This window comes from Equus asinus, chromosome 20 (genome assembly GCF_041296235.1).
Source record: "Equus asinus isolate D_3611 breed Donkey chromosome 20, EquAss-T2T_v2, whole genome shotgun sequence".
In the NCBI taxonomy this organism is placed as follows: Eukaryota; Metazoa; Chordata; class Mammalia; order Perissodactyla; family Equidae; genus Equus; species Equus asinus.
In genome coordinates this window covers 66,724,359-66,849,265 of record NC_091809.1, presented here as the reverse complement: position 1 = coordinate 66,849,265, position 124,907 = coordinate 66,724,359, and the positions used below count along the sequence as shown (strand labels likewise).

Here is a 124,907-nt window from a genome sequence, read left to right as displayed (position 1 = left end):
CTCTAAGCCTCATTTTTCTCTCCTCTAAAGTGTGGAATTCGGTATTGATAAGACCTAAGGCAACTTTTTGCTCTAAATCTCTATTTAGAAGGCAAAATGGAGAGAACATTGTGATGGTCTTTTGATGTGTCAACTTGGCTAGTGTATAGTCTCTACTTTGCTCAATCAAACACAAATCTAGGTATTGCTGTGAAGGTATTTTGTAGAGGTGATTAATGGCCATAATCAGTTGATTATCCTAGATAATTTGGGTGGGCCTGGTTCAATCATTTGAAAGGCCTCAGGAGCAGACCTGAGGCTTCCCTGAAGAAAAAGGAATTCTGCCTGTGGACTCCAGCATCAGCTCATACCTGAGAATTCCAGCCTGCTTTTCCTGACAGCCTACCCTACAGATTTCTGACTTACCTAGGCAGTCCTCACAATTGTGTAAGCCAATTCTTTGCAATAAACCTCTTACTATGTATTTCCTACTGGTTCTGTTTCTCTGGTTGAACTTTGACTGACATAAGATTATACTCATTGAAACTCCAGTTAAAACCCCAACTCTACTACTTATTAGCTGTGTGATCTTAGGAAAGCTACTGAATGGCTCTGAGTCTCTGCTTTCAATGAGAATAATAACTAGTTCATAGTTAATAATAAAAACTATTCTTATTTTACTTATTCGCTTTGTGGCAGTACTATTTTTGGTATTTTCTATGTACCAGCTTCTGTGCTAAGCACTTCACGTGTATTATCTTATTAAATCCTCTATAAATTCTTATATTACTAAATGACGTAATGCATGTAAATAATGATAAACACAGCCATTCCTGGAAAAATGAAGATGCTTATTAAGAGTTAATTCTGACTTTTTCTTTCCTCTGTCTCTATAATATTTCTAAATAATAAGCTATCTTAAGGCAAAGCCATTCTTTGCATCCATTCTAATGAGCTTTGCAGTGATGGAGCAGGGTCTGAGGGTAGGGGTACAGATCTGAATGGGACAACTAGTAAAAAAGGTACTCTGCAATTTTAGTGGGATTTTTTCCCTTACCTCACTGGTCTGTACCATTAAAAAGTTCCAGAAACAGGGGGCTGGCCCCGTGGCCGAGTGGTTAAGTTCGCGCGCTCCGCTGCAGGCGGCCCAGTGTTTCGTTGGTTCGAGTCCTGGGCGCGGACATGGCACTGCTCATCAGACCACGCTGAGGCAGCGTCCCACATGCCACAACTAGAAGAACCCACAACGAAGAATACACAACTATGTACCAGGGGGCTTTGGGGAGAAAAAGGAAAAAATAAAATCTTTAAAAAAAAAAAAAAAAAAAAGTTCCAGAAACAGTGGTTTACATTGCGTATCTGATCTGAAGAAACTAGGCTATAGGATTAGAAGAAAATTAATTTAGTTCACCCACTCTTACCTCCAGATTAGTTTGCAGGTACACCCCTCTAGACATTAAATTGCCTTGAAATTTTAGTACTGAGAATTCTAGTGTCAAGAATTCTAATACCAAGAATTCTGGTACATTATAAAGATTTATGGAGATGGTCCATGTGAAACAGAGAGGAACAGTAGCTACCCCTCACTCTATGGAAAAAGTGAGGCAACTTGAAATGTCATGAAATCCAATTAGAAACTATCAGCCCTCTAAATTAACCAGAGATTCATTTCACACTTTGTAAGTGAGATTAAAAAGCTTGTAAAAGGAAACACTAAGTGAATACACAGGGTTGGACTAGGATTTGTGAGAGAAGTAGAAGTCCCTATTTGCCAGCAAGAAGTTTACTGAACTCTAGGAACTCAGTGCCATTTAGTACAACCAACCTATTTATGCTGACCCAATCATTGAGCAGATACAGGCATACCCACGACCTCATCTTTATACTCAAGCGTAGAGGGAGAGGAGAAATCAAAGTTAGTAGTAAATGGTGGGTGGGGAGTTTTGAGCGGGCGTAGAAGGTGATTACATGCGTGGTTTGAGAAGGTAGCGCCTGGGAGAAGAGGTGGATTGGGAAGCAGATGCATGAGAGGGAATGTGTGAGCACAAGAAAGGATTAGACAATCACTCCAGGATGCAAGTGTCCATGTTAAGTCCCAATTCCCACATTGGTCTCCTCTTTTCCCAGGTCTTGTAATTGGCCTTACTCATGTCTATCAATCAGTGTGAAGCCTCTGTTATGCCAATTTTCCAAGCCAGTCCCGACTGATGGGGGAATATATTTTTTAACTGCTTATTTCAGAAAATTTCAAACACACACAGAAGTAGAGAGAACAGTATGATGGATGCATGTACCCATTCCCCAGCTTCACCAACTTTCAACTCATGGCCCATCTTGTTTCATTTATACTCCCACATACTTCTCTCTCACCCCATGGATTATTTTGAAGTAAATTCCAGCAACATATAATTTCATTCATAAATATTTCTGTATGTATTTCTAAAAGATAAAGACTCTAAAAAATAGCTGTAATGTATTTATCACACAAATATTAATCATAATTTCTTAATAACGATAAATATTCTGTCAACAAATAGTCCTTTTGTTAATTTAGTGTGCTTGTTTGAATCAAGTTCCAACTAAGATCCATTCATTGTTATTTATTTTTATATCTCACAAGTCTGTTTTGACCCAGTAATATCCCCTCTGTCTCTTTTTACCCCCCTTGCAATTATTTATTGAAGAAAACAAGCTGTTTGTCTTGTAGCGTCTCCCACAGTCTTGATTTTGCTGATTGCATCCATATGGTGCCATTGAACGTGTTTCCCTGCCTTCTGTGTTTCCTGTAAGTTGGTGGTTATGGTTATGTATAGAGACTTATTCAGATTCATATCTGATTTTTTTGGCAAGATACGTTTGTAGGTGGTGGTAGGTACTTCCTTCAGGAGGCATACAAAGTTTGTCCATGATGTCAGCATTGTTGCTGGTCATTGCCTAGATCCAGTAATTAGTGGTTGCAACCAGTGATCCTCTAGTTTTTTCTTTCCTCCTTGATTTATAGAGAGAGAAACTTCCTCTCCTTGACTATTTGTTACCCAGAGGAAAGACAGAAAAAATGTTGTTTCTTTCGTCATTTTTTTTTTTAAAGCTTGGCACCTGGGCTAACATCTGTTGCCAATCTCTTTTTCTTCTTCTTCTTCTTCTTTTCCCCAAAGCACTCCTAGTACATAGTTTTATATTCTAGTTGTAGGTCCTCATAGTTCTGCTATGTTGGACACCGCTTCAGCATGGCCTGATGAGCAGTGCTAGGTCCGCACCCAGGATCCGAACTGGCAAATCCCAGGCCGCCTAAGCAGAACGTACAAACTTAACCACTAGCCCACCGGGCGGGCTCCTGTCAGTTTTTGAATGAGTTGGTTTTAGAACATTCTCCAAAGATGATCAATGAAGTTTGTCTTGGTTTCATTATACAATCAAATCATGGATTTAAGCTAATTTGATGTATTTCAATCCACTGTAGTTATTATCTTTATTACTGCTCAAATTGTCCCCTCTTTGGCCAGCCTCTTCAAGTTACTTTCTGAATTCTTTTCACACAGATTCCTTGTGTGAATCTATTCTTTTCAATAGATTCCTTGCATTCTAGCATGATGTGATGTTCTAAAGTCTGCTTGTACATTTTTCTTCCTCAGATCTGGAAACTGCCATTTTTACAAGAAGCCCTGGTTCCTATCAGTGAGAAATGGTATTTAGAGAATACAGTCTGGGTACTAAGGTACCCAGTTCCTATTGATGGACATTTGGTTCTTTCTAGTCTTTTAGTGCAGGACTGTTCCTCTGCCTTCATGCATAGAACAGCATTAGTTCCCCCTTCCAGCCATCAAAGCAATATGGTTTTCCTACATTTCCTTTTCTGCCACACATTCATTCTACAGAATATTGGTAAGTACTTGATTTTTAGGAAACAAAATAGCGTAGCTGTTAAGAATACATGTTCTCGAGCCAGTCTTCCTGGTTTTATATCCTAGCTTTGCTAGTTACTAGTTCTCTCGCCTCTCTGTGCCTCAATTTTCTTTTCCTTTTTTTTGGTGAGGAAGATTCAGCCTTAGCTAACATCCATTGCCAATCTTCCTCTACTTTGTGTATGGGATGCCTCCACAGCATGACTGATGAGTAGAGTAGGTCTGCACTTGAGATCCATACCTGGAAACCCAGGCCACTGAAGTGGAGCACACAGAACTTTAACTACTCAGCCATGGGGCCAGCCCGTGTACCTCAATTTTCTTTGCTTTTCTTTTTTTTAAAGATTGGCATCTGAGCTAACAACTGTTGCCAATCTTCTTCTTTTTTTTCTTTCTGTTTTTTCTCCCCAAATCCCCCCAGTCTATAGTTGTATATTTTAGTTGTGGGTCCTTCTAGTTGTAGTACGTGGGACGCCTCCTCAACGTGGCCTGATGAGTGGTGCCATGTGCCCGCCCAGGATCCGAACCAGAGAAACCCTGGGCCAATGTAGCGGAGTGCGCAAACTTAACCACTCGGCCATGGGGCCAGCCCCATACCTCAATTTTCTAATCACTAACAGAGGGATGATAACAGTTCTTACCTGATGGAGTTACTTTTGAATGAATTAACATACATAAAGCATTTCAACAATGCCCAGTACATAGCAAGCATATAAAAATACTTTCCATTACAATATTTTCAATGGGCATTGAGGGTATAAGTGTGTGTACTTAAGGATTCTTTTGGTAGTGAGCCACAGAGATTCAGCTCAAACTAGCTTAGCAAAAAAATAGACCTTATTGGATTACATAGTTTGTAGGGGTCCTGGGAAGGTGACAGAATCAAAGGAAGAAGTTCAAGAGCCAAGACCTTATCTAGAAACTGGATTAGGGGACTCGAGACTCCTCATTCTGTGCATCACTGCGTGTCTTTGAGCCTCCTTGTGTCTCGGCCTCATTCTTTGTCCTGCAGATAGGTTTCCTCAGTATCGGGAAAGAGGGCTGCTGCAGTCCAAAAGCTATGTTCTTTCAGCTCAGCATCAAAGAAAAAGAGTTACTCTACCCGCTCCAATTCAGAGAATTTTATGAAGGACTCTGATGTTATCACTTGAATTATGTCCCCCGAAAAGCTATGTTGAAGTCCTACCCCCCCATACCTGTGAATGTGACCTTATTTGGAAATAGAGTCTTTGCAGATATAACCAAGTTAAGATGAAGTCACTAGAGTGAGCTCTAATCCACCATGACTGGTGTCCTTATAAGAAGAGGGGAAGAGAGAGAGACAGACACGGAAGAAGGCTGTGTGAATAGGGAGGCAGAGATTGGGGTGATGCGCCTGCTAGCCAACTACTCTGATGGTTGGCCTTCAATCATGTGCTCGCCCTTGGACTAATCCATGCCTTTGGAGGAACACTGAATCAAGGTTGGATTCGCGTGCCCACTCCCTCTGGATTGGGGAAATCATCATAAGTGAAAGCCCACCAGGACCACACGGCATGAGGAAGAGGTCCCCAAAGGAAAGGGGACCCGCTTACCAGAAGAAGGGAAAAAGAAAAGCATACTGGAGAGATGGAAACAATAGCTTCCAGAGCTGACTACAAATAAAATAAAACATGGTTCTTGCTTTCAAGGAACTTGCATTCTAATAGAAGAATAGGTAAAGCAGATGAATTAATCACATAATTATTGAGCAGTTACGCCACGCCAGACACCACAATGGCGGTGGCACAGGAAGGAGGAAGAAACTCCCTCATTCTCAGCGGCTGGTCTGGCGGTAGGATTTTGCTTTCCCCGCAGTTGTTCTGAATGCTCTCCGCCAACTCTGATACTTGAAATGCAGCAGACAAACTAGGGGCAGGGATTTCATGCTAGACTTCAAAGAAATAAAATACAGGCATTCATTTCCAATTTGGAAAGGAGCTTGTCTGGGCAGTCTTGCAGTCTTTTTTTTTTTTTTTTTTTTATCTTTTAATTACTTCATGGGGACATTGGCTAGGGTGGCTAGAGGAGTAATTGGCATTGCTTTGTCTGAGGGGAGAGCACCCCCTTAATTCCAAAGGACTAAGAGGTTTCTTTGGTTACATCCTCTATTCTTTACTGATCACAAGAGAAGGCAGGGATACAAAGCATCTGTAAAACAGAAATGCCAGATCTTTATACCTGCTGGGCTTCGACTTTCACATTTTAACAATTCTTAACAGCCTTGTGTTGGTTTTGTAGGGCTGCCATAACAAATGACCACAAACCGGGTTTCTTAAAACACAAGTTCATCCTCTCACAGTTACAGAGACCAGTAGACCAAGGTCAAGGAGCAGGCAGGGCCGTGCTCTCTCTGCAGCCTCTAGGGAAGGGTCCTTTCTTTCCTCCTCCCAGCTAGGGCGGGTGCTGGCAATCCTCACTGTTCCTTGGCTAGTAGGCGCATCACCCCAATCTCTGCCTCCCTCTTCACACAGCCTTCTTCCGTGTCTGTCTCTCTCTCTTCCTCTCTTCTTATAAGGACACCAGTCATATTGGATTAGGGCTCACTCTAGTGACTTCATCTTAACTTGGTTATATCTGCAAAGACTCTATTTCCAAATAAGGTCACATTCACAGGTATGGGGGGGGTAGGACTTCAACATAGCTTTTCGGGGGACATAATTCAAGTGATAACAAGCTCCATTTCATTTTCAAAAGATTTGGAGCAACTTGCAAATTGAATGAAACTGGGATGACCTGAGCCTTTCGCCAGCTTGACAGTATGAAGGTCATATTCACATCAGCACTAATCTCTTGATTACAGCGGCAATCTCTCTCTACCTGTTTATGGGGAAACTCAGCACTCTTCCAAAGCAAAACCAAACAACAAACCTAAGACAGCTCTTTATGAGATATTCTCCCACCAGGGAGGAGGACACATTCACAATCTTGTGTCCCTGCTCTGCACTGAGCCACATCTTACCACTTCTGTGGCTGGTGACACCCTGAGAGTACTCACCACTGGTAAGCTGGCTGCATTGTCACTGCCAAAATGGCCCTGCGGTTTGTGGCCATGGAAATGATTTAGGCCCTTGCACTCCCTCTGGTTACACTTTGTCACCTTACTGCCTCATTTTACAAAGTTTGTCCTGAGGCAACCCCTGTAGCCTGGGGCCCTGAGCATTCTCACAGAAGCCCATATCTGGGCTGCGGCAAGACCATGCCACTCACTCCCTGGGCATCATTTCTTTTTCTTCTTCTTCTTTTTTTTCTTGGTGAGGAAGATTGGCCCTGAGCTAACATCTGCTTCCAATCTTCCTCTTTAACTTGAGGAATATTGTCTCTGAGCTAACATCTGTGCCAGTCCTCCTCAATTTTGTATGTGGGATGCCACCACACCATGGCTCAATGAGTGGTTTGTAGGTCCACGCCTGGGCTCTGAACTTGTGAACTCCAGGCCACTGAAGAAGAATGTGTGAACTTAACCACTTATGCCACTGAGCTAGCCCTCCAGGACATCATTTCTGACTGTCTCCTCAAGCACCAGGGCACACAGCTCCTCCCTCCTTCATTTCCCCTTTCCTCTTCCAAACACACAGAAACGTAAATGCCCTTCCCATGAATTCATGAAACTAGACCCCAGAAGGGCCCAGAACAAATCCATAAAATCCTTAGCAAACAGCTAGACATTGAATCTTGGTTTGGGCTCACCCTAAAAACAGGAGCCCAAAAGCATCTGCTTTATACACAAACCCATCTCCCCCAAATAAAGAAATCTGAGAAAGGAGGAAATAAATGTGGAACTGAAATATAAGGCCAGGAGAAAAAAATTATACATGAAACACATTTGTAAAGTTCTACAACTGAGCTTTGTAGAGGCTACAGTGAAGATAGAAAAAGAATCAGCAAGAAGATTCACAGTCTTCGAAAGAAAACAAAACCAGTAGTTCAACAGGAACGAGGCTTCGTCTGGCATTGTGGTCTGGCATCTTTATTTCAGTTAAATTTATGTTCTTGGTTTACTGCTCTGTTGTATCAAGTCCATTTCCCTTTCCTCCTGAGAACAGAGTTAGATGACATTTCCCAGCTTTCTTGCAGTCGGGTGTGGCCATGTGACTGGACTTTGGCCAAAGGAATGTGGCCTCAAATTATGTGTGTCACTTCCTGGCGGAAACAGTTAAGAAGCAGGTGTACCATTCCCATAGTATCTGTCCCAACCCGCCAGTTGAATGGGAAAAAGTCTGACCTCCATGAGGAGGGTGGAGCCACAAGCTGGAAAGAGCCTGGGTCCCTGCATGTTGATAGAGAAGACTGCTGGGCTGTACCACCCACAGCAGACTGTGTCACAGGGAGAGGTAACCTTGTATTGTGTTAACCCAGGGTGATTGCAGGGTTTAACTGTTACAGCAGCTAGCATCACCTTAACTAAAATAGATGGGATAGCAGTGGCCTGCTTTGTCTTGAACTTCTCTTCCACTCCTTTCCCTGAGGCACCAACAAACGTTCCAAAATTTCACCTGCAACGTCTCCCAGCGCAATAGAAAATATTCTCTCTGGGAGGGTTCGAAGTGACTTCACGGAATTCTGAGCTCTCTTACGGGCTTTATTTCTCCTGGATCTCTCTATCCTCTGACTAATGTGACCCTGCTCTTTCTAATCTGACAGCTATTCATTCCTCTTAACAGAAGAGACTGAACTGAGGTAGGATTTGGGAAGTTCTGCATTCTCTCTTCGCTGGCAACACTGCCACAGCTGAGAGTCGTTGTTTCCTTTGATGACAAAACACAAAGCACGCGTCCTTCCTCTTGCTGAGTGGAAGAACAAGCTGCCCACAAAGCACGCTGCCCGGAACAGCGGATCCTCACAGTCTTCTCAGAAGAGCCAGGCAGAATGAAGAGAGGAGAGAGGGCTGGCTGCAGCCAGTCTTGCCTTTCACCGAGTAAGTTAAGCATTGGCCTGGCATGAGGTCCACAGGCATGGCGATATGGCTGATGGAGTCCTTGTGTCATACTATTAGTAGTCTGAATGACTCAGGTACTATTGCTTTCTGGTAGGTCATGTTGATATAAAATTCTCACGATAACTGGCCTTGCAAAACTCACTGGTCAAATGTTCATTTCATGAACAGAGATCGAAATTAGTAGCCAACCAGTGAAGCCAATCATTCTACACTTCTACAACTTTAAGAGTTCTCAATCATTTGGTCACTTTAGTCACTTGCTAAGATCTAGAAGAAGCACTAGTCTGGAAGTCATAATGCCTAGATTTCAATTGATCCAACCATAGTTACCACTCATGGGGCACTTGCTGTGTTCCGGATTATTCTGGGCACTTGGTATGCATCATCTCAAACATCTCCTTTCACATTGAATATAATTTGCACGTCTATAAACTTTACAGTTATACCCATTTTACAGATAATTTTACAAATATTCCCATTTTATAGATAAAGACATTGAGGCTCTCTCTACTGTACGCTCAACTGTACTCTAGTCCCTCCTGGAAATAGATTACGATTCTGATTTTAAGGAGTTTAAAATTTCTTTAAGGAAGTGAGACTTGCCTTAAATAATTTGAGAATCATATACAATAGCATGCAAAGCTAAGTAAGTCTTTTTGTGGCACAAAAGCTAAGTGGAGACTGAGGGTCCTGACTAGAGTGAGTGTCCAGCCTGAGAGGTAAAGCCAGGATTTCAGGGTAAAATCAGCTCAGTTACCCCGTGTCTGGATGGACCAACACTAGTTGCTGAGTGGGAGCACAGCCAGCACTGAGCTGATGTGGGAGGAACAGCAGACACCAGCCTGGGAGAGGGGAGACTGGATGCTTGGGCGGAAGCTCTGGATGGCCTGCTTTTATTCTGTTGGACAGCCGGCCCAGGGCTACCCTCACAGCAGTGATTCTCAACATTGTCAGCACCTAAAAGATGCTCATGGAGACTTTTTTTTTTAAGGAAGATTAACCCTGAGTTAACTACTGCCAATCCTCCTCTTTTTGCTGAGGAAGACTGGCCCTGAGCTAACATCCATGACCATCTTCCTCTACTTTATACACGGGATGCCTACCACAGCATGACGTTTGCCAAGCGGCGCCATGTCTGCACCCAGGATCCAAACTGGCAAACCCCAGGCTGCCGAGAAGCAGAACGTGAGAACTTAACCACTGCGCCACCAGGCCAGCCCCTCACAGAGACTTTTAAAAAAATACTGATGTCTGGGCCTCATCCCCTGAGATTCTGATTTAGTGGGTCTGATCTAGTGGGGTTGGGTCTGGGTATTGGGACTTTTCAGAGCTGCCCAGATGATTCTAATATGAAGTCAAGATTGAGAACCTCTGCCCTAGGGGTGCCACTGCTCACCTGCCTGAATATCCGTGTCTGTGTCTAACGGACTTCCACATTCACTGGCTGTGAGTTGTATTCTAAATCTTATAGGTGCTTTCCTGAGAAGAAAAGTATCAAAGGACCTTGGAGTTAGGAAGGGCAGGCTTCCTGGAATCGGTGAGACTCCAGCTAAACCTTGAAGGCCTGGCGTTTCTCTCAGGACAGGAGGGGCTGGACAGCAGTGGAACCAAGGAGCTGGGATGCCCGGAGGCTCTTGGCTGGTTGAGATCCTGCTTCCATCTAATGGAAGAGAGATGAAACAGAGGAGAAACCGATAAAACATTTTGCACCTTGGCTGGGTTTTGCCTTGCAATCAAGGGCTCTTTCAGGGTCTTGTCTTCTGGTCAACCTCAGAATCTACATTTGCAGATTTAACAAACACTTATGGAGTACTTGATGTGTTCCAGGCACTGTGTTGGGCTCTTTGTTATATTATCTCATATAATGTATAGGTCTTCTTTTAAAATCTCTCATCTTTCCCTCTTAGGTCCTTGAAGACTTCACACAAACATCTTAATCAGCTGGATTATGGAAAAGGGGTTAGAATTACTATTTGGGGCTTCAAAGAATAGGCACTAATAATTATTATTATAATCATTTATTGAGTACTTAGTATACCCCAGGCATGGGGTAAGTAAGCACTTTAGATTTTTGCCACCCTAATTAATTCTCATACCAACCCTTGGGATTTATTATTTCCTTTTTAGGAAACAGGTTTAGAGACTTTAAATATCTTGCCCAAGGTCTTGCCAGGACTGGTGCCCAGATCTATGTGAGTCTGATCTGGCTTCTCTGATAGCTGAGGACTGTGGTTCTCAAACTTTGGGGGAATATCAGAACCTTTGTGGCATTATTTTTTTTCTGGAGTAATTTTACATTTTCAGAAAAGTTGCAAAAACAGTACAGAGTGTTCCCACACAGCCCTCACCCGGTTTCCCCCATTATTAACACCTTACATTTTCATGGTACACTTGTGAAGACTGAGAAACTGACATTCATGCATTACTATGAAGTAAACTCCAGACTTTACATGGACTTCACCAGTTTTTCCATTAATGTCCTCTTTCTGTTCCCGTATCCAACCAAGGTATGACATTCCATTTAGTTGTCACGTTTCACCGTTTCCCCTGGTCTGTGACAGTTCCCAGTCTGGCCTTGTTTTTCATCACCTTAACAGTCTTAAGGAGTAACAGTCACACATCCTGTAGAAAGTTCTTTTTTTCTGGGTTTGTCTGATGGTTTTCTCATGGTTTGGGCTAGGGCTATGGGTTTTGGAAGGAACACCACAGAGGTCAGGTGCTCTTCTCATTCCTTCATACCAGGGGGTGCATGACAGCCTTATGACATCACTGATGGTGTTAACCTTCATCACTTGGTTGAGGTAGTATTTGCCAGGTTTATATTTTTCCTATTCATTGGGAGCGAATCACTAAGCCTAGTGTGGTCCTTTTTAAAAATACATATTCTGGATCTTTCCCAAGACCTGTTCAATCAGAACTGATTTAATTTGGGTGGATTACTGGTTTGCGGTCTCTTTTAAAAGAGAATGCCACATATGTGATGGGACCTGATCTGTGTGTTTTTAAAAGCCCAGGTGACATTGCTGTGGACCCAAGGTTAAGACCTCCTAATATTTAATGCAATAGACCATGGAGGAGACATTCCAGGCAGAAAGAGCTCAGCTTCTCATGAGGTAGGTCCTCCTTACTTACCAAACTGTGCTAAGATTATGGAATGGGCATTCAAGGAGAAGTCTAGGCAAGCACATGGCAGAAATGTAACAGGTCCATGCATTGGCCAGCATGATCCATAGGGTTCCTTTCAGCCTGAAGGGACTAAGATGTTATCCTTCCATCCCTGTTAACTTATTTTCTCCTTTCACAAACCTGGGAGAAGAGAAGTAGTAGGGGACAGAACTAATATTTATTCTGTTTGCAACAAAATTGTATGCAATGCCCATGAAATATTAGGCACTGGAGTTACAAGGGCAGATTTGACAGATATTAATTAGACAAATAATGGGATACAAAGACACTGAACAACTAATTACAAAATGTATTATCTAAAAGTGCTATAAAGGATAAGCACAATGTGTTTTATGGGTTATATCAAAGACATCATATGAAAGAGACATGTAGGTGGCAAGTGAGATTATGTTGAGTGTTAAAACATAGACATGAAAAATCTGCTATAAAGAAATAAACAATTTAATCCAAGTTCAAAGGAGGGTTAAAGATGGCTTCACAGCCATTTGCACTAAGTTCTAAAGGATGAGGAGTGTTTCAGCAGCAAAGTAAGAGGTAGGAAGGATGTTAAGGCATCAGGAACCTCATCAACAAAGCACAGCTGCCTGAAAGTGTATTAGCATGTTTGGGCAAGGCTGAGCTCCAAGGTGGGTTTGAAGTGAGAATTCATGGTAGAAAGTGGTGGAAAGGTAGGTTGGGGTTAGGAAGAGAGTCCTAACATTTTTTTTCTTTTTGAGTACCATGATCAAAATGTCCGTTAGAATGAACACCTGAGGCTACACAGAGAATGGATTGGCAATTTGCTGGACTATGGTTCCTCAAACTCAAGTTCAATACTAAATTAATTCACCGTCCTTCTCCAGCATTTCTCATCTTGGTAATTAAGGCTTCCCATCAAACCCAATCAATTGTCAGGCCTGTTGATTTTACCCTGTTCTCTTCATCACACTGCCATTGCCATCATTTGGGCTCTCATCTTGGTCCTGAGGACTGTGCTAGCCTCCCACATTATTTCCTTGCCCTCAGTCTAGCTCTCTTTTAATCAACCCTCTCTACTGTTAATGAAGTAATGTTCCAGCATACAGAGCTTATTTATGAGTGCAAAATCCTTCAGTAGCTCTCTATTATCCATAAAATAAAAATTGAAATTCCTCAGCATTGCTTCTAGGACCTTTCACGACAGGACAGATCCCTACATTCCATTTCTTGCCACTCATAGCACTTCATACTTGAGCAACAGGGAGCCACTGTGGGTCCCTCAAACACCACATTTTCTCAGGCCCATGTGCCTTTGCATGTGCCATTGTTTCTGCTTTGGACACCATCTTTCTCTACCCCATGTAATCACCTGCAAAATCTTGCTCATGCTTCAAATCAGCCTAAAGGGCACCTCCTCTGTCAAGGCTTCCCAGATCCTTCCAGGCAGTCTCAGGCATGGCTGCCTCTTGGACTTCTGCTGCATTTTGTACATTCCTACATCATTAAGATAATCTTCTTGTTTGTTTCTTTTCCCACATGCTGGTCTTCTTCCCTTTTTATGTGTCTGCAGCTATCCTGGTGTCTGGCACACCTTAGATGGCTCAAGAAATAGTTACAAGGAAAAGGGAGGAAGGATGGAAAGAAAGGCAAGGGGAATGAAATAGGGAAGGGTGGAGGGAGGGAGAAAAAGAGGAAGGAAGGAAGGAAAAGAGGGAGAAGGGAGAAGATGGAGATAAGCCTGAAAGTGGTGAGAGTGGAGATTGCTGGTGTGACCTGCTGGCCTCCATTTTCTCAGTGCAGAAGAAAGTTTGAAAGGTCCTGCTGGGCTCCCTCCCACCCCAGAGGCTGACTTTCAGAAGTGGAAGTGATAATAGACACAGAATTTGAAGTGTAGTTGTGTAAAACGAACACACAAAGACAGAGCACATACACACAAAACAATCTATCGTTTTCTGTATTTCAAATCCCAACACAAACATCAGTGGCCATGGATCATCTATGTAAAAACAAAAAATAAAAGTCTTCCATGAAAAGAATTAGGTTTTTAAAGCTATCTATTGCCTGGGAAAGGAGTAACCTTTCTATGTTTTCAGTAGCAAGTTTATGAGCCAAGTTCTTTCTTGGAGGACCAATGTAAGAGACTGAAAATACAATTGAAGTCCCAAGCAGATTTTTGAAAAGAAAAAATCTCCAAAGTTAGGCCTGAGTGAAGTGCTAACAGACTGAGATGACAAAGATTTAGATTGAACCGCCTAGAAAGATGGAGAAGGTAGTGGTTCCTTCTGTGCCGCCCCAGGATAATACCACAGAAACAGAATGTCCTTCGCTACATTCTGTGACAGTTTTTCAAGTTTCTGTGGCATTGGTATTCATATAGCAGAATGGGGAGTAGAACCCGCGGTCCTTCCCCCACCACACCAAACCTGCTTGGAGTCTTGAAAAGGCACTTGTGATGATTCTTCTCTTGAATGGCCACCTCCACTTTGAGATCCCTTCCAGGCAGCCTGTTCTCCCCAGGTCTCCATTTCTTTGATTTCCCTGAAAACAAGTGGTCTGGGGCAGGGTTCCTGCCTCCGTTTTTCAAATATCCCCAAGAATTTATCCTCAATGGCCAGAATGCCTCTTCTGCCTGTGAGACGTGGGAAACCCAAGGTAGCACAAAGGCTACTAGTTGTGGTGGATTCTCAGGCCCAGTGGGAGCCTCCTCTTAATCTCTCCAGACCAAGGCCCAGCCCCAACCCAACCTACCCAGGTTGATCTCTGTAAAGAAGGAAGGCAGATTTCTAATTGGCCCTAAACATTCATCCTTTAGTTTCCAGGTGCCTCAAAATGGCGGGCACTCACCCTCCCTGGGAGGGCTTTTGAGTCTAGGCCTTGGAATTTTTTTCCTTCAGTTTTGCCCATGTCTGTCCTGTTTGGTTCCCTTAACGCGTGTTTGATAGTTGTTGGTTTTACCTATAAACGAAGCCTTCACTCCCTCCTGCTGTTCCTCCCATACCACTGATTGATGAGTATGACAGATCCACTCAGGACCTCTCTCCTCACTTCTTTGAAGGCAACTGAAAAACTGAATAGTCAAATGGACAATGGCCAGACCATATATTAAAGTAGAATTCTGACCCACAACATGCAGCAACCAGCCAGGGAAGCCAAACCACAATCTGCAGCTGTTACCCAACCAAAGTGGGTTCCCTCCTGACGAGTTAAATCAGCCTCTCCACCAGAAGCAGTTGTCTCACAAAGTAAAGTATATTTGTGGCAAATAGGAGACCATGTGGAATCATTTCCAGAGTCACGGCATCTGCAAACAATGGGAAGCAGGGACTTTTATTTCGGTTGGGGAATGAATATTCAATAGGGAGAGGTGAGTATTCTTTTGCACAGGCTCAGTTGGAAAACATGCTTCCACGTACACTGCAGTTATGGTAATGAGGACTAAGCTCCTCCTGGAGAGATCTTAGCATTAAAAATAAGGCAAAAGTCACAGGCATAGCTCTCATGGTGAGGCTTGGTCTGGTTCAGGGAAGTTGGTGATTGCATCTCCTTAACATAACAGAAGGAAAAAGAACAATTTGGAAAAACAATTAAAATCCAAACCCACCCTTGAGTTCCTCGGAGTAACTAGTTAGCGACACAGCAACCATTCCATGAAATCAAACCACAACCTCTATAGCAATAGGCCCCAAATGGTCAGGACTCCAACAAGAACTGGTAATTTCCCTAAGTTTTGTCCTTGCTTTCAACTTAGAATCAACCAGAGAAAGCCAAATATATTCCCCTAAAGAATTACAAAGGATGCTCTGCTTGTAGTTACCCAGCTTCCCAGGCCAACAGTCTCCAATCAGGGAACACCTGAAGCTTTCTCTTGCCGACGAAAATAATCCATAACCAATCTATAAATGAAAATTTGGGTGAGTTTATTCTGAGCTGAAATCTGAGGACCATGGCCCAGGGCCTTTCTTGCCAAAGGAAGAAAGGGCACTGAAGAAGTAGGGTGCACAGAGGGGTTATATACCCCCAAACAGGGTGTTTCACAAATGATTGAAATGTCCCTCCCACAATAGTCACAAGATTGCCCTGTCGGCACAGCACTTGATGGACACAGCAGGTAGTGGGTCTGCTATCTTGGTGGGCGTAGCAGGAGGCAAGTCTATTGTCTTGAGCTGAGCGGTCACAGGTGAGCGCAGCAATCAGTTTCTAGCCTAAGGAAAGATGCTTAACCCTTAAGGAGACGCCAAAGTTGGGAGGTGGAGAGAAGTTGCACCTTTATCTCAAGGGCCTTTGCTCTTGCCATAGGGAATGTCTAAAGCAGATATACAATGCATGCTCAACAGCCGTGGTCAGGCCCTTTTGGAAAGACAAGGTCAGGCCGAATTAGGTTTATACCAAATGGCTTCCTGATATTCTCCAATATATCCTATTGCTTGCCATTTTTATTTGTCACTCTTTTTCCCACTATAAAGGTTTCCCATCCCCCTGCTTGCTTTTGAGTTTCTGCCAAAATGCAAGTGACGTGGCTGACTCCTTTGTTAGAGCACTTTCTGAATAAATAGCCTTTAGTCATTCTCATGTGGGTGATCTTTGCCTATTTCCATGCAACCAAATGTGGTGGAAAGAACAAGAATTAAAAATCAGCCTGAATGATTCCGTTTATATGAAGTCCACAAACAAGCAAAAAGAATCTGTGGTGATAGAAATAAGAAAGTAGTTGGTGGTATGTATGGGTGTGTGGGCGTGGCAGAGGTTGGATGAATTGACTGGAAAGGACCAGCGATCATCAGGACACTTTCTAGAGAGAGGGACATGTTCTATATCTTATTTTGAATGATGGTTCCGTGGTGTATCCCGTTATCAAAACTCATTCACTTAAATTCTTCAGATCTGTGCATTTTACTGTAATAAAATTATAGCTTGTGGAAGGCAGTCTAACAGATGATCCTTGGTTCCTGGTATTCACAGCCTGTACATTACCCTCCCCCAGAGTGTGGGCTGGATCTAATGACTCACGGTTAACAAAGGGATATGGCAAAAGTGATGGGTTTTCACTTCTGAGATCAGGTTACAAAAAGACAGTGACCCTCAGGGTACTCTCTTGTTCTTTTGCTCTTGATCACTCACTCTGGAGAGACCAGCTGCCATGTTGTGAGTTTACCCTATGGAGAGGCTCACATGGCTGGTAATTGATGCTTCAGACCCCCAGCCGGTAAGTACCTGAGGCCTGGCAACAGCCAGTGAACTTGAAAGCTGATCCTCCCCCAATCAAGCCTTGAGATGAGACCACAGTCCCTGCTGATATGTTGATTGCAGCCTATAAAAGACCCTGAATCAGAACCGCCCAGCTAAGCTGTGCCTGGATTCCTGGCGCACAGGAACTGTGAGATCATAAATATTTATTCTGGGGTGTAGTTTGTTTTACAGCAATAGATAATGAATACACAGATGGGATCTGTTCTATACCAATTTTTACAAAAATGCTTGTTGAAAAGAAAGTGAAGCACAGTGCCTGGTAGTACGTGCTTCTGCTCTTTTCCTAGCTCAGAGGATCTGCCGTGCCCACTGTAATTCATTCAGTTGTCCACCCCAACTCTCCCTGGAAAGTCCTCTGCCAAAATTTCAGTTTTGCAATGTAAAATAAGTAGGACATACAGACACATTCATGGAAGACCTTCTCCGAGGCACAGGGGGAGAGAGTCTCCACATTCTGTTATGGGAGCACCCGCAGCTCTGAGGTGCACATGGAATTCAAACATCCTGACACTTGGAAAGACTCATGGAGGTAGGTGGTGGGAGGAGGGGCTATCTCTTTCCTCAGATGGATGACAGACCTCCCTCACGTCTTCCCCTCTCTTAGCTGGTGAGGATGGGGAGAGACGTGGCTTCCTTGGCCAGGATCACCTTTGCCGGAGGGACACTGCAGAGAGTGTGGACTTTGGAACCACGTGGACCCGGACCCAGGTGCACCTTTATGAGCTGGGTGAGCTTAAGTGCATTGAAGGAGTTCTGGACATGCCACCCCGAAATATGCCACTTTGGGATATGGATTATTTTGAGCTGAAGGCACTTGACAAACAGCAAATGAAGAGAGACGCTTTCTCTGAACTCTCCTCAGCTGTCTAAAAACAGATCCTCCAAAAGGAACTCAATTGTCATAAATCCCCTCCCTGGGTTTCATCAACCAATGAAGATTGACTGTCATCACGAGAGAGGAGGCTAGAAGCTGACACCACACCTGGACAAACTTTGGACAATTTGTCATTTCTCCCATCCATTCTTCCGAGGGCCCACACATCTTCCCCCAAAATCAATTACTCTCCCCTAAGTTGCCTACATTCCTCCTCTTTGTGTGTGATGCCCCTGTGTACATAAAATTGAAAATGAATAAATGTGTATACCTTTTCTCCTGTTAATCTGCATTTGTCAGTTTATTTCACAGACCCAGACGAGGAGGGTAGAGGTAATGTCTTTCTACAAATCAAACATATATACTACGTGGACCCTACTAACAAAGCAATGAATTTCCCCTCCCTTGCCCCAGGGAGATAAGGAGCTAGAATTGTGAGTTTTAATCAAACCAGAAAGTGAGAAACAAACAGATTATGGCAATGGTGCCTGTTGATCTCCCTGAAGTTTCCACGGGGGTGGGCCCAGCCGGAAACTTGGATTTTAATGGAAACCCCAAAAGAAAGTTCGGATAAAAAGGAAAGGAAACCAGAGCAGGGAAGGGATTGACTGCATTCTGAGCAAGACTAAATTTCAAGGCTGGTCAGCCGAAAGGCAGCTTCAAAGCTCAGGAGGGAGGAGGGCAGGAGGCGAGGGCTTGTGTTACGGAAAAGGCATCTTGCAGCCCGGGGAAGGGAAGCCTAGGTGTCCAACTTCTTTAGGGCTCAGGGCTGCTAAAGAAACCCAGGAAGCATGTGTGGGTGGGGCAGAGCGAAAGCACAGGCGGGAGAAAAGGAAAAGGAAGCAGTTCCTGACACCCCGTGATTGGGAGGGCACCCCTCCTCTGCAGTCGCAAAGGCGCCCTGCACTTGTCTCCACCGCAACCCGGATCATGCTATTGTAATAGGCTGCTCACCTGCTGGCTCCACCACTAGATTTCTCATGAAGAATAAGAATGTATGCAATTCATTACTGTATTAACAGGATGTAGCTCAGTGCCTGAATAACAGCGACCAAGGTGGACATTTCTAACCCTCACATAATAACAACAACTAACACATATTGCATTTAGGGTGTGTCAGATATGCTCTGAATTCTTTACTTCTATTAATTTTTAAAATTCACACTGTTAATATGATGCCCTCTTTATAGATGAGGAAACTCAGGCACACAGAGTTCAAGATGCTTGCCCAAGGCCACACTGCTAGGAAACGGCAGAGCTGGGCTGTCTGCTCCGGACTCTGTATTCTTGGTCCTATAATAATGTGCTCGGTAAAGGTCTGTTGAATGAATGGGCTCCCAAGCCCTGTCCTTGCCTTCCTCTCTCTGACTCTTTTTCTCCATGGTCTCACCCACCTCCTCAGTTTCAACTATTACGTCTCTGCATGTGGTTCCTACATTTGTATCTATAGCCCCAATCTCTCTCCTAAGTGCCAACTTCCAATGGATAGGAAGACATCCTTGCCTTCCACTATTTGTGGTTTATTCAAGAGACAGATACATAACCAAATAACAGTAAATCATTCATCTCACCACTACCCTACCACCCTACTTCCTCTGCCTCTCTCTTTCTTTACACACACACACAGTCAAATCCCAGAATTCCATTCCCTACTGCCTTCTCCTCTGCAGGATATAACTGACCAGAGCGGTAATGTCCTGCTTCCCTCCCTCCTTGTTTCTCCATCTCCCTAAAGGCCCCCTAAAATTCCTGCATTAAAAATGAAATCAGATCTGCAAAACAATTCCATGCGGGAGACGGATGAGCAAAGCCATGATTTTAATTTCCTCTGCCATGTTGGACCTTGTCTTAATTAATTTAAAACAACTCCAGTCCCTGTCACTGTCTGGTATTTTTTTAAAAGTTAATATGAAATTGGCCTCAGGACCCACTGGCTAAAGTGGAAGACATTTCCAAATAAGTTTCAAATTATTCATGCCTGATAGAAATGTTCCTGATGCCCGAACAGCCTCATATCACTTTTCTCCATAGTCTTTCTCAGCAGGAGAAAATGTCCTTTGGAGTAAGTACAGGGTGTTGGAGAATGCAGATAAGCAATAGAAACGTTCCGTGCATTCATTTCTAATAAACCAACTTCTTCCCTGGCATCTTTTAATGTGATTCCTGAAGCAGATTCATCCATAATTTATAATTCGTAAGCCCAGACTACAAAACGCAGATTAACTTGTTGGTGCCTGGCATCTCTGCTTTTCTGGAAGGAAAAAGAAGGCTCATATTCAATGCGGCAAACATTCATTGTAAGCCCATGACAAGCCCTGCACACTGCCAGTAGTTGGGATACAAGAAGTAAAGATGTTGTCTCACGTGTTTTCCACGTGTTATGGTTTAGTCAGAAAGACAGATACAGAGGGTAGGCTGCGTGGCCCAGTGGTTAAGTTCACAGGCTCCACTTTGGCAGCTCAGGGTTCGAGGGTTCAGATCCTGGGTGCAGACCTACACACCACTTATCAAGCCATGCTGTGGCAGCGTCCCACATAGAAGAACTAGAATGACATACAACTAGGATATACAGCTATGCACTGAGGCTTTGAGGAGAAAAAAAAAGAGGAAGATTGGCAACAGATGTTAGCTCAGGGCCAACCTTCCTCCCAAAAAGCATACTTTAAAAAAAAAAAAAGATGATACACCAACAAAAAATGGTAAATCAGAGAGAAAAGCTATAGATGTTAACAGTAAAGAACAAAGCAAAGAAACAATTCTGGCACGGAGCCAGAGGAGAATTGAGAAGTCTTTGTAGGGTTAGGGTCCCCTGGACTGAGACCTCAAGAATGAGGACCAGTCTCTTGCTATCAGAGCAGAGTCCCCTGCAGCCAGTCCCCTGTGATCATCAAATTGAAAATACCAGTTTGAGGGGTGGACATTATATCATAGGGTTGTCTTAATTTTTATTCCTCTGATTATTAACCAAGGAGGGTTAACATCTTTTCATGTGTTTATGTAGTCATTTGGGTTTCCTGTGTGAATTGTCCAATTTTTTTCTATTGATTTTTTTTTTGGTGAGGAAAATTTTCCCTGCACTAACATCTGTTGCTAATCTTCCTCTTTATTTTTTTTGCTTGAGGAAGATTAGCCCTGAGCTAACGTCTATGCCAATCCTTCCTCTACTTTGTATGTGGAACGCCTCCACAGCATGCCTGGTGAGTGGAGTAGGTCCACACCTAGGATCCAAACCCATGAACCCAGGGTACCAAGTGGAGCGCGTGGAACTTTAGCCACCAGGCCATGGGGCCAGCCCCCTTTTCTACTTTTTATTATTGATTTGAAAGAGTTTGTCAGTAAATATGTTGAAAAAAATTTCTAAGTCAGTCTAAATTCCTTTTTGTTTATAGCACTCTTTGCCAGAGAAAAGTTTCAACTGTGATGTAGTCAGATATAACAATCCTTTCCTTTAAGGCAGACACCTTCTTTGTCTGATCAAAAACTCCATCCATACTCTGATGTGATAACAATACTCATTTACATATTCTTTTAAAAGTTTGAAGTCTTGATTTTCACATTGAAGTCTTTCTTCTATTTAGTATTCATCTTGTTTATGGTATAAAAGAGGGATTAATGTTATTTTTAGTCTTATAGTGTTATTTATTAGATAGTCCATCCTTTTCTCAGTATTTGTTATACTGTCTCTGCCATTTGCTAAGTTCTTAGCAAAGTGTGGGTCTATCTCTGGGCTCTCTGTTCTCTCCCATGAATTTGCAGATTCCTGTACTATCGCTATTTTTTAAACACTGTTAAGTATTATAGCCATCAGACTGACAAAAATCTAAAAATCCCGAGTGTGGTAAGTGTATAGAGCATTGGAAACTCTCATACAGTGCTGGTAGGATACAAAGTGATACAATCACTTTGGAGAACAGTTTGACATTAGCATGTATGAGATTGTTCCTTTTTTATAGATGAGGTGTATTCCATGGTATAAATATACCGGTTTGTTCATGGATTTACCTTTGGATGTTTATCTGGAGTCCAGTTTTTTGCTATTATAAATAAAGCTGCTCTGAGAATTTGCATAGTACGTTCTTTTTGTGAGCATAACTTTTTGTTTCTGTGTGAATTAGAAGTAGAATCACTCAGTCCATGGTAAGTGTAAGACTTATAAGAAACTTCCAAACTGGTTGCACTATTTTAAATTCCAACTAGTAACTGTGAGACTTCCAGGTTCCCAACATCCCTGACAACACCTGGTATTGTGACTCTTTGATTTTAGCCAGTCTAGTGAGAAGTGATAACTCATTGTGGTTTTAACTTGTATTTCTTTGATGACTGGTATTCAGCATATTTTCATGAGCTTACTGGACATTCATGTATCTTTTTTTGGTATACTATCTATTCAAATATTTTGTCAATATCTTACTGGGTTGCCTGTCTTCTTATTATTGAGTTGTAAGAATTATCTGTATAATCAGGGTTCAAGTCCTTTGTCAAATTTATGTATTGTGGAAGTTTTTTTCTCAGTCTGTAGGCTTCCTTTTTTATTTTCTTAATGATATCTTTCAAAGAGCAGAAGTTTTCATTTTGACAAAGCCCAATTTATCAACTTTTTCTTTTATGATTTACCTATCCAGAAAGTTTTGCTTGCCACTAGGTTGTAAATATTTTCTTCTGGAAGTTTTATAACAGGTGCTTTTACTTTTAGGTCTATGATTTATTTCTAGGTAGTCTTGTGTATGTTGTGAGATAAAGTGCAGAATTAATTATTTTCCATAAGTATATCCAGTTGTTCCAGCACCATTTGTTGAAAAGGCTATCCTTTCTCCACTGGATTACCTTGGCAACTTTGTAAAAAATCAATTGACCATATATGTGAGGGTTCATTTTGGATTCTATTCTGTCCTGTTGATCGATATTTGTATCACAACTACACTGTCTTAATTACTGTAGCTTTAGAGCAAGACTTTAAGTTAGTATAAGTCCTCTATTCCAAGGTTTTTCTTCAATGATTTTTGCTATTCTAGGTCCTTTGCATTTCCAAATAAATTTTGATTCAGCTTATCAAATTCTATAAAGAGGCTTGGAGGATTTCTCTTGGGATTGCTTTGGTTCTATAAATCTATAGATCAATTTGAAGACAATCCATGAATATGGTATATCTCTCCATTTGTTTAAGTCTTCTTTAGTTCCTCTCAGTAATGTTATTTAGTTTTCATTGAACAAGCATTGCACATATTTTATTAAACTTACCTTGAAGTATTTCTTGGATTTTATTGTAAATTATATTTTTTTCAGTTTGTATTTTGTCATATCTAGTATATAGAAATATAATGGACTTTTATACATTGTCTTTGTATCAACCTTGGTATCTAATTTTCAGTTCTAGCAGTTCTTTTGTTTTTTGTTTCTTAGATTCCTTGGCATCCCTCTACGTAAACGATCACATCTTCTGTGAATAGATGGTTGTTATTAAGTCTACAATCTTGCCATTTGATTTATTCCATCTGTTTTTGTAGTTTTTCTCCTCTTTTCTACTTTCTCTTATACGGTATATTTTTTACAATTCCATTTAATCTAATTTATTGGCTTATTAGCTATATCTCAGTGTGTTTTTTCCATAATTGCTTTAGAGTTCATAGTATGCATCTTTGTTAGTTATACCTTTTATTCTGAGGTCACTGTCGATTCTATAGTATACATCTTTAACTCGTCACTGTCTGCCTTTAAGTCATGTTATTATGGTCAAGGAAACTTGGAGTAGAACACTTCCGTTTTCCTCCTCCTGGTCCTTGTGCTACTGCTGTCATACATTTTACTTCATTATATGTTATAGGCTTCTCAACTCATTATGTTTGTATTTTTTGCTTAGACAGTTAATTACCTAATGATATTTTTAAAAAGAGTTTGTAGGTTATGTGGCCAGAAGTTGAGAAAGTACCTCTTTGATGGCTTCTAACTTTCCAAAAGTAGGGGTAGAGGGGCATTGCTGAAGGTGGTGGGGCCAGTGGAGGCACTGATAGTTTAATTAGAATAGAAGGGTCTGGCCTAGCCATTGAAGTTACCCAAGATTGTCAGGCCACAATCAAGGGCCCCAGTTGATGTGAAAACCCATAATATCATTGTGATATCAGCCTGAATATACAATCTGCATCTCTATTTATAACCTCTATCCTTAACACAGCCCTATAGACAAGTACTGTCCAACATAAATATAATGCAAACCACACATGTGAATCCCATAAGTAATTTTAAAGTTTCTAGTAGGCACACAAAAAAAGTGAAAGACACAGATAAAATTTTAATATATTTTATTTAGTCTAATACACCCAAATTATATCAACATGTAATTAATACAAAAATTGAGATAATTAATACAAAAAAATGGAGATATTTTACAATCTTTTTTCATACTGAATCTTTGAAATCATGTGTGTATTTAAATTTACAGAAGATCTCGATTCAGATTAGGCACACTTTAAATTTTTAATAGTTGCAGATGAATAATGGTGACAGTTTTGGTTAGTGTATCTCTGAACAACGATTTTATTTTTTCCTATCCAACAGCAATATTGGTCAGAGGACATTTTCTTAGTTTAATGAGGAGAAGATCAGGTAAAGGTCAGAATTATAAATCAAGCTCTATCGTGTGTATTTCTTTTCATTGAAGCCACACACTGCAATACAATTAAATAAGAGTGATATGACGAGACGTAATATTTCAAGTTGCCAGGTGAACTGAAAGAATTGTAGGAACTGAAGAATAGATGTTAACCAACTTCAACAAAAGGTGAGTCACACATATAGAACAGAGGGTCACTGAAAGATCCTGTAAATGGAGGCACATTAGGCCCCTTCCTGCTTCTGAAACTCTTGTTTTGCTTTGCTTTCATTTCTTTCCTTATTTCAAATTTTCTTCATAATTTCCCTGGAACATAAAGGATATGAACATTAACAGAACTGGCACATATAATTCCATTTCCCAGACAATACAGATTTTAGACATAACACTTTAAAAGGGAACATCAGGATACTGAACAATGGTCTATAAACAGCAAACTATTTAAAAACATGCAACTGATCACAGTCATTAAGAGGATTCATCTTCCTGAGTCACTAAGTGTCTCCCACTCAAGTTGTTTCTATCAGAGTCTCAAAAGGAAAAAAATAATAGCTTCAAAAATACAGGTAAGTAAGTGTCTATGGAGATAAACAAGTTCACATACACATGAGTCAAGGGACACACTTGTTTGGGAATATCTATTGCTGCATAATGAACTACTCCAAAATTTAGTGGCTTAAAATACCATTGTTCTATTCATCTGCTCACTATTCTGAAATTTGGGCAGCGCTTGGTGACGTGAGTTTATCTCATGGCCTCAGCCGGTGTGGCTCAATAGTGGCTAGAGGACCCAATTCAAAGACAGCTTCACGCACATGGATGGCAGCTACTGCTGTCTATTGACTGGGAACTCAGCTGTGGCTGTTAGCCAGGGTCCTCTGTTCTTTTCCATGAGGGCTTCCCACATGGCTATGTTGGGTTTCTAACAGGGTGTTCAGTCTTCTTGAATAACAGCTGGCTTCCCTCAGACCCTAAGCCCCAAAGGAGAGCTGCTGATCCTTAAGAGGCTTAGTCCTAAACCTGGCACAGAATTGTTTCCACAACATTCTATTGCTTAGAGCACATCACAGAGCCAGAAGAAATGGAAAGGGAGAGAACTACACAGGAGTATGATTACTAGGAATTGTGGTTCACTGGGAGCCACCAAACAGCACTAGTTCATAAGAATGAACTAGTTGCCATGGCCCACTTCTCTTCGCAATAGATATTCTCATCCTTAAACACTTTTTGCACTTTCAGGGTCAATAATTCTCTGTAGTGATGACATCCAAATTGTAATTTTAACCTGTGGTTCTTTACCAATACCCAAATTCTTATATTTAAGAGCCTTTTGGCTATCTCTAACTGAATATCCCACTGATACCTCAAATTCAACATTTGCAAACAACTCCTTAGCTCAAAATATTTCTTTCTAAATATATCCATCTTAGTTAATAGCATCACTATTGACACAAGCCAATAACATAGGGGATCCCTCAAGCCCTATTTCTACCTCATCCTCTCTTTCAATCAGCCAAATTCCAAGCCAGGTACTATTAGGCCTACTATTATGGCTTGAGTTTTGTTCCCCAAAATGATATGTTGAAGTCCTAACCCCTGGTACCTGTGAATGTGACCTTATTTGGAAATAGAATTTTTGCAGATATAGGCAAGTAAAGATGAGGTCATTAAGGCAGGCCCTAACCTAGTGACTGGTATCTTTTAAAAAAGAGGGAAACACCAAGCAAAGACACAGACACAGAGAGAGAACGCCATGTGATGATGGAGGCAGAGACAGGAGAGATGCGGCTACAAGACAAGGAACACCAAGGATTGATGGCCACCACCCAAAGTTAGGAAGAGCCAAGGAAAGAGTCTCCCTTACGGGTTTCAGGTGCAGCATGGCCCTGCCAACACCTAGACTTTGGACTCCCAGCCTCTAGAACTGTGAGAGAATAAATTTCTCTTGTTTAAAGTCACCAAATTTGTGGTACTTTGTTACAGCAGCCCTAGGAAACTAATACCTTTACATTTTAAATATCTATTGAATTCTTTTCCCTCTTTATCCCCAATCATTGCCTCGTCATCTCTAATATGCCCTTTAAAGCAACTACACTAATCTTCCTTAAAAATAAATCTAAACACTGAACTCTCTGCTTAATATTACTCAACGGGTCCCCACTGCCTAAAGAATAGTCTAAATTCCTTGGCTTGGCCTTCAACCTCCTTCATAATTTAGACGTTGCCTCCCTCTCCCACCACGTGCCTGCTACTTCCCCATGTATACGTCACACATCAGCCTTTTCAAGTTCTTGCTTCATGACTTTTTTGCCCTAGGCCTTTGCATGTCACACTTCTGCATGTGATACCATCTACATGTTGTCCACCCAATGGGCTCTGGCTTTTCTGTCAATACTTAATTCAGATGTGACCTTTTCTAGAAGTCTTTCCTAACCCTTTGTCCTCAACCCAGCCAGAATTAGTTATTTCCTCCATTGTGTTTCAATAGTACCTATACATACATCTCTTTTAGAAATACATGATATCCTGCATTGCTTGTTTGTAGCTACCACCCTCACTAGATTATGAAGTCCTTGAAGACAGAGATGTGCCTCATTCATTTCTATCCTCAGGACCTATACACTTGGGTCATATTAGGTATTTAATAAATATTTGTTGAGTGAGTAAATAAATGAGATAATGAATAAATGATTTTCCAGGAGTAATCAAAGAAATCCACATTCAAGAAGAATTTCATGTGAGAAACATTTAACAGAGTTTATTTTCCACCTGGGGTCACAGAAACCTGGGTTTTTAAACTCTGTAAAAATCTAAATTTGCCTTTGATATAGGTCACTAGTGATGAGAAAAATCAAACCCAATTTCATCCACAATTCCTGACCTCTTAAATCATATAAATGAATGACGCCTACTCACCTATGATGTCCTAGAATGATACTCACCCTGGTATGTAATCTGTTTGGAAATTTCTGGAACAAAAGAGCAGAGACTAGGTATGCTTTTACTCATCCAACATTTGTTGTGTGTTTAATATGTACGCTTCATAGGTGAATCAGACGTGGTTCTGCCTTCAGAGAAGGGAGACTGTTTCACTTTGTGTAATACCTGGAAGAGTGCCCCAGTAACAGCTGGCGGTGGCACTCTTGCTCACTGTGTAGAACTCACTTGTTCCAGACCAACACAAAAGGGGCTATTTTTTCCTGGGTTCTTTTCTAGAAATTGGGTCGCTGGTATTTTTAGACACAATTAAGTAGTTATTCCTTAATCATTTTCAATAGTTTTCATAATTTTCTTATCCAACTATGGAGTCATCTGACATGAGAAAAAATACTTTCTTTTAAGTAACAATAAATTTCCCAAGAAAGAAAAAATAGCTCCTGGTGTTTGTACACGGCAGGCACTTTGGAGGGCTCAAGAAACTCTGACATCAAATGCTTTTTAGATGAGTTTTCCATTTATGAATTGATGACAACCTCATTTTAGCCCATTCCTTCCACTTCAGCCCTTAAACCTGGGCTGACCCACTCCAGGATGGTGAGGTAAATAACTCCTCTGACACTCTCCAGTCAACCTGCTAACGCAAAGAACACGCACCAGCATTCTAGACAACAGCCCTAGACTGTGCCGCTTGCCCTCCTCCTCACTGCGGTCCACAGCCAGTTTTGACTTCTCCAGTCAGATCCTGGCTCTGAGCCCTTCCTTCACTCCCACAGTTGGGCAGACCTGATTCTCCGTCACTTTCCCAGACAGTTCCTGGTTCAGCTTGTTTCTTTGTTTCTGGCCCCGAGAGGAAAATGTTCTGCTCTAAACCAACTTCTGTGGAACCCACTGGCAGGATGTGACCTTGGGCATACCGCTACTTTCCCCTCTCCCTGGACCTCACTTCTATTCCTTCTTGGAAGTATTTTTCTTTCACTGACATACAGTGATCCTGAGATCAAATAGCTCTATCACACAGTTTTATTTAGGTACAAATGGATTTCTGATAAAGGAGTCAGGTCACTTTGCCCATAAAGTTATATAAATGGTAAACAAAACAGTAAATAAATGTTACGTGATTTTATCCAAGCACCTGCTCCTGCTTCTGGCAGAGCTGAGACAGCAGATATGCCATTTGTCTGGAGCTCTTTAGCTTCACTGCACAATGTAGTCATTCAACAAATATTATTGTGTATCTACAGGGGGTGCTGTACTATGCTCTGAGAACTCAGTGATGGACAAGACATATGTGATCCTCATCCTCTGCAATCACAATATAATGGCAGAGAGTGACAATTGAATCATTTAGATACTAAGTAGGAGGTAAGGCATCAGGCATCTGCTCTGGTTTTCCAAGGTTCCTGGAAACTTCTAGAAGTTGTGAAGGAGCCAAAGTGTGGGGTGTCCTCTACCATTCCCTTTAAATGTCCTTCACAGACTGACCTGTTCAGATATTGAAATCTGTCTAGAGGAGAATGACCAGAATGAAGAGAAGAGGCAGAATCTGCCTGAATGAGGAGGTGTCGCAAGCACTAGGAATATTTATCCTGGAGGAGAGTGGATATAAACACACAATAGATGTGAGCTGAAGGGCTCCTGTCTGAAAGGATGAAGGCCCCTATTTCACATGATTGCAGAGGCAGAATCAGAACTTGATTGTATGTTATAAAGAGGTAGATTTCGTTCAATATAAATAGAGATATTTTGACAATTCAAGCTTAATAACAGCATTTCAATAGCTGCTACCTATTGGTGCCTGTGATATGTCAGACACCATGCTAGATGCTTTATGTATTTGATTAAATTTGGGCTTTCAGTTCAAAATAACAAACTGATCACACACTCGAACCCCACTGAAGTAACAGGAAAGAATTACAAAAAAGAATAAATTCACAACAGCTCTGAGAGCAAGAGAGTCTGGAAATGGATGAATGGAGTGGATATTTCAGTGAATTTCTAGGGGACACAAAGCAGGAAGGATCATAAGGATGATGCACAAGAACACAGGAAGCTGACAGCAGAACGCTCTCCAGAGAGGGCTGCAGTGGGCGAGGGAGCTACCCTCCTGAATGGAGACTCAGAGTAGGTCCAAGCTCTGAATTAGCAGATACTGAGAGTGGAAGAGAGATGTGGGGCCATAACTAGCACAGTTAAGCTCCTGAACAGGGGAGTCAGTTACTCAAATACCTCTCTCTGTTCCTACTATCAGTCCTTGAGCACACAGAGCAATTGGCAGTAGCAGTATTTGCCCCCAGCACAAACCCTGAGTCCTGCTCTTCAAGGAAGAGCCTGCTTGGAGAGGCCAGGCCTCTCAGTGGGAGTTGCTGCCTATCTTAGAATAAATCTGTCCTTCTTTTACCATAAGGATGGAGGTGGGGATGAGTCTGCCTGTCTGCTGCCCATAAACATACCCTATGTGTTAATCTTTCACTCAACATGCTCTGCACAAGTACGTAGAGCTCAAGGCCAGCCCTCATCATTTGGGAACACAGGTACTGGAGAAATGGTAGAGGAAACCTATGACAGTGTCTCTATTAATTGACCTAGTCTTTCTTTCATAAATACAAAGGAAATCCAGGATCACAAGCTTTTTGAGGAAAATCAACAAGTTAAAAAAGAAAGACCAAGATGAGAAAACAAAACAAGAAACTAGTTCAAAACAAACTCTAAAAAAAAGAAAATCTGACCTTGGAGGAAACAGAATATTCAGGAAAAGAAGGAAAACTTGAAATGGTTCTTAATATCTTCAGGTATTTGTGAAGATACTGCACTAATGGAGCATGATGGGCTGCTGAAAATGAGGCATTCAGAAAATAATTGATTGGAAATTAAAAATGTGATTTCTGCATTAAAAATTTAGTAGTAGGGCTGGATGATAAAATTAAAGAAACTGTCAAGAACATGGAACAAAAGAAAAAGGATACAAAACATGAGAGAAAAGACATGAAGCACCAAACCAGTGTATCAGACTGAAGAACTGAACCCAGTAAATGAAAAGAGTACATCATTGAGGAAGGAAAAAAACAAATTTCCCCAAGACAAAAAAATGAAGACCAGATCTTCAGAATGAAATGTGTCCCCCAAAAGCTAAGCAGAAGGAATGAAAAAAGATACGTATACAGATACATCGGTGTAAAATTTCACTGAGGATAAAGAAACACTCCTAAAAGCTGCCATAAAGAAAAATAAAGCCCACATAAATAGATCAACTACAAAGGAACAAATATCAGGTCAACTGTAGACATGGTATCATCAATATTGGAAGCTAGAATACAACCTAGCAAGGCCTCCAAGGTGCTGAGAAAATGGAATCTATGACACTACATCAAGTGACACGGCTGTCCCAAGAGATGGATGGAGAGAGGCAGCAGACACAAGCTAAGCACCTGGGTCCCTCCATGTAGATAAAAGGTACAACTCACAGTCACACAGCACACAGGCCAGCAGCACACCCAGTCAGAGTGCACACACTCTGGCCTGCACATCTTCCTGGAGGCACACAGCAGCTGCTCTGCCACCTGGTTCAGGTGAGTATTCCATTCAAAAGCTCTAGTTGGTGTTTTTTTGTACTGAACCCTATTCCCCACTCTGGCTTCTTTCCTGCCAGCCCCCCAGGAGTGAGTAACTTGTTATGACTTCAACACGTTCCAGAATGTTTATTGCAGACAGAGCAAACCCAAGGTCAGTCCCCCAAAGTCATTCTCCAGGCGTGCTTGCCCTATGGCAGATCCACATGTGAGGCCTCCTTGAAGGCAGTTCCTGCTCCAGTCAGTCACTAAGAGGACTAAATTCCTTCCAGAACAGCAGGGAGTCAAAGAGTTTATCACAGTCTCTCTGAAAAAATAAAAAGACTTGAGAATTTACTTGAAAATTGAAAAATGAAGCTAAAAAGGAAGAATTTAAGGAAAAAAATGTGGGGCTGGCTCTGTAGCTGAGTGGTTAAGTTCACGCACTCCGTTTTGGTGGCCTAGGGTTTCGCCGGCCTAGGGTTTCGCCGGTTCAGATCCTGGAGAGGGACATGGGATCACTCATCAGGCCATGCTGAGGTGGCATCCCACATGCCACAACTAGGAGGACCCACTACTAAAAAAAATACACAACTATATACTGGAGGGATTTGGGGACAAAAAAAGCAGAAAAAAAAGAAGATAGGCAACAGTTGTTAGCTCAGGTACCAATCTTAAAAAAAAAAAAATGGATGTGGGGAGGTCTATGAAAAAAATAGAATTATTCCAAGGATATAATGAAAAGCCATATTAGATGACAATTGTACAGAGAGTTTATAAAACAATTGCCCCAAATTAGAATTTGAAGTCAAAGGACTCCGAGATGATTATTTCTAAGAAAAAAAATGGATTTCACTCAATGCATAGTTTTTAAAACCTGGAAGGATATAATAATTTAATAAGGAAGTCATTTGTTTCTCTCAACAAAAAATGAGAAAGAATTAGAAATTCCAGGAAAAACAAACAAATGAGAAGATCCCAGTGCAAAGATGAAGCAAACTAAAATGGCATGGTGAAAAAAACGAGGAGAATTGACTCGGCCTGGGAACTTGAACTTTCTGCTTTCAACTGCACAGAGTTAGTGCATATAAGCTCATTAGTACACGGTTCAGCAAAAAGTGAAAAATACCTAACTATAATATTGGTGATGACATTTTATTTTTTGGAGTCGATCTGTAGACAAAACATGAGAGACAGAATTATAGGTACAGAACAGAATTCAAATGGCATAATCTTGTAAAAATGATATACTGTGATTGACGTAGAAGAAGGAAGATCATGCATCAGCTCTGAGAGGCCCACTTACCCAGTGATGACTGTGTCAAGGCTGCTGACCCAGAAATACGTATTTGAGTATATGGTTTAGTTTATCCTACAATTCCTTATGAAATGCCCTCCGCACGCTGAGCCTGGCTCTGGGTCCTGAGATACAATGCCGCACACGTCTCCATTGCTGACAGGCAGGTCTCCTCATGGGATAATGTGGAGGAGGGTGCAGATGACTGACATTCACCATCTCTGACGGTAGGGAAGTAGGAGGTCACTCATCTACAATTCTGGTAATAACCAAAACAAGAAGTAAAGTTAGAAATGGTTCAAAGTGCTTGTCTTTAGGAAGTTAGACTGGTCGGAGAGGCAGCAAAGTTTAAAAGACTAGTTTTTCATTTACCTCAATTTGTACTACTTTGAACTTTTCTAGGTACAAGGGATATTTTAACAATAATTTTTTTAAAAAACCAATATTGCTGTTCCTAACCAGCATGATCAGGCTGGCTTGCACTAGTCCTAAATGCTGCACAAAAGACCTAATGTCAGGGCTTTCTGACTCAAAATTCAGTGCAAAGAATGTGAAATGGTACAGCTGGGAAGCATTCACTTCAATATACGCTGAGTAGATTTTGGTCCCATAATGGTACATCTGGATATTTTAATAGTGGTAGCATATGAAACAAGCTCTATAAATATACTGTTACTCTTTCTGCTTCATTTATTGCCGACTTTTCATTTTTTAAGCAGTACATATTTTTAAAAAGCTCTGTGAAAAACTACTCAAGAAAGTACACACTCGTCTTTATGTGAAAAACAAATTTTTAGGTAATTTAACCCTTCTTGTAACCCAAATCCAACAGTATGTTGGAAACAATCGTGTGTAACAACAGTCTTTGCAGAGGTGGATCCAGAGTCCCATTTAGTCTGACCCCTTCCAGTCTCTCTCATCTTTCTCTCCCAAAGGACCTCCTGCCGGGCCCTTCCTACTTGGAACCCTGAACCCTGTGGGAGCAGAAGCGGGGTCAGGAAGTAGGCGGAGGATTGGAAAGGGGTCAGTTTCAGGATGGGGTGGTGCTGAGGGACAGCCAGGGGCACGGACACCGGCTAGCTCTGGGCTGGAAAGGGACTCTCAGGGCAGCACAGGTAAGCTTGGAGGGGAGCGGTGAGGGGCAGGGCAGAGTGGAGCGGGTCTGCTCCAGAGGCACTGGGAGAGCTGGCGTGGAGCTCAGGGCAGGGAACAGAGGGCCCCAAAGGGAAGGGCCGGAGGGCCCGCAAGGCAGGGGTCTGGTGAAGGAGAAAGGGAGGGCGGTGCCGCCGAGGCTTCCTGGTGCGAGAGATGAATTCCCGTGATCTCAGCAGACATCGCTCAGGACAGGGTGGGTGGCAAGGGGCCTGCCTGTGGAGGACGTGTCATCCATCTTGGCGGGCTTCGGCCATGTGGTGTAGGAACCAAGCCCACACAGGGACTCAGGGACATGGAATGGAGATTCTGTTTAATGAACTCGGAGCCTTGAAGAATCTGATCAACGAAGCAGAAAAACCACTCGAGGACCACGCCCGACCTCGGGGGTCCTCAGCTATGTCTGCTCTGCTGCCTCTGCTCTCATCCTTAGAGCTGATACACTCAAGTAGTCCTTTCTGCCTCCACCGCAGTCTGTCCCTAGACACAGGTCGGGGTCAGAGCTCCCGGGTACTAAAGAAACACAGGGGAAAATGCATCTGTAGGTGACCGTCTGAATCAGAACCATCCTGATTTCAGAACAAGGAGCCGCCTCCACTGGCCCAGGTTTTCAGAACTCTTCTTCTTAACCCTGCCATCTAGGGAAGGTGACAGCTGCCAAGCGCTATTAATTCTAGAATTGTCATCAATCCTTTCACCTGCAGAGCTCAAACGCAAGGAACCATGGACCGCTAATTGCCTTCCTTCTGCAGTGCAGGAAGAAAGACGTCAGTTTCTTTCCACCCTGAGCGTCCTGAGCGCGGGTGTAGCAGCCACAGGCTTTGGAAAGAGACTGACCCAGGCTAGAATCCCAACTTCACTATTTTCTAGCTGTGCAGACTGGAACAGTTACTTAATCTCTTGGAGCTTCAATTTTTAAAAATTGACAACTTGAGATTATTAACAACTACTTGCACTGGGTTGTAGTGAGAATTAGATGAAATACTATGCTTGGAGTACCCAATTCAGAGTCTGGCACATTGTACAGAAACGTACTCATCTTTGTTCTCCTGTGCCTAGACGTAGTTGGGGGTGAGTGACAGTGTCCTTGTCCTCATTTCCTGGTAGAAAACGCTGGGACTGCAGGATCCAGCTGCCTCCCAGAGCCCTCAGGCAGGCCCACAGCCTCCTGTCACTACCTGCACGTGCTGGGGTATGGTTTTCAGGCAAATCCTCCCTTCTTTCTGTTTACGTGATAAGAATGCTGCAAGCAAGTGGCAGTCTCTGTCTCCTGTCACACCTGCGCTGAGTTGCCATGTTCCCTGACTCTGGGCGGGGATGTAGCTGGATGACCAGCGCCCACTAAGTCAGTGTTAAGGCTGGGTCTCAAACCAGCCTCCAGACTAGCTCCCCCGCATTGCTCTATGCTCCCTAACCAACCCAGCAGAGCCTGTACATCAAAACCTCAATCGCAATTGCTCCCTCCCTGCCCTCAGCCCATGTCTGCTTCAGCTGCTGGAGAAGCTCCCTGACATGATAGCAAATAAATCTTCAGGGCCATTCCAGCCTCATACTGAAGATCAGCATCCCAGACTCAGAAAGGCCTGGGCCCCAGGCACATTAAAGGCTCTGGGAAGCCTGCTTTTCCTTTTCTCAGCTCTTGTGTTGTTCTATTCTTCAGAGTTCCTAGGGGCTGAAAAACATACTCATATTAACAACACTGATAGTTTAAACATAGCATAGTCATTGAGAAGACAGACTTTAAATTTGAATAGAACTAGATTTGAATTTAGCACAATTTACCAGCTGTGTGACCTTGAGCCAGTTACTTACATTTATATTCTCAATCAAAAATGAAAATGATAGTATTCTATAGCATACAGTGTGCATCATTTAGTTGCAAGTAAAGAAACCTGAGGCAAGTGGCTTAAACAAACAGGAATAGTTTTCCTCACTTAAGAGCTCTGGAAGTGGGAGCTCATGGCGTTGGTTCAGTGCCTCAATAATATCTCCCCGATTCTTTCTTTCCCTCATTCTTATTGCCTCAGGCTTACAAATTGGCTGCTGTAGCTCCAAATATCGCATTTATATTCAAGGCAGCTACATCTTTCCTCTTAACAGGAAAATAGAAGACTTCTCAGTAGTCCCTGTACGGGATTTCCCCTTAGATCCTATCAGCCAGAAGCAGGGCACACAGCAAGTCTTACAGCAAGGGACCTGGGAAATCGGGGAATAGGGTTGTTATTATTGCCTTAGACCAACCAGAATTCATATCCTGGAGCTAGGCACACTGCAGCTCAGACAAAAAAAAAAAAAAATTCAGGGTTTAGTTACCAAGTAAGAGTTAGGTATGGCTGAAGGGTAGGTAACCAATGGGGTTTGCTTTGACGCAGCGTTGTAGTCGGTATTAAATGTAATAATATATTTAAAGTGCTTAGCACAATGCCAGACTTATAAGTAATTTTTAATAAATTATGGCCATTATTATCAATAAAACATAAGTTGCCAAAATTGGTTGGCCATGCCCCATATGTAATTGAATATAGTACTTACAAAATTATAAAATTGATAGCAGAATTAAGTCTAAACTGATTTCTCAGAGTGTCTCCCGACTCCCACCAGCTCAGGACCTGCTGTCTTTCATGGCACAGATATTTATTAAGTCCACCTTTGTGCCAGGTGCAAGGCCAGGAAGAAGTGACAAGACTGCTCCTTGACTCCATGGGGTTCCCAGGCCTCAGATTTAATTTCTATGCCTTTTATACCCATGTTCCCCCTGCTGCAACCCCAGGCCCGAGCTCCTGCAGCCCCATGGATCTGTCTCTTCTTTCTGCAAAATTGGAAACCAGGAGGATGGTTTTAACTTGGTTCAGGACAGCACAGTGAACTGTGGCTAAGCCCACAACTTCCTTTTGGATTTTGAGATCACATGAACATAAATGAGGATGAAGCAGGCACCCAAAGAGCTGAGGGAGCTCCTCCCAAAGGTCTCACTTCTCAGGGGCACCAAACCAAGAGTCCCCCCGATTCTGTCATCTCATCGTCACTGGCTTCAAAAGTTTGCTGAGCATGGGCTGTGTGCAAGCTGGCTTTCCTGTGTTGAACCCCAAGAACACTTTATATTCAGAGGCCCTGTTTCAAAGCATCTCTTCATTTTCAGCAGCAGTGAGGTCTCAAGAAGCACTCATTATCCTCGATTTATTAACAAAGGTGCTCAGACCCGTAAAGCGGGCTGTTCAGAGCGCCAGGCCCTGTGGTGGGCAATTGATACACATTCTCTCATTTAAGCCTTGTGCACTGCAGCTCGTGGTCTTATCTCTAGTTGACAGATGACACATCTGAAGCTGGAAAGGGTAATTTACCTAAGGCCACACAGAAGGTTGATGGCAGAGCCACAGCTGGAACCCAAGTCTCCAATTTTCAATCCCAAATACTGCCTCCTGGGCCATGCAGTCCCTCACCACATGCATTTTTTTAGGATAAGATAACTGGGACGAACGTTTTTATGCAATCTAAGTAAAAGTTTTCTAAAGGAAGATACTATTACTTAAGCTATAATTGTGGATTTCAATTGCCTATGTTGTCCGAAATTGCATTTATAGAAATTACAAAATTGCATAAGTGCCTTACTTGTGCTGCAATTGTATTTTCTTTCCCTTCCCTTCTCCCTGCCAAGTCGCACCTCACCACCATCACCCCCAATTTGTCCTCCTCTTTGCCGCGGGAGAGGAAGCTATTGGAGGTGGTGTTAAAACAAGCTCGGCAAGAGACTGCAAAGAAGCACCAAAGTGGTGCGAGCATTAGTCCCAAGCGCTGGCCGCCTCATAACTTCTTCCACAGGGAGAGACCCTGGAAGTACCAAGGACACATCAGGAAGAACGGTGTGGAGACGGAGGTCAAGAATAAGGATGGAGATGGTCAATAGGCCGAACACTGGCCAAGGGTCAAAATCCTAAGTCAGGTAAATATTAGGAGGAAATGAAACAGAACACATCCTGAAATTAGATGGGGCAGACCCCAGCTTCCCTTCACATTGTTCCTGATGCAGAGATTACAAGAGTGCGAGCTCCCTTGGAGCTTGGGAGGGTTAAAGGAGGCAGTCGGGGGTGGAAAGAGGGAGGGGAACCAATTAACTGAGTACTTACTAGAGTTCCAGGCATTTAATAAGCGTTAATTTATAGAATCCTTAATTTTTCAAGGCTAGTATAATTAACCAAATTAGAGAAGACTGGAGGCTCCTAGAGGCCTAATAATTTACCAAAAAATTTAAGTGGCGGGATTCACCTCAGGGGTGTCTGACCCAAGCCAGCTCTCTGAATTGCTGTAATCTACAGCCTCCTTTGTGCAGTTGATGGTTGGGTCTAAGGGTAGGACTTTACACTGACCTCCCTTGCAGTTTACTTTGTTGGTTTCAATGTGTCAAGGTAACTTTTGACGGGGCTTGTCAGTCATGTGGGTAACTCTACATCCTCCAATTGCACCATCTGCAAATTTTGTAAGTAACAATAAGTGTCATTAAGTGAGTGGGGCAGTGAAGCACTTGACAAGTTGATGCAGCGCCTTGGGATCGAGTTGTAAACAACTCCTCCTTTTTCACCCTTTGTGCTAGGTTGTCACTTCCTCCTTGGTGGTTGAAAGAAATAAGAAAAAGCACTTGAGTATAGCAATAGATTGTCACAATTGCTATAGTCCAAATTCACTGTGTTCTATGCTCAGCTGAATTGTTGTTACCTACTTTGGTCTGACCAAATTGCAGGCATGGGCTCCTTCCACTTCCAGTGCATTAGAAAAACTGAAGGGAAGTCCCTGTACCAGGTCATTCCTGAAAGATTTCTGAGATTATACCCTGCACACGGTCTTATCCCATTGTGCTTTATGTCGATGCCACGTCAGAAAAACAGGGCTTATCTTAGAGTCAATACAGAACAGAAATATGCAGCTGGTATGCTAACTCTAGCCTCACATGAAAATTCCCTCCGTCATGAAACTTCACTCCAAGAGTTCTCGCAAGAAAATTCAGTCCTACTACTCCTGAATGTCCCAGTCTGCCTGTGATTGTTCCCCAGTCTTTCTGGAAAGCAGAGCCACATGATGCCATCTTTGTTTCTTGCCAGGACCTGCTGATAACATCAGCTTTCTCTAGGACAGACAGGTGGGGTCCCTGCTGTTCCTTCCTGGAGAAGGGAAGTGAAGGGGCAGACCTGTGGAGCATGAAGGACTTTGGGCAGAATCACAAAGCCCGGAGAGCACAGCCACAAACTGAGAATCCCATTTTAGATGTGTGTAGGAGGAAGATGGGGGTGGTATACAGTGACCAACAATATTCTTAACTTGTAAGAGACGAGAACATAGTAGACATATGTGCTTGGGTGAAGTATGATAAACTGAGCACCAAAGACTGTTAAAAGGAACATGGCTGCTTAGCTCATTCCATTACCAATGATTCACTGATTTGTTCATTCAGTTCTCAGCCATTCATTCATTCACTCACTCTACAGTCATGTTTGTGTACCTACCATATCCCTAGAGAGGAGGCAGGGAAAATCCAAGGATGTGAATTCCATCCCCCTCTTCATGGTAAGAGCTAAAGGAATTTATCTTCTAGATGCTCCTTCTACTTTTTCTCTCTCCTACACACACTTGGCAAAGGGTTCATTTCTTATAATTTGCCTGAGCTTTACTCATCCACTTTGCAGAGCTCTGGAAACATTATCCAGAGTAACGCTTAAAAAATAATAATGATAATAATAGATAACACTTACTGACTGCTTTTTATATGTCAAGCAATGTTCTAGGCATTTTATTTTTTTTTACTTTTAATTTACTTATTACTTTTTATTAAGATTATGATAGTTTACAACCTTGTGAAATTTCAGTTGCACATTATTGTTTGTCATTCGTGTTGTAGGTGCGCCACTTCACCCTTTGTGCCCACTCCCCCACCCCTCTTACCTCTGGTAACCACCAATCAGTTCTCTTTGTCTACATGTTTAACTTCCACATATAAGTGGAGTCATACTAAGTTCATCTGTCTCTATCTGGCTTACTTCACTTAACATAATACCCTCAATGTCCATCCATGTTGTTGTGAATGGGACGATTTTATCCTTTTTTATGGCTGAGTAGTATTCCATTGTGTGTGTGTGTGTGTGTGTGTGTGTGTGTGTGTGTGTGTGTATGTATGTATATATATATATATACACACATATATATATATATACCATATCTTTATCCAATCATCAGTTGATGTGCACTTAGGTTGCTTCCACATCTTGGCTATTGTAAATAATGCTGTAATGAACATTGGGGTGAATGGGACTTTTGGAATTGCTGATTTCAAGTTCTTTGGATAGATACCCAGGAGTGGGATGGCTGGGTCATATGGTAGTTCTATTTTCAATTTTTTGAGAAATCTCCATAGTGATTTCCATAGTGGCTGTACCAGTTTGCATTCCCACCAACAGTGTATGAGGGCTTCTTTTTCTCCACAACCTCTCCAACATTTGTCACTTTTTGTTTTGTTTATTTTTGCCATTCTAACAGGTGTAAGGTGATATCTTAGTGTAGTTCTGATTTGCATTTCCCTGATGATTAGTGATGATGAGCATCTTTTCACGTGCCTATTGGCCATCCATATATCTTATTTGGAGAAATGTCTGTTCATATCCCCTGCCCATATTTTGATAGGGTTGTTCGATTTTTTGTTGTTGAGTTGTGTGAGTTCTTTATATATTATGGAGATTAACCCTTTGTCGGATATATAACTTGTAAATATTTTTTCCCAATTGGTGGGTTGTTTTTTTGTTTCAATCCTGTTTTCCCTTGCTTTGAAGAAGGTCTTTAGTCTGATGAAGTCCCATTTGTTTATTCTTTCTATTGCTTCCCTTGTCTGAGAAGACATGTTGTCCAAAAAGATCCTTTTGATACTGATGTCAAAGAGTGTACTGCCTACATTTTCTTCTAGAAGCCTTATGGTTTCACGTCTAATCTTTAGGTCTTTGATCCATTTTGAGTTTATTTTTCTGAATGGTGAAAAAGAATGGTCAATTTTCATTCTTTTACATGTGGTTGTCCAGTTTTCCCAGCACCATTTGTTGAAGAGACTTTCTTTTCTCCATTGTATGCCCTCAGCTTCTTTGTCGAAGATTAGCTGTCCATAGATGTGTGATTTTATTTCTGGGCTTTCAGTTTTGTTCCATTGATCTGTGCACCTGGTTTTGTATGAGCACCATGCTGTTTTGATTACTGTAGCTTTGTAGTACGTTTTGAAGTCAAGGATTGTGATGCCTGCAGCTTTGGTTTTTTTTTCTCAGGATTGCTTTAGCAATTCGTGGTCTTTTGTTGCCCCATATGAATTTTAGGATTCTTTGTTCTATTTCTGTAAAGAATGTCATTGGGATTCTGATTAGGATAGCATTGAATCTGTAGATTGCTTTAGGTAGTATGGAAATTTTAACTATGTTTATTCTTCCAATCCATGTGCGTGGAATGCCTTTCCATCTCTTTATGTAGTCATCAATTTCTTTCAGGAAAGTCTTGTAGTTTTCGTTGTATAGGTCTTTCACTTCATTGGTTAAATTTACCCAAAGGCATTTTATTCTTTTTGTTGCAATTGTGAATGGGAAGTGTTCTTGAGATCTTTTTCTGTTAGTTCATTGTTGGAGTATAGAAATGCTACTGATTTATGTATGTTGATTTTATACCATGCAACTTTGCTGTAGTTGTCGATTATTTCTAATAGTTTTCCAATGAATTCTTTGGGGTTTTCTATATATAAGATCATGTCATCTGCAAACAGCGAGAGTTTCACTTCTTCATTCCATATTTGGATTCCTTTTCTTTTTCCTGCTGAATTGCTCTGGCCAAAACCTCCAGTACTACGTTGAATAAGAGTGGTGAGAGTGGACACCCTTGTCTTGTTCCTTTTCTCAGAGGGAGGGCTTTCAGTTTTTGCCCATTGAATATGATGTTGGCTGTGGGTTTGTCATATATGGCCTTTATTATGTTGAGGTACTTTCCTTCTATACCCATTTTATTGAGAGTTTTTATCATAAATGTATATTGGATCTTGTCGAATGCTTTCTCTGCATCTATTGAGATGATCGTGTGGTTTTTGTTTCTCATTTTGTTAATGTAGTGTATCACGTTGATTCACTTGTGGATGTTGAACCATCCCTGTGTCCCTGGTATAAATCTCACTCGATCATGGTGCCTAATCTTTTTAATGTATTGCTGTATTCAGTTTGCCAAAATTTTGTTGAGGATTTTTGCATCTATGTTGATCAGTGATATTGGCCTGTAGTTTTCCTTCTTTGTGTTGTCCTTGTCTAGTTTTGGGATCAGGGAGATGTTAGCTTCATAGAATGTGTTAGGGAGTGCTCCATCTTCCTCAATTTTCTGGAATAGTTTGAGAAGGATAGGTATTAAATCTTCTTTGAATGTTTGGTAAAATTATCCAGAGAAGCCACCTGGTCCTAGACTTTTATTTTTGGGAAGGTTTTTGATTACTGTTTTGATTTCTTTACTTGTGATTGGTCTATTCAGATTCTCTATTTCTTCCTGCTTCAGTTTTAGGAGGTTGGAAGAGTCTAGGAATTTATCCATTTCTTCTAGGTTGTTCAATTTGTTGGCATATAGTTTTTCATAGTATTCTCTTATGATCCTTTGTATTTCTTTGGTATCCGTTGTGATTTCTCCTCTCTCATTTCTAATTTTATTTATTTGAGTCTTCTCTCTTTTTTTCTTAGTGAGCCTGGCTAAGGGTTTGTCAATTTTGTTTATTTTTTTCAAAGAACCAACTCTTTGTTTCATTGATTGTTTCTACTGTCACTTTGTTTCAGTTTCATTTATTTCTGCTCTAATTTTTATTATTTCCCTCCTACTGACTTTGGGCTTTGTTTGTTCTTCTTTTTCTAATTCTGTTAGGTGTCATTTGAGATTGCTTATCTGAGACTTTTCTTGGTTATTGAGGTGAGCCTGTATTGCAATGAATTTCCCTCTTAGGACCACTTTTGCTGCGTCCCAAATGTGTCGGTATGGCATGTTTTCATTTGTCTCTAGATATTTGATTTCTCCTTTAATTTCTTCAATGATCCATTGTTTGTTCAGTAGCATGTTGTTTAGTCTCCACATTTTTGCCCCTTTCCCAGCTTTATTCTTGTAGTTGATTTCTAGTTTCATAGCATTATGGTCAGAAAAGATGCTTGATATTATTTCAACCCTCTTGAATTTGTTGAGGCTTGCTTTGTTTAGCAAGATATGGTCTATCCTTGAGAATGTTTCATGTGCACTTCAGAAGAATGTGCAACCTGCTGTTTTTGGATGGAGTGTTCTATATATATCCATTAAGTCCACCTGGTCTAGTTTTTCATTTAATTCTATAATTTCCTTGTTGACTTTCTGTCTGGAAGATCTATCCATTGGTGTTAGTGGGGTGTTGAGGTCCCCTACTATTATTGTATTGTTGTTGATATCTCCTTTTAGTTTTGTTAATAGTTGCTTTACATACTTTGGTGCTCCTGTGTTGGGTGCATATATAAGTGTTATGTCTTCTTGGCGGAATGTCCCTTTTATCATTATAAACTGCCTCTCTTTGTCTCCCTTTATCTGTTTTGCTTTGAAGTCTACTTTATCTAAGTATGGCAACACCTGCTTTCTTATGTTCATTATTAGCTTGGAGTATTGTCTTCCATCCCTTCACTCTGAGTCTGTGTTTGTCTTTGGGGCTGAGGTGTGTTTCCTGGAGGCAGAATATTGTTGGGTCTTATTCTTTAATCCATCCTGCTACTCTGTGTCTTTTGATTGGAGAGTTCAATCCATTTACATTTAGAGTGATTATTGAAATGTGGGGGCCTAATGCTGCCATTTTATCACTTGTTTTCCAGTTCTCTTGCTTTTCCTTTGTTTCTCGTCCCATGATTTTTGGACTACCAATTCAGGTAGGTAGTTTTCTATACTGGCTTTCTTCTTATTTGTAATTTGTGTCTTTATTCTTGATATTTGTTTAGTGGTTACCATGTGGTTTGTATAAAACATCTCATAGATGAGATAGTCCATTTTCTGATAGCCTCTTATTTCCTTAGATTAAGCCGTTCCATCCCTTTCCTCTTCCCCTTCTAGGTTGTTATTGTCAGATTTCTTTTCCTTCTTGTGTTGTGAGTTTGTGGTTAAAATGACAAGATTATATTTATTCTTGGTGTTTCCCTTCCTTTTATCTTTAATGTTATACTTAGCCTTTGCTAACTTGTTCTGATGGAGAGCTGCAACTTTTTGATTTTGTCTTTCTACTTATCTCCTTTGCTCTGGGTTTTGTAACCCCTTTCTTTTTTTTTTGTTTTTTCAGGTATGAGGGTCTTCCTGAGCATTTCTTGTAGGGGAGGTCTTGTGGTGATGATGATGTTAGCTTTTGTTTATCTGGGAAAGTTTTTATTTCTCCATCATATTTGAAGGATATTTTCACTGGATAGAGTATTCTTGGCTGCAAGTTTTTGTCCTTCAGAGTTTTGAATATATCATTCCACTCTCTTCCAACCTGTAAGGTAGCTGCTGAGAAATCTTCTGACAGCCTTACGGGGGTTCCTTTGTAGGTTATTTTCTTCTGCCTTGTTGCTCTTAGTATTTTCTCTTTGTCGTTGACTTTTGCAAGCTTCACTACTATATGCCTTGGGGTTGGTCTTCTTACATTGATAAAGTTGGAGATCTATTACCTTCTGTTACATGGAGTTCCATCTCTCTCCCCAGGTTTGGGAAGTTCTCAGCCATTATTTCTTTGAACAGGCTTTCTGCCCCCTTCTCCTTCCCTTCTCCCTCTGGGATGCCTATAATCCTTATGTTGCATTTGCTAATTGAGTCAGATATTTCTTGGAGAGTTTCCTCATTTCTTTTTAGTCTTAGTTCTCTCTCCTCCTCTATCTACAGCATTTCTATATTCCTATCTTCCAAATTGCTAACTCTGTCTTCCATATTATCAACCCTACTGTTCAGAGAGTCCAGATTTTTCTTAATCTCCTCCATTGTCTTCTTTATCTCCATCATTTCTGACTGGTTCTTCTTTATGGTATCAAGCTCTTTTGTGACATAGCTCCTGAACTCATTGAGTTGTCTATCTGTATTCTCTTTTAACTCATTGAGTTTTTTAATGATGGCTATTTTGAATTCATTGTCATTTAGGTTATAGATTTCAGTGTCTTCAGGATTGTTTTCTGGGTACTTGTCATTTTCCTTCTGTTCTGGAGATTTAATATATTTTTTAAATACTGCTTGATGACATGGATTTGTGCCTTCGCATAGAGATAGAGTTCAGTTACTGCTCCCACTTGCTTCTACTGGAGGGGGGGGGGAGCAGCTGCTGTGTAATCTGCACTGAGCAGGATCCCTGTCAGCTGTTGCTGACCGGACCTGGGCCCCTCCTCATGGTCACTGTGGCCCTGTGGGGTCTCTCGTCGGTTGCGGGGACAATCGCAAGGGGGCCTCAGGTTGCTGGTGCCTACTTTCATAGACCACCTAGATGTGCTCCCTTCTTAGGGTCTGCAGTGGTGTTATGGTCTTTCACAGTGTCCGGGAGCAGGTTCACCTAGTCTTGCAGCTCTGTCACCATCAGGGCCCACAAGATCTCACTTGTCCACTGTGGGCCACAGCCTAGCTATGGGTATCTATTGTAGTCTGTAGTTAGCTCACCCAGCTGTGCTACTTCTGCCCCAGGGCCTTCCAGCCTTGTGATTGCCAAGTGGGGCCTCTCCACTAACGCTGCATAGAGGCTTTCCCTGCAGTTGCTGTGGGACTGTGGGTCTTCCCCCTGGACCACGGAGCACACTCGCTGGGACTCCAATCTGCCACTGCCCACTCACACAGTCTCTCTGTGTCTCCCTTGCCCCCTCAGGGCCACAGCAGGACTTTGTGTGTTAGAGGAGGCTGGCAGGTTGTTGCTCTGGCCAGGCTCCTTTTGCCCCAGGGCCTCCCAGGTTTCTGAAGGCTGGGCGGGGCCTCTCCACTAATGCCAAGTAGAGGCTTTCCCTGTGGCTGATGTGGGACTGTGGATTTTCCCTCTGGGCTAAGGAGAAATCGTGGCAGGCTTAGGTAGGGCTGTAGTCACCTGTTTTCACCATCACACCGCCGATGCATGTACACGCCCACCCTTGGTGCTGTGGCAATGCTATGAGTGTGTCAGCTAGTAGAAAGTCGCTTGCAGATACTAGGCTGTCTGGGGGTCAGAGAGCTTTCACCTATCTCCACCTCCTTCCACAGGGAAATCCGTCCACCTTCTGATGTAGAGCAGTGTGGGTCTCTCAGGCATCCTAAGATGCTGTGTGGACATCCTTTGTTGACCGATGAATGTCCAATTAGTTGTAGTTCAAAGGGGAGAGACAAAGAAAACTGCTCACTCTGCCATGCTGCTGACATCACTCCTGTTCCAGGCATTTTAAATAAATTATCTTACTTATACATCATAAGAGTATGATGAGATAGGTACTACTAATATGCTTATTCTTCAGATAAGAAAGCTGAAGCATAAAGAATTTAAGCACCTTGTGAAGGTCCCACAGCTAAGATGAGGGAGAGCTAGAATTTGGATGCAGAATGCCCAGTTCCAAAGTCTCCATTCTTAGCCATTATATCATCTGTATAATGAATGTAGTGTTTGACCTTAGAGAAAATTTAAAATGTATACAGTTTTCTATGCTGACTTAAATTAAGATTTTAAACATCCTATAATTGTTGCTAGTGGAAATTGCTGAAAGCCTGTTCAGTACTAACTCCAGTCATCAATGGCCACTCTTGAAGTGAGGCTATGTTTAGTCCTCCACCAGCAGGGAAGAAACAAATTTTACCCAGAAGTGATGAAGGTGGAATCCTCTGCTAACGGGAGGATGCTGGACATTCTTGGAAGAAAAGGGTTATGCAGAGTGAGGGCTCAGCAGATGCTGAGGAAGAAGCTGGGACCAGCCACTCTAGAGGAGACAATAAGAGGGTGATCCAGGGACATGTAGGCTGAGAAAATGAGAAGATTGGTCAGAGGGGTGCCTGCTTGCCATGACCAAGAATAGGAATTGGGAAATGGTCTTAGGCTGAAAGTGAAAGGGGAACAAACAGGAAGCCTTTCAAAGATGCACACAGGTTTGAAAGAAAGAAAAGGGAGAGGAATGGGAAATATGTAGATTTGTTCTAAAAATGTTTCTCTGTGTGTGTACTAGACATGTTTTTAAAATGGTTTGACTCTGAATTACACTATACTTGAAAGATCAGCATAGGAAGTGAAGGAGGAACAAACATCCACTGAACACACCCAGATTGGAGCTGCACTGGATGCTGCATGGATCTTCTGGATCCTCTCTCACGACCCTGGAGGCTTATGAAGTAGTTATCACTGTGTGTATTTGCAGAGGAGGCAACTAAAACCCAGTGAGACTAAGTAAGATGTCAAAGTTACACAGCCAGTAAACTCTGGGGGTAAGATTCATACCAATGCCTACCACATGGTCTTTGATAAATATTTATTGAGCAATGAATAAATGAATGCATAAATAAAATGACAAAGCAAGTGAGCAGGCAGGCAGGGCTGTCTAGACCAAAAGTTCATGCACTATCCTCTGTACTGATGATTTGTGTGTGTGTAAGAAGAAGATTGGCCCTGAGTTAACATCTGTTGCCAATCTCCCTCTTTTTTTCCTTGAGGAAGATTGTTGCTGAGCTAACATCTATGCCAATCTTCCTCTATTTTGTATGTAGGAAAATGCCGCCACAGCATGGCTTGATGAGTGGTGTGGAGGTCTACGCCCAGGAACCAAACTTGCAAACCTCAGATCGCCAAAGAGGAGTGCACAAACTTTTAACTACTATGCCATGGTGCCAGACCCTGTACTGATGGTTTTTAAATTGTGTGCCAAAATAGCCATGAGGAAGGTGAAGAGGGATAGTATGGAGCAGCTGCCTGGGAGAGTGGAGCTCTAGGCCCCCTATCCCTACTCCAGCCACAGCATCTCTGCTTCTACATGTGTTAGGTACGGAGCTTTCACATAAGATTTCATTTGAAGAAGAGGGTCGTCTTCCAGGAAATGTTACATAACTCCTTCCCTGTACCATGTCACCTCCTATGTTAAGTTTAATAAAGACATATATTATCCTACAGTTGGAATTTAAACTAGTTTCTGAGTGCTAGTAACAGCCCCCATTTCCTGGTAACCTAAGGCCAACTGTCTATAATATCCAGCACACTGCAGAGGCAACGAACAATAGAGGAGCCATCCCTCTAGGGCATTATAGCTAGTAACCCAGACTGCAACCTCAAACTGCTGGGTTCAACCCCGGCTCTGCCATTACTTAGCTAAGGGATCTTGGGTAAGGGATTTGACGCCTCTGTGCTTTAGTTGCCTCATCTGTAAAAGGTGCTACATATCTTATAAGGTAGAGAAACTGTGTTGCATTCATATGGATGTGCTCACTGTAACCAAATGCACTTAGTTTCCTTAACAACATGTTTTTGCTCCTACTGGTTTCCAGTGGCTTTTCTACTTTTCATTTGCACAAATTTCAGCCAATCAAAGGTAATAACACCCGTCCCCCTCAACAAACATGGTTTCCCTGTGGTAACCAGGGTAACATAGTAAGAGACATATCAGTCTGGCTTGCCATATATATGTTAGGAGAATTTGCAGGCTTACCCGACAGATCCTGCTTCAGGGGAGTAGCTGATGGGGTAATATGTGTGTCACTGTCCAAGGTACTGAATCATTCATGGTCTCACAGTAGCTTTATACTTTGACAAATAAAACTTGTATATATTTAGGATGTACAATTTGATGTTTTGATATATGTATACATTGTGAAATGGTTACCGCAATGAAACTAATTAAAATGTCCATTCCCATAATTACCTTTTTTTTATGTGGTGAGAACACTTGAGATTTACTCTCTTAAATTTCAAGTATATAATACATTATTATTAACTATGTCACCACCATTAGGTCTCCAGAACTTATTCATCTTATAACTGAAATTTTGTACCATTTGACCAATATCTCCCCTTTTCCTTCAACCCACAGACTCTGGTAACCATCATTCTACTGTCTGTTACTACGAGTTCGACTTTTTTTCAGATTCCACATATAAGTGAGATCATGCAATATTTATCCTCCTGTGTCTGGCTTATCTCACTTAGCATAACGTCCTCAAGGTCTCCCAGCAGCTTTTAAACACATAGTAAGAAATATCTATTACTTAAGGTAACACTATCTGCTGAAACAGGTAAGCCCCCCAAATCCCAGTAGTGTAACATATTAGAAGTTTATTTCTCAGTCTCATAGAGTCCAAGTCTTGACTAGGAGTGGGGAGGGGAGGTGGTAGGGGTATCCGTTCTACACAGTCATCCAGGGATTCCTATTGGTGAAGACTGCCACCTTCAACATAGAGTTTCCATGGTTGTCCTGAGCCCAGTAATTAGCCACCAGGTGGTATACAGAAAATGAGAGAGTAGAGGACTATGTGGTGGGTTTTTACAGACCAGACCTAGAAGGGACATTCATCACTTCCATCGACATGCCATTAACTAAACTCGGTCATACAACCAATCCTAAGAACAAAAATGGCTGTGAGATGTTGCCCATTTGTGTACTCACTGGTAAAACGACTAGCTAGTCTTTGCCACAAAATACTTTTTATGTCATTACCCAGTTCTCACACACAACTTAACACAACTATGATTAAAACAAAATTTTAATAAAACAATCCTTTGCATGCAATCATTCTGATAGTTTCTATTCTATCATTTTTAAATGCTGTTATGACTCATTAATGCTTTTATGCTATATAAATGCTATTATGGCTCACTAACAAGTCTTGACCTACTGTTTGAAAAACATTGTTCTAAGGCATGACTGTTTCTACTAACCATAAAAACTGAAATGTTGCCAATGAGAGGGAAAGATCTCCTATTTTCAAATCATTTTCAAATAATTATAGTTTCCAAGAAATAAGCCATAACCAGCCATGACTGAAACACTAAAATAAATATGTTAAGAAATTTATGTATTAATACCAAACTAGGAAGACTTGAGTCCAATATGGACAATCAAGATCTTGATGGCAAATGATCAAAATTCTGTAGAGGTTTGAGTTGGGTCAAATAAATAGCATTATTTTTTCCCATCTAACTTTGAAACCACTGAGAAATAGAGAAAGCAGATGGACAGTCAAATGCTGTCTTTATTACCCATAAAGTCAATACTGGAGAATGAGGCTTCCTAATACTAAACCTCAAACAGGGCTTCCCTCCCCAGCCACAAGCAGTGCTGAACAGCTGCAGGCCTCCTGAGTGGGGCCTGTCTCTGAGAAATGTACAGAATGAAGGAGCAAACCAGGATGCTGGGTAGACCCAAAAAGGAAGAGGGCATTGCTGACCACATGAGCCCACCCTCTTATCCCAAAGTCACCATTTAAGTCACTCCTCCTCCCCAAGAGAATTTGAATGAGAGGATGGAGTGATGCTACTGATGCCCCTACACATAAAGACCAGAAGCCAGAGGAGGAGAACTTCCCCATAAACACCACAGGGCAGAGATGCTGTGACCAGTGTCATCATCAATTGAATCATATCAAAGTGCTATTCACTTTTTTCTGCCTTTACTTTCTATAAAGATGATATATTTGCAATTTTAATAGCATAATAAACAAATGGAACAATAACTATTTCAAAACTGATATATCGATTCCATAGACGTTTGTGGCTGTATGCAATTTCTGAGAATGGGATGTTATTCCTCAAGGAAGATGAGTAGGGTACATGCTAACTTCCCTCCCATGACTACAGGGGCTACATATATGCCTGTCTCTCTTAGTCAGGGTTCCTCACAATATACTAGCTTACAATGTTATTTCATGACTTCTATTAACCCAAGCAAGTCCTGTTAGTAACTGTACATATGGGGCTTAGCATACCCAAGACTTAGTCTCTGCCTCTCAATGTGCTCAGCATGGGTTTTTGTACACAGTAAATTCTGGAACACTCTTCTTTCAGATCTTCACAGAACTAAGTCCTTCAAATCATTAAGGTCAAATATCTCCTCTAAGAGGTCTTTCTTGACCACCCAAACGGAAGTAGCTGCAACCCAAAAAATCACTATGACATTAAATGTTCTGTACTTAATTTCCATTGTGTGTGGGGTTTTCCTCACATACCAAGCAATTCTTGGACACTAGCTGGGTGTCCTACAAGGAAACTCAATTCTGACACTATCTACCTGGAGATGGCATCATATTCCACAGGTTAAGGGCTCAGTCCCAGAAAACTGTCCCCATATCATATGTCAATCTCAAGTCCAGGTTGTTACCTGTACTACTGACTGATTGACTATAAATCAGAGGTTCCCATGACCCATTCCTTGGGTTCAATCAATTTGCTAGAATGGCTCACAGAAACCAGTTTACTGTCTAGATTATCAGTTTATTACAAAGGATATTAAATGATATAAATCAACAGCCAGATGAAGAGATATATAGGGTGAGGTCCCGAATAAAGGAGCTTCAGTCCTTGTAGAGTTTGGTGCCCGGCATAGTGGCAGGTGGAAGCATTCTTGTTCCCCAACCTGGAAGCCCTCTGAACCCCATGCTTTTGGGTTTTTATGGAGGCTTCATTACATAGGCATGACTGATTAAATGATTGGCCATTGGTGACTGATTCAAATTTTCAGCCTCTCTCCACAACCTGGAAATCAGAGTTGGGACTAAAAGTTTCAACCCTCTATTCATGGTTGGTTCACCTGGCAACCAGCCCCTCCATCTTTAGGGGATTTCTAAAGGTCACTTCATTAACATAAACTAGTTGTGGTTGAACGGGGCTTGTTATGAATAACAAGACTCCCATTTCATATTTATGGCTTTAAAGTATTTTAGGAACTGAGGACCAAAGGAGACCAAATATTATAACAAAAGATGATCCCATTGCTCTTATCACTCAGGAAATTCCAAAGGTTTTGGGAGCTATAAGCCAGGAACTGTGGACAAAGACCAAAATATGTATTTATTATAAATCACAGTATCACAGGCATCAGCCCTTTTTTTCATGGCATTCTATAATCTGTCATTTTCTTTATTTACTTGTTTATTTCCTGACTCCTCTCTCCTCCCAGTGGAATACACATGCTCTGGAGCAGGCACTTAGTCTTCTATTTTCCTTTTTTACTCTCAGTCCCTAGAACAGTATTCATGAAATTTTAGAATAAATAAATGTGTGAGGAAATTTGAATGTTCATTTCTTCAACCCCTGGCCCCTTTTAGAAACAGAGGGGATATTAGGTGAGGACACGTGAGAAACAGAGTTGGGCAGAGGGAGAGGGTAAGGGAAAGCTAGGTAAATGCTGAAGGTTTGGGTCAAAATCTCTGTTAACTTTGGCAGCAATCTTGCAGACAGACCACAGCACAGTGGGCCCTGCAGCACTTGACTTCTCCTATAATAGCTCTTCCGTGGTAGGGAGCAAACAAAATGCTTGCTATTTAGCAGGTAATTCTTCAGGCCAGACAGAAACAACCCCACATCATTTATATTCCAAAAAGACCTAGCTGGGCAGGGAATAGGCCCCAAGGTCTGCAGGGCTATAACAAGTTACCCTTTTTGAACAATTTTGCCTGGCTCATTATGGGGAGTTCAGTTTATAAAGCTGCCGAAACAGGTTTATAAAAAAGAGCCATGCCCTGGGTTTACATATAAGGCAGAAAATCTCATTCCCAACAGACCTGAATTCAAATGGAGGCCTGGGTCAGAGTTAGTTCAAATGGCAAACAATGCAGAGCGAGCATCAGTGATTGAATATTTGCCACCTCTCCCACACCGCCACTTATCCACTCATCCCAGGGAGTTCTGTTTTGCCAGTTGGCTCCTGGGACATTATTATCCAGAACAGAATGATGGCTAATGAGAATAACCAGAGATGCTGGATGGGCCAAATGTCTTTACCTCTGAAGTGGCAGAGAGTTATCGGGAAGGGAGGAGATGGAGGTTGGAGGAAGAAGTGAAAAAAAGAAAAAAGAAGTATGTGTGGGTTGAGTTTATGAGTTTGGGAGGCTTCAGAATGAGAAAGGAGAGAGAGTTTGAGAGAAGCTGCTACATAGGAGGCATATGGAGTAAGAAAGAAGCAGGAGAGAAAAGAGAAGTTTAGTATGTTTTTCTGAACATTTTGTTTCATCAGACAAGGAATAAAGCTTAAACCATTTTAATTAACTTTGGGATTACAGACTCCTCCTTCCTTAAGTGTGACTCCAAGCCAAGGGGAGGCAGTTGAGCTACAAAACGGCTGAAGAATGAGAAGGAGCATCTGAATTCAGTTCACAACAGAGGACATGAAATTGTCCTCAATAAAGAATTGTTAAATGAAATCTTCCTCTAGCTAGAAATTATATTTTGAGCACAGAGGATATCCATTTCCTCCTCCTCTTCATCTCAAGCTTCCTGATGCTTTAGCTCTAGAGAAAAAAAGTCTCAGACAACAGCAGTCTTGCCTCTCTGAGATAGATACCAGTGACCCTCAGGCTGGGCGTTTATGCTACCACTTAAAGCAATTTCTTGTCTTTCTCTCACCAGTGGTAGCTTGTACTCCAAGTCTGATGAAAGGAGGCAATTGTACTACCATGGAAAGAAAAAAACGCCAAAGGAAGTTTGTATGTTAGGAATCTTTTGCATGCAAATAGCAGAAATCCAACTTGAAATAGAGTAAGCCCGAATGACAGTTCATTTGAAAGTATTAGGTGTCCCATGAAAGAGTTAGGAAAGTCATGGGTGCTTCTGGATCTTGGGAACCACTGAAACCAGGTAACAAAATGCTGTCAGGACCTTTTCTTCCAATCTTGCACCAGTGCTTTGCTCTGCACATCAATTCCATTCTTCCTCATTGAAAACTGAATTTCTCTACATGGTAGAGAATGTGAGATTTACATTTTATTCGTTTTAGCTATGGCAGAGAGATTAACCTGATAGATTTGGTCTCACGTCCAAAAATCCAAAGAAGGGTCTTGTGGGGGAGGAAGTTCTAAGTTCTTCTAGTTGGTCTAAAAATTAAATTGACATGAGACAGAAAAACAGAAGAAAATCAAACAAATTTAATAACATGTATACATGGGAGAAACCCAGGAAAACTGAGTAACTCACCAAAATGGCTGAAGCCACCACATTAAATACCATCTTCAACTAAAGACAAAGGAGGATATTGGGGGTAGTGGTTTGGGACTTCAAAGGGGAGGAAGGCAATTCACATGGAGATGGAAAAGCAAATGTTTGGTAAACAAATGTTCACCATGCCTTGCAAAGACAATGAGACATAGAGGGGACTTTGATCAAATGGGCCTTGCTAGGCTCCTCCCTGTCTACTGCACCTAGTTTATATTATACTATAGTAATCTTTGTATTAGCTCCTTCCTAAATAGGCCTTTTATCTTCAATTCTTTTAGGCAGTTAAAAGGGGTGGTTGAAGTTTCCTCCTGGGTCTTTTGTTCTTAAAAATAATCAAGCCAAAGAGACATTTTGGGGCATTGCTGCCCCACAATCTCATTTTGGGTCCAAAAAGAACTGAGAAGCTCCTCCACATGAAGGGAGTCAAGAGAGAAGCAGTCCCTGAAGAAGGGATGACTGAACCCAGAATCAGGGAGTATATGGGCAGGTACAGCAACAGGTGTTCATCACAGGGTGAAGACAGGAAGAGACAGGGAAAGAGAAAGAGGGTTTAGCACTAGTCCACTCCCTTGCCTCACAGACTGAGAAACGCAGGCCCATGGAGGTAGATTAGATGAAGAGAGGGAACTTCTGGCTTTTCACCAAGGAAGGGTGTGTATTAATGGAACCATATCAGAATATTAAAGAATTTCATTCAAATACTCACCAATAATAATAGCATTCATTGGGAAGGAGAAGATAAGAGGACCATAAGAATGGGGAGAAAGTAAACCTCTAATTCACATCTGTTATCTGAAAGTTCTCTAAACTTTCATGAGCCTAAGAGTCACCTGGAGGAGCTTGTTAAAAAAATAAAGCTTCCTGGACCTTATCCCAGGCCTACTGAATCAGAATCTGAGGGGAAGAGTCCAGGAACCTCCATGTTAACAAGTGTCCCAGGTGATTCTGATGCAGGGGTTCTTTATACAAATTCTAGAGAAACCCTGTTCCAGAAAGCTCTCCTCTCCTGAGAGTTAGTTGACTTTTTCCATTTAGTAGCAGAGTTCGGTAAACTGATACCTTTATGACTGAGAGGCATTAAAATAGAATAAAGAATCAAAGGATGGAAAGATAGATAATACATAGACAGTAAATAAATAGGTAAAAGAAAACCTGTAAAAGTCCAATTTTAAGAAATAAGCAAAAGACATGAACAACTTACAAAGTAACAGCAACAAAAACAACAAGAACTAATATATACTTATTATGTGCCAGATGCTATTCTGAGGACTTCTCATATACTAACTCTTTTAATCTCAAAACGACCTTATGAAGTAGGTACTAGAAAGAACTACTAATTCAAACATGAAAAATTACTTAAATGTACTACATTTCCAATATTGTATCAGCAAAGCTCTAAAAACATTAATACTCTCAGGAAGGTTTTAACATGGTCATTCAAACAGAGCTGATAGGAATACAAATTCTTTCAGAATGTGTCAAGAACTTTCAAAAAGTTGACCTGATAGTTTCTCTTCTGGGAATCCTCAAAATCCAGACAAATATATGCATAAAATAATATTTATAATGGTTTTCTTTATAATAGTGAAAAATTAGGAAGAACTAAATGGTCAACCCTACAGAAATGATTGACTAAATTATGGTATATTTATATATTAGAATATGATGTCACATTAAAAATTATGTGGCAAAATATGCATTATCAAAACAGGATGAAAACATGGAGATGGTCTAAAATTAAGAACTTCCTCCAAATCTTCCCATGGACCCCAAGATCTTGGTGATTCATGAAATCATGGAAGCCAGGTTCAAAAAGAATTTGGAGGGCAGGTGTCACAAAAAACAGTAGAGTATTGAGCTCCAAGGATCCATCTTTCCAATGAAGAAAATATTAAGCTGGCAAAAACTGTCTCAATTGGGAATGTAATGAAAAACTTACAACTACCAGGGGCATCCTTAATGAAGAAGAGGCTGCTAAATTTCAGTAAGAGAGTGTATAGAGTTTTTGTCTACCCACCTACCATTTCCCATTCCCTAACTTGGCCTTGGCCATGCTAATGGCAGCTCATTCTCCTGGTGGTACAGCTTGCTGGTGCCAGAGGAGGCAATTCATAATTTATTATCAAAGAGTTGTGGTTGTGTGTTTTGACCTCTCTGGTTTTTCCCTAAGGGGTTGGTTCAGAGGCTTACCTTTGTTTTGCCCGTTTTGGAATTATCTCAGGGCTGGAATGGCCTCCTGGGCCACATTTGTCAAAAGGATTTAGAGATATTATACTACTGACAGCTACCTGAGGCAAGGGATGGTGAATAGAGCAAGTAGCAGACAGAACAAAAAGCTTCAGAAGCAGAAGGCTGAGTAGTAAGATACACAAGGGAATAAGGGCTTGGAAGGGCTCCCACATATGCCAAGGAATCTGGAGGGCCATGAGCACGTCTGAATGCAGGCTCAGAAAAAATCTGAGGGGATCCTATGCTTGTACCTTTGGGGTCTGTGTAACAGGAGGTGATGGTTAAGACAGAATTATAGGTGATCTGGCTCAGCACTGAAGTGCTCCAGCTCAGAAACAATCCACAAAGTCTGTAATACAGCAAAGTATTTTCTGATTTTTCTTTCTGATTCCAGACATTTAAGGAAACATCTCTCAGGTCAGTGACCGACCACTGAAATAATGGAAGGGAGACTTGCATGACTACACATGACAATAAATACAGTTTTTGCAAAATCATTTGGAAAGATCACTAAATAAATTAATGACTGCAGCCCACAATAAGCAACAACAGTAAAACATGGCAATGGGGGAGAATGTGATTCCTAGAGTTATATTACAATATTCAAAATGTCAAGTTTCCCACAAAAAATGATGAACATGCAAAGAAACAGGAAACTATGGCCCTTTCACACAAAAAAGAAAATAAATGGACAGAAACTGTCCCTGAAGAAGCCCAGACATTGGACTTACCAGACAAAAACTTAAATCAACTATCTTAAATATGCTCAAAGAACTAAAGGAAACCAGGAGTAATGTCTCAATAAATAGAGAATATCAATAAACAGAAAGTATAAAAAGGAACCAAATAGAAATTCTGGAGCTGAAAAGTACAATAGCTAAAATGAAAAATTCACTAGATGGGTTCAACAGATTTGACAATCAAAAAAATCAGTAACTTGGAGATAGATCCATTAAAATTATCCAGTCTAAAGAGAAGAAGAAAAATGAACAGAGCTAAAGGGACCTGAGGGATACTATCAAGTGTACCAACATATAATTATGGGAATCTCAAAGGGAGAAGAGAGAGAAAGAGGCAGAAAAAACATTTGAAGAAATAATGTCCAAAACGTCTCAAATTTGATGAAAGACATGAATCTACACATTCAAGAAGTTCAACGAACTCTAGGTAGGACAAATTCAAAGGCATCCAAACCGACACACATTGTAATCAAACTGTCAGAAGACAAAGACAATCTTGAAAGCAGCAAGAGAGAAGCAACTAGACATATACAAGGGATCGTCAATAAAATTCACAGCTGCTTTCTCATCAGAAACCATGGAGGCCAGAGGGCAATGGTGTGACATATTTAAAGTGCTGAAAGAAAAAAAACTGTCAACCAAGAATTCCACACCTGGCAAAAGTAGTCTTTGAAAGAGAAATTAAGACATTCTCAGATAAACAAAAGCTGAGAAAGTTTACTGCTAGTAGACCTGCCCTACAAAATATAATAAAGGGAGTCTTTCAGGATGAAATAAAAGTACACTAGACAGTAACTCAAAAGCATATGAAGAAATAAAGATTACCAGTAAAGATCACTACATAGGTAAATACAAAAACCAGTATTATTGTATTTTTGGTTTGTAATTCCTCTTTCTTTTCCCATATGATTTAAAATAAAAGTGCATAAAACAATTATTAATCATTTATGTTAGCAGGCACATAATGTATAACTATGTAATTTGTGACAATAACAACATAAATAGGGATGAGGAGCTGTATAGGACCAGACTTTATGTATGATATTAAAGTTAAGTTGGTACACAGAATTCAAAATATATTATGATGTACAGCTGAAAATAAATAAATAACTAAAAATAAAGTTAAGTTGGTAGCAATTTAAACTAGATTGTTAGAACTTTAGGAAGTTAACTGTAATCCCCAGGGAACCACTAAGAAAATAACTAAAAAAATATACCAAAAAAAAAAAATGAGAGGGAATCAAAATGACACACAAGACAAAAATGAAAAAAGAATTTAGAGGTTCTTTGGCTCATTCTGCCAAAAGACGAGAGAATCGCCTTTTATTGGAATATGACATGTAGCCTAAGGGCAAAATGAGGCTCCTCTGAACAGAAATTCAGCGACACAATATTCTTAGCAAAAATGTAATATAAATAAATGTGAAGCATTATTTAAGTAATATGCATGACCCAGGAGCTTGATAAGGTCTGAGCACCTTTCCCACTGATGCTGCTGTGAAACCGATGCCTAGTGCCATGTAGCAGGCCAGCACTTCCCTAAATGTGATTGACAAAACACTTATGTCATGATGTTGATGGGTATAACACACACTGGCTGCTGTGGTCGCTGCTTAGAAATGCTGGGTTAAATGGAGTTCCAGAAATGTCTTTACTGCAGGACTCTTTGGAATTTTTAACACGTGAGGCATGTACACTGAATCCTCAGGAGGTGGTGATAGCATGAATATTTCCCAAACTTTTGGGTCATGGAAAGAATTTGTGACTTTGGAGACTGGAGCTTCAGGGAACATCCTTTAGGGAATGGTGCAAGAAAGAGTTAAGCACAATATGGAGGTTTTGTATACCCCAACTTTCTTCATGACCATAGTTGGGGTGATGGCATTTAGGGTAACTGTGTGATAACCTGAGTGACATACCTGGACCACTGACTGCCACACGGCAGGCACTCAATTCTTTGCAGATTTTATTGTAAGATTCAAGTGTCAAGGAATAATTCAATAGACCTGTTTCCCCCCTGTTTAGTGTAGAACAGGGGGAAAATAGACTTTGAAGCTAGGCAGACCTAGACTCAAATTCTTGTGCCACTGCTCACCACTGATTATGGACTGTAATAAGTTCTACAAAACACCTCCACAGCAACATCTAAATTAGTGTTTAACTGAATAACAGGGGACAATAGCTTAGACAAGTTGACATGTAAAACTGACCATCACAGTCCACCCTTTGTCAACTTGGCACCCATATACATCTCCTTAAATCATACTTAATCTCCAAGTGAAGACAACAAAGTCTCACTTCCACATGACATGACTGTCTTGTGTACAACCAAAACTATGCTAATCCATTCCCCAGAAGAGGATGCAGATCCTTGGGTAATGTTCACTGCTCTCCTTTGATATTCTGTAACTTAAATGCAGTAATTAAAAAGTTAACTATTAGTAATACTTCTTAAGTGATAAGGAGAGAAGAGCTTGAGCAATGTATTTAACCTCTCTGAGGTCGTCTGTAAAATGGGTTTATAAGACCTAAGCAAGGTGACTTGCTCATTCATTCAGCAATCATTTGTATCAATCAATATAAACTATACAGTGTACAGTATTGAACTAGACACAATCTTTGCCCTTGACTAGCAGACAAGGCAGTGAGACGAGGTCTGTCAAGAGTTTGGTAGAGGGCCTACAACAGAGTAATGCTTAAGAAACCTTGGCTGACTTCCCCTTCCTCCTGGAATGGGGTAGGCACAGCTCTCAGAATAACCACAGTCATAGTCTGCATCTCTTCACTCCACCCAAAAGCACTATTAAAGCTGCAGTAGAAACAGCCCCAGGAACTTATTCCAGATCCACAGAAACCACCATGCCAGGGAATGTGGAGGAGATAGAGAATTTCCACATTTCTGTGGATGGGTGCAGCGCTTTGTGTTTAAGGACAATACAGCGCATTGACTCAATGGTTCCTCTTAAGCCCCAGTATCCATGGCAACCAGAAATTTCACAAGCTTTGATCAAAAAACAGAATCATCAATTCAAGTATGAGGAGACACTTAGCAAGTTAAAATCTAGATTTGTAAACTGCAATCATTGGATATACACAACTGTCAATATCTTCCAAAGAATTGTCTTAAATAAATATGAAACATTCAAGAGCTTCACATAAATTATATTACATTGGTCTATAATGTAGGTCACTGAAGAATCATAAAATTCACTTTTCTGGAAATGGCAACTGCTTAATCATTGCATTACCAGAAGGCAATTTACCCAGTCTCTTGGAAAATTGATTTTTCCCCTATCTTTTCATTTGTAGGCACAAAAGCATGAGTCAAATATTTGCCCCCTTAAAACTATTCACTTTCCACTGCTTTCTTTTTCTAAACCACAAAATATATCATGGACCTTCCAACCCTTCTGTGCATTTTCTCAGACATTTTCAACGTAAGAAAAACACATAAAGACAAAACAAATCTAGAGAGACGTATATTTATTTTCTTTAATCTATGAAACATAAACTGAAAAACAATTCACCAACCACATTTACCACGCCTCATGGTTAAAAGAGCTGTGGGGAGTCAGGAAGACGAGCAAGACAAGATCTTCCAGGCACAGGTCATCTAGTGATAAGTAAGAGATGAATGAAGCGTAGAGAAACAATTTTTTTCAAAAGGAGGAAATCCACAAGCCTCCACATCACATATATAACTGTGACCATATGCAAAAACTCTGAGGTTTCCCAGAATTTTTCCTGGTATGCTTATTAGTAAAAATGACTCATAGGAGAGAGTCTTTCCTACCAAAAAAAATCACTTGTTCATTTAACGAATGTCTACCGTGTAGCAGGCACTGTGGTGGCAGCTATGAAACTTACAGACACAGTCTCTACTGGTCCAGGAGCTTTCAGCCCAGTAGGGAACATGCAATCCCAGGGTAGTGTGGCAAGTGTCATGACAGAGGTAACCCAAGGGCTACGAGAGCACCAGGAGGGACAGCTAACCTAGCTTTGAGACTCCTTGAGTGCAGACAGCTCCACACTGAGATGTGAAAAATAGAGTCAATAAGGGAAAGTACTAAGAGTGCTGAGGAGAGAGGAGAGGCCTCAAGTGAAAGGGAACAGCATGAGCAAAGGCTGGAACAAGAGAGATCACAGAGAGTTAAAAGTATTAAAGACAGTTCAGTTTAGCTGGAATTTGGGATCCTGTCTTTTTCTCTCACCAAGAAGGAGAGGATTATGGCTACAATCCTAAGCCTGGCACCAGCATTGGCTCACATCTCATAGACGGTGGATTTGGGGAGACGGAGGGAGGACACAGTGGTGCTGACAGTAATGCTCTGAGCAGGCACGCCTGCATGGGGCCACTGGACCATGTTTATCATAGCCATGTAAAACTGCCCCAGTCTAAAAGAACATGTAGTAGCACTTCCAGATCGTCTGAGAGGAGTTACTGATAGGTCTGTGCCTGTTCAAACAATTCCAATTTTAAACACACTAGGTTGGCAAGATCAGACGTTCAAGGGATGGGTGCTGAAAGTTGGATTAGGAGGAAAGAGCACTGTCTGTGGACTCATAAAAAGAGGGTCCTACAAATAGGTTCAGGGCCCCATGTATTGTCAGACCTGGCACCCAACCATTCATTCAAACATTGAGAGACTCTTCTATGCACCATAAACTGTGCTAGGGCCTAGTAATAGAAGGATAAGATACAGTCCTCACTCTCAGGGAACTCAGAATCTAAAGGAGGAAGCAAACAAATACGCAGATTATACTCCCTTGTAATAAATACAATACTAAAAAGAAGTACAGAAAGCCATGTGGCCCTAACCGAGGGAGGGGCAAAGGCAGGCTTTCTAGAGATGATGATGCCTGAGTGGGGCCCCAAAGGATGAGTAGCTGAACAAAGAAGCAGAGAAAGGTCATTCCCAGCAGATGCAAAGGTACAGAGTGGTGGCACATTCAGAGAGCAGCAAGAAGTTCAGCATGGCAAGTGTGCAGGATGAGGATGGGAATGGAAGGAAAAGGGGTTTCTGTAGAACCCAATGGCCAGAACACAAAGAGCTCTGCATGATATGTTAAAGTATTTGCATAAGGCAGGAGAGGAAGAGGAGTCCAGGACAACTCCATGCCTATGGTCTGGGTGACTGGAGGTATAGGGTCCCATTAATGAGAACAGAAAAACAGATTGAATGGAGAGCCAAGAATAGTTGGGTCATATTGAGTGTAAGGTCCTATGGGAAATCTAAGTAAAATATTATGGAGATTTACATATATATATATGTATATATGTAACTACTGGATACATATATATATATATATATTTATACACACACACATATATGTGGAATTCTACAGGTCAGGACTGGAGAGAGAGATTTAGGAGCCACCCACACACAGGTGATCACTGAAGCCACGCTGGGGGTGAGGTTGCACAGAGGGAGTATGTATCGTAAGAAGAATAAAGGCCCAAGGACAGCTCAAGAAAACACTTAAATGGCAGATGGAGGAAAGGGAGCCTACCAAGGAGACCAAGAAGAAAGAAGTTCAGATATAGGCAAGTTTCAAGAACACCTCTTGAAGGGGGCCAGAGGGCAAGAAGGCTGAAGGGGGGTGAGAAGAATGGAGGAGGGAGGAGAGAAGGAGGGATTACCTTGGTCAACGGCGTTGAGAGGTCTAGTAGGATAGGGATTGATCTTTCCCATTGGATACAACAATTTGGAGGTTGCAGGCGAATTTGGCAAGAGCGGGTTCAATGGGATGGTGAGCAGAAGCTGAATAGCAATGGTGATGAATTAATGTGAGGTGACACAGAGGAGCCACAATGAATACACACAGGTCTTTTAGGAAGCAAGACTGGGAAGAGGGAGAGACCGGTTGGTAGCTGGGGTGGAACTTTGGATCAAGGGACAGTTGAGGAGAGGGATGGTGGGAGGACTGAAAGAGAAATGTATTGAGCTCAGCTGCACATTGTAAAATTACATACAAATCACAGTTACTTATTATCAACATTGGCAGACCCAGCAGCAGCTCGGTTTGAATGTCACAATGGGGTACTGGCACCAGGGAAACTTTGTGATGACAGAAGTAGCAACCTGAGGAGAAAAGTAATCAGGGGAGTAAAGCTATGTGTTCTTTGTGTTACACCTTTCTCCCGTCTCTGATTTTCAGCTAATCTCTTTGCCATAGGACTTTGATATTGTCTATCTCCCCTAACCTGGACGCTCATCAACACCTGATAGACTTCACAAGCATTTCCTCTGCTGTGATTAGACCTAAAATTGACCCTCTTCAAGTGGTGGTGAAAGGCTCCAGCATTAACACTCTGAAATGACACAGAAATCATCAGAAACTAAAGATGTGCCAGGCTAAAAGTCTGAGGGTGAGGGAGAAAATTGGAAGACTGAGGGAAGGGATAGAGATGACAGGGAGGGGAGAAAGGAGAAGGGTAAGGAGAGGGGATAGGGAAGAGAAAATGGGGAGGTTACTTTAAACTAGAGGGAGAAGGATGGGTAAGGATGGAATAACGGAGAGAGAAGGGAGGGGAAGGAGAGAAAGACGGGAGGGAGGAGAGAGATAAGAAAGGGGGAGAGGGAGAAATATGGGGGGGCAAGAAGGATGGGGGTAAGAAGGATGGAGGTGGTTGAGAAGGATGGAGGGGAGTGAGAAGGAGAGGGGGGAAGAAGGATGGAGGGGGTAAGAAGGATGGAGGGGGGTGAAAAGGATAGAGGGGGATGAGAAGGATGGAGGACAGAGGAGAGAAGGAGAGTTCACTTCAAGCTAGAGGAGAAAGATGGGTGAGGCTAGGCTAAGGGAGAGTAAGGGCAAGAGGGAAGGGAAGCAAGAGGGAGGGGATATGTCAGGTTAAACCAGGGACCTGTCTGAATTAAACAATGTTTGTAAGAAAAGCAGTTTATTGTACTCAGATATTTCTCCTCATTTACTCTACGAACATGTACTGACCAGACCCTCTGGGCCGGGCCCTCTGCCTGCCCCAAACTGCTCCCAGCCAGAGGCAGCGGGAGCCTGTAAGCAGACATTCACAAGGAGGGTGGAAAGTGCAGGACAGCAGCAGGCATAAGACCCCAAGGGGACATCTCACCAATCCTTGGAGGACCATGCAAGCTCCCCTGAGGAGAAGCCAGCACTTTGGAAGGTGAGGGATAAGTAGGTGTTACCAGCCACGGAGGGGGAGTTCTGAGAGAATCGCTAGGCACCAGGGCAATTACAGACCCTCAGGGGTCAGGAATGCCTGCAGTGTAGATGACAGAAAGGACAGCCAACTGGGATGGAAAAGGAAATAGGAACCAGATGAAACAGGGTCCATGTGCCATATTAAGGATCTGGGACTTATCTAAATCTAGAAGGGTCTTAAACATGGGAGTATCATAACCATCTTTATCTTTAAAAAAAATCATTCTGCAAGAAAAAAGCCTGCAAATGTTGAACTCTGGTTAATGAGATGCATGCTTGAACTATTTAGGAGGAAGTATGCTGATGGCTGTGATTTCCTTTGAAATGCATGAAAAATAAAAAGATTGATGGATGACTAAGAGGGCTGGATGGTTGGCTAGAAGTCGGACCAAAAAATACAGTAAAATGGTAATAATAAAATCTAACTGGTGGGGATATGGGAGTTCACTGCAAAATTCTCTCAACTTTCCTTGTTTGAAATTTTTCATAATAAGGTACTGGGAAATTCGATCATTCTGGCAGCTTCTTGGATAAAGCTTTGGAAAGGGGCAAGAGAGCCAGTTAGAGGTTGTTGCAGAAATTAAAACAAGAGATGATCATGGCCTAGACAGTAGAGAATCAGGCATAAAAATATTTGAATTCAATAGATATGTAGAAAGTTAAACCAACCGTTTTGGTGGTGAAACGGATTTAGAGGGAAGGAAGAAGTGGTGATAAACAAGACCCCATCTTACGTGCCCTAGTGACAAACCAATTATGAGTAGACACAAGGATGGTCATAGATTTTGGGGGGAGAAGGACTCACAAGACCAGCTAAGAACTCTGAATCACTGATGGCCCCTCCGGCTGGCCTCTGATTTCAGCTTCTCACCAGGAGATTCCTGGCACTAGTTCTTTGCTATCTTAGCCTATTCTTGAACTCAGTGAGCTTCAGCACCTCGGGCCACCTGGTGTGTAGAAGAATTCTTACTGCTCACCTTATGCTCTGTTCCCAGATCAGGGAGGCTGGGCTGCTCCCCCTCCCCCCAGAACCCTCTGAACACTGCCAGAGCTCTGCTCTTGGCAATTTAAGTGTTCTGTTTTGTTTTTTTAGAACCAAATTGTTTGGGAACAGCAGCTTCAAACAGCTTCATCCACAGCCAGCTTTGGTTTATCACCTTTCAGTCAGAAAACTGATTTCTCCGGAAAACTCAATCTCAATAAGGCAGAAATGAGTTTTCTTCACAGGCTGCCAACTGCCTCTCTGGGGAGTAGATGTCAGCCAGCCTGATGGCTCTCTGGGAGGCAGCCTCCAGAATCCCTCCCTCCCTCTTTCCCCGGCACCTGCGCTGGCTGCAATTTTAGCTCATTTCCTACAGCCTTGTCCTAAAGACTGTTAGCAAATTCCTCCTCGTCCTTCTTCCCTCCATGTGAAGGACGGTTACCGAAAGACCTGTTTTCCATTTCAGTAATTACTTCCGCGCTTCATTTCTGCATTCTTGTCCCTGCCACGCCCACAGCCGTCTGAAACTTTGTTAAACCCAAACTCCCTTACCTCACCTAGCCTTAGAGCTTCTTGAGTATTTGCGAGGACTTGAACAGGACATGCACCTGCTCTTCCCCTGCTGAGTGGACACCTGTGGGAAGAGACCCGTGCTGCAGAAATGTCATTACCATTTGGTATCAGACTCTAAAAAGGAGACTCCTAACTCTGCTTAAGCCCGGGACATGGGAGGCTGGGCTGGTAACCATCACTGTTCCCAAAAAAGCTGATGCATGCCTCTCAACACAATCTGATTATGGCATTTGACTTTTATTTAATGCTTTTATTGTTTTGTTTTAATTTCCTATGTATCAATGAAACTTCAATGACATTGGCTACTTCTCCTTTGGAGAGCTTATTACAAGAAACAGGCAAAGAGATGGGCTCCTTCTCCATTGTTTTCATCATCTTTGGAACTCTTTCCTAAGAGTCCTGTCCAGTCTCCCAGCCTCTCCTTAGCTGAGAAGGACGCTCTTGTGAATATCACTCCTGAGAACATTGGTAGAATATTTCACAGGACGACGGCCCCTGCATGCTGAGGGGAGCTGGTTCCCGGGTTGCAGAGGGACTTTTTTTGTTTATTTTGGCTTTGGTCATACATTTGAATTCTTGGGTCCCCAAGGCCCGGCTTTATCTTGGCATCTCTGTGCGGCTGGGTCTGCTCCCCATCAGGAAACTTAGCTCCAGAGGGCTGAGAGAGGTCACTGTTACTCGGACCACCAGGTGGTCCATCCCAGGTAACCGTGCTAATGAAGGGGCTGGTAGAAGCTGAGGAACAGGGCTGAGAGAAAGCCTTCATAGGACAAAAGGATAAGAATGAAAACATTAAGACTTACTCTGTGCCAGGCACGATGCGAAGTCCTTTTCCTGAACTTTCTCTTTCATTTCGTTTTCCCAACAATCCCTTTGTAAGAGTTCTTTATATAGATAGGGAAACTGACATAGAGTTTAAGCCATTTTTTCAAGGTCATCCAGCCAGCAAGTAGCAGAACCCAGTGACTGACTAAGGAGCCAGGATCTTACCCACTTTGGGGCCTCTCTTTCTCTGAGAAAGCAAAACCCTCTTGGCTCGTCCCACAGGAGGCCTCTACACTTGGGTAAGAGGGATGCTTTTAACTGGAGACACCTGGAGTTCCGCATGTGCACCTGGACTTAGGAGGAACTGAGTGTGTGATAAATGGGCGGCCTCTACAATCTCCTCAGCCTCACAATCTCTGCAGCTGGGAGGGAGCGGCTCCTGCTTTTAAAGTGAGTATGAAGAAAACGCTAGAAGGGGCAGCATCTTTCTTCTTTTCACCAGACATACCTGATTCTTTAAAAACACTTGAGGGCCATGTCTGTGCTTGAAACTGGTGCTCAGGAGAGAGAGCAGCCTTAGGTTTAGACACAAGGATAAGCTCAGGAGGTGGGGCTGGGGTCTCTAAACTCGGACTAGGCCGGAAGTTTTCGTCCATGGCCGGTTCCTGCAAGGCCTGGGGAAGCCAAGAGGTCCTGGGTGGGTGAAGGCTGAGGGAGCCCTGTTAGCTAAGGGGTTAGGTGCTTGAGGCAGGGAGCTCTTCTGCCTTTTTTGTGGTCTCTCCACTCCCTCCCATTACCAGTACTACCCAGACCAGAGCTGGAAACAGCAGTCAACAAACACCAGGGGAAAAGCTAGTCTCCTCATTCCCGTAACAGGTATCGGGTTTTGGATGTGGAAGGCTCTCACATGCCTCATGCCCAGGCATGATCCCTGGTCTGAGATGCCAGCAGGGCCACTGGGTGCACGGCTGCCCCAGCTTGTGCTCAGGCTGGTTTGAGATGCATTGGGGCTGATGGAAGTAAATCACTGCCCTAGGGCGAAGGACGGGCTAGAAGGGACTTGGGAGGGGACCAGCTGCTTGGGGAGCTGTGGGCCCTTCGTGGACCCCTCAGAGAAGCTGAAGTTAGGGTTGGCACTCGAGGGGGTAAGAATTGCGTTTGTCACACTATCCAGCCCCACCATGCCCTTTGCCCCGGGTAGAATCTGGTTACTGAGCATTTGTTCAGTCACTCAGCCAGCATTTGAGGGCTCACTGTGGACGAGGATCAAAGCTCTGAGTTCCCAGGCCATAAGTAGTTCAATTGGAAAGGCTGCCTCCAAGTGGAGAAGGGCCAGGAAAAGCTCCCCCAGGGAAGGCCGGAACTGTTCTCCCCTTGAACTTCACCTTTGGGCTGGTTTCCTCCCCTTCCCAGGCTTCAGTTTCAGCATCTGCACAATTGTTGGGAGCAGGTATCAGACCCACAAGGTTTATGCCACCTGCCCTGACATTTTATGATGCTGCCTCAAATGGAGGTCCTAGGAGTAGCCATGTAGGAGTGTCATGGTCACTTGAGGGAGCCTTGAAGCCCAGACTCGCTCTCTGAGATAGTGGAGGCAATGGAGTAGGGGGGTGTCTTCTCTATCACATGAGCAAGTGGGTCTCCTCTCTGCAGTAGGCCATGGCATGGTGGTGGCAGCTCCTGCTAGGGCTGTGGACAGTCATGCCCATCTGGGCTGGGGACAAGCTGCTCAATGTCTGCATGAACACCCAGCACCACAAGCGAGAACCTGGCCCAGAAGACAAGCTCCACAAGGAGGTACAGAGGCCAGACCTGGGCTAGAGGTGGGAGGGGGGCTGCTTTGGCAGATCATGGAAGGGACACAAATGCCAAGGTGGTTTCTGAACCCCCATCAACCCCGACTCATTTGGTTCCTTAGGTTGGAATTTGGGCACAGGCCACTGGAGGGGATTATGAACTTTTGAGACTATAATTGCCAAGTGATTCAAAGTTCCCATCTTGGAGCTGCCCTGCCACTCAGGGAGCAGGGGCAGATGGTGACCCCCAGAGGCCCAAGACTGGTTCAGCACAGATTCAAACAAACAAGGTCCTCCTTCTCTACCCTTCCTACCGACAGGCCCTGGGGAAACACATGGCTTAAGTGACCTCTCCCCAAGCTCCTAAAGGCAATTGACAGGGATAAGGAAGGAGGAGCAGAGCGGGCATGTACCTGTGTGCCCTTCTCAGCTACAGTGCCCTCCCACCCAGTGCAACCCCACCTTCCCCTAGGTCTCATGAGGCTTCTCTGCTGCCCCTCAGGAGCTGAGATCCTGGAAGTCACATTTCTAGGGCACTGTGGCAGGGAGGTCAGTCAGCGTGCAGTTGACAAGTTATACAGGGGGTTGCTAACCTAAAGGCATCCCACTCCTCCAGGTGCTGTTGCAGGGGACATTTCTACCTTTGTGCCCTAGACACTCACCAACCTCCTGCCTCTTACCCCCACCCCCCACGCCTTTGGCTTCTTCCTCCACCTTCAGTGTATCCCCTGGAAGGACAGTGCCTGCTGTACAGCCAACACCAGCTGGAAAGCCCACCTGAATGTGTCTCTGCTCTACAACTTCAGCTTGGTCCACTGTGGATTGATGATGCCGGGCTGCCAGAGGCACTTCATTCAGGCTGTCTGCTTCTACGAGTGCTCCCCAAACCTGGGGCCTTGGATCCAGCAGGTGGGAAGATGGGGCCAGGAAGGCAGGAGGCACACCCATGCAATGCCCTGTTACTGAGAATCTGAGCTCCAGGACACTAGCAGGAATAAGAGATATGTCCTCCTGTGGATAAGAACAGAGTCAAAGGCCACTGTTGGGGAAAGGGATGGGGAGGAAGCCGCCTCCAACCCTGAAGGACATTGGGGGAGACTGGTTAGATGAGAGCAAAGGGTGAGGGACTATTTGAATCCCATCTTCTGTATATAGAAACAGAAGCTGTGCAGCCCAAGCCAAACTATCCATCCTCTTAGCCTCATTGTTCTCAGTTGTAAAATAATACTTAGAGACTTCATAAGAGAATATGGTCAGATGGTACCTGGCACCAGTACCATTGTAGCTATTGATAGTCTTCAAATTGCTGCCTTTAGTGTTCTCATCTCTTGCTATGCCTGCACCCAGGTGGACCTGAGTGGGCAGGGAGAGAGAATTTTGGACGCGCCACTGTGCCGGGAGGACTGTGAGCAGTGGTGGGAAGACTGCCGCACATCTTACACTTGCAAATCCAACTGGCATGGTGGCTGGGACTGGAGTGGAGGTGAGTGGCACTTGACAGGGCCCAGGGTGAAAGCAGGATCTGGGAGGCAACCCACCCAGGGGCAGGGGCAAGCCCACTGTGCTCCCTCAGGGCAAATGATGGGGATGGGAGGGTGGGACTAGTGGGAGGTAAGTTGTCCATGCCTAATCCCCCACAGGGAAGAACCGCTGCCCTGCGAGGGCCCGCTGCCACCCTTTCCCCCATTACTTCCCCACCCCGGCTGACCTGTGTGAGAGGATTTGGAGCAACTCCTTCAAGGCGAGTCCTGAGCACAGGAACAGTGGTCGGTGTCTGCAGAAGTGGTTCGAGCCTGCCCAGGGCAACCCCAATGAGGCTGTGGCCCGCCTCTTTGCCAGCCCTGCCTGGTCCTGGGAATTCTCTCACACTCTCATGGCCTTCTCTCTCTTCCTGTCGTGTCTTTCCTGAGGGCCTCATCTCCTCCCACTCACACCCCTGCTCTCCCCCAGCAATGCTGGCCATGGCAGCCTCCTTCCCTTCTTTAAGGGCCCTTCTTTAAGTGACTCAGCCCACGGTGGGGGTGGTGGGACATTAAGGCTGCAGGAGCTGGTGCCTGAGCCTCACACATTTGGTCCTAGGCCCCCTCCACTGCTCTGCTCTGACTTTCCCTCCCTGGAAGGCAGCTCGGGGCTGGCAGGGCCAAGGTGATCTGCCCCCTCCTGCCTTTAAGGATGGTGGGGCTCTGAAGTGGGACTCCAGGCCCTTCTCATCTGGTGCACATCCACCCCCATCCCTGGCAGACCTGATGGTGACAGCCCTAGCCTCCTGTCCCATGATGGTCCCTCCAATAAAACAGTTGACCTTTCTTTTCTGTCCTTGTCTGAGCTGTTTCTTGTCTGTCCTGTCCTTCTGTGTCTGACCCACTCTGTCCTTGCTCTATGGTCAAGGAGTCAAACTGCACAAAGAAGGAGCCAATTTGCCTGCTGTACTGAAGTCTCAGAGTTGGCTGTTACTTAATAATGGTTAACTTTTTAACACATGCCAGGCCCTCTTGTTACATCCTCACAACAAATCCTTGGGAGTCCTTTCAACACCCCCTTTTTATTTCAATAAGCGATACACCATGCAAAAGACCCAAAGCCAGGATGAGGGTGGGGCCACCCAGACCATCGGCTCTATTTTGGACACCAAGACTGAAGCAGCTGCTTCAACTGCTTTCGGCTTCCCTCTTCCTCTTAATCCCAGAATCATAACACACTGGTCTGGAATTTTGGAAGCCAGAGTTCTAATCCAGCTTTACCACTTTCTGTATGACTTTTGGTAAGTGCTTCGACCTTCATTAAAGACTGTCTTGGTTTCCCTCTTTGCTGAGTGGAATGAGATAGTTGGACCAGATGATTTTGACTTATAAAAAGGAAAAGGAAAAAGCCAGTGCCATCAGTTGTTGGGGTACACTCTATGCTTCTCAGGCAGTGCCATGTCCCAAAGAGTAAGACAGAAGAGCTGGTACCGAATCAGAGAAGGGGGTGCCAAGGCGGCCTTCACATTCCTTCTGTAAGTGGACTGGCAGCCACAATGCCCACTCAGAACCTTCCAGAGCCTTCCAGGAGCCCAGCAGCTTCCCATCATCGATGGTGCCTTCCCCAAGTTTTCTTTGACAAAGAGAGGCTTCTAATAAGCCTGCACTTGAGTCGGTTGGCTTTTCTAACAAGTGCTCACTCTCACCAAAAACCAGCAAGCCCGGCTCCTCAGTTAACTCCACCCCCATTCCTCCCACGCTTACCTTGAATGTGCGCATGCGCTGAGCAAACCCTGTTCCTGGTGGGGTGCTCCAGTTCTACAACCAGTGAAGAGAGGCCTTTCAACTGACGTGCTTGGAGTCTGGAGCAGGAGACGACAGCAGCAGTGATGACAAAGCACTTCACTGGAGGACTGTGAAAACAGGGATCTGGGCTGGGGCGGGGTCCTGGGAAGACCTCCCAAAAGGGGTGAGGCTTGAGTCCCCCGTGAAGGAGGATCACTTCGCTGAGAAGAGAAAGGAAATCCTAGACAAAACCAGCTGGGTCCCCAAGGCATGAACTGTATGAAGGGGGGCCTTTAATTGTCTTTAAATTAATAAATTGTGGCTGCAAAAATACATAAGTAAAATTTCTTAAGAATTGAGGACTGAATGAAGTGTCTGAGGGTATGTGCTTGGTAACAAAGCTGAGTTTAGTGACTTTTAGTATTTTTATGTGTAAGTATAAAAAATAGTCAAAGTAGGTTTAGAATTGGGATGGACAAAACAAGACCAGTTCTGGGAGCCCTAAAAACTATGAGTATTTATGGATCACTTATTCTGTGCCTAGGGGCTCTGCCAAGCTCCTGACATGTGTGCGCCAGCTCATTTGATCCTCACGAAAGCCTTGAGAGCCACTCTTGTTATCCTCATTTTTCAAATTAGAACAGAAGCCTGTGCAGGTTTGCAACCAGGTAGATCTGACTCCACAGCCCCAGCTGATGAGGCTCACACAAAGTTTCTTGGTAAGTTGTTGAGTGGAGCTGGAGTGGTTATGGGGAGCAGAGGGGGAGGAGGCTGGCTCCCAGGAGGTCATGGTCAAGAAATAGAGTCTGATCTCTCTCCCTACATGTGGCTGGAGGAGTGATGGGTTTCAAGTAGTGGAGTGGAACTGTCAGATTTGCAGTTAGGTTGTTTTAATCACAGTGATCCATGCACATGGCTAAAACACATAGGTCAGAGGATCTCTAATACAGGGCAACAGAGCCCCAGCCAGCCAGCCCCTTGACCCAAGGGCCACTGCCTGGAGGCACCACTTCTAACATTTCTGGATTTAGCTAGGAAAAAGTTACAAAAGGTGGCTTGTCTTTTCTACTACACACAGGCTATTTTTTTTGCACTCTGTTCTGTTAGTTTTTCAACTTAATCTTCCAATCTTTTTAATTTGGCAAACCACTTTTAATTTCCAGGAGACTTTTTTTTTTAATTCCCTTGTTCTTCACAGCCTGCTGTTTTTGGTTTTATGGATGTAATATCTTCTCAAATCTCGCTGAAGATCTAATTAGAATTTTTTTAGAGCTTGTTTCTCATCTCTGATGTATCTCCTTCAAGGCCAATCTGGTCTGTTTATCTTGATCTTCCCTCTGTGCTGTTGGTTTTTTCTGTGTCTGGTGACCTTGGCTGTGTGTCCATATTTAAGAACGAGGGGCTGGGTTCATTTTTCTAGCTAGCTGGAATGAGTGTCTTCCATGGTTGTATATGTGGGTCTTCTTTCTCCTGACTAGCAAAGCTGATGAGGAGTTCTGGGTACATGGGGAGGACTGTTAACTGGAAGATTTTGCTTCAGAATGTGGAAATAAATGAAGACCAACTAAATGGGAACAAGCAAAGGCTATTCAGAGCTTGCTAGAGCAAGGCAGTCAGCCACCATCATTTGCATTTTGGCAGAGACTCAAAGGCAGGCAGAGTAGGGAGAAAGCCTTAGAGGAGACAAAAGGGAAGACTTCCGGGATGCCCTGACTGAGGCTGTTGGCCTGGGGAAGCTGTAGATGGGATAATAACTAGAAGATGGGGCATCCTTTGTGATTGGTTAGAGGAGCATATTTGGCTCTCTCTGGTTGACCCTCAGTTGGAAGCAGGGATAAAAATTAGGGAAGCTGTCAGTTTTTAATCAAGTCCTGGCTGTTTGGGGCTGATTGTTAGAGGGACTCTTGCTTGGCTTCCTGGGCTGGTTGCTAGAGATAGGGTCTAACTTCCCATAAGTCTGACTTATAGATAGTAGTCTGGCTTTCTGGGCTGATTACTGCAGATAATGGGTTAGAATTCTATTTTGATACACATCTGGACATTGTCCACTTGTGTATGCAGTCTCTCGAGACTGAGTTTGCAGGAGCTACACTGGAGTGCAGACCCCTCAGATGCTGGAATAAGATGTTTCTCTCTGGGGTGCCAGCATCATATGCTTCATCATACATGAAACTTCAGCACTATCCAGAATTTGAGTTTTTAGAGAAGATCCCCTCCACGTTCCCCCTACCTCTGGGGTTAAATTTGGTTTGTTTGAGCTCTAGATTTGGGCAGAGGACGTGGGGGAAAGCACGTGTAGAGTTTCTCTCTCTGCCCCCGAGGCCTGCTGACTCTGAGCCCAGAGCCTCTTGGAGGTTCTGCCTGGAAGATCAGTGCCTTCTTCCCCAGCAGCTGCCTCCTCCCCTTCCTCTGGGCACCCCTGTTCCCTTTGGTGTGCTTTCCATCTTCTAAATATTTGTTGCAATCTCTTGTTCACCGGCGGTTTTCTTCACTCTCTTAGTAAAGAAACACTTAGAAATAAACAATCATTTTAGTGGGATCCCAGTTATTCATTCCACCTTTTGTAACCAGCAGCTGCAGACGTTTAAAAAGATCTCGTTGTTGTGTAAAGAGTAGGTTAAAAAGGGGCCAAACTGAAGACAAGAGGCTGAGGACAAGGTGTAGGATGAATTTGCAGAACTGGAATGAAGTAAGAAATGCAGGTGCTAGGAACCTAATTGTGAATAATGCTCTAGGAGGCGTGAAGTTAGGCTCCAGGAGAGACAGTGGATCAGAAACAGGCAGATTCAGGAACTATTAGGAAAATAGAACCTAAAGAAATTTGGACCATACTTTTGTATGCAGTGCCACAAAACAGGTATAAGATGAAATGTGGGAGAGAGAGAACTATCACAAAGTTGACAACAGCCTTGGACGACTCAGCTCTGATGCTCCCATCTCTAAGAGGTACTTTCTATAGCCCAGATTGTACCAGCTCTTGAGTGGAAGGAGAGACAGTGGAGGGCATTCCTTCTGCTGGATGCAACCCAGTCGATTTTCCCCTATGGGAACATCAAACCCTATTCAAGTACTTCCTCAGAGAATGCTGGGAAGCCCTGGGTAGCAGGTGAAAAGCAAAAACATGCTTGCTTCCCTTGCTTTAAGGTTCCTTTCTGAGTAACTTTCCTCAGTGAGACCCCTTACCCAAGTGCAGAAGTCACTGCAGCCTGACATTCACACACTGAGATCTTGTTCCAAGACCACCTCTGCTGCCTGAAAAAGGAGTGCTGAGCATCCCTCCCATTCTTCCTCCACCAGGTCCCTGCCCACTCCTTCCCCCACCCCATTTCTGCTGATCCCCTCCTTCCTTAGGTACTTTCCACTGCCCCATTGCTTTTGCTGTTGGGGAACCCAGATTTGGAGATTATTCTGGTGTCCAAGGCTGGTGTCTTTCACATTGAATCATATTCCCCAGCTCCAGCCTTTGAGACAGTTCGAGTGTCCAGTCTCTTCTTGCATTTCAAGGGGGCAGTATTCCTGCCAACAAAACCAATCACCCATTTTTTCATTTTCCATCCTTCCCTCAGTTCTGCTCACATCCATCCTCAGATTTGCACTCCTGCAGAATCAGAAACCACGTTTCATAGTGTTTTTGCCACAACTGAACCAAATAGAAAAATCTGGAGGAAGAGAGAGGACTTCCCAGGGAGGAAGGGCTGTTGATAGGGTTAGAGGTGCTGGTGGGATGTCAGCATGGAAATGCCCATCAAATGGTTGACTTGAGGTGCATGAGAAAGGTCAGCGCTAGAGCTAAGAATTTTGGGATCACTTTCCTGGAAGTGTTATTTGGCGATGTGGAAATAGAGGAGTTTTCTAGGAAAAATGTAGAGAGGATAATGCAAAACTTGTAGAGAGTCTCTAACTTATCTGCACTTGGGAGGTGACAGGGGAAATGGAGCTAGTGAAGAGACAGGGGAGCAGAAGCTAGGGGCAGAAGAGAAATGAAAAGAACTGCATCTCAGAGGGACATTGTCAAATTCTGCATTGCCATCCATATGTTCATTCATAAATATTGAGTTATTACTCTGTGCTAGACACTGTGCTGGTCCTGGGGACTGAAGGACTGGATATGCAAATGAACAATGACTAGACTGTGTATAAATATAGGACTCTTCCCCATAACGTGTAACAACCAGCCCAGGAAGCCAGCCTACTATCTGCAGTAACCAGTCCAAAAAGTCAAACTACTGTCTATAACAATCAGTCCAGGAAGCCAAATAATAACCCCTTTAACAATCAGCCCCAAATGGCCGGGACTTCATTAGTTACTGACAGCTTCTCTAGTTTTGGCCCCTGTTTCCAACTTAGGACCACTGGAGAAAGTCAAATATGCACCCCTAACCAACCTCACACAATGCCTCATTTCTAGTTAGTCCCCATGCTGACAGCCTCCAATCAGGCCATTCCTGAAGCCTTCCCTTTTCCCCACTCTTCTGCCTGCCTTTGAGTCTCTGCCAAAATTCAAGTAATGGTGACTGACTCCCTTGCAAGCTCTGAATAAACAGCCTTTTCTCGTTCTCATTTGGTTGGTCTTCATTTATTTCCACAGATATAATGAGTGAGGCAAGCATGCATCCTGTCCTTGGGGAACTTATATAGTAATGAGGGATATAATAAAAATATGTGTAAACCATAAGAATTCAAATGACTATAAATGAGACCATTGTTAGGAAGGAAACATACAAGAGACGCAGAGAGGGTTGGGGGAGGTGGCTGATTTAGATGAGATCGATGCTTTAATGGCGTAGGTGGCTTGAGAGAACAGTTTGAGGATTGGGGAGCATGTCTGCAGGATAAATGGAAAGTGCTAATAGAGGTAAAATGAAAAGAGGGCAGAGGAGCTGAGAGGATGAGTTCAAGGAGGGTGGGTGATCTAGGGTATAAACACAAACGTTGACCTTGGCAAGGAGGCAGGATACTTTTTCCATTGAGAGAAGAGGAAAAGAGAGAAAACTTGAAAAAGCGATTTCAGAGTTAAAATGCTTAAAATATAAACCATTGACTCAATTAACATTAGGGCTTTGCCCACCTGCCGGGAGTTTAGAAGCTCACACCACTGGGCTAGCGGGAGCATTCTGGCCAAAGTGTGGCGCCTGGGCAGCTGCTCCTCACATCCAGCTTTCCAAATTCACAGCCCAGGCAGCTTGTCTATCCTTAGCCATGTGGTTAGTGTAAATTTCCAGAGCATCAAAATCCAACCAAGGGTGAGGTTCAAAAAACTGAGACAGGATTATTTTCAGAGTCAGGATATCTTATGAATAGAGAGGCTAAGTTGACACCAGCTATGAAAAAGCAAAAAATTTAAATTCATTCCAGCCTTTTCTGAGCTCTGCATCTGTCTGCAGAGACAGGGGCTGTGGCTCCCAATGCCAGAACAGCCGCAGATTGTGAAGCTGCTGGGCTCAGGTCCTCTGACTCGTGCTTTGCAGAGGAAGAACGTAGAGCTTACCAGGCTCTGACACTTCAATTCAAAGGTGAGCTTTGGAAGGAAGGAGCAATTTTCCCTGGGGTGGATCCTGGCACCTTAGCAGAGCTCTAAGAAGCCAGATCATAAATGGGAACAAAGAGAGGCAGCAAGTAGGGGCCCATTTCTTACCAATGACTAAGTTTAGAGTTTATCTTCTGTGGACATAAGTCAAATGTGGGTTTTTTCCTCCATGAGCACCAAAATTGCCACAGCAAGACAATAAATAATATATATTGCTATGTTTTCATTATTAAGTATGAGGTATAACATCACCCAGTTCTTCAGCCATTTCCTAGCCTTTGTCCCTCCAGGGAGGGTCAGAGGTGGGGTAGAAATATTTGTCTTGCACGTAACCTAATAATTTAAAAAAAAAACTGAAAAATTAATGGCATGAAAAGTAATGAGTAAGTTGGAAATTTGGGTGAATATTTTCATAATTTTGATGAGAAGAACATTCTTAAGCCAGTAGCCATAAAGTAAAAGACTAGTAGATTTACTAATATTTTTTAAAGGCAAGATAGAAAGGAAAAGGAAAGGGATTTTTTTAAATCCTGTAAACAAAGTTAAAAGACAAATGAAAAATAGGGAGAAATATCTACAACACATACATATAGATGTTAATATTCTTAACACAACAAGAGTTTTAAAAAATCAATATGAAAATATGACTGCTCCAATTGAAATATGGGCAAAGGATTTTTATAGGTAATTCACATTTAGAATAAAATTTAAACTCCTTACTATGGCCTTAGAGGTTCCATTGATCTGCTGCTGCCTAGCTTTTTGACCTCAGCTCCTAAGACTTTCTTTCCTGTTTACCAATTTCTAGCCACATGGGATTTCTTCTAGTCCTCGAACAGACTAAACTCATTCCTGACTCAGGTCATTTGCACTTGCTGTTTCATATTCCTGTGATGTTTTTGCCCCATATCTTTGCATACCTAGCTCTTTCTCATAATTTGAGTCTTAGTTCAAATATCACATTTTCAGACAGACTTCTGCAATTACCCAATACAGAGAAGTCCACATTCCAAGTCATATTCCATCACATCTTGTTTTAGTTTTCTTATAGCTTGTGTCATCATCTGAAATTGTATGTGCATATGTGTGTGTGTGTGTGTGAGCATGCACATGTGAGCTCTGTCTCCTGTCACTCCCATTAGAAGGTAAGTTCCATGAGGGGAGAGCCCCCTATGTCTTGTTTATTGCAGTATCTCCAACATATGGAATATTTCTTGGTACATAGCAGGAGCTCAAATGACTAAATGAATGAATGAAGAAAAATGAGAAAATATGATCAATAAATATGAATGAAGGATTGATCCATGGGTAGTCAAATAAATGCAAATTAAAACAATTAGAACTTTTGTTAACCAATTTGATTTCCAATGATTAAAAACAATATGATACTGTCTGCTGGTAGAGATGTAAATTGATTGACACCTTATGGTAAAATGCATTATAATTTAAAATTTTCAAATCTTTTAAGCCACAATTCTATTTCTATGAAGAGTCCTAAGAAAAGGTCACTTCTGCTTCAGACCAAAAGGATAAACTCTTAGATCCAAGAATCTGAATGAATCCCTAGCACAAGCAACATGAAGACAACACCAAAATAAACTATAAGAAAATTGCTCAAAATCTTGGATAAAGAGAAAATCTTAAAAGCAGCCAGAAAAAAGAAGATTCAGTATATTCAAAGGAACAAAATTAAGGCTGATGGCATATTTCTCATAGGAAACAATGCAAGCGACAGGATAGTGGAGCAATATCCTTAAAGTACTGAAAGAAAACTGTCAACTTGTAATTCTATATTTGGAAAAAGTATCCATTTGGGGCTGAATTGTTCCCTGCCCCCATTCATATGTTGATGTAACCCCCAAATAGCTGAGAATGTCACTGTATTTGGAGATAGGGCTTTTAAGAGGTAAAGATAAAATGAGGTCATATGGGTGGGCCCTATGTCCAATATGACTGCTGTCCTTATAAGAAGAAGAGATTAGGACACAGACACAGTCCAAGGGACAATGATGTGAGGACATAGTGAGAAGGCAGCCATCAAAAAGCCAAAGAGAGAGGCCTCAGAAGAAATCTAATATGCCAACACCTTGATCTTGGACTTTCATCCTCCAGAACTGAGGGAAAACAAGTCTGTGTTGTTTAAGACATTCAGTCTGAACGTTTTGTTGTGGTCCTGTAGGGGAGGAAGAATAGTGCCTCTATACTCTAGGTCCTTCTGGCTGATCTAAGAATTAAATTGACATAAGACAGAATAACAGGAGAAAATCAAACAAAGTTTAATAACATGCATACATGGGAGAAACCCACGAAATCTGAGTAACTCGCCAAAATGACTGAAGCCACCACCTTAAATATCATCTCTAGCTAAAGACAAAGGAGGATGTTGGGGATAGTGTTTTGGGACTTCAAAGGGGAGGAAGGCAATTTACATGGAGATGAAAAAGCAAATATTTGATAAACAAATGTTTGAGTGGCCATCTATAGACAATGTGACTCGACAGAGAACATTGATAAAAATGGGCTCAGTAAGGCTTCTCCCAGTTTACCACACTAGAGTTATCTATGGTGATAGCTCCTTCCTGGGACAGGCCTTCTATGTTAAATTCTTTTAGGCAATTAGGGGAAAGGTTAAAGTTTCTTTTTGAGTCTTTTGTTCTCAAAAATAATCAAGCCACAGAGACTTGGGGTGTCAAATTCTGATCCCCCACAGTAGCCCTAGGAAACAAATATAATATCTTTTTAAAACAAAGACTTTTTTAGACAAACAAAGTCTGAAAGAATTCATTACTAGCAGACCCACACAATAAGAAATGTTAAACAGCAGAAGTAAAATGATAGGTCAAAATATAGATCTACACAAAGGAATGAGAAACATTCAGAAAGATTAACTACATGAGTAGATATTAAAGAGCTTTAAAAATTCTTTAAATCTCCTAAAAGATTATTGACTATACAAAATAATAACAATGTAGTATAAGGTTTATAGCAAATGTAAAAGTAAAGTGTATGACAATAGTATAAAGGCTGGAAGGAGAGAAATGGAAGTATACTATTGTAAGGTTCTTATACCATAGTGAAGTGGTATAATATCACTTTACTGATTCTGGACCCAATTTCACTGTGTGTGTGGAGTTTTCCCCACACCACCAAGCAATTCTTTGATGCCAACTGGGTGTCCAATTCAACTCACTTCTAACACTATCTACCTCGAGATAGCATCAGATCCTGCAGGTTAAGCTGTCAGTTCTACAGGATGGCCCCCTCACACACACATTTCAGACACTACTTACAAGCCCAAGTTTTCACCTGTACTTATGACCCACTGACTATAGATTGGAGGCTCCAACAACCCCCTCTTTGGGTTTGATTAATTTGCTAGAGTGGCTCACAGACTCGGAGAAACATTTACGTACTAGAGTACCAGTGTGTTATAAAAAAGGACATAACTCAGGAACAGCCAGATGGAAGATATACATAGGGCAAGGTATGGGGAAAAAGCATAGAACTTTCATGCCCTCTCCAGGTATGCCACTCTCCCCAAATTTCTACATGTTCACCAGCTTGGAAGTTCTCCAAACCCCATCCTTTTGGACTTTTTATAGAGGCTTTGTTACATAGGCATGATTGATTAAATTATTGGGCATTAGTGACTTAGCTCAATCTCTAGCCTCTCTCTCCTCCCTGGAGGTCAGGGAGGAGGGACTTAAAGTTCCAACCCTCTAATCACATGGTTGGCTCCACTGGCAACCAACCCCCAGGTTTTTGGAAAACCTAGGGGCTTTCCAAAAATAATCTCATTAACATAACAAAAGACACCTTTATTGCTCTCATCACTTAGGAAATTCCAAGGGTTTTAGGAGCTCACTACCAGAAACCGGAATGAAGGCCAAATATATATTTCTTACTATAAGTCACTATATCACAAACTTGAAATTAGACTGTGATAAGTTAAATATATATAATATAAACACTAAAACAAGCACTAAAATAACACTAAAACAATTATAGCTCATTACAAGTAAACAAAAGTGGAATGATAAAAAATAATCCAAAAGAAGGCACACAAAGAGGAAAAAAGGAACAAAGTACAGACGGGACAAATTAAAAACACTCAGCCAGATGACAGACTTTAAATCTCACCATATTACTAATCACACTAAATATACACTATCAAACACTCCAATTAAAAGGCAAAGATTGTGAGATTTAATTTTAAAAAAAAGAAGAGAGAAAGATCCAACCATCTTGCCTACAAGAAATGCACTTTACATGTAAATGCACAAATAAATAGAAAGTAAAAGAAAGAGCTATATCATATTAACACTAAGCAAAAGAAATCTATATTGGTTTTATTAACATCGGACAAAACAGATTTCACAGCAGAGTATTACCGAAGACAAAGTTTATTTCATAGTGATAAAGGGCTAATTCATCAGGAGGACATAACAATCCTAAATGCTTGTATAGCAAATAACAGAGCTATAAAACACATTAAGCAAAAACTAACAGAATTGCAAGAAATGGACAAATTCATAATCTTAATCAGAGATGTCAATCGTCTAGCTCAATAATTGGTACAACACATAGACAGAAAATCAGTAAGGATATAGAAGACTTGAACATTAGAATCAACAAACTTGACCTAATTACATTTCTAGAATACTCCACCCAAGATCAGAAGAACATATATTTTTCAAGCGCACATGGAATATTTACTAAATACAGACCATATTCTGGGCCACAAGGAAAATCTCAATATATTTAAAATGATTCAAGTCATACCAGGTTTATTCTTAGACTCTAATAGAATTAAATTGGAAGTCAATAACAGTAAGATCTCTGGAAAAATCCCAAATATTTGGAAAATGAATAGTGCATTTTAAATAATGGATCAAAGAAGAAATCAAAAGGGAAATTAAGCATTATTTTAAGCTGAATGAAAATAAAAACATATCAAAAATTCATGAGATGCTACTAAAGAAATACCTAAGGGAATAATCATAACATGAAACGTCTATATTAGAAAAGAAGAAAAGTTCAAATCAATGACTTCAGTTTCCACTTTAAGAAGTTATTTTTAAAAAAACAAATTGAACTCAAAGTAAGCAGAAGAAAGGAAATAAGAGCAGAGCAGAGATCAATAAAATAGGAAACAGAAAAAATCAGTGAAATGAAAATCTAGTTCTTTTAGATGATCGATAAAATTAATAACATTTTAGCCAGACTAATCAGGAATAAAAAGAAAAAAGATACAAACTGCCAATATCAGGAATGAGAGAAGTAACATCACTCTACATTCTACAGATATTAAAAGGACAATAGGGGGCCGGCCCGGCCCATGGCCGAGTGGTTAAGACCACGCACTCTGCTTTGGTGGCCCAGGGTTTCACTGGTTCGGATCCTGGGCGTGGACATGGCACCGCTCATCAGGCCATGTTGAGGCAGCATCCCACATGCCACAACTAGAACGACCCACAACTAAAAGTATACAACTATCTACTGGGGGGGATTTGGGGAGAAAAAGCAAAAAAAAAAAAAAAGATTGGCAAGTTGTTAGCTCAGGTGCCAATCTTTAAAAACAAAAAAAGGATAATAAAGGAATATTATAAACAACTTTATGCTGATAAATTCAACAACTTAGATAAAATGGACAAATTCCTTGAAAGATACAAACTACCAACACTCACTCCAGAAAGAATAGATCATCTGAATAGCCCTATATCCATTAAAGAAATCAAATTTGTAATTAAAAAACATTTTCACAAGGAAAATTCTAGGTCCAAATGGCTTCACTGATGAGTCATACCAAATATTTAAGGAAGAAATAATACCAACTCTGTACAAACTCTTCCAGAAATTTGATGAAGGCATATTTTCAAACATATTCATTTTTAATTTAACAATATATCATGTACAATTTTAATTAGTACCCTTATGTTGACGCATAAATTGTTATCGGGAGGAGAACAGAGCTCTGAAACGAACAACACAAGAAAAGTTGATTTTGATGAAAGAGAAAGAAGTGGGAGTAGATCCTGCACAAAGGCCCCTGCTATGAAAAAGGAGACAAGAGGATGCTGCTCAGGGAGAACTCCTCCCTCTCCAGATGCTCTCAACAACCCAGTGGCAAGAAACATTTTCTATGTTTCATTGAGGTTGTACTAACATTTCCAGAGCACTACTGGAGAAAGGTTGCGGCCAATAGCAATATCTCATTCTACAATAGAGTCTACTACCACTTACTGAGGATCTCCCTTATGCTGGGTTCTGTGCTGGAAATTTCCAGGTGTAATATTTCTTCCCATCCTTACAACCACCCTATGTTTTAGGAACACCATCATGTACAGCACACCCCTGCCCAGGTTCCAAGTTTTTTTCACCAGCCCAGAAAAGGCAGGAGATGAGATAAAGGAAGGCAAAGAAACCATAAGAAGATTCAGGTTAGATTCACCCACGGAGGTAACCCATGTGGCAGGCCTCTCCTTTTTCTCTCCCACAAATAATGTCTCTAATCAACTTCCAGGAAGGGAGAAGCAGACAGAGCGAGAATCCATCTTACCATGACTCCACCTGGGCCCTCGTTCTAAGGGCATATCCTTATCACTCTGTAGTCTGTCATGAAGTCGTTTCCTCAGCCTAGTGGATGAGCTCTGATGATCACTGTATTTCTGTTATCCCACCTTCTCTTCACTGGATTCTGACATGAAATTATGCCAGTGTTTACTGCCAAAAGCTACACGGGGTTGGAGAGGAGTAATGAAAAAATCCTTTGTCTTGCCCCTGATCCAGGTTTGGTTCTTTGAACAATAGAATAATACCTAATTGTCTGGAGTTCAAAAGATACGCCATTTCCTAATTTTTCCTTCTCTTTTCTTCTCATAGTCCTCTCTCTTTCACACCTCAAATACCCCTGCCTGACCCTCCCTTCGGAATAACCAATCCCTAGTACCTTTGTGAACATTAGAACTCCACAGTTATAGGCATTTGATGACAGCAACAGCTTTATCTGACTTAGCAGAACTGTCAGGTGAACTCTGGTCTTCCCTTCTGGCTCTGCTAGGAAGGAAGAGGGTGGGGAAAGGCAGCTTTGGTACAGTGAATGTTGGGAGGAGAGAAGAACAGTGAGGGAAGGGTGAGTTTCCCACTCTGAGCCTCAGCTGCTTTTTTCCCCCAAAGCTATCTGAAATAAAACATGTTTTACCACAATGAGTCATTTCCTGCTTCAGACTATGGGAAATTAGGGAATTCAAATTCCTTCTTTTGGCCTGTTTCTTAGAAAATAATAACCTAGGCTACAGACAGAGACCTCCCTTTCCACCCTGGTTACAATCCAGAACTTTCTCTCACTGTCTGGCAATGAAAGTTCCATAACTTCATTCTGAACCCACGTTTCTCTTTTGAGCATTGGAGTGAGGAAGAAAGGGGAGTTTTAGTTCATTCCACCAACACTTCCCCCATTCACTTTGGATAAATTAAAAGGTCCAGTAAACAAGCAATTAACCACAAGATAACCGCCAGTGAATGGTGACATATAGAATGGGGAACATATTTGGCTTTTTATGCTTGGTCCTGAGTTGAAAAGTAGGAACAAAAAATAAGGAAGCTGGCAGTCACTGACCAAGTCCTCACTTGTCATTCTGGGACAAATGCTGCAGAGGTTGCAGGTTAGCTTCCTGGACTGGTTGCAGCCGAGTTCTATTATAATACATGGTCCGGCCATTGTCTGTCTGTGTATTCGGTCTCTCCATGCTTAAACACCATGCTTGGTCTGCTCTTCCTGCAGCTACTCAGGGACTACCCACAAGAGGCAGACTGTGTCCCCAGGTCCTAGACCTCCGTGAAGGACTCCCATTGACTTTGTATTAGTTACCTATTGCTGTGTAACAAATTAGCCCCCAAATTTATTGGCTTAAAACAACATTTATTATCACACAGTTTCTTTGGGTCAGGAACCCAGGTGTGGCTTAGCTGATGCTCTGGTTTAGGGTCTCTTGCAAGGACGAAATCAAGGTATCACCCATGTCTTAATCCATTTATGCTGCTATAACAACACACCACAGACTGGGTAGCTTATAAATAACAGAAATTTATTTTTCACAGTTCTGGAGGCTGGGAAGTCCAAGATCAAGGTGCCAGCCCATTTGGTGTCTGGTAAGAATCTTCTTCTTTGTTCATAGACTTCAGTCTTTTTGCTGTAACTTCACATGGCAGAAGGGGCAAGGGATCTCTCTGGAGTCTCATTATAAGGGCACTAATCTCATGCATGATGGCTCCACTCTCATGACCTAATTACCTGCCAACAGTCCCACCTTCTAATGATATCACCTTGGGGGTTAGGATTTCGACATATAAATTTGAGGTGGATAAAAGCATTTAGTGTATAGCAACTCAGTACTGTAGTCATCTTAAGGCTCAACTGGGGAAGGATCCACTTCCAAGCTCACTCACAACTATCCTGCTCAGATCCTTTTGGTAGGATCCAGTTTTTTGAGGCCTATTGGACTGAGGGCCTCAGCTCCTCTTTGACTCTTAGCCAGAAGCCACTTTCAGTTCCTTGCCCTTTGTGTCCCTCCATAGGTCTCCAGCCCACAACATGGAAGCTTGTTTCATAAAAACCAGACAAAGAGAATGCAAGAAAAACAGAAGTTGGAGTCTCTGAAACCTAATCTCAGAAGTGATATCCAATAGCTTTTGCCATATATTCTATTCATTAGAAGCAAAGTACTGCACCTAAAGAAACTGGAAAAAGAAGAACAAAAAAAGCCCAAAATCAGTAGAAGGAAGGAAATAAAAATCAGAGCAGAAATAAATAAAATAGAGACTAAAAAAAATAGAAAAAAATCAATGAAACAAAGAGCTTGTTCTTTGACAACATAAATGATGTCGACAAACCTTTAGCTAGACTCACAAAGAGAAAAAGAGAGAAGGCTCAAATAAATAAAATCAGAAATGAAAGAGGAGAAATTACAACAGACACTTTGGCTATTAGACCTTGCAGCCAATGGTGCTGGGGCTCCCCACGCCTGAAAAAGTGACTGAAGGACCATAGCAGCCACGCGCAGCTGAGCACTACAACCAGCTGGCCAAGGGAACAGCTTAGCCTCCCCAGGCACCTGCAGCAAGAGCAACCCAGCCACAACAGAAGGACACGTAGCCCACACAAGGGGCACTCCTGGAAGATTTTGAACTGGTGACAAGAGGAAAGCACACTGCTGGGCCTCATAAGGCATCTCTTACATAAGGCCACCTCTCCAAGCTTGGGAGACGTAGCTGACCCACCTAATACATAGATATAAGCACAGAGAAAGAGGCAAAATGAGAAGACGAAGGAATACTTTCCAAGTAAGGGAACAAGACAAAACCTCGGAAAAAGAACTAAATGAAACAGAGATAAACAATCTACCTGACAAAGAGTACAAGAGTACAAACTAATAGTCATAAGGATGCTCACTGATCTTGCGAGAAGAATGGATGAACTCAGTGAAAACTTCAACAGAGAACTGGAAAATATAAAACAGAACAAATCAGAAATGGAGAATACAATAATGGAAATGAAAAATTCACTAGAGGGACTCCATAGCAGACTAGATGATACAGAAGAATAAATCAGTGAGCTGGAGGAAAGACTGGAGGCAATCACCCAAGCTGAACAGATTAAAAAAAAAAGAATCTAAAAGAATGAGGACAGTCTAAGGACCTCTGGGACAACATCAAGTGCACTAACATCCATATTATAGGTGTTCTATAAGGAGAAGAGAGAGACAAGGGGAAAGAGAATCTATTTGAAGAAATAGTGGCTGAAAACTTTCCTAACCTAAGGAAGGAAACAGACACCCAGGTACAGGAAGCTCAGAGAGCACCAAACGAGGTAAACCCAAAGAGGCCCACAGCAAGACACATTATAATTAAAATGTCCAAAATTCAAGATAAAGAGAGAATCCTTGGGGCCATCCTGGTGGCACAGTGGTTAAGTTCACATGGTCAGCTTTGGTGGCCCAGGTTCACTGGTTCAGATCCTGGGCATGGACATGGCACTGCTCATCAAGCCATGCTGATGTGGCGTGCCACATAGCACAACCAGAAGGACCTACAACTAGAATATGCAACTATGTATTGGGGGGCTTTGAGGAGAAGAAGAAGAAGAAGAAAAAAACAACAAAAAAGAAGATTGGCAACAGATGTTAGCTCAGGTGCCAATCTTTAAAGAAAAATACTAGCAAATCGAATATAACAATACATTAAAAAGATCATACAGGGCCAGCCCCATGGTTAAGTTTGGTGTGCTCCACTTTGGCGGCCTGGGTTCTTGGGTTTGGATCCCAAGCATGGACCTAAACCACTCATCAGGCATGCTGTGGTGGCCGCCCACATATAAAGTGGAGGAAGATTGGCACAGATGTTAGCTCAGGGCTAATCTTCCTCAAGCAAAAAAAATAGAGGAAGATTTTGCAACAAATGTTAGCTCAGGGCTCATCTTCCCCAATAACAACAACAAAAAGATCATACACTATGATCAAGTGGGATTTATTCCAGGGATGCAAGAATGGTTTAACATCCACAAATCAATCAATATGGTACACCCCATTAACAAAATGAAGAATAAAAATCACATGATCATCTCAATAGATGCAGAGAAAGCATTTGACAAGATACAACATCCATTTATAATAAAAACTCTGAATAAAATGGATATGGAAGAAGAGTACCTCAACATAATAAACACCGTATTTGACAAACCCACAGCAACTATCATACTCAATGGAGAAAAACTGAAAGCTATCCCTCTAAGAACAGGAACCAGACAAGGATCTCCACTTTCACCACTCCTATTTAACTTAGTATTGGAAGTCCTAGCCAGAGCAATGAGGCAAGAAAAAGAAATAAAAGGGATCCAAATTGGAAAGAAAGAAGCGAAACCATCACGGTTTGCAGATGACATGATTTTATGTATAGAAAATACTAAAGAATCCACTAAAAAACTTCCAGAAATAATAAGTGGATATGGTACAGTTGCAGGATACAAAATCCACATAGAAAAATCAGTTGCATTTCTACACCCTAAAAATGAAGTAGCAGAAAGAGAAATTAGGAATACAATCCCATTTACAATTGCAACAAAAAGAATAAAATACCTAGGAATAAATTTAACCAAAGAGGTGAAAAATCTGTACACTGAACATTGTAAAACATTGTTGAAAGAAATTGAAAAAGAAGCAAAAAGATGGAAAGATATTCCATGCTCTTGGATTGGAAGAATTAACTTAGTTAAAATGTCCATACTTCCTAAAGCAATCTATAGAATCAAATAAGTTCCTATCAAAGTTCCAATGACATTTTTCACAGAAATAGAACAAAGAACCTGAAAATTTATATGAAACAACGAAGAACCTGAACAGACAAAGGAATCCTGAGAAAAAAGGACAAAGCTGGAGGTATCACACTCCCTGATTTCAAAATATACTTCAAAGATATAGTAATCAAGACAGCATGGTACTGGCACAAAACAGACACACAGATCAATGGAACAGAATCAAGAGCCCAGAAATAAACCCATACATCTATGGACAGCTAATTCTCAACAAGGGAGCCAAGAGCATACAATGGAGAAGGGAGAGTCTCTTCAATAAATGGTGTTGGGAAAACTAGACAGCCACATGCAAAAGAACGAAAGTAGACCACTGTCTTACACCAAACACAAAAATTAACTCAAAATGGATTAAAGACTTGATTGTAAGACCTGAAACTATAAAACTTCTAGAAGAAAGCATAGGCAATATGCTCTTTGACATCGGTCTTAGCAGCATATTTTCAAATACCATGTCTGACCAGGGAAGGGAAATAAAAGAAAAAATAAACAAATGGGACTACATTAAACTAAAAAGCTTCTGCATGGCAAAGGAAACCATTAACAAAATGAAAAGACCACCTAACAATTGGGAGAAGATATTTGCAAACCATATATCTGATAAGTATCCAAAATATATAAAGAACTCATACATCTCAACAACAAAAAACCTAACAACCCAATTAAAAAATGGGCAAAAGATCTGAACAGACATTTTTCCAAAGAAGATATACAGATGGCCAAGAGGCACATGAAAAGGTGTTCAATATTACTAATTACTAGGGGAATGCAAATTAAAACTATAGTAAGATATCATCTCATACCTGTTAGAATGGCTATAACTAACAAGACAAGAAATAAGCGTTGGAGAGGATGTGGAGAAAAGGGATATACACTGCTGATGGGAGTGCAAAGTGGTGTAGCCACTATGGAAAACAGTATGGAGATCCCTCAAAAAATTAAGGACAGAACTACCATACAATCCAGCTATTCCACTGCTGGGTATTTACCCCAAGAACTTGAAAACACAAATGCATAAAAATACATGCATCCCTATGTTCATTACAGCATTATTCGCAATAGCCAAGACTTGGAAGCAACCTAGGTGCCCATCAAGGGATGAATGGATAAAAAAGATGTGGTATATATACATAATGGAATACTACTCAGCCATAAAAAAGATGAAATCTTGCCATTTGCAACAACATGGATGGACCTTGAGGTTATTATGCTAAGTGAAAGGCAAATATCGTATGATTTCACTCATAAATAGAAGGTAAAAACAACAACGAACAAACACATAGAGACAGAGATTGGATTGGTGGTTACCAGAAGAGAGGAGGGAGGAGGGCAAAAGCAGTGATTAGGTGCATGTGTATGATGATGGATGGTAATTAGTCTTTGGGTGGTGAACATGACATAATCTACACAGAAATCTAAATACAGTGATGTACACCTGAAATTAATATAATGTTATAAACCAATGTTACCTCAATAAAAAAAAAATTTTTTAATAACATAAAATATCTGTGAAATGAGGGTGAAAAAAAAGAAGCAAAGTCTTAGGTCCAGCCCATACTCAAGGGGAGGGGATTATACAAGGGAGTGAATACCAGGAGTGGAGATCATTGGGGGCCATCTTGGAAGCTGTCTATCACAAAATTCTGTCAAATAAAAATCAGGTCAGGACTGTATTAGAAGGGATTATTGCACAGGTGGGGAGGGACCATTGCAATAAGAGAACACTGACACAAAGATCATTGAGCATCTCAAGAGTTTGGGGAAAAGGAATTTTCTTTGGTACAGCAGAGTGTACAATGCCAGAAAAAACCCATTTGGTGAAATGGGATGAAAGGGTCTCATGATTGGTTAGTAGTCCACAGAATGTTTTACTTTGAGGCCAACCTCTTTTCCAAAAGGGCCCTTAAGGAGGGGCTATCTGCTGGCTCAAACTGAGGGTCAGCCAAAGTTCAGGGGCCTGAGGGAACAAGAGAATTTTAACCAAAGTTTGGTTAACAACATTTTGTTCTTATTGATCAGGGACAAAACAGTTCATCTAATCATTTATGGGACCAAGAAGGGGAATTTAGAGGGTTTGTGTCTGGCCTTGTCTCAGGATAACAAAAGAGGTATCCATGAGCCTTATCTAACTCATATGGAGAAGGGTGGTTCTTTGCAGTAAGCCACTTCCTGGAACTCAGAGGGTGAGGAGAGTTCTTAACCTTCCCTGTTTTCCAGGATCTCAGGGCTCAGGTCAAATTCAACATCATCACTTCCACTCCCATCCCTCCTGCTTCCAGCATGGGGCTGCTTCATCACCCTTGCTTTGCCTTTGCACCCTGGTTCTTCACTCAATTTGGGCTGCCTCAGGTAGGGCGAGGAGGAAGAGGAGAAAGGAAAGGAAAGATAAGAAGAGAAAACATTTATTGAGCACTTTGTAGGTGTCAGGAGTGTCCTAAATTCTTTCTTCCTGTTATCTCATAAAGTTCCTTTTTAGACACTTCTGGTTCCACACCATTCCATCCCTCACCCCCCAGCCCCCACTACCTCTGGCCATGAACTCGAGTTGCCTCTTCCTACTCAGGATCCACTTAGTATTTACATTTTTTGTTACCAGACTAAAGTGGGACCCCTTCTTGGTGAGTTGAAATCAGAGCCTTCACCAGAAAGAGCTGTCACACAGAGTAAAGTTTATTTGCAGCAAATAAGGAGACCACATGGAATCCTTTTCAAAGCCACGGCTCTCCGAGCAAGGGAATGCAAGTGTCTTTCATTTTGGGTGGGGAATGAATATTCAAAAGGTAAGTCTTATCCTCACATGTAGAGGTGGGTATTAGCTCATTCAGGCACAGCTTGAAAACATGCTGTCACATACATTGCATGTTATGTCAATAATGCTTAGGCTCCTCCTGGGGCAGAGACTTTACTATTAAAATGAAGCAAAGGATGACTTCAGGTCGTCTTCTGGGCCGTCTGTGCAGGTGCTGCTTTTGCAGTGGAGCTTGGTCTGGTTCAGGTCAGTTGATGATGGTCTCTCTTCCCAGAATAGCTTTGAAAAACAACCATGAGGAAGTGGTAAGCACTTCTGAACTTCCTTTGAGCTGCTTAGGGCATACACCAGTGACAGTTTATAGCATTACTATTATTTATAAATAATTTAAATATATATATAATTTATTTATAGTATATATATTTTAAAATAACTAATTTATAGTCCATCTTAGAAAAAGTCACTTTCACAGAAATTGTACTTATCAGGCCCCTCTCAATTTGATAGAATCTTCCACAATATTCTACCAAGGCCACCCCTCCCTGATCCCACCACAAATACAGCTCCCACCCATCCCATAGCAAACCCAAGGGGCCAGCAGGGAGACTTCTTTCCATGGCATTCTAGAACTCCTTGACATTCAAGTAACTTCTTTGCTTCTCCAACCATTCTCAACTTACTGGCACCTACCATAGCACAACCTGCACTGCATAGTGTTGTTTCAGTCAACAACGGATCGTATATATGATGGTGGTCCCATAAGATTAGTACCATACAGCCTAGGTGTGTAGTAGGCCATACCATCTAGGTTTGTGTAAGTACACTCTGCAATGTTTGCAAAATGACAAAATCGCCTAATGACACATTTCTCAGAATATATCCCTATTATTAAGCGATGCATGACTGTATTTTAAACTCAACCTATCCAACAAGGGAAACAACTTCCTATCAGGAGGGCCATAAAACACTGCAGATAAGGGGAAATACAGAATGTAACAAAGGAAGGTAATTACATAAACAATGTTAAGAGCTGTTTGGCCTTGGGGAAAATGTGACTCATTTTGTCTGCAAAATCACTTGTTAGAATACAGAACAAAAGTAAAGTAAACATATTCTAAATCCTTCTGTTTTTTAGGGCAGTGAAAACCTATTGTGTTGGGAAATAGGCTTCTATAAAGATGAACTCTCAGCTTCCACAACACCAGTACCTGTTAAGAAGTGCATATTGTCTCCATTTTGTGAATGACATTACCAAATCTGGGAATTCATTCAAGGTTACAGAGCCCATAGGGGGCAGAGCCAGACTTCAAAGAGGATGCAACATGTCCATGCACACTGAGCTCTTCTCCCCCCTCAAAGCTTTGCACTCCTGGAAGGCATGACCATATTTAGCAATTATTTGTGTACCTCTGGACGTCCCGAACTACTAGGCAACCTTCTAAATCCAACTGCGCTATAATAAAGAATTTGTCCTGTTTTTGTCTGAGATTCCTGGTATGGAGCTCTAAAGCCCTTAGAATTTCCAGTGATAAGACTGTGTTTGGGGCCAGCCCCCTAGCTAAGTGGTTAAGTTTGCGCGCTCCGCTTTGGTAGCCCAGGGTTTCACTGGTTTGGATCCTGTGTGTGGACATGGCACTGCTCATCAGGCCACGTTGAGGCAGCGTCCCACACAGCACAACCAGAGGCACTCACAAGTAGAATACACAACTATGTACTGGGGGGCTGCGGGGAGAGGAGGAAGAAAAAAGATTGGTAACAGTTGTTAGCTCAGGTGTCAATCTTTAAAAAAAAAAGAAAAATTAACTTAAAAAAGAAGACTGCCTTTGTTATGCTAACAAGGTGACTCAAGGTGGGCCCCTAAATAGTTTCACCATGGGGCTGGTTATGGGAAAGTCCAACTACATGATAAGAGGATTGGAAATTTGGGCCAGCCCTACCTCCTGGGAGGGGAATGGGACTGGAGATAGAGTTCAATCACATGGCCAGTGATTTAATCAATCGTACCTGTGTATGGAACCTCAGTAAAAACTCTGGACACTGAAGTTCAGTGGAGCTTCATGGTTGGTGAGCACATTGATGTGCCAGAAGGGTGATATGCCTTGTCTCCACAGGAAGAGAGCACAGAAGCCCTGCATGCCTCCCATGCCTCACCCTATGTGTATCCTATATAACAAAAACTGTCATTGTAAGTATAGTGCCTTCCTGAGTTCTGTGAGTCTTTCTAGTAAGTTATCCCACCTGAGGGAGTTGTGGGAACCCTTGTATTTGTAGCTGGAGTCGGAAGTACAGGTGATATGGGGGCTTCTGGAACTTGTGGCTGACATCTGAAGTGAGGGAAGTCTTGTGGAGAAGTTTGCCCTGAACCTGAGGACTTTGCACTAACTCTGGATAGTTAGTGTCAGAAATGGATTGCAGTACACCCAGGTGATGTTGGACAAGTTGGGGTGGAAATGGAACACCAACTCAGATTTGCCCCAACTTGGATGCCTTTCCCTCTCCAGATAGAATAAATCGTCTCCTCTATGCTAGCTCAAAATATACTGTATAGTGATATCTTTATAAATTTTTAAATCTCCTCTAACTATATTATTAGATCCTAGAAGAAAAACATTCTACCTTATCAGTTTTACATGTGTTTCCTACCACAGTGCTTGACAAATACAGATGCTCAGTCCATAATTAATGAACTAACAGATAAATAGGTGAGGGTGTGACCCACTCTATTCGGCATTCCCATCTGTCTGTCCTTGGTTTCCACTTCATGCCTTCCTTCTGCTTCACTGTTTCTTGCACACACTAGGGTAATTGCTCTACACAAGCGCTGCTCCACCATAGCTGCTCTTTGCTTTCTGCTGAACAATAGAGGCTGCCTACTATACAGGAGTTTAATTTGTTTGTGTCTCTGAGCTCTGTACCCTAAGGAGAAATGACTAGTAGGACATGGCTAGCTTAACAGCTGATTGAGTTCACAGATTCTGAGCATCTCTCAGCAACTGTTCCATGCTCAATTTTTCCTATCTTTCCCCCACCCAGAAGTGGAATGACACTGTTTATAACGAAGTCAGGTAACATGAGAAGTAAATGCTACCACTGAAACATCTAGGGCACAGTAAGAAATAATTAAATAATAATTTCCTAATCATGCAGAGACCCCTTACTCCATCTTTGCTGCTCCTCTCCCTTGCCATGTTTGATTTGGCATGAGGCTCTCTGCGAAGCTCAGAGTTTCCTCAATCCATATCTTAGAAGGCAGGGCACCAGCCTAGGTATTCCTCAATCCCTTCCAAACTCTATGTGGATGTTTCTACCTTCAGCCCCTTCAAGATTTTGGAAGAGAAGCATGAGTTGGAAGAATATTTGCTCTTCTCTCTCTCCCTCCCTCCCATTTTCCCAGCACCCTAGGGGCTTTCTCCATCCTTTCCCTGTGTGGAACGAGCTCCCTGTTATGTCATATTTTCCTTCTTCCTTGCTCTGTGGACTTCCTCCAGGTGGTGTTTACAACCCATTTCTCTGAGGCAGTAAGTTTCATGGCCTCATCTTAATGTCTTAAGAGCTGTTGTGATTGAGGGAAAAGATCTCTAAGAGGAGAAACACAGAAGTATTTGTAAAATATTATCTGTGTTACATAGACGTTTAACCAATATTTATTCCCAATTACTCTGTGTTAAGTACTCAAGAGAAATCTAACTGAAAGGTAAGACATAATTTCCTCCCACAGGCAGCAACCAAGTTAACGAGAGAGCCAGGCAAGCAAAGAACCAATTATGAGACAAAGAGCTGAAGGAAGATCAGGATTCTGTGCTGTCACAGAAGAGGGGCTCCTGACCCAGACTTGGGAGTCAGGATGGGGGGGATGTGATCCTGAGCTGATACTTGAAAGATAGATAGGAGTTAAAGAAGAAATGTCTGGTAAATAAGGGGTAGGAGGACCCACCAGGTAGGAGGATCTGCCAGCGAAAAGGAAGACTATTTAAAGAAATTCAAGTCAGTCATTCAGCTTACCAGGAGCCAAGGCAGGAAGAGAGGGAAAGATGAGGCTATGTGGGTAGGTAGGCTATTGTTGGCAATGGAGGCCATTAAAGAGTTTTAATCAGGAAATGACAGGCTTGGCTTTGGATTACATTAACCCATGGCATGAAGAATTAATTGGAGGAGGCAAGACTGGTACACAGAGGCCAGTTTGGAGACCATTGGGTTACCTAGGGTGAGGCAAACGAGGTGTTGAGGGTGCAAAATTTGAGAAGGCACTCACTCTCAGGGTTGTGTAAGTGCCTCCTTAAACTTTGTGACCTCATCACCTCACTTGCCTCAGCCTAGTCCAAGCCCTGGCTGAAAATATGAGCTCAGGCATTGAGAACTGATTATTTACATGCTCACTGATGTATTGGCTCCTGTAAAAAGAACCCTTGAGCTAGAGGAGTGTACTGCCACACACCCAGCTGGGTGAACAGTGCAAGATAGGGTGCCAAGAGACCAAAGAAAAGACCTGGAGACAGCGAACAATACGTATGGGTTTACTGGGGAGTTACTTACAGGGAAGGTCCAGGGGCAGCTGGCTGGATAGGAAATACGCACCCGCTACCACACCCTGAGAGAAGCTTGCTTAAGTGGGCAGAGGAACAAGGCTGTATGCTTGCGAAGGGGGACCATCCCTGTACGACCTGCATTCCAAGGGCCAGAGTCCCACGCACGCCCCCCCCACCCCCAACAAAGGACCTCCGTGGTCCCTCAGGCTTCAAGGGTCTTTGTGTTACCTATCCCATGAGAAAACTGCTAGGTTATCCAAGCCCAGGACTGTTATCATCATGAATGCTGGTGCATAGCCCAGACAAGGAGCCTCAAAGACACATGGTTTTAAAGGGGCACGCCGGGCTAGTATGCCTACAAGGAGTATTTACAAAAAAGGGGCCCTATGAAATTCTAATGTGTGCAACACACAACAGCACACATAAATGTGCCCATCAGGGTGACAAAAAGAGCTCCATTCCTTTCTCCTGTGGCCAACCAAGTGGGTGTGACTGCTCAGGATGAGGCTCTCGGGACAGGGTCATAACAATGGAGGAGAGAAAGATGCTTTTTCTTCTAATGTGGTAGCAAGTATACCAAAAAAGAGACAGTGCTCCTTTGTATGGGGTAGTTTAGTTTTAAGAGCCAAGGTAATGCTGAGGAGGGCAGAGTCTATCTGTGCCCAAGGCAGCCTCAGAAGGGAGTCCAAGTCCCTTGGCACCCACAGTGTGCTCCAAGGCAATGGCCTTCAAACACCATTAGTCAGATGCCCCCTAAACAAACCAATCACAAACCAAAACAAAAGGTTCAAGCATGGGAACAAATAGGGGTGAAGAATGGAAAGAATAAAGCCTCATGAGGTAGTTGTAAAATTAAATGAGAGAGCGAATGAAAGGTCCTGGGAGCACACTACCAGCCACAGTGTTAGCTCCATCGATGTTAATTCATTTCATCCTGTCTGAGCTATGTAGGGAATCTTATAGATAACAACAAGAGCTGCCATTTATTGATGGTTACAAAACAGTAGGCACTTTACATGCATTATTTATTCCTTAAAACTACTCTATGCTACAGATAACGAAATTGAGTCTTAGAGAAGTTAATTTAGTTGAGCAAGAGCACATATGGCTTAGATGGATTTAAGCCCTGGTTTGTGTAACCCTAGCAGAGCCACAACATTAACCACTACACCCTCCTGCCCCTCCTGGCTTCAGAGTCACAGCATGAGACAAACACCCAGCAAAGGACTCTTCACTGAGCCCTACTTCCCAGACAAGCCCCTCCAAGGTGAGAGATTTCTCAGCCTTCTTGAGGAAACAATTCCATGTCTTAAACCTTCACACTGGGACCACTCTGAGAACATCTCTGTTCTGTCAAAACCTTATTGCTTCTTGCTCTAATTTCAACTCACTGCTTCTTTTTTAGTTTAGTCAGAAAGACTTAGAATAAAATGACATTAAAGTGTTATTTCAAAATACTTATGTCGCCATCCTTCATCAAAAACAGCTCCACCTTTCTTTGGGCTCATCGGCAGTAATGATTCATTTCTTACTTTCAAGATCTTGCTCCAGCTAGTAAAAATAAAATGTGGGTTTTTTTGGGGGGGTAGCAAAATAAAAATTATTCACTGCCAAGGGGCTGAGGCTCAAAAATCATTTTTCCTTGAATAGAATTCATGAAAAAAAAAATCTAGCATGCTTCCCAAGCTGTTGGTTCCATCTTCTTTGTACTTTTTGCTAACTGCTGTACTTTTTTTTCCCTTGTGCTGACATTTGAGGGTGACCTTCCATCCCACACATCTGCAGATATGTCTATTCTAGCACCATATGGTTCCAATGACAAATATTCACCGAACAATATACACTGAACTTTCATAATTTTACCTTCAAAAGAATAAAAAGCAAGCTGTTCATGTCTTACTGACCTAAGACAACAGATCCTTGACATTTGCAAGGGGGAGCCCCAAGACTTTGACAAATCCCTCAGAAAGACTTTTGTGAAAATGTTTGTAATGGCGTCTAATTGCCCTTCAAATTACATTTTAGTAAAAAGTCACGTATTTCCTATATATAAGCTCACAATCTAAGCTAATGAAGTTTTCACTTTTCACTCAAGTTTTATCTTCTACTTAATAAACAAATTAGGGCTGATTGGACACTCACTGAAAGTGCCAAAAAATCCCCTTTTTATGTTTTTTTCTGTATAGATCAGTCCTGTTCACATTAAAGACTTGAGTCCTTCTTAACACACATTCCTCTTTAAGATGACCTGAACTTTTAGTATCTGGCCAATCACAATTAATTCCTCTTAGAAATAAGTGTACGAAGCTACTTTGGTCATTTTTCATGGTTAGAAATCAAAACAAGTGGTGTAAATGTAATAGAACAAGAAAGAGAAGTTTAAGCACGTTATTTGTAATGATACATGCTAAGGACTGAATTACTTCCCCCCCAATTCATATATCAAAGCTCCAAGCCCCATGCTACTATATTTGGAGATAGGGTCTTTAGGGAGATAATTAAGGTCAAATGAAGAAATAAGGGTGGGGCTCTAATCCAATAGGATTGGTGTCCTTATAAGAGGAGGAAGAGACATCAGAGAGCTCTCTCACTCTCCACTCCCACCCTCTACCTCCACTTTGTGCACACAGAGAAAGGGCCATGTGAGGATACAATGGGGTGGGGGCCATCTGCAAGCCAGGAAGAGAGGCCTCACTAGAAACCAATCCTGGGGGCACCTTGATCTTGGACTTAGAGCCTCCAGAACTGTCAGAAAATAAACTGTTGTTTAAGCCACCCAGTCTGTGGCATTTTGTTATGGCAGCCCTAGTAGACAAAAAATATCACTAGATGGATTTAAAATGATTATTTAACCAACAAAAGCAGGAATCCGTGAAGATCTGGGAGAAATGAGGAAAGGGGGGATGGTAAGTGAGCTAATCACTCATATTTTATGGCAGGTAATCAAGAGATACTGGAGAGAATTGATAGATCAAGAAAGAGCAATTTTCAATACATTATTTAAACTTAGAGAGGTGAGTCATTTAGGAATGCTTTAGCTTCAATTAATAGAAAACCTGACTGTCGTGGATTGAAGAAATAGAGTTGTTCTCTGTTCCCTCACCCCCACCCGCCAAAAACAAGCAGTGCAAGGGTAAGCAGCTGCTGGCATTTGTTCAGAAACACCCATTGTCAGGGCCAACATCACTGAAATTCTCTTGGCTTTTTCTTCATGGTCACAAGTTGCATGCTGCAGCTGCAACCATTAAGTCCTCATTCCAGACAGGAATAAGAAGTAATGGAGATGGGATAGCACCAGAAGACTAGCTTACATTTTTGGCCTTCCTCCATGGAGTATCACAGGACAAAGTTTAGGACTTGTGACTGGAAAGTTAGGGGAGAAATTGTGAAGAGTAAGGAACTGCAGAAGGAATGAACTACAAAATCTTAATACAAACTGAGCCCAAATCCTTGGCAGACCACTAAACTATACATGTATTGGGGAGGCCCCAGAGAGCCTAGCTGATAAGCAGTAGGTGGAAGCTGAGGGAGTTGAGGAGATATTTCTGCTCCTGTCCACCACAGGGGATATCAAGGTTAACTGTTTTCTAGACCAAAATAAGTAAAACAAAACCATTCAGAGAAACATAAAATCCAGAGTCTCTTAACATAGCATCATAATGTCCTGTATGCAATAGTCAAAAATCTCTAGACACATACAAAGAAACAGAAAAATGTGATCCCTGCTCTAGAGAAAAATTAGGCAACAGAAATAAGTTCTGAGATGACCTAGATCTTGCAATTAGCAAAGAACTTTAAAGCAGCCATTATTACAACTACTCAAATATTTTTAAATGAAAATATACTCATAATGAATGAACAGATTTATAATTTCAGCAAAGAAATAGAAATTATAAAAAATAATCAAATAGGGGAAGGATGGGACTTCCGTAATGGTGGCATAAAAAGCTCAGGCAATTGCTATTGAAGACAAAAATTATAAAAATGAGCCAAAATTATTTAAAATGACTTCTGCTCTGTGAAAGACAATGTCAAGAGAATGCAAAGAGAAACCATAGACTGAGAGAAAATATTTGGAAAAGACACATCTGATAAAGGACTATGTAAGAATTCTTAAAATTCAACAATAGGAAAACAAATAACCCAACTAAAAAATGGGCCAAAGACCTTAATAGACATCTCACCAAAGAAAATATACAGATGGTAAACAAACATATGAAAAGATGCTCCACATCATTTGTCATTGGGGAAATGCAAATTAAACAACAATGAGTCATCACTATATATCTATTAGAATGGCCAAAATCCCGAACCAGTTGAAAAATTTAGAACTGAAAAACACAACATCTGAAATCCATGCTTGCCACTTCTATTCACTAGTGTACCAGAAAACCTAGTTAGACAATAAGACAAGGAAAAGACATAAAAGTAATATATTTTAGGAAGAATAATAACTGTCTTTATTTGCAGATGACATGATCATATGACAGACAGTCCTAAATAATCTACAAAATACTAGAATGAATTACTGATCTACAAGTTTGCAGGATAAGAGCTCAATATTTTTTTAAAAAAAATCATTTTCTGTATCTTGGATCTCCAAGAAGGAATGAGAAATCCAAGAAGTGATCGTCTAACAGATGTCCTTAGAGTCTGACAGAGGTAAGAAATTTTAATAAAACAGGAATTTAGACGAGAAAAAGTACTTCAGCAAAACTTTGTATAACAAGGGAGAAAAGAGATTCAAGTTCACCCCAAAAAGAAAATCAAGCCTCTGGCTGATAAAATTGCTTTGAGTATGTAAGATCTAAAAATGCATACAGCATTTCTGAGGGGCAGAGCTAGATAGCTTTTCCTTTGAAGTGACTGTGTCGGGTTGACTACTTTTACTCTGTCAAGGATAGAAGCCTCTGATTCCCAGGATTTAGGAATGTTACAGAAGACGATGTTAAAGTTGGACTCCTCTGGTTTCATTTTCAGTGAGGGACCAATGATATGTCTATAAGATGGATGCCAATGTGAATGTGAGACAGACCTCAAACCAGATCTTCTTTTCTTGAATCCCTCAGCTAAATCAAGAATATAGACAGGGCTTGGACTTGGAGAGGAAGAGAAATTTATGGAAAACTTCTTTGGAGAGAGCTGTTGCCTATTAGTCTCCTCCACCCTACCCTTGTCCCCACTTCAGATGAGAAGTGTGTGGTTCCATCTTCTTCATTTCAAGCCTAATAAAGGAGCTTCCTTGAGAACCTGGACTCTTGGACACTGTGGACAGGTTTCTGGTCCAGAGGATCATAGAAGGTAGGATAAGGGCTGACTCACTGCTTTGGTGGTACAGCCAAGAGAAGGCTGCCATGCTGTAATAGGCTGTATTGCTCTAATGTGTCTAGAAAAAGAAGGCCTGAGTGTTTTCTGTGAACAGAATGTTAATCACTTGGGAGAAAGAGTAGAGCTGAAGCTACCTGGAGGAGGGAATGGATGACAGCACATGAACCATGGTAGAACAGATCACTAGTGAACCAGAGGCTAAGGGCAGAGTGTTCTAGGAAATCAAATGCATCTCCTTTGTTTTGAGGATTGTGGTTAACAGTGCCCTTAGGGAGCCTCTGCAGAGCCCTAAAAAACACCCGCAGGGCAAAGTTGGCTTTAACCACCTGCCCATACCAGAGAGGATGAAGTCACCCCATCAAGTAAGAACTCTTATCTATCCTCCCTCTCTTTGACTCATCCTAACTGGAGATTCAAACAGGAGCTAAAGAGTGAGGGATATGAGGGATGTCACAGTGGAAGCCAATCACATCTCTGATTCCAAGAGAAGGAGACTGCCGCTAAAGGCTTTAGCAAGGAAAGAGGGCTAAGACTTAGCTTTGGAGGAAGAATCGAAGTGTTGATTCTTGGACCCAACATTTTAATTTCAGAAATTAAAACTTGAAACTGAAGTTTTGACTTACAGGTCTATTTATCTAGGAGGAAGCAAAAAGAAAAAGTCATAGTGCTTAAAACACTAAAAGCATAATCTATGAAAGAATTGATAAGCTGGATTTTATTAAAAGCGAAAACTTCTGCACTGCAAAAGACACTACTCAGAGAATAAAAAGACAAGATACAAATTAGAAGGAAATATTTGCAAAACATATATCTGATAAAGGACTTCTGACCAAAATGCACACAGAACTCTTGTAATTCAAAAATAGAAGCAAACAGACACCTAATCAAAGAAGAGACACAGATGGCAAATAAGCATACGAAAAGAGGTTCAACCCCATTTGTCATTAGAGAAATGTAAATTAAAAAAACAATGAGATACACTGCACACCTATTAGAATGGCTAAAATCAAAACAACTGACAGTCAGTTACTGGCGAGGATGTGGAGCAACAGGAACAGCCATTCATTCTTGGCGGGAATGCAAAATGCTAGAGCCACTTTGCAGGACAGTTTGGCAATTTCTAACTAAACCAAACATAGACTTACAATATGATCCAGCAATTTCACTTCTAGACATTTACCCAACTAATTTGAAAATTATGTCCACACAAAAACCAGCATGTAGATGTTTAGAGCAACTTTATTCATAAATGCCAAAAACTAGAGACAACCAAGATGTCCTTGAATAGGTGAATGGATATACAAACTGTGGTACATCCATAAGAACACTATTCAGAAAAAAAAAAGAATGAACCATCAAGCCCCACAAAGTCATGGATGAGTCTCAAATGCACACTGTTAAGTGAGGAAAGCCAGTCTGAAAAGGCTGCATACTGTATGATTCCAATTATGCGACATTCTGGAGAATGCAGAACTGTAGAGATGGTAAACAGGTCAGTGGTGGCCAGGGGTTCAGGGTAGGAGACGTGTGAGGTGGGTGTTGAATAGGTAAAGCACAGGGATATTTTTAGGGTGGTGAAACTATTTTGTATGATACTGTAATGGTGGATATATGACAGTTTGCATTTGTTAAAACCCATAGAACTTTACAGGATAAAGAACGAACCTTAATGTATGCAAATTGAAAACAACCATTTTAGGAGGTCAAGAGATCCCAGCATAGAATGCGGAATGTGGCAACTGTATTACAAGGGGATAAAACAACCTCACTGAAGGAAACAGGGGATAACAGCGCTAAATTTGGAAATTATAACTTTCCAAAAGTAACTTTGGAAATGAACAGAGTCTGTAAGACTGAATGCAAAAGAAACTGCACATAAGCACTATACTCTGGTTGATAAAGTTCTTTCCCACAGGGGTATGGGTTAACAATTTTGACACTGCTATAAATGTATACTGGAATTGAACAATTAAGTAAATGGATGGCAGATGGTCGGAGCCAGGTTTCTTACTGTTAAAGTAGGAATTCATGATCCAAAAGAAGATACTCTAGGGGAAGAAACGAAAATGATCTATCTGGCAATGGATTAAAGCTAGAGATATCACTATGAACTCGTTTATCTTAATACAGGTATAGATGGTTACATATAGAAATATTTATAGATATGTGTACACACATAAGGTTAGTATGCAAGCATATATTTTCTCACTCTTCCAGCTGTGAGGTCCTGGAAGATCCTAGAAAGTCCTAGAAGATACCCCAGTAGCAATGGGCATACCTAGCACACAGACTTGATTTCTAACATCATTCTCTAATAAAAGGAGCAAGGATCCTTAGAGAAATAGCTTGTTCTAGGACTGGGGAAGGAAATACACAAAATGAGCCTAGAGAATCTTATAGTACCAGAAAGTAAAGAAGCACTTAAAATAAACAACAACAAAAAACCCTCACATTGGTGGGGTTATGTCAAGGGAACACAGGAGCCAACTAAAAAAGTTCTCAAAGCCAAAGGTGGACCAATTAGAGAAGCAAAATAAATAAAATAGTAATAGATTATGACCCAAAGTATAAAATAAATATCCATGAGACCTTACTGATACAAATAAATGACGGAAGAAATAAATAAATGGTAGGGGCTGGCCCCGTGGCATAGTGGTTAAGTCTGGCATGCTCTGCTTCAGCAGCCCAGGTTTGCAGGTTTGGGTCCTGGGTGCAGACCTACACCACTGTCAAGTCAAGCTGTGGCGGTGACCCCCATATAAAGTAGAGGAAGATTGGCACAGATGTTAGCTCAGGGCTAATCTTCCCCACCAATAAATAAATAAATAAATAAATAAAGGTAGAGAGGAGACACATCTTCTGTGCAGCAGAACTTCAAATAATTTATGTAGCTACTTCACCTTCAAGGAGGAGGAATATAATTCCACTAGCTAAGTGTGGGCTGCGCGTAGTGACTTCCTACCACAGAATACAGTATGAAAAGAGGGGAAAAGGACTTCACTTTCCAGTGAAAAAAATATGAGAAATAGTACCTCAGCCTGGTGATCAAGCTTAATATCAATAGTGATAATTCATGTTCATAATATGTACCTTTGATATAACGTGATGAAAATAGCACTTTACCTCCTCCCCCAAACCCCAGTTTAATCACGAGAAAGACATCACACAAATCCCAGCTAAGGGAAGTTCCTCAAAATACCTGACCAGCATTCCTCAGAACCAGAGAGGTCGTCAAAAACAACGAGAGACCAGGAAGCTGTTGCAGCCTGGAGGAGCCGAAGGAGACATGATGACTGAATGTAGTGTGGGATCCTGGAACAGAAAAAGGACGTTAGGTAAACACTAAGGAAATTTGAATAAACTATGGACTTTAGTTAATAACAATATACCAATTTGTTCATTAACTGTGACATATATGCCATACTAATATAAACTGTTTATAATAGCGGAAATTAGGTGTGGAGTATAAGGGGACTCTCTGTACTGTTCTCACAATTTTTTTTTTGTAAATCTACAGCTATTGTTAAAGACAAAAGCTTATTTTAAAAACTTACAGAGTCTGCCCAAACTTTCATACAGGGATAGGGGGCGATGACACCAATGAATAAATTTTAAAACTAGGATAGAGTCAAAAAATAAAGTTTGATTAAACCACAAGACAATTCATCCAAAATTCAGGGGTCCCAACAGAGGCAAATACTAACCCATTCATCAGGATACCGCACACGCATGGCACGTCCACAGCACTTCTATAGAAAACATCTCCTGCCAAACACGAGCTCTTAAACAAAAATTACGCAACACACAAGGAAATCTACCCTCATAAGAGAGTTAGGAGATGAAACAAACTGGAAAATCTGCAGCCAAAGAACTACAGATCTTAGCTCAGTGTCTGAGGGACTTCAATATAAGAATGACTAAACTGTTCAAAGAGAGAAAAGGAAGAATAGTGTCCACAATACAAGGAGAAGACATTAAGAGAAAAGAGCAGACACATCTCAAAAAGAAACATATAATATAGTCACACTAGGAATAAAAGAAAATAGTTATTCAAATTATAAAAAATACAATAAATATTTGACTAGACTCAGCTAAAGAGAGAAATAATGAATTAAAAGATCTCCAGGGCCGGCCCAGTGGTGCAGGGGTTAAGTGCGCACGTTCCGCTTCAGTGGCCCAAGATTGGCCAGTTTGGATCCCGGGTGCAGACATGGCACCACTTGGCACGCCATGCTGTGGTAGGCATCCCACATGTGGAGTAGAGGAAGATGGACATGGATGTTAGCTCAGGGCCAGTCTTCCTCAGCAAAAAGAGGAGGATTGGCAGCAGATGTTAGCTCAGGGCTGATCTTCTGTAAAAAAAAAAAAACAAAAGATCTCCAGAAATCAAACAGGATGCAACACAGAGAGATAAGGAGATGAAAAATATAAAAGGGAAATTAAGAGTCAAAGATAATCTAATAAGAAACTCTAATGAATGACAAGTAAGAGTTACAGAGTTAGAAAAAGAAATTGGGAATAAGTAATGTTTAATATGATATTGTCAGGTAATTTTTCAGAACCGAAAAAAGACATCAATCCTTAGAGTGAAAGATCAGACAGAGTTCTAAATAGAATAAATAAAACAAATATACACTGAGATATTTAGTAGTAAAGGTTCAAAATGTCAAAGATAAAATCTTCAAAGCTGCCTACAAAGGAAAGACATTCACAGAGCAGGCTCATCATCCCTAGCAACAGATGCCAGAAACGATAGAATAAGCTTCTCAAAATGCTGAGGGGAAAATATCAGCCAACTTGCTACTCTCTATGCAGCTGAACCATCATTCCAGAGTGAAGGCATAATAAAGTGAATTTTAGACTTTCAAAGACAGAGACATGACTTCTCATGGAGCTTTGCTATGGCAGCTACGTAAGACTGGTTCTTTGACAACCATTCCAACTGCCCTCTTGTACTACAGACCTTGAATAAATAGAAAGACATCCTATGAAGGTCTTAATTGATTTGTATAACAAAACAAAAAACAGCGCTAGGTCTGGCAAATGGAGACCTGACTTGAGCCACCACATTTGAGAGTCAGAGCCCCTCTTCTACTTTGCATACTTGAGTCAGTTTACAGATCATGGATCCCTTGAAGGAAGAAAAGACAATGACAATATCACTCTTAGGGTAAATAATTCTCCCAAGTAGCTTCTCCAAAGGGGCTCATGGAATGAGCGATGTACACATTTGGGGATAACTGGACATTGGCTTTTGGTTCAACCAATTATTAGAGATTAAAAAAAAAAAGATGCTGTCGTCCACAGGTGAGAGAGGATTATGTAGGTCAATTGATAAATGGAATTTTGGCTTGTGTCCCACTCACAGTGGGTCCACGAGTCTATTCTGTGGCTAACTGCTGAGTTCCTAAGTATGGAGTTGAAATACTTAACAACTGGCAGAATCTACTCATGAGGACAGTTACAGTAGTGTCAAGCGGAAGCTCCTGAAACTCCTCTTCCCAGGGAAAATATAAACCAAAGGCAAGATCATATCCCTAGGGGAATCTCAGAGGTTGGTGCCAATATTACATACTCGACAGGGGCAGAGGTAGTTATCCCTCTTACAGCCATTCAACTCACCTGTGTGGCCTCTGCCTAAGACTGATGGGACTCAGACCCCATGCATAGGACTGGGAATCAGAAAAGCATCCAGTTTCTCAGCACAAGTGCTGGAAAGAAGTAGAGCAATACTGGTAGGCAGAATAAAGCCCTCCCAAAGATGTGTGCATCCTAAACCCCAGAACCTGTGAATATGTTCAAGCAAAGGAAAATTCAGGTTGCAGATGGAATTAGGGTTGCTAATCAGCTGACTTTGAGATAGGGAAATTATGCTGGATTACCCAGGTGGACCCAACATAACCACAAAGTTCCTAAAAAGTGGAGGGAGAGAGGCAGAAGAAGAGAGTCAGAGGGAACTGTGACTATAGAAGGTCGGAAGATGCCATGTTGCTGGCTCTGAAGCTGGAGGAAGGCGCCATGAACAAAGAAATGTGGGTGGCCTCTAGAAGCTGGGAAAAACAAGGACATAGGTCCAACCCAGAGCCTACAGAAAGGAACACAGCTCTTCTGACACCTTGATTTTAGCCCCATGAGACCTGTGTCAGACTTCTGACCTACCTCCAGAAGTGTAAGATAAATTTGTGTGGTTTAAGCCACTAAGGCTGTGGTCATTTGTTATGGCAGCAATAGAAAACGAATACAAATGCCTTAAAAGTTCTAAGAGAAAATTATTTTTAACTTATTATCCTGTATTTAGATATAGTACTAATTATATGTCAAACTAAAGACATTTCCAGACATACAAAGTCTAAAAAGAAATTAGCCCTTATGCACCATTTCTTGGGCAACTGCTGGAAGATGTAGTCTTCCCAAATGAGGGAGAAAACAAAAAAAGAAGACAGGGATCAAGGAAACTGGAACATCTAACCACTGAGGAGAGGAGAAGGCGAGTTCAGGGAGAGCAAGTGTTCTGCAGACACAGAGATCAGCAAGTCGGGGGTAGAGGCGCTGAGTTGGCCCTGGAGGTGTGGGGGAGGGGCGCTGGCGGAACACTTGATGTGTGTGGTCACGTCCACAGGGGTTTTAACTATTTTGAAAAATTGGGAAAGATTTAGCGACAGTGATATAGAAAACTAAACAAAAGACACAGAGAGGTAAGTTTTAACTCCAGAAAAACAAGGTTGTTTTTAAAAAGGAACTACAATTGTCATATCCTACTTGTCTCGGCAGTGAGCTCTATTTGCATGTTTTAATAATACTGACATAGATGTAACTTGATTGAAAGGGTGCAGGGAAGAAAATTGAAGGCTTGGACATCCAGGTCTCCATTTCTATTGTTAGTGTTTGTTTTTCATAAACTGCAGAGGCACAGAATTGGATTAATCATAATCCTGGGTTTATGGCACACTCTTAATGTTGGTCCAGGTATGACCTGCTTTTAGCTATTTGGTTAGTTACTTGATTAGTTATTTTTAATCATGTAATAAGAACCCACGAACTCACTGCCCAAAACAAAAGCTAGAACCTTGACAATTTTTTATAACTACGTGTTCCCCCCCCACACACACACCACCCCATACCCCTTCTCCCCCATCTGGGTAACCAGTATCCCAAATCCTATGTTCATGATTCCTTTGCTTTCCTCACATTTAAGCTGAACACCCAAAATTCACGAGCAGTCTGAGGACAGGGTCCCTGCGAGACTAGCAATAGGAGGAGAGGAGGGGATGTTAACATCCATCACTTCATCCCCATGAAGCAGCAAGTAGCTTATTCACAGCAAGAGAGGCCACAAAAAGCTTATTCTCAGAAAGGAAGCTGAATCCTAGGGCTTTCTCACATGAAATACCTCTGGGGTCTTTTTCAAAGTGCATCCATCATTACATGTATCTTATTTATTCCTTCCCTAACTACTCCTTGAAATGAGAGAGAACGGTGCGTGCATGGTGGGAGGAGATGCCAAAGCAAGATGCTGAAGACCTGATCCCACAGCACTAGCAGCACCTTCTAGCATCTTCAGGTGACACTCTAAGACAAGTATGTTTCCCCAGTGGATGCTCCAAAACCCCCAGTCTTCCCACGTTTACCCCTGGCCCAAACACCTTGGCACAGCTCCCATTTCGCCATAGCCTTTAGCTTGCACAGCAGCACAGAGGCCCTGGAGGCATGCAGTAACCAGCTTGGAGCAGTGAGGGTGTAGCTGAGTTCTGCCTGTGCTATCTGAGGTCCCCGAGGCTTGAGCTGCCTACAAGACTGCTGTTTGCTTTGGCAACCTGCCATGGTCAGTCAAGCAGGGCACCAGCAATCTGGGAGTCACTTAGAGCTTGTTCGGAAGATGCTTCTAACCAGAACTGAGCTCACAAGGCAGCATGAGATCCTGCCTGTACTAAAACCATGGATTCACTGACCATGGAGCCGCAAGGGGCCTTGGCGCTCACCTAGTCAAGCATTTCCCAAAGCATATCACTCAAGCACTGGTTTTTAGACAGTTAACAGGTTTTTGCCCAAAAATGTATCTCATAGTCAAGGAAATTTGTAGAACATTGGATCAAAAGCAAATTAAGATTCTTTTCTACATGCCTTCTCATAACCTAATCTCCATGAAGGTAGCATTTTCCCAGTTTTGCCGTGTGATCTTTAGCTGAGAGTTGGTTTCCTCCCATGCAGTGGAGAAAGAACAATGCCCACCTTGGAGAATTGCTGTGAGGGTGAAGGAGCTCACGAGCTCAGAAGCATTTAGCATCGTAGCTCACAAAAGAGGTGTCAGCAAGTCTGTTCCCTTCTCCTTCACCTACGCCTTTCATTTTTCCTTCAAACTTACCCTAGGCTGAGTAAATCACCTATGTGCAACCTTCTGCGAAATTATTTGAAACTGATTTCCTGGGATCTGGATGGCATCAGGATAATTATGTATGCAATGAAGGCTTCTACCCGGCTTACCTGGTAGGATGGGGGACCCCAGGCCCAGTGGAGCAGAAACCCTGGTAAACACAAGAATGCACTACCTACCATACACTGAGGGTGGGAGCCACTCTTTAGGCTTGACTGGCAGCTTTGCCTCCTCCTGAATCACCAAGAACAGATCACCAGGTTAAAACGCTCAGCACAGACTCATAATCACAAAACAGGAGACTTGGCAGCCAGCTCAGGGGAGGAAGTACTAGACCAAGAGTCAGAGGTTCTCAACTGGCTCTTCCCCCTCTCAGTGTGTGCACTTCCTCTGCTGTACCGTGCAGGGGTGTGGGCAGATGATCTCCATGCTTTCTCCGTCTAATCCATGTGGATCCCCATTCTAAAGGTCACCAACTGTGGCCTAATCACAGGTCCAGGAAGCACAGTCCACACACCCAAAATATATTTTATTGAGACTGGAGCAATTTACAATAAAGTACTCACGACAGCACATAGGAAAGACTCAAGTTTTACAAATTTCACCTTCACAAATGCAAATCACTTTTTGCTCTGAGTTGCACAGGGAACAATGGGAAGGGGGCAGACAAGGTCCTGACAGGAGACCCAAGCCTAATGGTCATCGGTGGTCCACCCCCAGAGCAGGGCCTTCTCTGTGACTCAGCAGTGTTTCTAGACGTCCTCAGAGAGGAGCACAGTGAAACTTTCTGCATAACTCTAGAGCAGGACCAACTTTCTGTAGCCCCGCTGCCTGTTCTCTTTCTGGTTCACAGAATTTCTATGGCAACATTAAGACGAAACCGTTAGCTACTTCTTGACACCACAGAGACAACAGGCACAGACATGGGAGCCATTTGGCCTGAAAAATCCACCCGGGCATCTTCATGGGCTTAGAAAGCTCTCTGCCCCCACAAAAGTCACTTTTTTACCCACCGTTCAGAATATGATTTTTTTGCATTTTGCATCTTGAAAATTTTCAAACATCCTCATAAATGGAGAGAATAGTATAATGAAGCCCCACGGTTCATTATAAGGAAGAAGATGATATGACCAAGTTCAGTTTTAGTTAACAGCCAAGAGATGGAAGTGAACCTTGTCCCAGCCCCTTCTCCCCACACCTCGATTTTCCTCTCAGCTCCGCATCTGTGCTTTTCTTACAGGATCGATCTGGTGTTAGAAAGAAACCGAAAACCAGTGCGAGGGTGAAAATTGTTTAGGGCTGGTGAATTAAGCTCCATTCTGCCTGACGAGTCTCTCTTCTGGGTGACACAGTGAGTCACATGGAAGGTGATGAAAACACTCAGTCTCTGGAATGAGATTTCTCTGGCAAGTGGAGTACTTAAGGACTATCACAATGCCATAGGTTTCTGTAAATGACACGTGAGCTGCCAGAGTTGATGATGATGTTGACAGAGTCATCTTTAGGGAAGTGGTGTGAAGAAGCCTTATTATTCAGACAACACAGAGGACCAGCCTGTCTAGACAGCTTGGGAGGGTGAGGTGTCCAAGGATAATTATTTCCAGCATGTTGGAAAGTCTGCTCCCTCATCTCCTGTGAAAGCAGGGCAATGTTTCATCACCTCTTGTTCTGTATGATTGCAGAAGAAAAGGATTTACACCTCCTGGATGAGTTTTGTTCCCTGGCTCATCACAATGGCTGCCATCTGAGGAGTCGTACTTCAGCCATGCCCTTCCCAGCACTGGTTACAAGATGAAGGCAGTCTGTCTGCTCTGTGACTGTCTTCTCCTTGGGTTCCTCTCCCAACTCTTCCAACTATTCCTGGGAGAGGGGCTCAGAAGTCCTCTGCTCTGCCCCTGTTTCTTGCTTATCTTATGAAAAAGCATAATTCAGAATGAAACGAAAAGCACACACACATGTGCACACACAAAAACATGCATGTGCACACACACACACACAAAGGAAAAAGTCGCAAATAACCCCACAGCACGTTAACAGAACTTATCACAGGTTGGAGAAATAAAGTAGTGATTTTTATTTTCCTCTTTGTGCTTTTCTGAATTTTCCAAAGTTTTAATAATCTTTTTTGTTGTTGTTTTAAGGAAACCTGGGAATTCCTCTCTGTTTTAAAGAACCCAAATTGGTCCTTTCTTGTCATGTATCAGGCCAGGCCACCACAGGATTGTGATTTGTCCTGGTCCAACAATTTCAGAAAGCCAGGCAGGAAAACATCCGTGCCAGCTCTGGTTTGCTAACCTTTCACTGGCCACTGAACCTTTTTCAAGCAGAGCTCTGTGCATCTGGCTCAGCCACGCCCAAAGTATAACTCAGGTGTCCTTCATGGATGCTCATTGGCAGGGAGGGTTGGGAGGCAGCTGCCTGACAGTTGGAGGCAGTTGACTGACTCAGCCTCCAGCTGGGCTGAAGCTGTTGTGGGTTCTCTGGCTCAGAGATCCAGGATGATATGCCTTGTGGCGCTTCTTAGACAGGAATTCACAAACATGTGTCTAGCTGGTAGTTGCCTTTTAATTTTCATATCAATGGGGCTAGGAGACTGAGCAGAGTTTCCTAGGAACTCAAGAGGCCTATGGCTTCTGCAGAAACTTGTTTCCAGCACTGCGAAGGTCAAATTTGAGAGACAGGCTCTTTTCCAGGCTCTGTCCTTAGGCTCTTTCCTAACCTCAGCTGGAGACAGAGCCCTCCTCCTGCCTCTTCCCACTCTCCTCTAACTCATTGCCATGATGGGTTCCATGGACGACAGGTCTGTCTTCCCAGACTGGAGTTGGGAGGAGGGTAGGAGGTTGTTGGCTAGCAGAGCCCTCCGGCTCTTGCTCTTCTCTGTCCAAGCCACCCTGAAGGAAGGGACTGGGGAAGGTGGCCGTTCTTCCTGAGGCTTGGGTGGCCTTTGGCACATGCTCAGTAATGCCTTCAGCTCGATCCTGAAGTTTTCATTGAGCCAGCAGTAGATGAAGGGGTTATAGCAGGTGCTGCTCATGGCAAACCAGTGGAAGGCGAAGTAGAGGGCATTGTTGGTGCGGATGACCTTGCTGGATAGGAGGAGCACGTAGCAGTTGAGGGGGAACCAGCAGAGGGCAAAGAGGACCACCACCAGCATCAGCATCTTGATGGTCTTCTTCTTCTTGCGCCGCAGGGCCAGGTACTGCTCCGTGGTCACGTCGCCGATTGTGTTGCACAACCACAGCTTCTTGGCCACACGGGCGTAGGCCACAGAGATGATGAGGAGGGGTAGGATGTAAAGCAGGATGAAGGTGGCCAAGTCCAGGTACTTCCAGAAGAGGTCGGCCGGCTCAGGGAAATCTGGCAGGCATAGGGAGCGGACAATGTCTTCACTGGGGGAGGGGAAAAAGAGAGATAGAAAGGCGGAGAGAGAGAGAGAGACAGAAGGAGGGTGTGCAGTTAGTGTGGAAAGGCCTCATCCCAAGAAGCACTGGCCTCTTTCTCCACTGAGCTCCTGGTACATCTGTCTGTTATAGCACTTGATACTGCGGCCTAATTATCTGATTATATTTCTGGCTCCCCCACTAGGCTGGGAGTTCCATAAAGTTCCATAAAAGATAAGGAATACACCTAGATTTCTCAGTGTCCACTTAACTTTGTATTATTCCTAGCCCATGATAGAGACCCAATAAATATTTGTTCAATGAATGAATGAAACACCGGCGTTCCTAGTCTTAGAATTAACTTATCTTGGGAGCACAGTATATTCAGGAAATCTTGAAATTCCCCTTTATACTACCTGCTCCCATTCTGGAGGGGAATCAAGGAACGGGGCAAAGAAATGATGGGTCTTGAGAATGTAGGTGGCCATGCCTGAACTAACATACCTTCAGCCACTCATAAAACAAGTATTGATTTTCTTTGGAATGTATCCAGTCCTCTTTGAGCTTTTTAGGGATACCCTTGTGTGTTAGAAAACCTGGAGCTGGTGTGTTAAGAATACACAGATCATGACCTGCTGAATGAGGAGGCACAGTCCACCCACACCGGGTGGGCAGGCAGTTCCCTCAGCATCAGAACTCCCTCTTTGGGGAAGTGAAAACCCCGGGGCCATTTTGATTGAAGACACAGTTTCAATACAGTCACACAAAGGAAGTAAAGTCACAAGATTTATTACTTACAGATCCCAGAACAGGGGTGCAGTGAGCCAGGGGAAGGGCAGTCCTCCGTCCTAGGTCATGAGCAAACAGGAGACAGAACGCAGAGTAGCGAGCATTTCTTACTTATAGGGTGGTTGGGGTGTGGGTCACTAATCTTTCATGGGCTCGACTCTGAGTGGTCATTTTAAAAGATGCCCGAGGAAAAGCAAGGTGACACGTGTGGCAGGAATCCTAAGCTCAGGTCCTTACTCTGGGCGTGAGCAGGGTTATCATGCTGTCAAATGCCTAGGCAGCAACTCAAATGGCTATTTTGTCATTACACCATGTGGCTTCTGGCTCTTGTTATGTGTGCTGGTGGCCATCACTAGTGAAAGAAAGAGAGAACTCTCTTTGCTTTTGTTAGCAGGAAAAAAATAGCCCTCCATGTGTGAAGGCAGATGGGGAACCTGAATGCTGGGGGGTTTGGGTATGTGACTCATTCCAATGTCCTAGAACTCGGGGAGGGAGCCTTTATAAATGAGCTGACGTCGGCCTTCAGAGCTTGTTCTCTGGACCCTGCTGACGCCATAGGAGTGTGTGTAAGCAGATGTTTCAGATGGGGCAGTGCACGGCTACTGTGGGACACGTGAGCAGTGCCCTCCCCTAGGTCCCCTCAGACCCCCTTTACTTGTCTGGAGCAACAGTCCCCCAAATCTTGCCTCTGTACAAGAAACAGCTGGCACTTGTGGTCTTCTGGGTGCCTAGGACTACCCTCGGGCTGTGGAAGACACTTCCCACAGATCCACCAAGAGCCAGAAGTGGCCCGGAATCCCCATTTTCCCCAGGGAGGCCTGGAATATGAAAGCCCAGCTCCTTTGCCCTAGGTGGGTAAACTGCGTTACCAGTTTGCTCCAGAGCCCCTGTGGAGCAGGCTGCGGCTTCCCGGAAACCTCCCTGCCTTAGTCTCCCTCTATTTGCTGTCCTGCTCCCCACTCCCTTACCCAGTTCTCCCGGGAGCACTTCCTCAATAAATCACCACGGGAGTCCTTCCTTTATCTCAGGTCTGCTTCTAACGAACCTCATCTAGAGCAACTACAAACTGATGAAAATCACTCTAAACTCAGTCACTCCTTCAGTAAATATGTATCGAGGGCTTGGTACGTGGAGACAGTAAGTTGGGTGCTAGGGACATCAAGCTAGCCAATCAAGTCGGAAACAGGCCAGCGCTCCCCAACCTTCCAGTCTAGCGGGGGAGAGCGCCTTTAATGAACCAGTAGCACATACAAGTGTTTTAAAGAACTGAGTGCTTCAAAAGAAATTCTCATTCTGAGAGCATATGACAAAGAAACCTGAGTGGGAAGGAGAGCATCCTGCCGCAGACACATAGATATGTACGTTTTGTTTGTAGGTTGTGTGAGAGAATTGAAACCTTGCCATTTTAAACAAGGCCTGGGTGATTTCCAGCCTCAGTCTGAGTGAGACAGACAGAAGCTGTCTTGTCAGCTTGGTGACAGAAGCTGATCGCTATTGCCTTGACCTTGCAGACAAACGGGACAGAGAATAAGGAGGGAGAAAAAGTTGTTGAGAAGAAAAGACAAGAAAAAGCAGGAGAAATGCAGAGGATAGGCACAGGCCTGGAAGCAACAGGTTAGGAGAGAGGCAAAGAGAACAGTGTGGTGTGGCAGGTACTGTCACTCTCAGATCCCAGAGGGGCTGAGATTTCCCTCTGTCAAGTTCCTCCCAGTCCCCAGGCTGCTCCCTCCTAGTTAATCTCACCTGTACTTGAAGGTAAATAATTTCTGGCAGATGGCATGTGGGAGTGAAAAGGACGTAGCCATGGTCCAGATGACTGCGATGTAGATGACACCTTTTGTGATGGAGATGCGGGGTTTTAACGGATGCATAATGACCTGGAAAACAAGCCAACTGTGTGCATCACTGACTGAAGAAGTTTGAAACAAATGAGAAATCCAGACGTCGCAGCTTACTTGTCACAATTAAGCAGGTAGGTCATATTTATAAAGTCAGGCATCTTGTACACTCATTGAGCCCTGAGTTGCAGCAGGCAGGTGGGGTGTTCCAGCCGTGTCCCGCCCACAGCCCACATCCAGGGGTAGAAAGAGGGTGTCATCAGGACTCAGGGCTCCAGGCAGTTCAAATGCCTCTTGGCAGGTCATTCATGGCAGAACCAGGGTGCAGTGAGAGGACGGCAGTGGGGCGGGTGTGTTCTGCTTGCACGGCCTCCATAGCAAGGCTGGCAGAGGAACCAGCCATGGTCCGCCTCCACCTCAGGCAGGGATCTGATCTTGTCTCCCCATGATTCTAGACTCCTTAGGTTATGAAGGGCTCCGAGAGGGTCTGACAAACATGGAGAGGAGACTCTCACCACTTAGCATGGGAAGCTGCACTGACATTTATTTGGGAGTTCAAAACACTGTTTATGAAAGCCGTTTCTAAAATTGCAATGGGGCCCAGCTTTCCCACACTTGTAATAAAGCCAGTGTTATCGGCTTCAGGCTGAAAAGCATCTTGGAATTGCTACTGTATGTGCGTGCCAATCAAGTCTCCAAAAAGATTTAAATAAAGACTTGGAAATTTAACAGCATCCTCATTTTAAGACTAGAACCATTATTTCTTGAAAAAGGCATTTTGGGACAGGGAAGTCCACCGTCCGGGAGAGAGGTCATAAAGAGCTGCCCCTGACTCAGGATGCCATCCCAGGACACACTGGACATTCTGGCTGTGACCTGAGGACTTTTTTTCCTCCCAAATTTTTCTCCAATGTTTTCAAGGTTTTACAGGAACAAGTGACTAAATTTTAGAAGGTGCCCAGCACATCTCCATTCCGGACTTTGCCATCTTTGTCCCTAATACTCCTTCGTTGTTCAGGTTGCTGAAGGAAGTGGAAGCCTGGGTCAGAGGTCCCAAATACTCCGCTGGCTTTGGGACAGGGTCCTATGTTTGGGTATATGTCACAGCAATGCTGTGACATATGTAGGCAAGGCTTACCCCCTGTTCCTTAGACCCACCCTTGGCCCAAGGATCAAGTGTCAGCTAGCTGTGTTAAATGCAGGTAAGCATAGGCCAGTAAAAGGTAACCCCTCTTGTTGAATTAGGGGAGAAGGTTAAAAAGAGGCAAGAAATACCTGTATGCAAACTTTTCACACTTTGTAAGAAAGCATCTGTAATATAAATGCCAAAAGGATGGCATTTCAGGGATAAAGCAATCTCAAAGTTTGCTGAGTCCAATTCTCTATCAGATGCACAACTCTCCTCTAGAACATCCCTATCAAGCGATCATCCAGACCTTGCTTAAATATGGCTTGTGACGTGTAACACATTACCTCCCCAGGGTGCTTGGTCCACCTTCGGACAGTCTGTTAGGAAATCCTTCTTCCTATTGAGCTGCATCTTCGAATCTGCATCTTTGAAGCCCCCTATCCCTGGTCCTTGTTGCACCTCTTGGAGCTACTCAGAATAAACTCTCTCTCTCTCTTTGTCCTGGTGGTCCTTATGACATTGGCCCTGTGGGTGCCCTTGAGTCTCCTCGCAGCAGGGTGGTCTAGTGATCAGAGCATGGGCTTGGAGCCAGACAGACTTCAGCCCTAATCCTAGCTTCATCATTCACCAAGTGTGTGAACTTGGGAAAGCTATGTAGGCAGCTTCCTGAGTTTCCATTCCTTGACTCAGCATAGACCTGAGTATGCGACATGGATTCACTGAGTTAGCATGTGCGAGGCAACTACCCTGCAGCCATCCTCCTCCAGGAGAGGCGCCCACAGGTCCTCTTCAGTTTCCTTCACCATACCCACTCATGAGTCCGATGGGGCACGGACAGTGATTGGGGCCTTCCTGACCCACCCCCATGCCTGCTCCTGCCACCTGGACCTGCCAGCCGCTTCACCCAGTACTAGCTTGTTTTCCTCCGCAAGAGCCGGGCCAGGGAATGTCCATCTCCCAGTCAGGAGCCTCGTCTCTGACCTAAAATTACTTGCCACTTCCCTTTCATCTGTGATTTTTCCGGGTTTGCTTTCCTACCCCTAAAACAAGCAAAATGCTGGCAGTGAGTCTTAATCAGAACAACAAACTGGTAAGAATTGTTTGCAGCATCTAGCACAAAGGGTTTAACATGCCTAATCTAATCGGTCAATAAGAAGACAAATATCCTCATTGGAAAATGGGCTAAAACATTGTCCTGAGAGCTCCCGCAGCCCCGTGGAAAGCAAAGCCAGAGAGGAAAGGACAGGAAGTTGGGGGTAGGTGGCCTCACCTGGTGGCGGTCCACGGCAATGGCCGTCAGCGTCAGCGCGGAGACGTGCAGGGAGCAGTACTGGGCGAAGCGGCTGACGTGACACATGCCTTTCCCGAACACCCACGTGCTGTTCACAAAGCGGACCTAGAGACAAGCCCACAGAGGTCAGGAGACAGGCGGGCCTTGACCCTCACACTCACCCACTGTGGTCTCTGAGGAGCATCCCTCAGGAGGCTTCTTCCAGCTCCTCCCTTCTTCCACTCTACACTGCTGAATTGTGATCACACATGACTTTCTCCAGCACAACTCATTCTTCATCATTCAATTCAACAAATCCAAATCATGGTGCTGGGGCCAGGCTCCGTTAGTGCCAGGAGAGTGTGGGAAGGGTATGGGCTTTAGAGTTGAACTTCCCAGCTCTAAAGTCTCTAGCTGTGTGACCTTAGACAAAGTATGTAACCTCTCTGAACCTCAGTTTCCTCATTTGAAAAAAAAAGGCTTAAAAATCTCTTCCTTATAGGTTTATTGGAAGGATTAAGTTTTTTAAAAGTCTATAAAGGGTGGAACACAAAGTCTGGTGGATTGCTAGAAAGGTATTATTCAAAATAAATAGTAGCTATTTTTATGGTAATAATAAAATTTATTCTTGTCCCATATGAGTTCAGACTAATGGGCGAGACACATCTGAAAAGTCTCAACATAGCATATGGGCTGTGCTCTTGATTGCTGGCTGAGCAGGCCTTGCAACACATCATCTGGGAAGGAGACACAGGGGCCTGGAAAGGTGTGGGCAGGGGCAGGAAGGGGCAGGGTGGGGAGAGAAGACAAGCTCCTGGGACAGTGCGGGGCTCTAGGAGCAGTCCTACGCCTCATCCCACATCATCCATGGCTATTTGCTCACTCACTCAGTACTTGAGCAGCTCCTGTGAGTGATGTCCCATGTCCGAGAGAGATTGAGCATCAACTCTGATCAAGGAGCTTCCAGGCTGGGCAGAAGCTACCTTGGGTGCAAGACAGAAAGTATTCAGTGCCCTACAGAAGGCCCAGACAAAGGGCACTGGGGCCACTGCGGGGGGTGGGTGTGAGCTGAGGCAGAGAGAGAGATGATAGAGAAAAAAACAGAGCAGATAACCCTGCAGAAAGGCTATCATATAGTGGTTCACAGGTGAGTATTTGCCACTTACTGCTGTCACCTTGGGCAAGGCACTTAGCTTCTATGAGCCTCACTTCCCTCATCTGTAAAATGGGGCCAACTCTGTTCACAGGGTTGTTATGGAAATCAAACGAAAGATAACATATGTACAGTACACAGTAGGTACAACTGTGCCTAGTATCTAGCAAGTACTTAACACTACTAATGGCCATTATTATAACATATGAGACATTTGAGATGAGCTTTAAAGCATAGGTCAGATGTGTACACATGGAGATAAGAACAAAATGGTTGGCACTGGGTCAGAAATCTCAGGACCTGTTTGGGTAATAAGGAGTGGAATGGTTTGGCTGGAGTGAGTGGAAGAGTCTTGAGGGACAAGTCTGGCCAAATCATGAAACTAGGACAGCAGACAATGGACTTTACCCTCCATGGGGTAGGCAGGTGGGAGCCATATGAGGCTCTCGAGCAGTCCAGTAACATTATAGGGTAATGTCTAGTACTTTACAGAGCTAGAAATCTTTAGCTATTCCTACTTCTCACCTCCCACATTCAATGAATTACCAGAGCCAACCAGTGCTAACTCCAAGTGGTTTTCAAATCCATTTCCTCTTCTTCAGTCCCGAGGCCGTGGCTCTAGTGGAGTCTCCCATCATCCCACACCTGGACTATTAGAGCCTCCTAAGAGCTTTCCTCGTCCTCCAGTCTCTCATCCACTTGTAATTCAGCCTTCACATGGATAACAGTACTTTTCTTAACCCCAAATCACTTTATTGCCACCTTTCTGCTTAGAATCATCACGGCCCTCAGGACAGAGCCAGGTGCCTTAGGAGTGTCCAGGTCCGTTCACGACCTGGCCCCAGCCTTCCTTTCTGGTCCACCTCAGCTCCCTCCTCCCCGGCCCGCTCCCTCACTGTGCTTCCTGCCTCTGTGGCTCCAGCTACAATGAGCCACCCAACATTCCCTCAACACACCGTGAATTTTGTTGCCCTGCCTTTGTTCCCCCGGGTCCTTGTGTCCGCATCGAGTTTTCATCTGGACCTGGGAAATTCCTCCTCATCCAGGCACCTTTGAAATGTCACATTCTTTGTACAGACTCTTTGGACCCTCTTGTAGGACTCTGGCGGGTCAGAAGGAATGACTCCTCCTGCAGGCTCCACCACACTCTGTGTCTGTCTCTGCCATGGAAATAGTCAGCAACTGTTCGCTTGCCTCTCAGTGACCAGAGCTGGACTTCAGGCTGATTGTTGTGTGCAAAGTAGACAGGAAGGGAGACCAGGGAGGAAGGATACTGTCACCAGCCAGCCCGAAGGCAGGACTCTTTACCCAGTGGGGAAGCACGGCTGAGGGCTTTGAAGACACTCTCCTCCCCCAAACCTTTCACTCTCCCTGGTTGCCAGCACCTTGTAAGCTCTGACGGGAGTTGGGATTGGAGCAGTTACATGGGTCAGCTTCAAGGCCAAGCTGCTGTGGATCACCTTGGAAAGGGTGCTGGCTTCTCAGGACCTTGACATCCCCTCTCTCATAGGAGATCCTCTGGGGCAAGAGTTATCAGCTCTCACTGCAGCCTGACCCGGGGTCCACAGCCTCTCTCTCCACAGCCCTGTGTCTACTGCAGATCTAAGTGTGCATCCTGCTCTGTGCAGCAGCACAAGGGCCATGCCCTGAGGCCCTCCAGTTCCCATCCTGGGCAGTCCAGCCCGACCCCAGTATTGCAGTTTGTCAGGTCAGAAACCAAGAGGGGAGCCAAGGAGAGCCAGAGATGCACTCTCCGTGCTTCAAGGCAGCAGGAGGCAGTTATGGGTGGGGCATTTGGAAGTCCCTGGTTCCTTGGCTAGTGCCCAGAGGATCCTGAGTGGCCAAGAATCGGGTAAACGTAGGCTAGAAAGAGAGCAGGCAACGTCCATGGTTTGCAGTAGTGGAAGCTTAGCATGGTTCAAGAGTGCCCCCCTGTCCTCAGTTGGATGGCTTAGTGGACAGACCTCTGGACTTGAGTCAGGGGAAACAATTCTCATCCTGGCTCTGCCAATTACTAGCTGAGTGACCCTGGACGAGGGATTGAACCTCTCTGTGCCTTAGTTTCCTTATCTGCAAAATGTGAGTAATGTCCTCATATGTGAGGACAAGAGAGAGAATGTAGTTTTAAAATGTAAGATTTGGAACGATGTTCACACAGGTGGATGGGAGTTCACCGTCTTCTTTTTTGCTTCTCTGTTCTTTCTGGTTGAGTGTGTGTGTGCATGAAAGAGAGACAGAGAAAGAGATAGACACAGAGGGAAATGGACAGATGCTGCTTTAGTAATAACTGAAATAACAATAAGGCTATTCCATACATTGCAAAAATGTGATTTATGCTACAGAAACATAAGGCATAATTGTCATTACGATTGCTCAGTCATAACCCTCACAGTCCCAAATCATCTGAGTACCACACTCCCAAGTCACAGAGCGACAGAAATGACTCCACTAATGCCGAGTGGCCAGGGCTTGGGGAGGAGGCTCACCACCACCGTATGCAAAAGCCCCCGGGCTGCCCCTGGGCCCAAGCCCCCCTCACCCTCCTCTCTTTGCCAGCACAGCCTTCCAACACAGCCTCATTGTCAAAACACAGAAGCAAAACACAATTTGAATAAGTGGTCCAGGAAAATGCACTTAAGTTTCCATTAACAATTAGCAATTGCTTGGTTTTTCAGCTGTGGCGCAAAGCTGCCTCCCATGGCAGAGGGGGGTGGCATTTAATGAGCTGTGGGGGGGGGGGGTGTCACCTAACAATCTCTGCTGACATTTCAAGGGGCTTCAATGTACTGCTTGATTATCAAACAGGCCCATGCTCAGTGACATTAAACAGGAAATGGTCACTCGTTCACAGCTGGCTGCAGACACACAATCACTGACCCCAATGCCACCAGCTGCAGAAGCTCTAGCTTAGAAGGTGATGAGAGAGAGAGAACAGAAAAACAAACCACAGAGAGATGTACCAGCAGAAAGAGTCAGAGGGAAAGGTGAGGTTAGAGACAGAGACAGGGAAAGACAGGGTCACAGAGAGGAAAACAGATGAACACACAGAAAGAGTGGCAGAGGAGAGAGAGAGAGAAAGACTTCTGAGAGAGACAAACAGAGAGACAGAGACAGAGAGATAGAAAGACAAACAGAATGATAGAGAGAGACTGACAAAATCTGAGACAGAAAAACAGAGAGAGTTGAGAGATGAGAATTTAGAGCTAAGAGAGCAAGAGAGAAAAAAGACTAAGAAAGATGAAGGCAGGAAGACAGGCAGAAGAGGGAGACAGAGAAATAAGGAGGAAGAGAAATCCAGGTGGAGAGAGAGACGACAGAGAATTGAGAGAGAGAAAAAACTGAGAACGAGACTGAGAAGGGCAGGGGGGCGCCAGCCCAGCCCTCCGGCCTTACCAAAGTGAAGGGGGTGTTGAGGAGAGTGATCATGATGTCGGCCACGGCCAGGTTGACGATGAAGAGGCTAGTGGCCGAGTGCATTCGCTGGTTCTTGAAGATGACATGACAGACCAAGACATTGCCAAAGAGCGAGAAGACGATGATGAAGGAGTAAGCCACGATGAGCAGGGCTTTCACAGTGGGGTTCTGGGACTCGGCGCCGTAGCGCCTCCGGCCCACAAAGTTCTGCCAGTCAGAGAAGGTGTAGTTGTTCCAAGAGAAGAAGTGCGAGGCGTTGGGCACGGCCAGGGCCGCCTCCAGGCCCTCCTCGTCCATCAGGCCCTCGGGGCGCTCGGTTGCTCGCACCAATGGGAGGAGGAAGAGCAGCACGAAGTGAAGGACCATTTTGCAGAGCCGCTGCGCCCGGGACAGTGCAGTCTGGACGTCCCTGCCAGGCCGCGTGCAGTCGGGCGCGCGGAGAGGAGCGCGCGGGGCTGGCCGGGGACGGACCCCGGGGCCTCCAGCGCCCGGCGGCGCCCGCTCGCCGCTAGCCTCCAGCCCTCGATCGGCGCGCTCCGGGCTGGTTTCCGCACTTTTATGTCTCTGCTCCCACCGGGCTGCGAGCGACCGCCCCTGCCTATTGGGCAGCGCAGCATCTCTGGAGGCGACGGTGACGCGCTCCCGCTCTGCGAGCTTCACGGCTGCTCCCCCACCCCCAACCCGCTCCTACTCCAGAAATACAACTCCGGGGGGCGGCCAGGACTGTTTCTCTAAAGCACACTCGTTCACTTTGTTTCTGCTTAAACCTCGTTATTGTAAAGGGAGCAGGCAGGCAGGTGGAAGGCGCCCACGGGGTGAGTTGGGATGTCTGGGGGCATACTGCAAAGACGGTCCAGCTGCTGCAGGCGGCTCCCTATTCAGCGACAGGGATAAATTCCACTTGTTTCCGCCTGAGCTTCAGCCCTGCCACCGTTTTAATACTGAGGAGGATCACTGAGTCCTGACGGTTCCGGGAACAAGGTGAACAATGAAATAGATGCTACGGTTTCTCCAAGCCCCTTGAGTGACCAGACTTCAGACGGGCTGAGGGCTTCCTAGGTTGTTTCCTTCCATCGCTGAAGAATGCAGGGTGCTTTGCTTTTCAAGGAAACTCTTCAAAGCAGGAAACTCTTCTGACAGGATCAAAGAATCAAAGGGGCTAAGTAGCCATGTGCCCACTTCTTGGGTAACTGAGTTTTCGGCCATGGAAGTTTTTGAAGCTACAGTAAGGAATGTTACCCCTGTTGTTTTTTTCTTACTTGCCTCCTTTTCCAGGAAATCTTGATATCTAGCTCACCCAAAACTCCCACTGTCAAGTCTCTCCCCCAGTCACCCCTGTCTGGCCACCCACTGACCTGATCCTGTGTAATCAGGGTCAAATCCCAACTTTGTCACTTCCTAGCTGTGAAATCCTGGGCAAGTTGCTTATGTTTTCTGGCGTTGGTGAAAAGCTTTCCTTTTCCTCTATGTGGGGTTTCCAGGGACCCCTGTATGGATCTCCCACTACATCGCTCTCTGATGGTAGAGATGCAATAATTGGCTCGTTCCCTGTAACTGCCCTCTCACCTGGTTCTACTGGCAAACTCTATGTAGACTCTTTCTATTGTCATCTCATCCTGCTCAGCAGTGCCCTTGGGCAGAGGTTCCATCAAATGACTCAAGCCCAAGTACCTTCTGAAGTGTCCACTTGGCCCAGGGGAGAGCCTGTCCCTTTGTTCCACCCAAAACCTGGACAACAGGCCCCTCCCACCAAAGTCCTCTTTTCTCCCTGGGCCATGAGAAAAAGCCCAGCCACTGCTCACTCGAACTTTTCCAGGAAAGCGAGACATCAGCTTCTAGACCTCCTTGATCTCCAGGGACACAGGTCAAGCTCTCCTATTAATAAGCAATTAGAAAATGGTTTGGTGTCACCATAGGAAAATACAAGGTGCACTTACTCAGGTGGGAGGGAGTTGGAGAAGTCTTCCCAGAGGAAGTGACACTTCAGCTCAGCCTTAAAGGACCAGCAAGAGACAGTGGGGTCATGGAGGAGGAGGCAGAGGGAAGAAGAGGGAGTATTCCATAAGGAAGGAATCATGGTACATGCAAAGCCATGGAGGTGAGCGTGAGTAGAGCACATTCCACAACCACAGAAATGGAAAGAGCTAGTGCGTGTTATGCAAGGGGATGAGTGGAGAGAGAGGGCTGGAGAGGTGGGCAGGGCCTGAACAAGAAGAGCTGCAGCAGTTTTGAAATCCTCAAAAGAATTTGAACGATTTCCTGCAGGCAACAGGAATCCACAGAGGGCTGTAAGTACTGACAGACAAGATCAGATTTGCATTTTAGAAAGAATACTCCAGCAACTGGAGAAGAGAGGGGCCGTGGCTTGAGGCAGGAAGTCGGAAGGTTGTTCTAGTGATCCAGGAGCAGAGGTGAGGACCTGAATCAAGGTGCTGGCAAGGGGAGGAGCAAGTTTGACTAAGATTAGAGGGAGGAATCCAGGATGATTGCCAAGTTTTCAGTTTGTCTGAAGTCAAATACAAAGAACACAAAAGATTCTTCTTTGACCTCAACTCCTCCTAGAGCTTTGAGCCTACCTTTCTCCATTATTTTATCAGCAAGTTCAAAAAGTCCACTGTTGTCTCTAGTTTTTCAAGTCTCATTCGCTCGTTAAGCCATTATGTCTGGGGGAAAGGATGGCAAGCATATGTCCTTCAATTCTGCTGACGGACCTGGCAGATCCCACAGAACTATGTGGTTGGAATGGAAGACTGTGCGACCGTTCCTAGGAGAAGGGACAGG

At 42.9% G+C, this 124,907-nt stretch overlaps 2 protein-coding genes and 2 long non-coding RNA genes across 5 annotated transcripts; 1 reads left to right on the top strand and 3 right to left on the bottom strand.

Annotated features, from left to right (window-relative positions):
• Window positions 1-66,327: 66,327 nt before the first annotated feature.
• Window positions 66,328-71,244, top strand: IZUMO1R (IZUMO1 receptor, JUNO). Of its 2 annotated transcripts, none has more exons than XM_070491503.1 (4): window positions 66,328-68,043; window positions 68,763-68,951; window positions 69,390-69,525; window positions 69,683-71,244. In XM_070491503.1, the coding sequence occupies exons 1-4, from the start codon at window positions 67,906-67,908 to the stop codon at window positions 69,949-69,951; spliced, it is 732 nt and encodes a 243-aa protein (XP_070347604.1). In that variant the 5' UTR covers window positions 66,328-67,905; the 3' UTR covers window positions 69,952-71,244. The 2 variants fall into 2 exon arrangements, with proteins under 2 accessions (XP_070347604.1, XP_070347603.1); XM_070491502.1 differs by having other exon boundaries at window positions 68,763-68,980; window positions 69,401-69,525.
• On the bottom strand, window positions 69,315-84,056 carry LOC139041116 (uncharacterized). The gene is made up of 3 exons (XR_011495723.1): window positions 83,374-84,056; window positions 71,267-71,415; window positions 69,315-69,835 (listed from the first exon to the last, which is right to left on the bottom strand). It is a non-coding gene; the product is annotated as an uncharacterized lncRNA (long non-coding RNA).
• A 7,129-nt stretch (window positions 84,057-91,185) lies between these two features.
• On the bottom strand, window positions 91,186-109,467 carry LOC139041115 (uncharacterized). Its single transcript, XR_011495722.1, has 3 exons — window positions 109,333-109,467; window positions 103,982-104,094; window positions 91,186-91,207 (listed from the first exon to the last, which is right to left on the bottom strand). It is a non-coding gene; the product is annotated as an uncharacterized lncRNA (long non-coding RNA).
• Window positions 109,468-109,661: 194 nt separating this feature from the next.
• GPR83 (G protein-coupled receptor 83) lies at window positions 109,662-123,035 on the bottom strand. The gene is made up of 4 exons (XM_014835422.3): window positions 122,106-123,035; window positions 117,560-117,685; window positions 115,066-115,199; window positions 109,662-112,542 (listed from the first exon to the last, which is right to left on the bottom strand). The coding sequence occupies exons 1-4, from the start codon at window positions 122,490-122,492 to the stop codon at window positions 111,918-111,920; spliced, it is 1,272 nt and encodes a 423-aa protein (XP_014690908.2). The 5' UTR covers window positions 122,493-123,035; the 3' UTR covers window positions 109,662-111,917.
• Window positions 123,036-124,907: the final 1,872 nt, after the last annotated feature.

What these genes read in the sequence shown, in the direction of transcription:
- GPR83 (XM_014835422.3), bottom strand. Translation starts at nt 122,492, where the DNA reads ATGGTCCTTCACTTCGTGCTGCTCTTCCTCCTCCCATTGGTGCGAGCA. An exon ending in TTGCCGTGGACCGCCACCAG is followed by an intron (nt 115,200 to 117,559) that starts GTGAGGCCACCT and finishes CTTGTTTTCCAG; the next exon opens with GTCATTATGCATCCGTTAAA. An exon ending in TTATTTACCTTCAAGTACAG is followed by an intron (nt 112,543 to 115,065) that starts GTGAGATTAACT and finishes CCCCTCCCCCAG; the next exon opens with TGAAGACATTGTCCGCTCCC.
- IZUMO1R (XM_070491502.1), top strand. Translation starts at nt 67,906, where the DNA reads ATGGCATGGTGGTGGCAGCTCCTGCTAGGGCTGTGGACAGTCATGCCC. An exon ending in AAGACAAGCTCCACAAGGAG is followed by an intron (nt 68,044 to 68,762) that starts GTACAGAGGCCA and finishes CTCCACCTTCAG; the next exon opens with TGTATCCCCTGGAAGGACAG. An exon ending in TGGGGCCAGGAAGGCAGGAG is followed by an intron (nt 68,981 to 69,400) that starts GCACACCCATGC and finishes GGTGGACCTGAG; the next exon opens with TGGGCAGGGAGAGAGAATTT.